General features: G+C 40.9%; 2 protein-coding genes and 1 long non-coding RNA gene across 12 annotated transcripts; 1 reads left to right on the forward strand and 2 right to left on the reverse strand.

Annotated features, from left to right (window-relative positions):
* Positions 1-985: 985 nt before the first annotated feature.
* Positions 986-107,755, forward strand: LOC101725249 (sodium/hydrogen exchanger 9B1). Of its 9 annotated transcripts, none has more exons than XM_087198732.1 (13): positions 986-1,252; positions 37,766-37,835; positions 39,260-39,386; positions 40,503-40,673; positions 41,409-41,551; positions 42,669-42,796; positions 58,034-58,209; positions 64,285-64,391; positions 74,477-74,585; positions 75,492-75,628; positions 79,357-79,638; positions 83,067-98,782; positions 99,503-107,755. In XM_087198732.1, exons 2-11 carry the CDS (start codon positions 37,767-37,769, stop codon positions 79,603-79,605), a joined length of 1,416 nt encoding a protein of 471 aa, XP_087054858.1. In that variant the 5' UTR covers positions 986-1,252; position 37,766; the 3' UTR covers positions 79,606-79,638; positions 83,067-98,782; positions 99,503-107,755. The 9 variants fall into 9 exon arrangements, with proteins under 9 accessions (XP_087054858.1, XP_087054857.1, XP_021101051.2 ...); XM_087198731.1 differs by having other exon boundaries at positions 98,639-98,782; XM_021245392.2 differs by lacking the exon at positions 83,067-98,782.
* Cisd2 (CDGSH iron sulfur domain 2) lies at positions 95,825-110,449 on the reverse strand. 2 transcript variants are annotated; one of them, XM_021245396.2, is made up of 4 exons: positions 110,288-110,446; positions 107,346-107,366; positions 97,201-97,415; positions 95,825-96,120 (listed from the first exon to the last, which is right to left on the reverse strand). In XM_021245396.2, exons 1-4 carry the CDS (start codon positions 110,388-110,390, stop codon positions 96,031-96,033), a joined length of 429 nt encoding a protein of 142 aa, XP_021101055.1. In that variant the 5' UTR covers positions 110,391-110,446; the 3' UTR covers positions 95,825-96,030. The 2 variants fall into 2 exon arrangements, with proteins under 2 accessions (XP_021101055.1, XP_004866318.1); XM_004866261.4 differs by lacking the exon at positions 107,346-107,366 and having other exon boundaries at positions 110,288-110,449.
* Positions 108,652-110,281, reverse strand: LOC147821906 (uncharacterized). The gene is made up of 2 exons (XR_015446391.1): positions 109,304-110,281; positions 108,652-108,768 (listed from the first exon to the last, which is right to left on the reverse strand). It is a non-coding gene; the product is annotated as an uncharacterized LOC147821906 (long non-coding RNA).
* Positions 110,450-133,722: the final 23,273 nt, after the last annotated feature.

A 133,722-nucleotide genomic window follows, 5' to 3' on the forward strand; every position in this document is an offset into this window, starting at 1 on the left:
CTGACTCCTCCCGAGAGATGTACCAGGCGCCTGGTGGGGATTACAGACTGTCTCACAGAACCAGTGCAAGAGCTCCTGCAGATTATTTTGACAAAAAATCAGTCCCAGACAATGCAAGAGAAGCAAAATCAGCAATAGAGCTTTAGAGAATGAAGAGGAACTGAGCTAAAGGAAGAGGAAAAATAGGAAGATTAGGAAAGAAGGCAGAGAAATGGTAATTAAATTTTGGGAAAGACATTAAAAATAGAAAATATTAAACAAGGGAAAAACAGGTTCAACAGAAATTATAAGTGTAGAGAAACACTAACTTTTGTGTATGGAAAAAGGCAGTTTTTAAGTAGAAGAGGATTGAAGGAGATCTGCTTTGACGCTCAGAAAGATCCTTCCAATTCTTTTGTAATAAAAAGAATAGGGGGCCGGGGATTTAGCGCAGTGGCACCGTGCCTGCCTCTCAAGCGCAAGGCCCTGAGTTCAATCCCCGCTACTGCAAAAATAAATAAATAAATAAATAAGTAAAAAAGAACAAGGGAAGCTTTTGTGCCTGAAAAGTTCATAAATGACAATTTTAGGACTTGGTTTTGAGTATTATTTTATAATCCGCCCCTTTATTATATAGATTTAGATATTCTGCCACTTAAGTCTTAGGGAACAAAACATACCAACCATAAACAGTAGAAGCTAGAATTACTTGGTCATAAATGAACTCTGTTGATGGTTTTTACTCTACCCCTCCAAACTGAGGGTTAGTCACTCAACCATGCTTAATCAATTAACACATGGCCGGGGACGGTGGCTTTTCAGAACTGAGTTACACCTGTTGAAATATGACTTTTGTCACTGGATTCTTGAAGGAGATTCAAGTGGTTGAATTGTATTGAATTGCATTGACTTGAAGGGATTCCAGTCCAGCTTTGAACTGAAGGAAGCGGCAGGTCCGCCCCTCTCCCATCATTGGCCTGCCCCGACGCCCCGCCCTCGGCCGCCATTGGTTCCGCCGTGACGCAGCCCCGCCCCCGACACCCTGGCGCGGCCTGGAGCGCTTGGCTCTCTGTCCGTTGCGGGCCGTGGCTAGGGCTGCTGAGGGAGTCGTGGGTGCTTCCGCTTTCCCTGGTTTCTAGGCCCGGCGCGTCCTCCCTGCAGCCAGGAGCCCGTCCTCCTCTCCTCCACGGCCTCCTCGCCGCCGTCGCGCAGCCCTTGTCCTCTGCCTGCTGCCTTCCTGCCAGGGTTCCCGCGCATCGTCAGGGACGTGCAGGTGAGGGGGCGGTTCGGGTTTTCGCTCCCTGGGCGCCGGCGGTTTACGCGTGGGGCCTGCGGGGCACACGAGGGTGTCGGCGCCTCACACCCACACGGGGGCGGCGGGCAGCAGGGGGCAGGCAGGGCCCTGGGAGGGTCGGAATTGCTGCTGGGGAGACGGACGTGGGAGAAGGGCTCCCAGGCTGTCGCCCAGGGAATTCCGAGCACTGGGCAGGGGAAAGGACGCTCCTGTTACCCTTTCTTCAGGAGCGGAATGTACACTGCTGCTTCTCCGTGCTCTGGTGAGCTCCTGCCCACCGCCTGACTGAGGCAGGTGCGGTGGGAAGAGCAAGTACTGTACCGTTTTATAGCGCCTCTCATTTTATTATTTTCATGCTTGTCTTATTGGCTGACACACTTCATGAGATGGTTAACAAAACCTCATTTTACTGGGAAGGAAACCGTCTTAGTCACTTTATTGTCACTGGGGCAAAATAGCCAGCACCCTCAGCTTATGGGAGGAGAGGGTTATTTTAGCTCACAGTTCCAGGAGTTTCAGTCCATGGTTGGCAGAGTCAAATGCAGAAACAGCGTTGGAGAAAGGGCCTGGACGGAGGACAGCTGCTAAGGTCAAGACAGTCAGGAAGCAGAGAGAGAAGGGAGGAGATAAACTGAGGTCGTTTCTCCAGCCTCTTCCAACCAGGCCTCACCTCCTAACAGCACATTTAGCTGTGGACTCATGGATTCATCAGTGGATTAATCTACCAATGGATATAACACCCCCACGATCCAATCACCTTCAAACACATAAGACCCTGGGGGCATACCCAGATCTAAACCACAACGGAAACTAAACACCACAGTTGAACTGTACCTGAGACGTAGTACAATATACACTGAGTAAATATGTATGAGTGGAATGAGTGCATGCAATTGTGAAGGAGTGGAGCCTATCCACCACTGCATCCCTGGACCAGAGCTAAGTCTGGGCAGTAGTAACTCTGCAGATGTTGGTCAGAGAGAGAAGTCGAGTGATGTGCTTCGGAACAGGCAATGATGGAAAATTTTTAGAGAATCTGCAACTTTTCCAGGTATTGTTTTAGGTATTGTGAATACAATGCCAAGAAAGACTAGCAAGATCTCTCTGCTCATGGAGCTTAAATTTTAGTTAGGGGAGATAGAAAATAAACTGATAAACAATATATGAACAAGCAGTTTTGCATAATGGTAAATGCACTGACTAAGTGGAAAATTGTTAACCGAGAGACTGGGGCAGGAGTTGCTTTAGATGGCTTCTTTAGGCAAGTCCTCTCTGAAGAGCTTTGCCTCTGTGCTGAAACTTTGAGGATGTAAAAGAAGCTAGTCATGGAAATACTTAGGCTCAGAGGACTATAAGGAAAAGCAAGTCTAATTGCAAAAGCCCTAACGTAGGGAAGAGCTTGGCTCTTTTGAAGAGCATCTTAAAAGCTGCCGTAGTTGAAACATAGAGAAAGTGGTACAAGATAACTTGGAGAGATAAGTAGAAGCCTAATCATGTAGGACTTTGATTAGGCTATGGAGATTTACTCTTGGAATAAGTTTGAGATTTTTTAAAGTGTGACGTGAAACCACTAGTGAACTTTGGGAAAGGAAGTGGTATTATTGCTTTAGCTTTTTAAAAATGTTGTTTTGCGGCAAATGGATCTTGGGCAGGGAGCAAGATTCATAGCAGGAGACAGTGGAGAAATTCAAGACGCCATGAAAGAAGTTTAACATAAAGTGGCCAAAGAGTAGATGTGCGTGAGGTACATTTTGCTGGCAGAGCTTACAGATTTTGTGGTATTTTTGAATATAGGGATGAAGAAACAGGAAAAGTCACTCCTAGCTTCTAGGTTTTTGCTTGAGTGTGAGTTGGTGGCTGAACCATTTGCCAAATGGAAAAGATTAGAGAAGGAAAAAAAGGGAGAAGTTTTATTTTGCTTACCTTAGTTTTTAAAGTTCTGAGTCTTGAGTGTTGTGCAAAGAAAGAGCAAAAGACAGGAGATTAAAAATTGGGAGTCATTAGTATGTAGGAAAAAACTACATAGAGTAAGTGTGCTCATGGAGAACATTCCAGTTATTAGAGGGGAAAAAAAGTAAACAAAGCAGAGGGAGAAATAGCCAGTGAAATAGGAATAAACTCCAAATAGGGTGGTGACATAAAAAGCAAGACAACAATGCATAGTCAGTGGTATTGAATGATACTGAGAGGTCAAGTAAAATAAAAAGAGATGGGCCGGGGATTTAGCTCAGTGGTTCCGCTGCCTGGTTCGCAAGAACAAAGACCTGAGTTTAATCCCCGGCACCAAAAAATAAAAAAATTAAAAATAAAAATAAAAAGAGATCAAGTAAAATAAAAAGAGAGCGGTATGTTGGATTTTGTCAACGCATAGCAGTTGTGTGGGTTTGACAAGTACAATAAAGAGGTGTGGTGAGAAGAAATGTGTATACCACTGCAGACATCTCAAGATATTTTACTATAGAAAGCTGATTATTGGAAGTAATAGAGAAATATGTGGGGTGAGAGAAGAGTTCTTAAAGACAAGGATACTAAGCATGTTTTAAAAACTAGTATGAATGATCCTAATATAGAGCACTTATGCAAAGTGAATTTGGTGTAAGAGAATGTGTCCATCAGATTTTTTTTTTTTGGTCTTATGACAAAATAAACAACTTAAAGAAGGAGGAAAGAGTTATTTTGGCTTATAGTTTCAGAAGTGAGCCAGAATAAATCTTTGGTTTATTTAGTAAGTGTCTTAGTCACTTTCCTCGTCACTGAGACAGAATACCAGATACCCACAACTTAAAGGAGGAAAGGTTTATATTGGCTCACTGTTTCAGTCCAGGGTCAGCTCCAGGGTAGAAATGGCATGGCAGATGAAACGCCTTTCATATCATGGTGTCCAGGAGAAAGAGAAAGGAAAGCCAGGAAGAGAGAGAAGCCTTTCCAGGTCATATCCCTCAGTGACCTACCACTTTGACAGTCTCAACCTACTAAGGCCATAGTCAGCTATAACCATCTGTGGATTAATCTAATGCCCCCATAATCCACCTTCCAAAAGCTCCAGCTCTGAATACATGAGCCTTTTGGGGAACGTTGTAAGTCTAAACCTTAACATTCTGCCTCTGGCCCCCAAAAGATCATGTCTGTTTCTCTATGCAAAATGAATTAATTCATCTCTAGGTGTTGCCAAAGTCTAAACAAGTCTATCATATTAAAAAGCCTGAGTCAAAAGTCTCCTCTGAGAATCAAGGCAAACTCTTAGCTGTGGGCCCCTGTAAAAATAAGAAACTTAAAATACTTGCTATATAAAATGACTTAGAGTAAACATTTCCATTCCAAATGAGAAAAGTAAAGGGATAGAAAGGAATGAGACCAAAACCCAGCAAGGCAAAGATTATGTCCTGCAGTTCCATGTCCAGCACCCAGTGCAGTTGTGACAAGATGTGGGCTCCAAAGGGCTTGGGTGGCTCTGCCCCATTGGCATTGACTGTTACCACTCCTATGGCCTGTTTTGTGGGGTGACACCACTCACTGTCCACAGCATTCCTTAGCACATGTTCCAGTAGCATCCCCAACTTCCTAGGGTCTCCACTGTGCTTTTGGCTTTACTCTCACAGGTTTATAGTTTGCCCCTTCAGGGTCACACTACCTGGCCTCTCAGGCCTTCTGAAATCTGGGTAACAGCCTCCATGATCCTATATCTCTTACATTCTGCCTGCCTGTAAAACCAGCACTGTGTGGATGAGGCCAAGTTCTGCTCCCCACTTGAGCAGTAGCCAGGCCCCCTTCAATCATTGCTGAAGAGACCTCTGAGTACCTGGATGGCTAATCACTGTGAAACATCCCAGTAAACGAATTCCCTAGGCAGTCCTTCTCAAACAGGGAGCTCAGGGGTTCCTTTCCCAGATGAAAGTTTTACAGTTTTACACCCTTTGTCCTAGGAAAGATGGGGTCTTGCTGATTTCTGAGATACCCTCTTTTCTATTTTCCTGATGCAAAGTACTTGTCTTCTTTTTAATGCTTATCTTTTCAGATCATAATCTTTTTGCTTCAACTTCACAGGCTTTTTCTTTCTGGTAAAAATAAACTTTTCAGATTTTTCAAATCATTTATTTTTGCCATTTGTTCCTGATTTTCAGTGTACATTTGACTAAAGACAGTCAGCAGTATCCATGCCACACCCTGAACATTGCACTACTTTGAAATTTTCTCTACCAAATTAATTACTCTGCTGCCCTTATCTGTCTCCCTTGAAGTCTCAGGATGTGAGCAAAATGTAGACAAATTTTTTGCCAGAGCATAACACACATGGCCTTCCGTCCAAATGCCAGTGGAATCTTTGTTCCCAACTGAAAATTCCTGAGCTTTGTCTTTACTGTCTGCATTTCCTAGCATTCTTATCTTCTGACCTTTGACCAGAATCTCCCATCAAGCTCAGGACTTCTCTAGCCAGCATCACCAAACCTTTCCTAAGTCCTCCCAGTAGCCAATTCCAAAGGCTTCTAAATGACATGGTCAGATGCAGTTACAACAACAACTCCATTTCTCTCGTACCACAATCTGTCTTAGTCACTTTCCTCATCACTGAGACACTATTCCCAACACCCACAACTTGAGGGTGGACAGGTTTATTTTGGCTCATAGTTTCAGTCTATGGTAGGCTGGCTCCAAGGCAGAAACGCCATGGCAGAGTGGTTCTTGTCAAAAGCTGCTCTTGTCATGGTGGTAAGGAAGCAAAGAAAGAGAAAAGGGGCCAAGGAGGGAGATAAACCCTTTCAGGTCACATCCCCAGTGACCTGCCTCTTCGAACCAGTCCCCATCTTCTGACAGTAAATTTAACTCTGAACTCATCGATGGAGTATAACACCTCTAGTAATCCACTCACCTTCCAAAAACCTAACCTCTCAACATATGAGACTTCTGGGGAACATTCTGGATCCAGACTTTAACAATAAGTCATTGTTAGCTGGTTCCATTGTTAGCTGGGCCTGTGGCAAAGCAGAACATCATGGCAGAAGGGCATGGTGGAGCACAGTTGCTCGAGGTTGCCATGAGCATGGGGCAGAAATATAGGGGGAAAGGGGATAGGAACAACATATACTCTTCAAAGCTACACCCCAGTGACCTGTCTCATCCGGCGAGGCTCTACCTCCCAGTAAGCCCACTGAGCCCTGAAGTCATGAATGCATTACTCCGTTGATAGATACAGCACCCTTGTGATCCAGTCACCTTCCAAAAGCCCTGCCTCTGAACACCTGAGACTTTTGGGGAACATTTTAGCTCTTATCCATAGCAGAGGGTACATATACTCTAGGAATGTGGTCTTTTTTTTTTTTTTTGTACTGGGGATCAAACTCAAGGAATGTGGTCTTTGACAACACAAAGGGAAATACAACAGCAGGAATACATACAAATGTGGGTTTGGGGTGGGAACATGAACAAGGGTGGGCTTTGGATGTGTGCGCTTTTGAGATGTGAGACATGGCAAATTTGAAGAACTGAAATTTAGTATGGCTAAAGTTTAGACTGTCAAATGAAAGAATGAGGAGACAAGTAAATACAAGGGCTGTATATAGTGATTAAAGGAGTTTGATGTTTTTCTTCCATGGGTAACTATTGAAAACTGTTAAGCAGAGAGTTGTCTTGATCATACATTTTAGGAAATTGTTCTACATTGTGGAAATAACATTAAGGAGGAACAGTACTATAGGTAGGGAAGACAGTTGGAAGGCCATTACAATATTTAAGAAAGATGCTTATGATCTAGCCTGGAGTAGTGGTAATTTATCTGGAGAGAAGTAGACAACATGACGATTTAGTAATTTGGTAAATATGAACAGGGAAAGAAGAGGGGAGAGAGTTTGTAATTTGAGCAACTAGGTAGATAGTGGTTTCTTTGTCTAAGCAGGCAGTTCTTTCAAGAAGGAATAGATTCGGTTGGAAAAGATGTTGACTTCAGTTGTATGTGTGTCCTTGGATTGTCTAAAATCCTCCCTCTCTAAACTGCATTATAGGTTTAGAATTGAGGTGCAAAGAGGTGAAATTTAAGATGCTTGTAAGACAAGTAGATATATCCAGTAAGTAGTTAGATATACTAGTTATAATCTCAAGAGAGTGTCTGTAGGCAAACTGGTCAGTATATTACTCATAGTCAAAACTATGGGAGTAGAATATTTTTCTAGGTATGTGTATAGAGTGGGAAGAGAAAGGGAAGAATTCTTAGGAACCCCAATATTTAAGAAATAGAGGGAAGAACCTAGTAAAAGATAGAAAAGATAGAAAAGGTAGAGAGGTAGAAAAAGGACAGAGCAAGTGACAAAATGAGGTGCAAGAATTAAAAAGTAAAAATGGCATCCCGTTTTGTGTTGTGGTGTACAGAAAGCTTTATTTGGAATAACTCTAAACCCATGGCCATGATTTACGAAGAGATTCGGTGAAGGTATTCCAACGAAATAGAAGAGAACAAATAAAAGGATGAGAAGTCTCACTTATAATTGATACTGCACTCTGTATGCACTATGACTATAGGGAAATTTCCATTCTTATGTATCTAATTAGTAATGCTACTATAAAGTTTAATTTGGTTTTCTTAAGTATATAGAGGGGAGAGATAAGGAACTATCTTAAAGTATTTAGCTAAACCACAAAATGAATCATCTATATTTAGAAAACCAAAGAAGATGGCGCCTGCCATGCAAGTTCAAGGTCCCGAGTTTGATCCCCGGTACCAAAAAAAAAAAAAAGAAAAAAGAAAACCAAAGAAGAGTTGGCCATAAACTTTGGCCAGATGATCTGTGGTTTGCTCACTAGATGTCACTGTTGTACGACATTGCTCAGAAAGAATAACTTCATAGTTTCACATATGAATACTCAGATAAATTAATGGTGTTGTATCTGAAGACCCAGGAAAATACTACATATGTGGTATTTATTTAAAAAGTGAAGTTCTCATGCAGCATGTATTGGTATTATGTCGCTCTGTTTCTCAGTTAATCCATCAGAGAATATAAGTCACAAACTTAAAGCTGATAAAGTCCTCGGTTTGTCTAAAATCCTCCCTCCGTAACCCATTTTATAGATTTGGAATTGAGGTGCAAAGAGGGGAAGTGACAAGAAATTTACTCCGTACTATGTAGAAAATTAAAAATGGAGAGTTTACGTTGTCCAGTTCTTTTTACAACACTACACAGTGTCTGTTGTATGTTTAATCAAACAGACCTTCTAATAAAACAAGGTGAAAACAGAACTTCTGAATCAGTCAGAATTTACCACTGCTTTAAAAGAAAAGCCCAGCAATCCAATGATGGCAGCACATACTTGTAAAAATTTGGCAAACCAAGGCTTTTGCTAGAACTTTCACCAACACTTCACTTTATCGCTATGTATATAGATGTGTGTGTATTCTGTACTGCCTCATCCCAAAAAGGATTTTGAGAAACTTACTGAAATAAAGATAGCAACATCTGCCACCTGCTTTGCAAGCACAAGGTCCTGAGTTCGATCCCTGGTACCAAAAAAAAAAAAAAGATAGCAACAAATAAAAATTGACATGGTCATAAATGTAAGGTCCTGGAAGATAAACCAATATGAAAACTTATTTTTGTGATATACAGAGAACATTCCATGGTTTCTAGTTAGCTTAACCAGTAAACTCACATTTAGATGTCTGTTTTTAAATTTGATTCTGCTTTCCCTAGGTGTCAGCATGAACTAACGAATGTAGACAGTACTATACCCATTAACAGATGATGAGAGATTGTAATTTACCCAAGATCGTACAACTGATTTCAGGGCTCTCATTCTCTCCTTTATACCGGTTAGCCACACATCTCATGGGAGGATTTAACAAGATGCAGTCTCTGTAACCATAGACAGGTTACCTGGATCGCCATGCATACTTCTAAAATGTACGGGTAGGCTTTTGTTTGCATCAAAGTTTTTATTTTTTTCATTTTTCTTAGGTTCCAGGGATCAATACATCAAAATTTTTAGACAGTTGCTTAGATATGTTGGCAAGATGTTCTTCTGTGAAGATATTGACTACTTAAAAAACAGTTATTAAAAGACAAAATTAATAAACTCTGTAGTTTATCTACATTTTAAATTATTTTTTTCTGTACCAAGGATCAAACTTAGGACCTTGTACTTGTGAGGCAGGCATGGTGGCACTGAGCTAAATCCCCAGCCCAAAGTACAATTTGTTTATGAGATGGGGTCTCGCCATGTAGTTCAGGCTGCCCTTGAACTCACTGGGTGGCCCAGGGTGGCCTCAAACTCACAGTGATTTCTCCTGCCTCAACTTTCCAAGTGCTAGGATTACAGGTATGCACCACCACACACAGCTAAATTATAAAATGTGTATCAAGGTAATATTAATTTTGAAAATTGGTCAAATAAATGAAAGAGATGTCCTGAGAAAAAAAGAATTCTAAGAAACCATAGAGATAAGGAGATATCTGAAACAAAGAAGAAAGGGGACAAGTACAGTATTTAAAAAGAAGGACCTGAGGGGCTGGGGATGTAGCTCAGTGGTCCTTCGCCTACCTGCCAAATGAAAGGTCCTGAGTTCGATTTCTAGCACCCCCCATAATATAAAATAAAATAAGATGAGATAAAATATAAACTACCTGGACAGTGGAAAGAGGCTAAGATCTGACATACTCTACCTACCCGCTTTTCATCCTTACCTCACTCCGATATTTGGTTTTTCCTTTTCAGCTCCTTCCATCTAAAATTATATTTAAAATATATTCCAGCCAGTGTACTAGTTCTTTAAACTTTCTATTCTTTAGGTTTTTCTTCTCTGTATATAGGCAAACCTTTATTTTTAAATTCCCCTATTGATTCCTTATCTGCTTTTGCAGCACAATGTTTAAGGATCTTACATTATAATTTGTTTCCTTTTTCTTAATTCGTTTGAAAAACCTGTTCTTGGTTTGGCTCACTCATTCCCTCCTTTCTCCCTATCTTTCCTTCCCTCCCTCCCTCTCTCTCCTACCCTTCCTCTCTCCTTCCCTCTCTTTCTCCCCCACTCTATCTCCCCCAAAAGACTAAAGCAAGACCAAAACCAGCAGGACAAACATGAAATTTAGTCTTCTTGTCCACTTCCAGGTTCATTCATGACCACTCTTCTGGGCTTGCTCTGCTCCCTTCCTGAGCTTCCCTCAGCAGGGGTCCCTTGGTCTGGGTGTCTCCGCTGCACCTTCAGCTTCACCCTTACAACTTCACTATGTATACTCTGCTGAAGACTGTTTACAAGGACTCCAACCCTGTCACACAATGCCTGACCTCCCAGCCCATCCTTTGAAATCTTGGTAAGGCCTCCGTGACTGAGTCTCACATGCTCCATGACTGCTATACCAACATCATGTGGATGACACTAAGGTCTGCTGCTGGCATGAACTGTACCTTGGCCCACTTGAACCAATGGTGCACAAGCCTCTTGAGTGCCTTGTCAGCCAAGCATGGGGAAATGAATCCATTTGAGGATGGCTTACACTGGCTTTCTTGTTAATTATTTGCAAATTACTTTTTGTTTTGTGTGTCTGACATTTTAAACTCCATTCAGTGTTTACTCCACAAATATTTAGAGTGCCACTGTGTACCAGGCGGCATGTCAATCAGGAGTAAAGCTGGGTATGGTCCCTCCTTCCATGAAGCCCAAAGGCTCCCAGGTCCAACTGAGATGGAATAGGCCCACCACAGCCTAATTTTTCTGCTGCTTACAACCAAAAACTGAATAAAATACCAAAAACCAAGTACCCAAGGACTCTAAAAAATAAGTAAATCAGGCAGATTGTCAAAGACAAACTACAGGGCCGGGGATTTAGCTCAGTGGTTCTGCCGCCTGCTGTGCAGGCAAAAGGACCCGAGTTCGATCCCCGGTACCAAAAAAAAAAAAGACAAACTACAGATGTAAATTTTGTTGCTCTTTCAGTTTTTGACCTAAGATAGGCCCCAAATATGTCAGTGTGTGAGAGTAGTACAGGAAAATGAAACTACAACACAAAACCTACTTGTGTGGCCTGAAGATGTGGAAAATAGGCCAAAGAGAATGTGAAGAAGCCTTGTTAGTAGGGAGTTTTGTTGTTTGTTTTTTAACTCTTATGGATTTTCCTCAAGAGCAGGCCCTGTTTGTACATTAGAAGTGCTAAAACTCGGGGGAGAAGCCTCATCTTTTTTTTTTTTCCCCATTAAGTTTATTGCTACATTTTAGGTATAAAATACAGTTACATGCATCATTGGGATCTTGTACCTTTACATGACATATCTTGGTTCTTATTTTTCTCCCCATTGCCCTGCTCTCCGTTCACCCCCTCCACCCTTCCCTATTTACAAAAACTTTGTTTCCATTTTTTTCCTTTTCTCATATTTTTTCTTTTTCCCTTTTTTCCCTTCCCCTACCCCTCCCAATTCCCCTGCTCTTTTAGACCTTTTCTTCCTGTTACACAATATCAGTTAGACATTTTTTAAATTACAATATTAAGATCTAGGAGACATTACCACAGATTTTACAGAATTTAAAAGGATATAGGAAGCATATTACAAAAATCTTTTTTGAAATAAATTTGACAACTTCTGTGAAGTACCTTGGAAGACAAATTAGTGAAACTGACTCTGGAAGAAATATAAAATTTGAAAAGCACCTATTAAAGAAAGTATATTCCTAGCTTGAAAACCTACCTATATGACGACAGCAGGCTCATATACATTTTAACTGATAAATTATATCAAACATTTAAAGCAGAAAAAAGAAGGAAGACTTCTCCCCTCATTTTAGGAAATCAACATTGTGCTAATCCTAAAACTGGATAAAGATAATAGAAGAAAAAAGTATGAACATAGATAAAAATTTGTTAAATAAAACACTCTTAGAAGTCAGATCTGGCAGGATGTAGAAAGTGGCTTTATTATAGGGATGGCAGTGTTGGTTCAGCATTGGAAGATCCACCCCCTAAGTCATTTTGGCAGAGGAAAGGAGAAAGCCATATGATCCTGTCACTAGTTGCAGAAAGAGTATTGGCCTAAATTCTACAGCTGTTCATGGTAAAAGCTATCAGGAGGGCTGGGGATTTAGCTCAGTGGTTTTGCCACCTGCTGCACAAGCACAAGGACCAGAGTTCGATCCCCAGTACTAAAAAAAAAAAAAAAAAAAAAAGATATCAGGAAACTAGAAGTAGAACAGAACCTTCTCAACAGATAAAAGACATGTACTGCATACTTCCAGCAAAAACGCCTTATATGAATGGAAAAGATACAATGCTTTCTCCCTAAGGTGAGGAACAAGGGCAGGTATGCCTACTCTTCATCTGTCTATTAAACTTTGAAAAATATGCCCAAACCAAAATAGTCTGGCAATAAAAAGAAATAGCATAGGATTGGCAAAGTAGAAGTAAAATCTTTATATGTAGATGAAATGATCATCTACAGAGAAAATACTAAGAAATCTCTAGGAGCCCCTAGAACTTGTATTTGAATTCAGCAGGATTAGAAAACAAGGTATATATAAAAATTCAGGTCTATAAATGAAGAACTGGATATTGAAATTTAAAAGTTATGTAGGAGTACAAAGGACCTAGAAAAGTAAAAAGAGAAAAAAAAATAACACTGTTGGAAGACATATATTACCTAGTTTTTTTTTGTTTTTTTTTTCTTTTGTTTTTTTTGGTACCAGGGATTGAACTCGGGTCCTTGCACTTGCAAGACAGGCGGCAGAACCACTGAACTAAATCCCCAGCCTGGTATTACCTAATTTTAAGATTTCCTCTAAAGCTACAGTAATCAAGGCAATGTTGGTGTAAGGAAAGACGTACAGATCAATGGAATAAAACAGAATCTAGAAATAGAACCACACATATGTGGTCCATTGATTTTTGAAAGATTATTTAACATTAACATTTTAGGGACATAAACTCAACTAAGGAGCAGAGGAAAAGACAGTGTTTTCAACAGATGGTACTAGAACACCTGGCATCCGTATGTAAAAAGTTAACCTCAACCCTTTATTTCCATACATAAAAATAACTTGAAAGGATCTATGAACCTAAATATGAAAGACTTAAACTATAAAACTTTAAGAAGAAATTATAAGGGAAAAGGTTCATGAATTTAGGGTAGGCGAGAATTTCCTAGGATACAAAAAACATGATGTATAAAGGAAAAAAATTGATAAATGAGATGCCATCAAAATTTAGAACTTTAAAAGACATCTTTAAGAAAATGAAAAATAGTCCTTAAGCAGAACATATTTATAATACATATAACCTATGACCAGAATATATAAAGAACTCTTACAGCACAATAATAGACAACCCAGATAAAAAGTAGACACAAGAAGATGATAAATAGCCAATTCAGCACAAGGAAAGGTGTGCAATACTAGAATCAGAAAAACAGTAATCAGTACAATAACAAGATTGTACTATACACTCATTAGGGAGATTAAAAGTTTTAAAAGAATAAATGTCATTTATAGCTAAATGGATGCACATTGAAGCGATACTCTTAAGTGAAATAAATAGGACACGTGTAAATACCGAATAGTTTCTCTAGTGTGAGAAACTGAAAGTGTAAATAAGGACCAAAAGGTATAATAGATAATGTGAAATAGGAAGAAAAGGGGCAAAGGGGAAGGGGAAGTGGGAGGAGTAGGGGAAAGGAAAGAAGGGAATGGAATTAACATGAGAAAATGGAAAAATGGAAACAAAGTCTTTGTAAATAGGGATGGAGGGGTTGAAGGGAGGGCAAGGGAAGGGGGGCGGGAAATAAAAGGGCCCAGGCCTTCCCAGAAGTCAAAAAAAAGAACAATGTCGGCTTAGGTGTGAAGCAGTTAGAACTTTCTAATACTGCTAATGTAAATGTAAAATGATAAAACCATTTTGGAAAACAATATAGAAATTTCTTGTATTACTGTTAAGAACCAACAGTTCTGTTCTTAAGTTTTTACTTAAGAGAAATTAAACACATGTTCACAATAAATTTGTACATACAGATTGACTAACCCTTATCTAGAATTCTTGGGACTAGAAATGTTTCAGATTTTGGTTTGAAATCCACTTGATCTGCAAAGAGGATAGCTACTCCTGCTTTTTTTCAGATTCCTGTCGCAAGGAATATTGTTTTCTATCCTTTAACTTTCAGTCTATGAGTTTCTTTTTGAATTAAGTGTGTTTCTTGTATGCAGCATATTGTTGGATCTTGCTTCTTGACCCATTCTGCCAGTCTATTTCTTTTGATTGGTGAATTAGGACCATTAACATTGACAGTTATAACTGATACATATTGACTTATCATTGTCATGACTTTTTCTATTTGTTGGATTCTCCCCCTTTGTGTTTAATTTCTTGTCATGCCCATTGGATTCATTCTGCTGGGTTCTAAGGTGCTCTTTGTCATGAAAGTATCTTATTTCTCCATCAGTTTTGAAAGATAGTTTTGCAGGGTACATCAGTCTGGGTTGGAGGCTGTTTTCCTTTAGTGCTTGAAATACATCACTCTAAAGCTCTTCTTGCCTTGAGGGTTTGTGTTGAGAAGTCTGCTGTGATTCTGATGGGCTTTCCTTTGTATGTGATTTGTTTCTTTTCTCTAACTGCTTGTAGAATTTTGTTCTTCTGTGGTGTTTTTGGAATCTTAACTATTATATGCCTATGTGTAGATTTTTTTTGGTTAAGGCTAGTAGGAGTCCTATATGCCTCCCTTATCTGTATGTCAAGTTCTTTTCCCCTGCTTGGGAAGTTTTCTGCCATCACTTCTGTGAACAATTTATGTCATCTCCACTCTCTCCTGTTTCTTCATTGACTCCAATCAGTCTTATGTTATTCTTCTTTGCATCATCTAGCAGCTGCTGAATTGATGTCTCGTGGTCCCGTACTATTTTAAAGCAGTTTTTCTTTTCCTGGACACTAATTGCAATCTTATCTGCTATATCTGAAATTCTGTCCTCACATTGGCTCATTCTGCTGTGTAAACTTTCGATGGAGTTTTTAATGTCCTGGAAATCTATTTGCGTCTGTTTTATGGATTCCATTTGTTTCCTATGTTGGGATTCCATCATGTTCCTCAGCTCCTCTGTTTTTTTTATCTGTGTCCTCTCTAGATTTATTAATCATGTCTTGCACTATGGGCACAATCTTTGCTGTTTTCTGAGAAATTATTTCTGATTTCATTTTTTTCCATATCCTCTTCTGTTGCCAGTTCAGGGAGTCCAGGTGGTTGAGTATCAGATTGTTCCATCTCATTTCCCTTTGGGGCTGCCTTAGGTGATCTGGAAGTCTGGTTTTGAGACTTGGTTATGTGTCTTCTCCTTTCAACAGATGCAGCCTGCTGTGCCTTTGTTGAAGCAACTTTTTGCTCACCCAGTGGTCTTCAATTCTCAGCAAGCCACAGAGCTGCCTTTTCTCTGCTGCTCACCAGTACACCAATTCCTGGGTTCAGAAAGGTGGCCTTCTGGATCCCTGAGCTGACCTGTTGTCTGGGTGGGCTTCTGGCTGGGGCCTGTGCACACTTGGGGTGGTATCTAGGTGTGCCTCTGGCTAGGGCCCCTATGTAGCTGTTGCTGGGAGGGCCTTTGGCTGGGGGCTGTGCACCCCAGTTCCTGTTGTATGAGCAAGCTTCTAGTTAGTGTCTCATGCACTTACTGATGGTATTGGGGCAAACCTCTGGCTGTGGCTTGTGTGCCTGTGCAGCTCTTTTCCAGGTGGACGTGCCCTTGGCTTAGGCCGGTGTGCCTGAGCCTCTGGGATTGGGGTGGAGCCCTGGCTGGGATCTGCTTGCAACCATGCAACTCTGGTCCACATCGCTGCTACCCCAACTAAGGTGGTCTGGTGTGCCTTTATTGCAGAGATTTTCTTCACTTTTCCAGTGGGCTTTAATTTTCATCAAGGAGCCTCAGAGAGGCCCTCTTTCAGTTGTTCACCTCTGCCCTATCTTCTCAAGCTCAGAACAATGTCCTTTATGACTCCTGCAACTCTATGGTATGGATCCAGGTAATGGGTCAGGACAGCCATGGAAGGAAGGGGTGCTGGCGCCCTCATGGCTCACCTCCTTGGTGCTGGGGGTGGGGGGGGCTCTGCTCCTTGGTGCTCTGGGGCAGTGGTATGGCAACCTGAGAAGCTCACCTCCTCGACACTAAGGAAAAAACCCTCATCTTATGGCCAGAGGAATCAGGAAAGGAGGCCCTGAGAGCTAGTGATGTGAGAGAGGTGCCATTAAGACAGAAGGCAGAAGAGGGGTTCCTCTATTCTGTGTGCAATCCCAGCCCAGGGTCTTGGGCACCTCGAGTGTTGCACACATAAGATAAGCCTAGAGCAGCAGAGCAAAAGCTGAGAGAACAACTGAGATGGAGCCAATGCCAGAAGATAAGCGAGCTTATGATCAGCACCTAACCAACTTGACTGCTGAAACAAAAAATTAATATTCCTCAGAGAATTTTCAAAGAACCTTAGAGTCTAGCTGACAGATGCCTGTATTATATTCTAAAGCTGCTAGACATATAAAGAACCAGAGAAGGATTGTCTTGGGGCAAAGAAAATCAGCAAATGAGAACTCTGGGTGATATGCATGATGGAATTATCAAAGACTTAAAGTAGCCCTTAAAATTATGTTCCATATGGTAAAGATAAATACAGTGGTAATGAAAGGGAAGATACTCTTGACAGCAGGAAAATAGAAACTGTAGAAAAAGAACAAGTACTGAGAGTAAAGCTGCTGAGAAGTGGAGACCGACCAGCACTATACAGCAGTGCTAGCCACTAAGGACTAGACGCACCTCCCTGCTCTGCCTCAGGGGCGCAGGAGGGGCAAGCACTTTGGCCAACACTCCCTACCCACCTTGACAAGGCGGCAGGCAAGCAACCTTAGCATGCCGGAACAGGGCACACGCTCACCCCCCTCCCCCCACACCGGCATTACAACCGCAGAACTAGAACTGTCAGTGGAGTGGGACTGAGGAAGCAGCAGGGTCTGGAAGGGACACACAGTACACCGACCTGGAAGCAGCCTCAGGTTGCTCCACTGGAGGGCGCCAAAACAGCTAAGAGAGCGGCATGGAAACAGCCTCAGTGGGGAAACTTGTGGGAGCTGACTGTGAAATTTTATTATTTTTCTTTTTCTTTGACTGCTGAGTTTGGTTTCCATTATCTGTCTGGTTTTGGTTTTTGTTGTTCTTTGTTTTTTGGTTTTTTGTTTGTTTGTTTTGCTTGTGTGTGAATGTGTGGTTGTTTAGGTTTTTACCTTAATTTTTGATCTGTTCTATCCCCCCCATTATCTCTCTTGATTTCCATTTTCATGTGAGTGAACAGTGTCTCCTGTCTTTCGGGTTTGCCTCAGTATTCTGCTTTCTCCTCCACTCTTCTGCTCCTGCTCCTTTCTCCAGTCTCCCAAAGCCTACATGTTCATCTTGTGCCCTCCAGTCTTGCTGCTACTATACTTCTTTTCACTTATCTCTCTGTATTGTCCCCTGTCCTTCTTAAAGTCCCCTACTATGGGGTATAATCACTCTACTAAGACGAAACTCACTGCATACAAGGGCCTGGTTTATGTTGGATGTTGTTATAAAAAGGTAGAGCTTGCTTGTATGGTTAAAGGTACCAAACTAATGGATACCACAGTTTGTCACTTGTTGCTAGGCTGTGCTGGACATTATTTTTAATGCTAACTGTATTACTTTAGCCAGGATGTCATACCTGTTGTAACTATAGTTCTTCCCTTATATGACAACACTGTGATTATCTGGAGTCACAACCATCACCATAGTCCAGTACCAAAGGAATAAGTGCTGAGTTAAATAGATAGCAAACTCACATCCTTAACAAATTGGGAAGGTACAGTCTTGGGATAGACACAAAAACCAAGAACCACCTATACAGAGAAGACATCTCTGAATAGACACTTCCTAGAGAAACCCTGATATAAGTGATAAAGCTATGTACCGTAAGAAATCTACAAGCAACAACTCAGAAAACAAAATAAAACAAAAAAATTAGAAAATGACAAAACTCAGAAGCAAAATGCAACCCCAGACAGCCAGGTCACCAAGGATAAGTCCAGGGGACAATGAGATAGAGGAAAATGAAAGCCACTCACTGGATCTTTCTGAATTGATAATTGCAGAGGCAAAAAACAAATAGATGAGGCGATAGAGAAAATAATCTTCCAGGTAGAAAAAAGAAATGACAATTAAAATAAAGGACATGCTCAATGAAGCTAGAGTAGGCACACATAAAAAAAAATAGAAGAGCTTAGGAAAATGATGGAAACCATGAATGTCCAACATAGCAAAGAAATGTAATCCATAAAACAGATTCAAACATAACCAGGAGATCAGAAACTCCATAGAAAGTATTCATAATCATTTGAACCAAAATGAGGATAGAATTTCAGATATAGAAGACAAGACTGTGGTTACTGACCATGAAAAGAAAGATTTCTTAAAAATAGCAAGAGATTGTGAAAAATCAATCCAACAATTGCAAGATGATGCAAAGAAAAATAATACATGATTGTTTGGAGTCAATTAGAATGCCAGCAGTTGCACATATGCTATGCAAAAGCTGTTCCAAGAAGTAGTGGCAGAAAACTTCCCAAACTTAAAAAAACAATTTGAGTTGGGCTGAGGATTTAGCTCAGTGGTTTCGCCACTTGCTGCGCAAGCGCAAGGGCCCGAGTTTGATCCCCAGTAACAAAAAAAATTTTTACTGGGCCCAGGATTTAGCTCAGTGCTTCCACCACCTGCCTCCCAAATACAAGGTTTCAAGTTTGATCCCCAATACCAAAAAAAAAAAAACACCATAATTTGACATATAAATAAGTGAGGCATGTAGAACTCCAAATAGCCATGACCAAAATAAATCCACACCAAGGCACATAACAATCAAGATTCCAGAAATTCAGCACAAAAAGAGTATTAAGAGCTGAGTATTAGAGAAAAGAAACAAATCACATATAAAGGAAAGCCCATCAGAATCACACCAGACTTCTCAACACAAAGCCTTAAGTCAAGGACAGCCTGGAGTGAAGTATTTCAAGCCCTAAAACTAAACAGCCTCCAACCTAGATTGAAGTACCCCACAAAACTCTTTCAATATCAACAGAGAAATAAAATACTTCCATGACAAAGAACAAATGAAGAAATTCACAACCAACAAACCAGCTCTACAAAGTTTTCTGAAGGGCATTTTAGGCAGAGATAATGAAAATCACAACTCCAAAAACACCAATAGAAGGAAGCCACCCAGCAGGGCAAGCAATTTAACAGGAAAACAGTATAACAAGGATAACCCAATACACATCAGCTATAACCATCAATGTATGGGCCAGGGATTTAGCTCAGTGGTACCATTACCTGCCTCACAAGCGCAAGGTCCTGAGTTTGATCACCAGTACAAAAAAAAAAAATTGTACATAACGATCAATGTAAATGGTCTCAATTCACCAATCCAGACTGGCAGAATGGATTAAGAAATAATATCCAACATAGGCTGCATAAAAGAAACACACTTAACTAAAAAATAAATTCATAGACTGAAAGTCAAAGGATGGAAAACAGTGTTCCATGTGACAGGAACCCAGAAAAAAGCAGGGGTAGCTATGCTATTTGCAGACAATGTGAACAAGCCAAGATGGATCAAGAGACAAAGAAGATCACTACATACTCATTAAAGGAATACTTCAAGAAAAGGAGGGCCCGGGATTTAGCTCAGTGGTTTCGCCGCCTGCTGCACAAGCGCAAGAACCCGAGTTCAATCCCTGGTACCAAAAAACAAAAAACTGCTTAAGAAAAGGAGATAACAGTTATAAATATATGTGCCCCAAGTATAGGTGCACCTAGTTATATAAAACATATTAATGAACATGAAAAATCTAACACTAACACAGTTGTAATGGTGGACCTTAATACCCCACTGTCACAAATAGATCAACTAGACAAAAAATCAACAAAGAAATACCAGAATTAAATCAAACCTGTGAACAAATAGACTAAGTAGATGTCTACAGAGTGTTCCACCCCAATACTTCAGAATACACATCTTTCTCAGCTGCACCATGGGACATTCTGCAGACCATATACTAGCCCATAGAACATGCTTAGGTTAATGCAAATGACTTGAAATCATCCTGTGCATATTATCTGACTACAGTGCAATGAAACTGGAGATCAGTGGGGCAAAAGAAACCACAAAAAACCCATAAACATGTGGAAATTAAATAACACCCTCTTTAGTAACCAGTGGGTCACAGATGAAATTAAAGGAGAAATTAAACAGTATCTACAATTAAATGATAATACCAATACAACATACTTCAACTTATGGGATGCAATGAAAGCAGTTCTAATAGGAAAATTTATAGCAATGAATTCTCACATCAGGAAAACAGAATGAGATCAAATAAATAACCTAATGTTGAACTTCAGGCTTCTAGAAAAAGAACAAGTCAAGCCTAAAGGTTGTACAAGGGAGAAAATTATAAGGATCAGAAGAGAAATTAGTGCAATTGAGACTAAAAAGAATACAAAGAATCAATGAATCCAAGAGTTGGTTCTTTGAAAGATTAAATAAAATTGATAGAGTCACACGGAACACACGCCGAATCAGCCCGCTGCAGACAGGCAGGCCTGTGCATGCCCTACCAAGGTCCTGAGTTGCACAGAAGACGCCTAATCACCCCGCTGCAGACAGGCAGGTCTGCCCATGCCCTACCGAGGTCCTGAGTCGCACAGAACACACCGAATCAGCCCGCTGCAGACAGGCAGGTCTGTGCACACCCTACCGAGGTCCTGAGTCGCGCAGAAGACAACAAATCACCCCACTGCAGACAGGCAGCCACCTGATTCCACAATACAAAGACGCAGAGGACACCAGACCACCAGACCAAGGTACTGAGTCCCACTATTCCCGGCCCAGAGGTAGGGGCTTCTGAGCCGTTGTCCCACTGCTCCTGGTCCAGAGGAAGGGGCTTCCCGGTCACCATCCCTCCTGCTGCTCCCAGCCCAGAGGAAAGGGCTTTTGGGCCACCTTCTGTCCCGCTGCTCCTGGCCCAGAGGAAGGGGCTTCTGAGCCACCATCCCACTGCTCCTGGTCCAGAGGAAGGGGTTTCCTGGCCACCATCCCTCCGGCTGCTCCCAGCCCACAGGAAAGGGCTTTTGGGTCACCATCCCTACCGCTGCTCGCGGCCCCTGTCCCACCTCACCCAGCTCAGAGGAGGTAATCCATGCAGGCACTAACAGCCCCTCGCCCCAGTCGAAATGAGAAAACACGTAAATAAGTCTCAAAACCAGACTTCCAGATCACCTACAGCAACCCCAAAGGGAAATGAGATGGAACACTCTGATACTCAACCACCTCGACCCACTGAACTGGCAACAAAAGGGGATCTGGAAAAAATGAAATCAGAAATAATTTCTCAGATAACAGGAGAAATTGTGCCCCTAGTGCAAGACATGATTAATAAATCTAGAGAGGAGCTGAGGAACATGATGGAATCCCAACATAAGAAACAAATGGAATCCATAAAACAGATGCAAATAGATGTCCAGGACATGAAAAACTCCATTGAAAGTCTACACAGCAGAATGAGCCAATGTGAGGACAGAATTTCAGATATAGAAGATAAGATTGCAATTAGTGACCAGGAAAAGAAAAATTGCTTCAAAATTCTAAGGGAACATGAGAAGTCAATCCAGCAGCTGCTAGGTGATGCAAAAAAGAATAACATAAGACTGATTGGGCTCAATGAAGAAACAGGAGAGAGTGGAGATGACATAAAAAACCTCTTCACAGAAATAATGGCAGAAAACTTCCCAAGCAGGGGAAAAGAGCTTGACATACAGATAAGTGAGGCATATAGGACTCCAACTAGCCTTGATCAAAAAAAATCTACACATAGGCATATAATTGTTAAGATTCCAGAAACTCAACAGAAGAACAAAGTTCTCCAAGCAGTCAGAGAAAAGAAACAAATCACATACAAAGGAAAGCCCATCAGAATCACAGCAGACTTCTCAACACAAACCATCAAGGCAAGAAGAGCTTGGAGTGACATATTCCAAGCCCTAAAAGAAAACAGTCTCCAACCCAGATTGATGTACCCTGCAAAACTATCTTTCAAAATGGATGGAGAAATAATATACTTTCGTGACAAAGAGCACCTTAGGAACTTCGTGACTACCAAACCAGCACTCCAAAGAATTTTAGACAATATCCTAGGAACAGACATTGAGGATCACAACCCCAGGAAGCAAAGCAGAATGAACCCACCTGGCATGACAAGAAATTAAATGTAAAGGGGGAGAACCCAACAAAAAGAAAAAGTCATGGCAATGACAAGTCAATACGTTTCAGTTATAACCATCAACGTTAATGGTCTCAATTCACCAATCAAAAGAAATAGACTGGCAGAATGGGTCAAGAAGCAAAATCCAACAATATGCTGCATACAAGAAACACACTTAATTCAAAAGGAAACTCATAGACTGAAAGTTAAAGGGTGGAAAACAATACTCCATGTGACAGGAACCCAAAAAAAAGCAGAAGTAGCTATCCTCTTGGCAAATCAAGTAGATTTCAAACCAACACTGATTAAGAGAGACGAAGAAGGACATTACATCCTTGTAAAGGGAAGAATCTAAGAGGAAGAGATGACAATCATAAATATCTATGCACCAAACACTAGTGCGCCCAACTATATAAAACAAATACTAATGGACATGAAAAGTCATATATGCACTAATACAATTGTAGTGGGGGACCTCAGCACCCCACTGTCACAAATAGATAGATCAACTAAACTAAAAATAAGTAATGAAATACTAGAACTCAATCAAACTCTTGAACAAATGAACTTAACAGATGTTTACAGAGTCTTCCACCCCACAAAATCAGAATACACATTCTTCTCAGCTGCACATGGGTCATTCTCAAAAATAGACCACATACTCACACATAGAACATGTTTAAGTAAGTGCAAAGGAATTGAACTTATCTTCTGTACATTATCAGACCATAGTGAGATGAAATTGGAGATCCATAGCAAAAGAAACTCAAAAAATTTCATAAACGTGGAAATTGAACAACACACTTCTGAATAACCAATGGGTCACAGAGGAAATTAAAGAAGAAATCAGACAGTTCCTTCAATTAAATGACAATACAACATATTGGAATCTATGGGACACAAAGCTGTCTTACGAGGGAAATTTATAGCAGTGAATACACATATTAGGAAAACAGAATGATCCCAATTAAACAACCTGATGCTGAACCTCAAGCTTCTAGAAAAAGAAGAGCAGGACAACCCCAAAGCTCATACAAGGGACGAAATTATAAAGATCAGAGGAGAAATCAATGCAATGGAGACTAAGAGAATGATACAATAAATCAATGAAGCCAAGAGTTGGTTCTTCGAAAGAATCAACAAAATTGACAAACCCTTAACCAACCTTGTCAGAAAAAGGAAAGAAAAGGCCCAAATCCATGCAATTAGGAATGAAAAGGGTGAAATTACAGCAGACCCAGCAGAAATCCAGAGGATCATCAATCCTACTTCCAGAACCTATACGCCAATAAGATGGACAACACAGAAAAAATGGACAGATTCCTAGATACGTATGAATTACCAAAGTTGAATGAAGAAGACCTAAAAATTCTCAACAACCCAATATCAACCAATGAAATTGAAAATGTAATTAAAAACTTATCAACTAAGAAAAGCCCAGGCCCTGATGGCTTCACTGCTGAACTCTACAAGACATTTAGAGAGGAACAGCTGCCGCTACTGTTTAAACTCTTCAGTGAAATTGAAAGGGAAGCAATACTCCCAAATTCATTCCTGGAAGCAAGCATCACCTTGATCCCCAAAGCAGAGAAAGACCCAACTGAAAAAGAGAACTATAGGCCAATCTCACTAATGAACATAGATGCAAAAATCCTTAATAAGATACTGGCAAACAGAATGCAGAAGATCATCAAGAAGATCATACACTCTGATCAAGTGGGATTCATCCCAAGGATGCAGGGATGGTTCAATATACCCAAATCAATCAATGTAATACACTATATCAATAGAGCCAAGGACAAAAACCATATGATTATCTCCATAGATGCAGAAAAAGCATTTGACAAAATCCAACATGCATTTATGATAAAAACCCTACAAAAAATTGGAATAGATGGTCTCTCCCTCAAACTGATAGAAGCCATCTATGAAAAACCAACAGTCAATATCATACTAAATGGTCAAAAACTGAAATCCTTCACACTAAAATCAGGAACAAGACAAGGATGTCCACTATCACCACTCTTGTTCAATATAGTTCTGGAAACATTAGCCATAGCAATTAGACAAGAGAAAGAAATAAAAGGAATAAAGATAGGAAATGAAGAAGTCAAATTGTCATTATTTGCAGATGACATGATACTCTATATAGAAGACCCCAAGAACTCCACCAAAAGTCTTCTAGACTTAATAACCAAATTCAGTCAAGTAGCTGGTTACAAGGTAACACACAAAAATCAATAGCATTCCTCTACACCAATGACAGACTCACTGAGAGAGAAATAGGGCAAATAATTCCTTTCACAATAGCATCCAAAAAACTGAAATACCTAAGAATCATCCTAATGAAAGAAATCAAAGACCTCTTCTCTGAAAACTGTGGCATTCTGAAAAGAGAGATTGAAGATGATATCAAAAAATGGACAGACATCCCCTGCTCCTGGGTAGGAAGGATTAATATTGTGAAAATGGCCATACTTCCAAAACTGCTATATAGATTTAATGCAATTCCAATTGAGATCCCAGCAGCATACTTCATAGACCTTGAGAAAACAATCCAAAAATTCATTTGGAGCAAGAAGAGACCCAGAATAGCAAAAGCAATTCTAGGTAACAGAGACATGGCAGAGGGTATCACAATCCCCAACCTGCAACTATACTACAAAGCTACTGTGATAAAAACAGCCTGGTACTGGCAAAGAAACAGATTTGAGGACCAGTGGAACAGATTAGAAGATGCAGAAACAATGCCAGACACACTCAGCCATCTCATCTTCGACAAAGGAGCCAAACACCCTCACTGGAGGAAAGATAGCCTGTTTAATAAATGGTGCTGGAAAAATTGGGCTTCAACTTGCCAAAGATTAAAACTAGACCTGTATCTCTCACCATGCACTAAACTAAAATCAAAATGGATTAAAGATCTAAATATTAAAATAGAAACTCTGAACCAGTTGGAACAGAGGTTAAGTAGAACCCTTGAAGACATCGGTGTAGGAAAAGATTTTATGAACAAAACCTCAGTTGCCTGTGAACTAGCACAAACAATCAACAAATGGGATCTCTTCTTATTAAAAAGCTTCTGCACAGCAAGAGAAACCACCAGCAGTGTGAAGAGACAACACACAATGTGGGAAAAAATCTTCACCTGCTCTTCCTCAGACAAAGGTCTACTATCTCGAATCTATAAAGAACTTAAAAAGATCAGACCTCCCAAATTTAAAGACCCAATCCAAAAATGGGCATCTGAAATGAACAGACATTTCTCACACAAAGAAGTAGAAATAGCAAATAAATACATGAAAAAATGTTCAACATCACTGGTCATTTGAGAGATGCAAATGAAAACAATGCTGAGATTCCACTTCACTCCAGAAAGAATGGCTGCTATCATGAAATCAACCAATAACAAATGCTGGCAGGGCTGTGGGGAAAGAGGAACCCTGCTCCACTGCTGGTGGGAGTGTAGACTGGTGCAAGCACTGTGGAAATCAGTATGGAGATACCTCAAAGAACTAGGACTGGAAGTCCCATTTGACCCTGCTATTCCACTGCTGGGGATCTTCCCCAAAGAATTAAAAGAATCATACCACAGTGATATATGTGCACCCATGTTCATAGCTGCGCAGTTTGTAATAGCTAAAACTTGGAAACAGCCCAAATGCCCATCAACTGGAGACTGGATAAAGAAAATGTGGTTTTTTTATAAAATGGAGTACTACTCAGTCATAAAAAATGAGAAATTAGACACATTTATAGCTAAGTGGATGCACATTGAGGTGATACTCTTAAGTGAAATAAATAGGACACACATATGTAAATACTGAATAGTTTCCCTGGTGTGAGAAACTGAAAGTGTAAATAAGGACTAAATGTATAATAGGTAATGTGAAATAGGAAGAAAAGGGGCAAAGGGGAAGGAAGTGGGAGGGCTAGGGGAAAGGAGAGAAGGGAATGGGATTAATACGAGAAAATGGAAAAATAGGGACAAAATCTTTGTAAATAGGACTGGAGGGGTTGAAGGGAGGGCTGGGCAAGAGTGAAAAAATAAGAACCAAGAGAGAATATGTAAAGGTGCAAATTTCCAATGATGAATGTCATTATATTGTATACCTAAAATGTACCAATGATTAGAATGAATAATCAATAATGTAAAATAGGAAGAAAAGGTCCAAAGGGGTAGGGGTAGTGGGAGGGGCAGGGGAAAGGAAAAATGATGAGAAATGGAAAAAATGGAAATAAAGTCTTTGTAAATAGGGAAGGGTAGAGGGCGTGAAGGGAGGGCTAGGAATGGGGAAGAAATAAGAACCAAGATGCATTATGTAAAGGTACAATTCCCAATGAGAAATGTAATTGTGTTGTATACCTACAATGTACCAATAAAAGAATTTAATACAAAAATAAATAAATAAATAAAATTGATAAACGCATAGCCAACCTTAGCAAAAAAAGGAAAGAGAAGACCCAAATTCATGCAATAAGTAATAAAAAGGGTAAAATCACAACAGGTGCTATGGAAATCCAGAAGATCATTAATAGCAATTATGAAAACTTATACTCTAATAAGATTAAAAAATAGAAATGGAGAGATTTTTAGATGCATATGAATTACCAAAGCTGAAACAAGATATTAAAATTCTAAATAACCCAATATAAGCCATTGAAAATGTAATTAAAAACTTACCAACAAAGAAAAGTCCAGGTCTTATTTCACTGCTGAATTCTATAAAAAATTTACAGAAGATCTACTGCCAGTTCTCCTCAAACTCTTTACTTCCTGGAAGCAAACATTACTCTGATACCAAAACCAGAGAAGGACCCAACCAAAAGAGAGAACTACAGGCCAATCTCCCTAATGAACATAGATGCAAAAATCCACAATAAGATACTGGCAAACAGAATGCAGCAAATCCTCAAGAAGATTATACACCATGATCAAGTAGGATTCATCCCAGAGATGCAGGGATGGTTCAACTTACATGAATCGACAAATGTAATATACCTTATCAACAGAGCAAAAGACAAAAATCACACGATCATCTCATTTGATGCAGAGAAAGCATTTGACAAAATCCAACACCCATTCATGATAAAAAAAATCCATAGAATATTGGAATAGATAGATGGTCCTTATCTCAATCTGATAAAAGCCATCAATGACAAACCAATAGCCAACATCATACTAAATAGGAAAAAAATGAAAGCTTTCACTGTAAAATCAGGAACAAGAGAAGGATTCCACTGTGACCGCTCTTATTAAACTTTGTTCTGGAAACATTAACCAGAGCAATTAGACAAGAGAAAGAAATGGAATAAGAACAGGAAAGGAAGAAGTTAAACTATCAGTATTTGCAGATGACATGATACTCTACATAGAAGACCCCAAAAACTCCACCAAAAGACTTGTACGTTTAATAACCAAATTCAGTAGCATAGCTGAGTATAAAGTCAACACTCAAAAATCAGTAGCCTTCCTCTACACAAACAACGTACACTGAGAAAGAAATTAGGGAAACAACACCTTTCACAATAACGTCGAAAAAAAATGAAATATCTAGGCATCACTCTAATGAAGGAAGCAAAAGACCTCTACATTGAAAAACTGCAGTACTCTGGAAATGGAGATCGAAGAGCATATTAGAAAGTGGAAAGATATCCCTTGCTCTTGGGTAGGAAGAACCAATATAGTGAAAATGGCCATACTCTCAAAATTATACAGATTTAATGCAATCCCGATCAAAATCCCAGCCCCATATCTTACAGAATTAGAGAAAACAATTCTAAAATTCATTTGGAACCAGAAGAGACCTACAATAGCAAAGGCAATTCTGGGCAACAAAGGCAAGGCAAGACAAGGGGCATCACAATCCCTGAATTAATATTATACTACAGAGCTACCATGATGGAAAAAAAAAACCAGCAAGATACTGGCAAAACAAGACAAAACAAAATAAAAACAGACCTGAAGATCAGTGGAACAGACGAGAAGACACAGAACCAACCCCAAACACACTCCGCCACCTTATCATTGACAAAGGGGCCAAACACATCCATTTCAAGAATAACCTCTTTAATAAGTGGTGCTGGAAAACTTGGCTTTCTACATGCCAAAGACTAAAACTAAACCCATATCTCTCACCATGCACGAAACTAAAATAAAAATGGATCAAAGACGACCTAAATATTAAAACAGAAACACTAAATCTGCTGGAAGAGAGACTGGGGAGAACTCTTGAGGACATAGGGGTAGGCAAAGACTTCATGAACAAAACTCAGACTGCATGGGCAGTACTACAAAGAATAAACAACTGGGATCTCACCCTATTAAAAAGCTTTTGCACTGCAAAAAAAATCAACCCACAGAGTAGGAATAAATTCTAGCCAGTAGTCCCTCAGACAAAGAACTAATATCTAGAACATACAAAGAATTGAAAAAAATCAGACCCCTCAAATTTAAAGACCCAACTGGATCGGTGGTGCATGCCTGTAATCCCAGCAATCAGGAGGCTGAGACAGGAAGATCATCATGAGTTCAAGGCCAGCCTGGGCTACACAGTGAACTAAGGCCAGCTGAACTACCAAAGCGAGACCCTGTCTCAAAAAAAAATTTTTTTTAAAGACCCAATCCAAAAGTGAGCATCTGAAGTGAGTAAGACACTTCTCAGATGAAGAAGTACAAATGACAAATAAACATATAAAAAGTGTTCAACATCACTGGTCGTTTGAGAGATGCAAATTAAAACAATGTTGAGATACAATCTCATTCCAGAAAGAATGGCTGCTATCAAGAAATCAACCGACAACAAATGCTGGGTGTGAGGAAAAAGGATCCCTTCTCCACTGTGGGTAGGAGTGCAGACTGGTGCAACCACTGTGGAAATCAGTGTGGAGATTCCTTAAAAAACTAGAATTAGGGGTCCCATTTGACTCAGCTATTCCTCTCCTGGGTATCTTCCCAAAAGAATTAAAAGCTTCATATCACAGCAATATATGTATACCCATGTTTATAGCAACACAGTTTGTAATAGCTAAATCTTGGAAATAATCCAAATGCCCATCAACCGATGAATGGATAAAGAAGGTGTGGTTTTTCTTTTTTTTCTTTTTCTTTTTCTTTTTTTTTGGTACTGGGGATCGAACTCGGGTTCTTACACTTGCACAGCAGGAAGCAAAACCACTGAGCTAAATGCCCGGCCCAAGATGTGGTTTTTCTATACAATAGAATATTACTCAGCCATAAAGAAGAATCAGCTAGAGACATTTATAGCTAAATGGATGCACCTCGAAGTTATATTCTTAAGTGAAATAAATCAGACACACATGTAAATATCACATTGTCTCTCTGGTATAAGTAACTAAAAAAATGTAAATCGGGACCAAAATGTATAATAGACAATGTGAAATAAAAAAAAAATCATTCAATGGGAAGGAGGAGCTAGAGAGGGAGGAGAGGAAAAGGAAAAAAGGAAACAAAAAATGAGTAAGCATGGAAAAGTGGAAATGCGGCTTTTGTAAATAAGGAAAGGGAAGAGGGATTGAAGAGAGGGGAAGGGAATGGGGCAAAAGGGAATCGAGATACATCATGTAAAGGTACAAATTCCCTATGATGAATGTGATCATTATATAAATTTAAATTGTACCAATAAAATGAAAAAAAGAACAAGTAAGCCAGGCAGAGTGGCATATGCCAGTAATCCAAGCACTTTGCAAAACTAGTGGAGGAGGATGGCAAGCTGAAACCCAGCCTGGGCAATTTAGCAACTTACCAAGACCTTGTCTCCAAAAGGGGTTGGGAATGTTGTGGTGTAGCTCAATGCAAAGGCCATAGGTTCAACCCCCAGCATAGAGACAGTAAAAGAAAAGCAAGTAAGATTTTTCTAACTAAAAACATAATATCTGCAATAACAATTTCCCTGGATAGGCTCAGTGGCAGAATGGAAAGAAACAAGAGTGAGCCAGGAATTTGGCTCAGTGGTTCTACCACCTGCCTCACAAGTGCAAGGTCCTGAGTTTGATCCCCGGTACCAAAAAAAAAAAAAAAGAAAAAGAAAGAAACTAGGACAGAATCCATGGACTTGATGACTGATAAATAGAAGTTGTTCACTCTAAAAAAGAAAAACAGTTTGGAAAAATAATGTGAACAGAGGCTTAAGGTAGCCTAGAGTCTACAGCCTAATGAGGCAGATGCGCTGAACAGTAACCCCCAAAAATATGAAATTTCAAGTTGAGATAAGCATTTTGAAGGAAATGAGCAAGGTCCTAGAAGTACAAGTAACAAATGGTCCTGATTTAGCCTAGAAAGATTTCTATGAACACGTGGTCTTTGATTTATAGAATAAAAAGAGAACCAATCAAGGAAGATGGCAGGTAAGAGTATTTCAATTAAAGGGCAAAGCAAATTTAACGGTTCTGCAGGTAGAACCTGGAAATTTTGAGAAAATGAACATGAAAGTGGCTCATAATTAAAAACAAACAAATGGGAAGCGTGTTATGAAATTAAGGTGAAGAGGGATCCAGGAACCACATTGTGCAGAATCCTGTAGAGATACTAAATATTTTTGTTATTATCCTAAATCTAGTGGCAAGTAGTGGAAAACCCAACTCATGAATGCATGGAAGATGGAAGGACTTGAGGACCCTCAGCTTTTAGTAGTTGGCTAGAGAAGGATGAGCCTACAAAAGTAACAGGAAAAGAACAAGAAAAACGGGAAATGACAGCATGGTTTAGCAAGAGCCTAAAAAAGAATGTTGTGTTTTCTCATACTTCATGTGGAAGTTATTTTTTGACCTTACCTAGAATTATTTTGTGGAGTGAGAGTAAAACCTCAATCAGAAAACATTGAGAATGAGTGGCTGGCAGGGAAAAGGAGACTGTGAGAGCTGGCCACTCTCCAAAAGTGTGCTGGTGAAAAGAAGCTACAGATGGGACAATAACTGAATGGGGTGTGGGTTGCTGGGAAACAAAATGAGTTCATTGTTGTAAATCACTGGGTAGAGGCCAGGTGCAGTGAGCCCACTAATAATTGCAGCTATGCAAGAGGCTGAAGCAGGGGAATTGCAAGTTCAAGGTCACTCTGGGCAACTTAGCAAGACTGTCTCAAAATTTACAAAAGGCTGGGGATATCGCCCAGTGCAAGGTTCTGGGTTCAACACTCAGTACCACCAAAAAAAAAAACCTTAGGAAGGATGTAGTTGAAAGGAGGTGGAGAGCAATGATAGTTAATGAGAAGGGATGTGGCCCAGAACACAAGTGCTCTGACTGTGTTAAGAAGGACAGTACCTTTCTTTCATAAGAGAAGAGAAAGGAAAGTGAGGAAAACAGTTTGCTGGTGGAGATTGGAGCTGAGTTTGTCTACTGAGAATGAAGGAGATTGGAGGGTCAGTGGTTTGGAAATATTCACTAGGGAGAGCAAGTTGACAGTATGCATGTATTAGGACCAGGACATCATCACGAAGGCCCCTGGAGGCTGTTGGACATTTATAGTGATCTAGATTGCTTTAGTGTAGCTTTCTACAGCAGCGTTCAGTTCTCAGTCAAGTGAATGGAGAAATAATAGGTTGGTACAGGATTGAGGCTTTTATAAAAAGATGTAAAACATGTTTCCTGAGAGTTTAGAATATTGATAACAGTACTTGGAGGTGATGAGTCATAAGTATTGAATAGAAAAAGAAGTGAAGAAGGAAAAGGGGAGGGCTAAAGGATCAAGCTAAAGGAGGCATTGCATTGCATGTCCCAATGACACTGAGGGGAAATTGGAGGAGGTGAGGTGATTGTAATCGATAAGAAAATGGAAAGAAGATGAGGTAGAGTTCAGAGAGGTAGATGCTTGAGCCAGGGATTTAGAGCATTTCAGATGATGTGGGTGTCCAGCATGGCCTCTCCTGTAATGAAAAGGAAGTAAAGAACTAAGGAGCCGAGATAGTAAATGAATTTTCCAATTGTATGCTTAAGACATTCACAAAGATTACAGATTTTGGGGTCAGAGGCTGATGCCTTTGGTGAATAATGGAAGGGGGCCAAAATGAGGTCAGCAAATGACTGACTAGAAGAGGGAGAAGATGATGTTTTCGAATTACAAGCTTCAAAGGACCAAGGGTTTTCTTTTGTCCTATAAGAGTGTTTTGAAATAGCACAGTATCAGAAGCAATGTTAGTAAGTAACTGTTACATAAGAGGACTTTTGGGAAAGCAGTGTCCTTAAAGGAAGGACTTGGAAGGGCCGAGGATTTAGCAAGCGCAAGGTCCTGAGTTTGATCCCCAGTACCAAAAAAAAAAGGAAAGACTTGGTTTTAGATAGGACACAGATTTAGAGGGGGCTTTGAAAAAGGTTGAAAATATAAGAAAGCGGGATAATCACCTAATAAAAATTCCAAGTGCTTAGTGAAAGCACTTGCGAGGTGAGGCACCTGTAGGGCTAGTCAGAGGCACCGGAACAGCACGGTGGAGCTCTTACTTGGCACCTTCGTACTTGATTTCCAGTGAGCTCTTCCTAAATGAGTTTAACCTTCTATGACATACTTGGAGTTTTTGGTATTCTGTTCTCAAGTTCATCTTAAGGCTCTTTATTTCCTAAGGATATTGTTTTAATAGTTCCTTTTCTGAAATAAGGCCAAAAAAAGTACATGGCTATTTGATAGATTTTTCTTTTTTATATATGTTTGATATATAATATTAACATTCATTTTTGAGAATTTGTATATTTTTTCTTGATTACTTCTATTTCCCTCCCCCTCAGAATTTTCCCTCTCTGATTCTCTTGCTCATTATTAGTTTGCCTCCATGTTTCCTACCATCTCTCCTTTATTTTACTCTTTATTTTGCTCAATATTATGGGCTCAAGATCCATCCATTTTCCAGCAAATAATATAAATCCATTTTTTATGGCTGAATAAAATTCCATTATGCACATATACCACATTTTCTTCATGCATTTGTCTGTTTATGGACATACAGGCTGTTTCCAGGGCTTAACTGTCATGAATTGTGTTACTGTACATATGACTGTGTGTCTCATTATAGTATGATTAATTTAACTCTCCAGAATCTACCCCAGAAAGGTAGACCTGGGTCCAATAAGATTTCTATTTTGTTTTTTGGGATCTCTGTCCTAATTCTCATAGTGATTTTACCAGCTTACATTTCTAACAACAGTGTAGAAGGATTCCTTTTCCCTCACATCCTGGCCAGCATTTGTTGATTTTTGAGTTCTTGGTGGTAGCCATTCTTTCTGGAACAAGGAATCTTAGAGTTGTTTTGATTTGCATTTCCCTAATGGCTAAAGATGATGATGAACATTTCTATGTCCCTGTTGGCCACTTGTACTTCTTTTGAGAAATGTCTATTTCGTCCATTTGCCCGTTTTTCTGATTGGTTCATTTGTTTCAGGGTGGTTAATTTTTTTTTTTTTAGTTCTTTGTGTATTCTAGACATTAGTTATCTATCAGAAGAAAAGCTGGAAAAAATTTTTTCCCATTCTGTTGGCTCTCTTAACTCTGATTGTTTCCTTTATTGTGCTGCAAAGTGGCTGCAAGTGTTTTCGCTATGTTATCTTCTAGTAGTTTCAAATTTTCTATTTTTATACTAAGTCTTTTATCTACTTTTATTTGGTTTTAATACAAGGTAAGATATATAGGTCTAGTTTTATTCTTGTGCATGTTGATAACCAGTTTTCCCCACGCCATTTATTAAAGAGACTCAGGATTACTCTGGCTATTTGGAACTCTTCTGGTACAATATAAATTTCAGGATTTTTTTTCTAGTTTTGTGAAGAATATTAATGGTATTGTAATAGAAATCACATTAAATCTATTTATCAGTTTTTATAATATAACCATCTTAATGATATTGATTCTGCTTGTCCAGGGACAGGGAATGTGATAGACCTTGGTATTATCCACATGGTGTTGGTTTTACAGACATGCAAAATGCAATCAAAAGGAAGGCCAGGCAGTGTGTCCCTGGTGGGACAGTAGGCTAAGCTATAAGGGTGAAGCCAAAAGTGCAGTGGAGGGTCGGGGATTTAGCTCAGTGGTTCCACCACCAGCCTCATAAGCACAAGCTCCTGAGTTCGATCCCTGGTACCAGAAAAAAAAAGTGCAGTGGAGACCCCAGGAAGTTGGAGATGCCAGGAACAGGGAATGTCTGGCCGAGGAAAGCCACAGGCAATGAGCAGAGCCACCACAAGAAGGAGGCCATATGGGCTGTAACCAGCAAGGCTATTGAGGTGACATTTCTCATCAGCCCGTCCAGGCTACTGGATATGGAACTACAGGTTTTAATGTTGATCCTGCTAGATTTTGGTCTTACTTTTGTTCCATTCTTTCTGTCCCCCTATTTTTCCCTTTTGGAATGGGAATATGCCATTATATGTTGGCAATGTTAAGCTTTCTTACTTATTTTTACAGACTCACAGCTAAGAGTTTGCCTTGAGTTTTAGAGGAGGCTTTGAACTTGGACCTTTTAGCAATTCTAAATACTAAACCTTAACAATTCTTAGAGATGGATTAAATGAACATGAATCTTTTGAGGGGCAGATGTGGATTGCTATAGATTAGACTAGAATGTCCCCCGATAGGCTCACATGTTCAGAGTTTGGGCTTTTGGAAGGTGATTGTATTATGGGGGTGCTACACTCATCGGGGGTTTTATCCAGTGATGAATTTAGAGCTGAATATGCTCTTAGGAGGTGGGGCCTGGTTGGAAGACGCAGGCCCCCTAGAGGTGTGACCTGGAAAGTTATATCTCCCTTCCTGGCTCCTCTCTTCTCTTCCTGGCCACCATAAGTTGAGTACCTTTTCCTCTTCTGTCTTGCTTCTGCCTTGGAGCCAGCTGACCATGGATTAAAACTGTGAGCCAAAATAAACCCTTTCTTTTTAAGTTGTGGGTTTCTGGTATTTTGTCCCAACAACAGGACAGCAACTAAGACAGTACTTTTGTGTGTTTGTTTTCATAGTTGTAGGCATTACCCTTTCATTTCTATTTCTAGAACTACCTGACACCTTTTTATGTAAGATCAGTCTAGGGATGATGAATTTCCCCAGTTTTTGCTTGTCTTGGAAAAATGTTATTTTTTGAAAGATAGTTTCACTTGGTATAATATTTTACTTTGCAACTTTTTTTTCAAGGATTTGAATATGTTGTGTCATTCTCTATTGGCCTGTAAGCTTTCTACTGAAAAATCTGCAGTTCATGTAATAGTAAGAGGGGGCTTGCTTAAATATGACTGCTGCTTCTCTCTTGCTGTTTTTAGAATTGTTTCTTTTCTTTGACTTTTGACAGTTTGACTGTAATATGCCTTGGAGAAGCCTCCTTTCCCACCTTCTTAGGCAAATTGACTTGAACCTCCTGATCTGGATGTCCATGGCTTCCTCAAGATTTGTTTCAGCTATTATTTCATTGAATTGTTTTTCTACATCTTTCTCTTTTCTTGTGTTCTCAAACACACATAATGTGAATTATTTGTGTTTAGTGGTTTAGATTTTTTATTTTTATTTTGGTGTTTTTGTTTTGATGGTTGGCTGGTTGGTTGGTTGGTTGGTTGGTTTTGTTGTGTTTTGGTCTATCTGGGTTATTTCAAAAACCTTGTCAAAGTCAGAAATTCTCTTTGACCTAGTCTATTATTGAGGCTCTCAGCTCTATTTTCATTTAACTTTTTGAGTTCTTTACTTTTACTAATTCTATTTGGTTCTTTTTAATTCTCTTTCTTTGCTGAATTTATCATTCATATTATGAATTATTTTCCTAATTTCTGTTGAGTTGTCAATCTGTTTTATCTTATACCTGACTGAGTTTCCTTAGGATCATTATTTTGAATTGCTTTTTAGGCATCTCATCAATTTTCCTTTCTTTGGTCCTGTTACTAGAGAATTATGATGTGCTCCTATGAAGACATAATGTTACCTTGCTTTTTCATACTCCTTGTGTCCTTCTGTTGCTGTGTACACATTTGATGAACCTATTGTCTAGCAATTTTATAGAATGGCTTCATCACAAAAGACTTTGAACATAAGGTATTGGTTGGCAAAGCTGTATTGGCTTTGGCTCTAGATGAGCACAGTAGTACCCTTTCTATAGCTTCTTGAGCTATCATCAACATGGCATTGCCTATAGTGGCAAGTTTGCTGATGGCCCTGGGTGTGGCTCACACATGTGTGAGTGTGGGGTGCCCACCACTTTCCAGGCACATAAGACATGATTGGTACAAGAGTGAAGGCACAGAGCCCCCATCAGATTTAGTGGGGTGCTCCACTCTATCAGGCACTGCACAGGAATGGGTCCTCTTAAGTTTCACTGTGCCACAGGAGCTGCTCCAGGAGATCTGAGCTAGTAGCAGCTAGGTTTGGTGCCAAAACACTAGTGTTCAGTGCAGGCTAGGTGGGGGAAGTACAACATGAATTGAACTCCCTTTCCAGAGGAGTGCAATGGGGCATATTCTCCAGCGACTTCACAGGCCTGATTCAGGGTCCCTGAGGACTGCATGGCTCCCACAAATAAAATCTGCAGGCGTTTGCACCAAGCAGGTGGCCAGGCCCTCCCATTTGCCTTTTTCTTGTCATGGAAGACTGTCCCATTTCAAGCTGATCCAGACTGGGGTGACAGGGTGGTTGACATACAGTCCCTTGTTCCTTTGGAAGGTTGTCCTGACTCCGTCCCTAGCTGTCCTGCTTCATTCACACTACACTCCAGCAGTCTCCCCCAAGTATTCTTTTTTTTGGGGGGGGTACCGGGGATCAAACTCGGGCCCTTGCGCTGTCAAGGCAGCCGGCGGAACCACTGAGCTAAATCCCCGGCCCTTCCCCCAAGTATTCTAGATAGCAGCTAATGTTCTTTCATTTGCACTGGGGGCTTCATTGAGGAAGGCAAGCATGTCCAGCACCTCTAGCTAGCCATCTTGCATATTTCATTCTTGGACTCTCACATAGGATTATGACTGAAGATGGCTTAAATCAGTGCAGATTATTTCAGACATACTACCTCAGTGCATAAAAAAAGAATAATTTTCTCATATGTGCTTTTAAGATATGGGTCATTATGAATTAGTGAAAAGTATTAAATTTCTACATAATTTTTTAAAGCAGATTTAAATGAATAATTAGGTTTTTTTAACTATAAAGATATCTCACTTGATTCTGATATAAATTGATGATTAAAAAGTCATCTTAATGTCACTTAACCATATTTTTCTCATATTTGATTTATAGTCCTGGTTTTCTTTCAAGTTATTTTTCTTTTAAATCTTAGCATGCATACCACAAAATCAGAAAGTAAAGATGAGGAGGATATAAATTTCCAACCAACTACATCTAGTCAGGTAAAAAATTAAAACTATGTTGTAGTATATGACATAAAAATCTCATCTTAAATCTTCTAAAATTTACTATTAGTTTGATTTCTTCCATATATCTGGTTAAAATAAAAAAGTATTAATGTTGAAATAGCTACTTAATGGGACCTAGAAAATGAGCAGAAAGAAGAAACAGATAGAAAGTGACTACTATAGAGTATTTTGGAAATAAATACGGTCGATTTTAGGAATAAGAAAAATATGGCTTATTGCTTCTTGTCATATTCAGGGAAATTCAGTAATTTAAAAGAACTAAACGTAAGTCTTTGCAATTATTTTAAACACTCACCTTTGCTTCTTATTACTTTATCTGAGAAGAGTTCTCCCCAGTCTGTGTCCATTTTTTAAAATTTTTTAAATTATAAACCTTAAAATAATAGGATGTTATTCTATATGACTTGTTGTAGCCCTAATAAAAATTCACCATTATGTTTTTAGTTCCTCCCTACAGTGGTAGAAACTGCAGAAAGTGTCTTAATGCCAAAAATCAAACAGACTAATCATCAGGTTTGAGAACTTTGATCTTAAAGAGCCACGTAATTCTTTTTTTACCCTCAGGTGTTGAAATGCCTTTGACTCTGCTGTCATTAATGCTAACCATCCCTTTCCTCAATCTGTCAATCACTCCAGGCTTTGTTACATTTCCTGTTCTCTTTTCTACTCTTCTCAAAATATTAGCAATCCACCTCACCCATTGGTGTGCGTGTTTATGCATCCCCCCATCATGGCAACCACATGGCAGACTTGCAGATGTCTACTCCAGCATGATCAGAGCTTGGGGCTTATTGTTATTGTTTTTGTTGTAATTGTTTATTTTTCTGCTTTTACATTGGGAGAGGCTTCTCAATATTATCACAAACCAAAGATTTATTTTTCTAAATCTGTGATTTCATTGTTAGAGTTCCATTTAAAGCATTGGAAGATTAAAGTATACACATATGCTATTTAAATATATTATCTATAAATACTAGTGGAACCATGCTTGAATTTCTGAAGACTTGACCTATACTTTTCTCATTTATCTTGCAGTTGCATAATTTATCAAATGAATCCAAAAACTATAAAATTGTATTTCGCTTATTTCCCAATTTAGTTGTACTTTTCATTTCAGAAGAGTTTTGGTGATCAATTTGAGGTAGACAGAAGATAAAACAGTTTAATTATTATGACCACATTATAGGCTCACTTATTCAGTATACATAAATGTTAAATGAAAATTTTGGTTACTCAAGTGTTTTAAAGTCTACATTAGAGTGCCTTGTAAAATACACTGCCATGACACTCCACATACCTATGTGTATTCCCCATGTTGACAAGATGCGGTGGCTTAGTACGTTTATAAAAATGTATGAGAAGGATAGTTCTTAAAATATTTCATTGTTTTACTTCAGGTCTATGGTGCATATAAAGGAACTAAAGAAACAGTCCTGTACACAGAGGAAACAATACCACAGAGGAAAAAGAGGACATGTTTTTCTTGTCCTCCACAAGGAATAGTCAATAATATAATGACAAGTGGTATGTGAAACAGAAATGTAAATGGAGAAAATATAGGAGGTGAAAAAAAAAACATAAGGCAACAAAGCTACTGCTTAATCTATATAATTTGGATTATTAGCTTTGTTACAAGCAATAATTAGGTAAAGAGAAAATATTTCCTTGAATATTTCAAAACCAAAGCCAAAATATTGCTTAATATATTTAATCTTTTCTGTGAATTTTGTGTTCAGTTTTTGGGATTGGAAGCAGCACTTGTTGAAGATTTTTATTTAAACCCACCTAATCCCCTTTGTTGTATCTATGAACTTTGGCTCATGAGGTATTACTTGTTATTTTAAGTTCACATTCAATGGGGCTTTGCTTTTAAGACTTTATGCAGTCCCAAATTAGGAATGTCCGTTGAGATTTTTTTAATTGTATGAAGCAATAAAACAAAATTTCATAATCAAGTAATGAGAACAACAATAGTTATTATACTGTATATCATTTTCTTCAAACTAGTTACTCAGAGTACAAGTAAACCCAAAAGATTCTCCCAAAACAGAAACAGATAACGCAAAACTTTTTTTCAATGAACTAAGATAAATTAGTAGTATAAACAAAACCAATTAGCATATATATTGAAGTATTTTTAAAACAATAGAATTTGTATTTGGGGGAAGTATTTGAACTTTGAGATGTTTTAAGTTAGTATCAACTAAGTGCCGTATGAATAGTTCCGTGAGAGGATACTTTTTAGCTAGATTTAGGACATTGGGTATTCCCAACCCATGAAAATTGTGTAAATCTGAGTCCCAAATATAATTAGATGAGCTTATTTCATATATAAATTTTCAAAGGGCCTGGGATGTAGCTTATCAATAAGAGTGCTTGCCTAGTATACATGAGGCCCTGGGTTCAATCCCTAATACTGAAGACAAAAAATACTTTAAAACTTGTCACATAAAGTGACAGATTGGAATACATCATAAGCAAGTTTCTCTTCAGCTATATTAGTTAACAATATTAATATTAGCCTATACTATGTATAATTATATAGGTCTGGCTTTTGATCTACTTAGTAAAATAGAATTCATCTTGTGGTGGGATATACATGTCTGTGTGGATATATAGATGTATTTTTTTATATTTCAGGAGTTATATACTTTATGATTTTGTGTATACTCTGGCTACTCTCAGGCCCTGAAGTTCTCCCTGGTGGAAATTTATTTAGACTAGTAATTATTTTCTATAGTGCCCGTCTTGGAGGGACACTTTTGAAACTCATTAGAATACCTACAGTGCCCCCACTTCCACCTCTTCTTGGTAAGTATAAAATAAACTCTTTTCCTTGTTGTTGACTATTTGTATACTTTGTACATTTACTAGTTGGAATAGATATAATTCAAAAATATTTCAATTTAATATTATCTATGTAGTTTCTTTGAATATGCATTACTGCATATGCTTGTATTTGTAGCTCTTTTGTAGCTGTGTTTATTCTTTGTATATATAGATTTTTTAACCTATTTTTAAAATAACTTGAATATACTCAATACATGATTCTTATTGCTTTATCATTGAATAAGACATTTTTACTTAATTTAAAATTTATTGCTAAAAAGAAAAATTTAAGAAAGACTGTTTTGTGTAGGTCACATAACTGGAATACAATTACAAGATTCATGTTATAGGGATTAGTATACCCAACGGTGCTGTGATTGTCATGTACACCATTTATGCCTCTTCACTGTGTGCACTCACTGTGTTTTGGCTCACCTGCTTGACATGCTGTTCCTTATCACCATTATTTTATAACTCCCCAGCTGCACAGAGGAAAATCAGTGGAGGAATTTCTATCTGGGGCGTCCCTTGTCTTTTAATTAACAACTGAGTTACATACTGCACCACATTTGGATATGTTGTCTGTTCTTTTCGTCCTTCATTCATTCTGTTTCCTCTGCTCTGTATTCCTATGTACACTGCCCTTGTTTTTCTTCTCTCTCAGAAAAATGAACTAAACCAAACATGCTTTATTTTCTGTATTTTTATTTTTTTAAGGGGTGTTACTGGCTGGTTTTATCATCAGGAATATTCCATCCATCAGTAAACATGTCAGAGTCCCTAGCAAGTGGTCTTCAACTCTAAGAAGCTCTGCCCTTACTATCATCCTAATACGAGCAGGGCTCGGACTCGATCCACAGGTAGACTGCCACTTATATCTTGAGTTCTTTCCAACAGCAGAGGCTGGTGGGAAAGAAAAAAGGCAGAATTTTTGTTCTAGCTGTTATAAATGGAGTCTGTAAGCAGAACTAACAACAAGGACTGCAGAAATATTGGCACCTTACTTTGTGTGTCTAGCTGTAATTGTTACTTGGATATGAGGAGACCTGGCTGTGATGTATTGTGTCTGTTTGTGGTCATCTTTCATCTTTTGCATGGCAATCAGTGTCCCTCATGTACCTGGATTGTTTGGGAGGCTCTTCTATGGAGACTATTTCCTTTTCAATTAACAAGGTATAAGGTCACCCAGAAAAAGATCTCTCTTTCTCTCCCTCTTCTCCTCCTCCTCCTCCTTTCTCCTCCTTCTCTTCTTCCCCTCCTCCCTTTCTTCCTCTTCTTCCTTCTCTTCCTTCCCCTTCTCTTCCTTTTCCTTTTCCTTCTCCTCCTCCTTCTCCTTCTTCTTTTTCTCTTCTATTTTCTTTTCTTTTTTTTTTTTTTGCAGTGCTGGGGATCGAACTCAGGACCTTATGGGTGCGAGGCGGGCAGCAGCACTACTGAGCTAAATCCCTGGCCCCTCTTTTCTTTTTTCTCTTTTCTTTTTCTTTCTTTCTTTCTTTCTTTCTTTCTCTCTTTCTTTCTCTCTTTCTCTCTTTCTCTCTTTTTCAGTACTGGGGGTCAAAACCAGGGGTGCTATACTACAGAGCTACATCCTTTCCTTTATTCTTAAATTTTGAGACAGGGTCTTACTAAGTTGCCCAGGCAGGACTTGAACTTATGATCTTCTCGCCTTAGCCTCCCTAAATGCTGGGATTATAGTTGTGTGCTACTGCACCTGGCTAAAAGGCAATTTTTCCTTCATTTTTGTTTTTAATTTTTAAGAGAGATTGAAAAGTTTCATAACTTTTTCTCCATGGAATTATGTCCATGCTGCTTATATCTTGAGTTCTTTCAAAGAGCAGAGGCTGGTGGAAAAGAAAAAAGGCAGAATTTCTGTTCTAGCTGTTCTAAATGAAAAACCTGATTGCTCATGAGCCGTTATTTCAGTATGTGGTTTTCCTGCCGCTTCTGTAAGTTTCTGTGTGTGACCTTTGTCCTCAGGCTCTGCGGCAGATGAAGACCGGCTGCTTCCGGCTGTCCTTTGGTCCGTGCATCGTAGAGGCGTGCACCGCTGCTGTTGTTTCCCACTTCGTCATGGATTTCCCTTGGCAGTGGGGGTTTCTATTAGGGTAATTGTTTTTGCTTTTTTTCACTAGAAAAATATACAGTTAATGAAGAAATTGCTCTTCACTGACGTTCTTTTCACAGTGGTGGAAAACCTTGGAAATCAGTTGATCAAAAGCAGAGCCATGTCTCAAAACTACCATATCTTTGACAAGCATTCATAGTTGCTAAGTGTGTGCTGCCAAGACAGTCCGCCTGCTCAGCTTATCTCTTCTCTGCTGTTTTGTAATGTCTGTGTATATTTTATCCTATCAAATGGTACCTTCTTTGGTCACTGTATGTATGTATGAAGGTATAGAAGAAATTTTTAATATAGCAATATATAAATAAAAACTCTCCCATTTTTAAAAAACATGCAAAGAGAAAATTATTTCCCTATATTCAAAGCCCCAACTATGTTTCCCACCGTTTCCCTTATGTCCAAATTCTTCAAAATAAGTCTGCAGTCACTGTCTCTAAACGTGAAGTCCTTTTCATTTTCAGTTAACTTTTGCCTCCACTTGTCCATTCCTGTAAAGTTTGTAGCAAGTGCAACCATTGCATATGTACTGCTGTAGTCAATGGATTTTAAATTAACTTTTCTTGTAAAATACTCAAATGTGTTATTACCATTTTATGTTTTTCACTTTTACGCTTCTGGAATTTGAACCCAGAGCTGCACCCACAGCACCTTCAGCCCTGCATTCACCTTGTAAAATATCAGAACTTTACAGATAAAGGTGACGTTCCCTTTATCACACCTCCAGTGGATGGAACTCCAGGGCATCCACAGCCTCTTCAACACGGGAACAGATTTCAGTGTAGCTCTTTCCGAGAACGTAGAATGGTATCCTGTCATGGATTTGATTTACATTTCCCTGATAACCACGGACACTGAGCACTTTTTCCTGTGCTGGAACTATCTGTAGATCTTCTTTGAATCTTCTACCAGTTTTTTAAATTGAGTTCTTATGAGTTTTAAATTATTTTTATATTCTAGACCCAAGGCTTTTGTCCAATATGTACTATGATTTTTTTCTTTAAGTGTGTCACTTGGCTTATTTATTCCCTTGTTTAATTGCATATCTGTTCATTTACTTTGTGACTAAAGCAGCTGAAATTATTTCTCACAGCTCTTGAGGCTGAAGGGCCAAGATCAAGACATTGGCAGCTTTGGTTTCTCCTAAGGTCTCTGCTTGGCCTGCAGGTGGCCACCTTGTTGCTCTGTCCTCTGTGGCCTGTTCTCTCACAGGCATTCTCGGTGTCTCTTTCAGTCCTCTTAGGGAGTCATCCTTTTCAATTAGGGCCCCAGTCTTATGACCTGATTTTTAATTGGTTTTAACCTAGGGCCTCACACATGCTAGGCAAGTGCTCTACCACTGAGCTATATCCTCAGCCCTTTTTATGTTGAAAGATGGTCTTACTAAGTCACCTGGGTTGGCCAAATTTACCATTCTACTGCCCCAGACTTCTCGGTAGCAAGGATTACAGGCTTGGGCCACCAAGCCTAGCCTACAATCAGTTCTTTTAAGCTGTCATCAAATACAATCCCATTGGTGGTGAGTTTCCACACAGGACTTGGGGAGGAGGGGACACAGTTCAGTTAATGACAGTTTCTAGCCTAGGGAACTTCTCTTCCTGTCTTTTCACATTTCTCCTTTTTTTCTGTCTCTTAAATAGAGGAATAATTTAGGGCCTGGTATCAGGCTCCGTTTGTTTGTTTGTTTGTTTGTTTTCCCTCATTCTGGCTCTAGCTTTCTTCTTACATTCTAATGTTTTCCAGTTCTGTCTACAAGCCAGATATATACAATTCAAGTCTACTGTATTCTGTTAACATAGGAAACATATGACAAGTTCTCCAAGTAGTAACATCCCACTGAAGCAGATAGCCATGTTCCATGAAGGAAGAGTGGACGTCCATCCTCAACATCCAAAAATGCTCATCTAAGATTTTGTGTTTCATTTTACATCTCATTATACAACAGTCGTGCACATTTTTGAGGATTTCCTATGTGCCAACCACTCTTCTGTGGGCTTTATACGTATTGATTCATCTTTATAATCTTCATGACAACTTTATTCTCACATTTCAGTTGTACAGATTAGAAAATATAGTCATAGAGTGGTTAAAGAAATTGCTTAAAGTAACACAGGTTAGAGGTGACTGGAATGACCTTGTAGCCTGACTCCAGGGCTCACATTCCCAGCCATGCACTGTGCTAACCATGTGAGTGTGTAGATGATACTTACATAAACATAGCACTTCTAGTCAGGGTATGGAAGTTTTGGTCAAAAGGTATATCATGATAATTTTTTTTTCCCCATTAACTTTATTGGTACATTTTAGGTATAAAATACAGTTACATTCATCATTGGGATCTTGTACCATTACATGAGTCTCTTGGTTCTTATTTTTTTTCCCCTTCCCTTGCCCTCCCTTCACCCCCTCCACCCTTCCCTATTTGCAAAGACCTTGTTTCCATTTTTTTCCTCTTCTCATATTTTTTCCTTTCCCTTTTTTCCCTTCCTCTACCCCTCCCAATTCCCCTGCTCTTTTAGACCTTTTCTTCCTGTTACACAATATCAGTTAGACATTTTTTAAATTACAATATTAAGATCTAGGAGACATTACCACAGATTTTACAGAATTTAAAAGGATATAGAAAGCATATTACAAAAATCTTTTTTGAAATAAATTTGACAACTTCTAAGAAGTAACAAATTAATGAAACTAACTCTGGAGGAAATATAAAATTTGAATAGCACCTATTAAAGAAAGTATATTCCCAGCTTGAAAACCTACCTATATGACAACAGCAGGCTCATAAACATTTTAACTGATAAATTATATCAAACATTTAAAGCAGAAAAAAGAAGGAAGACTTCTCCCCTCATTTTAGGAAATCAACATTGTGCTAATCCTAAAACTGGATAAAGATAATAGAAGAAAAAAGTATGAACATAGAAATTTGTTTAACAAAACAAACTCTTAGAAGTCAGATCTGGCAGTATGTAGAAAGTGGTTTTGTTATAGGGATGGCAGTGTTGGTTCAGCATTGGAAGATCCACCCCCGAAAGTAATCATTTTAACAGAGGAAAGGAGAAAGCCATATGATCCTGTCACTAGTTGGAGAAAGAGTATTGGACTAAATTCTACAGCTGTTCATGGTAAAAGCTATCAGGAGACTAGAAGTAGAACAGAACCTTCTCAACAGATCAAAGACATGTACTCCATACTTCCAACAAAAACTCCTTCTATGAATGGAGACGATACAATGCTTTCTCCCTAAAGTGGGGAACAAGAGCATACATCCCTACTCTTCATCTGTCCATTAGACTTTGAAACATAGGTCTAAACCAAAATAGTCTGGCAATAAAATGACACAACTAGGATAGGATTGGCACGGCAGAAGCAAAATCTTTATATGTAGATGAAATGATCATCTACAGAGAAAATACTAAGAAATCTCTAGGAGCCCCTAGAACTTGTACTTGAATTTAGCAGGATTAGAAAACACAAGGTATATATAAAAATTCAGGTCTGTGTATACTTGCTATAAATGAAGAACTGGATATTGAAATTGAAAAGTTATGTAGGAGTACAAAGGACCCAGAAAAGCCAAAAACAAAAACAAAAACAGTGTTGGAAGACGTTTAGCACCCAATTTTAAGACTTCTTCTAAAGCTACAGTAATCAAGGCAGTGTTGCTATAAGGAAAGTCATATAGATCATTTGAATAAAACAGAGAATCAAGAAATAGAACCACACATATATGGTCCACTGAGTTTTGAAAGATTATTTAACATTAGCATTTTATAGAATATAAACTCGATTCAAGAGGCGAGAAAGAGATAGTGTTTTCAGCAAACGGCACTAGAACACCTGGTATCCGTATATAAAAAATTAACCTCAACCCTTTTTTTCCATACATGAAAATAACTTGAAGGGATCTATGAATCTAAATAAGAAAGCCTTAAAAGTATAAAACTTTAAGAAGAAATTATAAGGGAAAATATTTATGAATTCAAGGTAGGCAAGAACTACTTAGGATACAAAAAACATGATTATAAAAGAAAAAAATTGATAAATGAGATTCCATCAAAATTTAGAACTTTAAATGACATTAAAATGAAAAGTCCTTAAACAGACCATATTTACAATGCATATAACCTATGAGCAGAATATATAAAGAATTCTTAGAGCTCATTAATAGACAACCCAATTAAAATGTAGACATAAGAAGATGATAAATAGCCAGTATAGCACAAGGAATGGTGTGCAATTCTGGAATCAGAAAAATACTAATCAGTACAATAATAAGATTGAATTATACACTCATTAGGGAGATGAAGTCAAAAGTTTTAAAAGCCTTGTCATGACTTTTTCTTTTTGTTGGATTCTCTCCCTTTCCGTTTAATTTGTCATGCCCAGTGGATTCATTCTGCTGGGTTTCCTGGGTTTGTGATCCTCATTGTCTTTTCCTAGGGTATTGTCTAAAATTTTTTGGAGTGCTGGTTTGGTATTCATGAAGTTCCTGAGGTGCTCTTTATCATGAAAGTATCTTACTTCTCCATCAATTTTGAAAGATAGTTTTGCAGGGTACATCAATCTGGGTTGGAGGCTGTTTTCCTTTAGGGCTTGAAATACATCCCTCCAAGCTCTTCTTGCCTTGAGGGTTTGCATTGAGAAGTCTGCTGTGATTCTGATGGGCTTTCCTTTGTAGGTGATTTGTTTCTTTTCTCTCACTGCTTGTAGAATTTTATTCTTCTGTTGGATTTCTGGAATCCTAACTATTATATGCCTATGTATAGATTTTTTTTGATTAAGGCTAGCTGGAGTCCTGTATGCCTCACTTATCAGTATGTCAAGTTCTTTCCCCCTCCTTGGGAAGTTTTCTGCCATCACTTCTGTGAAGAGTTTTTTTATGTCATCTGCACTCTCTCCTCTTTCTTCATTGACTCTAATCAGTCTTATGTTATTCTTCTTTGCATCGTCTAGCAGCTGCTGGATTGATTTCTCATGCTCCCTTACAATTTTAAAGCAATTTTTCTTTTCCTGGTCACCAATTGCAATCTTATCTTCTATATGTGAAATTCTATCCTCACATTGGTTCATTCTGCTGCACAGACTTTTGTTGGAGTTTTTAATCTCTTGGAAATCTGTTTGTATCTGTTTTATGGATTCCATTTGTTTCCTGTGTTGGGATTCCATCATGTTCCTCAGATCCTCTATTTTTTTATCTGTATCTTCTCTAGATTTATTAATCATGTCTTGCACCATGAGCAAAATCTTTGCTGTTATCTGAGTAATTATTTCTGATTTCATTTTTCCCAGATCCTCTTTTGCTGCCAGTTCAGAGAGTCCAGGTGACTGAGTATCAGTGTTCCATCTCGTCACCTGATCTGGAAGTCTGTTTTTGAGGCTTGTTTATGTGTCTTCTCATTTCCATGGAGGGGGGCTGCTTCTGCCGCCCACGCGGCTCACCTTCTCTGCCCTAGGAGCTTGGGATGGCAGCGGGGGAGCTTCCTTCCAGGTGCTGGGACCGGCTGAGTTTCACTGCCCTAGGAGCCTGGGATGGAGGCGCGGGAGCTTCCTTCCGGGTGCTGGGACTGGCTGAGCTTCTCTGCCCTAGGATGGAGGCAGGGAGCTTCCTCATGATAATTGAAATTTTGTTGGACAGAAAGTAAGATGTTAGGATTTTTCTTCATAGTACATGTCACATGAACCAAAGACTTGGATATAAAATGCATTCTCATGTAGAAAACATGAGTTCCTTTTTAAAATAAGTTCATTGACAAAAAAAGGCATTTAATTTTTTCCTAAATATATTATTTTAAATTGACAGATAAATTTATATTTATCATGTACCACATGTTTTAAAGTTTACACATACTGTGGAATGGTTAAATATAACTAGTTAAAATATGCATACCTCATAAAATTGTCATTTTTGCAGGGAGAAGATGAAACCTCAACTCTCTTAGGATTACTTGAGAATACAATGCATAATCATCATTGTCACTATGTTGGACAGTAGATCTCTTTTATTTCTCCTATCTAACAATAACTTTGAATCCTATGACCAGTATCTCCCTAAGCCCCTCATTTATTTTTTAATGGTGTCTCAAAATATTTATTTTTATCGATTGTTTTCTTTTATGGTTTGCGCTATTTAGTATCACGTTGTTGCCAACCTCAACAAAAGTCAGTTCTTTTTTTTTTGGTACTAGGGATCGAACTCAGGTCCATGTGCTTGCGCAGCAGGCGGCAAAACCACTAAGCTAAATCCCCGGCCCTCAGTTCATTTTTTTGTATGGCTGTTTGACCTGTTTTCAGTCAGTTTTTTTTTTTTTGATGAGGGTTGGGAATTTCGCTTAGCAGTGCTATGCCTGCCTGCCAAGCGCAAGGTCCTGAGTTTGATCCCCAGTATCGGGGGAGAAAAAAAAGAAATGCAAGTTTTTGTTGGATGCCATCAGTTAAGAGCCAACGTTGCCTTTGTCTCCACAACTCTGTCCTAGAACCTCTGGTGGAAATGAAGGGACCATGTGTGGGTTCATTTCTGGACAGGTTACTACTCCACTCATGCAGGTGTCTGTACTCAAGTTGTCCAAATGAGTTATTTTTCAAGGTTAGACTGTTTATTCTAAAGTCTTTGCATTTCTATATACATTGTGGATAAGCTTGCCAATTTTTACAAACAGAAAAGGTTGGTTGGATATTTTTTTTTTTTGGGTACCAGGGATCAAACTCAGGACTGTGCACTTGCCAGGCAGGCGCGGTGCCACTGGGCTAAATCCCCAGCCTTGGTTGCTTGGATTTTTATTTTGATTGGGTTGGATCTAGAAGTCAGCTTGGAAATAGTTGACTTACAGAATATTGAGTTTTAGGGCCGGGGATTTAGCTCAGTGGTTTCTCTGCCTGCTGTGCAAGCACAAGGACCCGAGTTCGATCCCCAGTACCAAAAAAAAAAAAAAAAAGAATATTGAGTTTTACCCCTATGGATATGGTGTGATCTATCAATTTATTTGAATATTTAATTTCTCTCAATGTTTTATAGTCTTCATATTTCATTGTAGAGGACGTGTGTGTGTATGTGTGTATGTGTGTATGTGTGTGTGTGTGTGTGTGTGTGTGTGGTGTTTTTTGTTTGTTTGTTTTGGTGTTTTGTTGAGACAGGGTCTCACTATGTAGTTCAGATTGCCCTTGAACTCACTATATAGCCCAGGCTGGCTTTGAACTCACAGCAATCCTCCTGCCTCGGCCTCCTGAATCTTGGACTACAGGCACGTGCCATCACACCCAGCTAGAACTTATATTTTAAATTTATCCTTACGTATTTTATATTTCTTGATAACTCTTGTAAGTTGAATTTTTATTTTAATTTCCAATTCATTCATTTCTGTTCCATGGAACTGAAATTTATATTTGTGTATTTAAAGTAGGATTCATATAGCCATATGGGTTTTCTTATTAAGTCTGACAGGCTCTGTGTTTTAACTGTAATATTTAAACCACTTATATTTAAATGTTTTTAAAATGGAGTATTTAAACTATTTATATTTATATTTAAATCATGTGATTATCAACATCATTTGATTTAGATCTACCATTGTATTATTTGTGTTCTATTTGTCCCAACTTTGCTTTGTTCCTTTTTTCTCTTTTTCCACAATCTTTTTAATTACCTGATTGTGTTTCATGATTCATTTTTGATTGATGGGTTTTTAGCTATATCTTTTGGATTTGAAGTTTGTGTCATGTGTCGTTTGTTGTTTAGGTGCTATTTTTATCTGAGGTTTTAAAAGACATGGATCCTGCTTTGTTTTAGAAGATACATTTTATGTGCTAACTCATGGGGAAAAGACACTTTATATAAAAAATTTAAACCATAAATTGCAAAGGAAGAGAACTGCTTTGAAAAGACAAATAAGGAAATCATACAGGATGTTAGAATTTGCTGCTATAAAAAGGGCCTACCAGATAACTGAAGTCAAACAAGAGAGGAAACCAATAGATTCTATTAAGTTTCTATTTTATTTTTCAGTCATTGTTCTACAGTCTGTAATATGCATCTTTGATTTCTTCTGGTCCATCTTCAAATAATGTTGTACTGTTTGGTGTAAAGTGCTACAAAAATGCTTCTATTTCCTGCCCATCTTTTGTCTTACTGTTGATTCGTGGCTGAGTTGTTCCATGCTCCTTGGTGGGTTCCAACCTTCACAGCCATCATCCCATTTTATTCTGTTTTTCTCATATATTTTACTTCTGTGTGTGGGATGTGTGCTATAGTTTATTATTGTTATCATTATTATTGCATTAACAATTATCTTTCAGAGATATTTAAAACAAGAAAAATTTTCATCTAATGACCATTTAGATTCATGCAGGATTAATGACCTGCACTAAGAGGGTCTCTCAATTTTTATTTGTATGAAAAATAAAATCAAGCTTTTATTTTTCTTTTGGTCAAAATATACTTCTGTTGAATTTAAAAGTCTAGCTACATGGAAATTTTTTCTTTTAGTGTTTTCAGAATGTTTTCCATTATCTTCTGGTTTGCATAGTTTCTGCTGAGAGAACTGTGGATATTGTCTTTGTTCCGCTAATGTTTTTTCTTTTGTGGAACCTCTGAATATGACCGCTTTACAATACTTTGATAATTATGTGCCACATTGTGGTTGCCATGTGCTTAGGCTGCTGTAGCATTTATTAAACTTCTTGCATCAGTGGTTTTATTGTTTTTCACCAAGTTTGGAAATTTTTCAGCAATTATTTCTTAAGTTATTTGCTCCCCTTCTGTTTCTTACTTTGAAATTACAATTACATGTGGTGGATTGGTGATATTATTCCAGTGCTCTCTGATACTCTTGATTTTGGGGGTATATTCTGTTGGAGTATACTTCCTTTGGGGTATATTATGTTGCTTGGTCTTCAAGTTCATTAATCATTTCTTCTACAGTGTTCAATTTTCTGTTCATCCTATCCAGTAAAAATTTCAATTTAGATATATCATTTTTTATTTCTATTTGTTTCTTTATTATTTTCCATTTTTTCCTCACTATGTTCATGTTTTCATTTAAATCCCTAAATATATGAAGCAAATTTATAAAAACTTTTAATATATTAATCTTCCATTTCCATTTTAGATTATTTGGATTTACATCATTGAATGCTGAATTTTGTTTTCCTTTATAATGTTAGGCTTTGTCCTACAAGGCAGGTTTAATATATGAATGAATGAATGAATGAATTGATCCTTTCAAGGTTTGTTCTTAAGACTTTCTAGAGATCTTTTATCTATATGCAGGAAGTCTTATTAGAGGTCTGATGTAGCTACCTCCTAAGGCTCTACCCAATGCCTCATGGGTTTGATGAGCTCTCTCCACTCTGCCTGGTAGGAAGCTAAGATGTCTGTAATCCTAGCATTTGGAAAGCTGAAGCAGGAGGATTAAAAGTTCAAGGCCAGCTTGGGCTACATAGGGAGTTCCAGGCCAACCTGGACTACATAGCAAGATCCTGATGAGAACGAGACAACCTACAATATGGGAAAAAATTTTTAGCAGCTGTACCTCAGACAAAGGACTACTATCTAGAATATATAAAGAAATGAAAAAAATCAGACCCCCCTCAAATTCAAAGACCCAGTTCAAAAATGGGCATCTAAATGAACAGACATTTCTAAGACAAAGAAGTAAAAGCAGCAAATAAACATACGAAAAAATGTTCAACATCACTGGTCATTCGAGAGATGCAGATGAAAACAACACTGAGATTCCACCTCACTCCAGAAAGAACGGTTGCTATCAAGAAATCAATCAATAACAAATGCTGATGGGGCTGTGTGGAAAAAGGAACCCTTCTCCATTGTTGGTGGGAGTACAGACTGGTGCAACCACTGTACAAATCGGTATGGAGATACCTCAAAGAACTAGGACTAGAGGTCCCATTTGACCCAGCTATTCCCCTGCTGGGGATCTTCCCAAAAGAATTTTAAATATCATACCGCAGCGATATATGTGCACCTGTGTTTATAGTGGCACAGTTTGTAATAGCTAAAGCTTGGAAACAGCCCAAGTGCCCATCGACTGGAAATTGGATAAAGAAGATGTGTTTTTTTTATAAAATGGAGTATTACTCAGCCATAAAGAACAAGAAACTAGAGACATTTATAGCTACATGGATGCATATTGAGGCCATGCTCTTAAGTGAAATAAATAGGACACACATGTGTAAATACTGAATAGTTTCTCTTGTGTGAGAAACTGAAAGTGTAAATAAGGATTAAAATGATTAAAATGAATAATTGATAATTTGAAATAGCAAGAAAAGATCAAAGGGGTAGGGGAAGTGGGAGGAGAAGGGGAAAGGGAAGAATGGAACGGAAAAATTATAAGAAAAAAAAAATGGAAACGAAGTCTGTGTAAATAGGGAAGGATGGAGGGGTGAAGGGCGCACAGGGAATGGGAAAAAAATAAGAACCAAGATACATCATGTACAGGTACAAACACCCAATGATAAATGTAAGTGTATTGTATACCTACAATGTACCAATAAAAGAATTTAAGCAAAAAAGAAAAAGATCCTGATGAGAGCACAGAGAGAAAGAAAGAGGGAGGTGTGATAGCAGGCACCTTTGATGGCAGTCTTGGTGATAGCAATCTTTGGTGATTGTCTTAATCTTATGTTTTTCCTAAGTTTTTTGTAGCTGCCTTTTATTAGATTAAGGAAGCTCCCTCTCTAAATTTTCTAAAAGTTTTCTTTATCATGAATGAGTGTAAAATTTCATCAATTTTTGCTTCTATTATGATACAAATTTTCTGCTTTATTTTACTACAGTGAGTGGCATTGATTGATTTTTCCAATGTAAACTGAACTTTCATTCATGGAATAAACTAAATTTAGTGATCATTTACATTTTCAACTACCCTGTACTATTTTGTATTATATATATGTGCAGAAACTTCAGAGCTGAAGAAACAATAGTTGAATTGAAAAATTTACTAGAGGGAATCCACACAGACTGAACCAAGCAAAAGGATCAGTGAACTTGAACACAGATCATTTGAAATAACCAAGTCAGAGGAGCAAAAAAGAAAAATGAAGCAAAATGAAGAATTCCTCAAGGATTTATACAATGCCATAAAGCATTAGAAAGATGCAATGATCAAAACAGTGTGGTAATGGCATAAAGACAGACACTGGGATCAATGGAACAAAATTCAGAGCCAGAAATAAACCCTCACGTGTACAGTGAGATGATCTTTGACAAGGGCCAGTATCACACAGTTGAGGAAGGACGTTTCTCCTACAAGCACTGGAGGTCAAATTGGATACCCACATGGAAAAGAATGAAGTCAGGGGAAAAAGCTTTGTGGATTGAATTTGGTAATGATATCTTGGATATGACAGCAAAGCCACAAGCAACAAAAGCCAACAAACAAGACTACAACAAACTTTACAACTTTCACACAGCAAAGGAAACAATAAAAAGGCAGTCTTTGAGGGCCAGGTATTTACCTCAGTGGTTCCACTGCCTGCCTTGCAAGCACAAGGACCGGAGTTCGATCCCTGGTACCAAAACAAAACAAAAACAAACAAACAAAGGCAGTCTTTGTAATGGGAAAAAAAATTATAAGCTCAGGATTATTGCCTATAATATATGAAGAATTCCTGCAACTCAATAATATCAAAAACTTCCCCAGGTAAAACTGGACAAGTAACTTGAATAGACGTTTCTCCAAAGAAAATAGACAAATAGCCAATGAGTATATGAAAAATGTAAAATGTAAATCAAAAATATCACCACAAACAATATATACAGCATAACAAGTGTTGTCAATAATGTGGAGAAATTGGAGCCTTGTGCATTGCTAGTGGGACGTGAATATGCCAAGCCATTATGTTAAACAGTTTAGAGGTTCCTCCATAACAAAAGTAGAATTACCATATGATGCAGCAATCCTACTTCTGGATAGACACCCAAAAGAATTGAGATAAACATCTTGAAGAGATATTTGCAGATATTTGAAGAGATTTGTGTTCATTGCAGAACCAAGGGTGGAACAGCCCAAATGTTCATTAAAAGATGAATGGATAAAGAAAATGAGATGTAGACATGCAGTGGACTATCACTCAGCCATAAGAAATCCTGACAAGTAGGTACTACAGCATGGATGGATCTTAGGACATTATGCCAGTTGAAATAAGCTAGTCAGCAGTTATGAAATGTTAAATACTGATTTTACTTATATAAGCTATCAAGTGTAGTCAGGAGCACGGAAACAGAAAGAAATTGTAGTTTCCAAGCAAGAAAGAGGGGAAAAGGGGTTGTTTAATGGATACAGTTTCAGTTTTGCACAATGAATAATTTAGATATCTTTTATATAACAATGAGAATACAGTTAACCCCACTGCCTTGTGTGCCTAAAAGTTGTTCAAAGAGTGAATATTTTATATTTTCTACCATAAGTTTTAAAAATACCATAGCCTCCAGGTCACACTTTGTAGTAATAAGGTCAGTGTCTCAGAGTGGGAGCCAGGCACCCTCATTCTTCAGCACTTCCTCAGGCCTGGTGCTCTGCCTCTAAGATCGCATCCTGTGTGGTCTGCTTCCCATGTCTACACCTTGCCGCAAGGCTTATTCTCCGATGTGGAGTGGACTTACTAACTTGCTGCTAATGCAGAGGATGCAGAAGGGATGGGGTGTCCCTTCCGAACTCAGAAGACTGTGCTTCCTGTCTTGCCTTCTCTTTGGTGCTTGGTCCCAGGGTGCCCACTGCCCTGTCCTGGGGTAGCTTTGTGGAGAAGAGACCAAAGCCCACCGATGAGCATGTGAGTAAACGTGGAAGGTGATCTGCTCCTACCCATCTCATGCGAGGTCTTGAGATTCCTGGCCCAGAGAAAAAGTGAGGTAGTGTTTGATGATTTGTTAAGCAAAAAGAAATAAATAATGTAATAGGTGATTCCACTGTGCTGCAGCAAAGCACACCAAACTTGGCAAATCCATGGTTTCTGCAAGTCTTTTTTCTGAGGCCTCAGGGAAGCCTGGAGCATGAACTGCACTGGAGCAGCAAGGGGCCTGTCCCTGTAGACCCGCACAGAGGTGTGAGCTCTTGTGCTGGGTAGGGTGGTGGGAAAACCTAGCATCCCCAGGATAGTCTCATCAGCCCTCAGGAACCTACACATGCTGGTGGTAGTGCTGGCCTGGCAGGGCAAAAGGGGCATCTCTGTAAGAAGCCATACAAAGGGCAAGTGGCGCAGACCCGAGATGCAGACAGGTGCACGGCGCTCTCCAGCTCGCTCAGTGTGCACTTGGGGGCTGAGGTGGCGCCACGGGAGAGCATGGAGCTCAGCCGCGGGGTACATAGAGCGGGTGGGGCCTATAGCCAGGGCACCAGAACAGTAAGAGCGACAGACTGTTTCAGCCCTGACACATGGTGGCCCAGCGGTACAGTGTGGGCGGGAACACCCCATCAGCAGGGGTGTGGGTGGGAGAGTGACCCAGACAGCCTCACTGGCTGGGAACAGGAGCGCCCAGGGTCTACACAGCCAGCCGAGCCGGGCGGGAGAAGTTCCTGCGCATTCTCCTGGGTGGTCACAACCATCCCGAGAGAGGCGTCTTGCATCTGAGCGTCAGTTCCAGGGGTCACAAGCGCTTCCCTCGACACCACCCTGGTGCTCTGTGTGCTGCGCCTTGGGGACATACAGCCCCCCAGGCTGCGGCAGGCCCCGCAGCCCTGCTCCAGCACCGGGTCTGTGAGGCCCTGGCCTCTCCCTGCCTGCACTGGTGCTCAGCAGCGGCCCCATGGTGCCGGCTTCTGGCGTGCTCATGGAGTGCGTCGCTGGGAAAGCCCCAGAGGGGATCTGCTGAGCACCGCATCCCAGACAGCCTCAGGTCGGAGCTGCTGAGAGGTCCCGCAGCCTTCGGCCTCCGCAGCTCCTGCCAGGCACCTGGCGACCGCACAGCAGAAGCAACTGAGCATGAGTGACCCTTTGCCTCGGCTCTGTCCACACGGCCTAGAAGGACCCGGAGAGACGCTCACCAGCGCAGGTTGCTCAAGCACCTCAGCATTGAGGGAGAACATTGTAATTTTTTTCTATGTATTTATTCTCTTTTCACCTTTTGAAATTGTTTCTCTTTCCCCTTCTTTTACATTTCTCCTGCTTTCTTTTTTACCCTTTTATTTCATTCTGTATCCCTTTCTTTTCTGTTGTTGTTTTTAGACAGATGTTATGAAAGTAGGCATTTCCACATTTACTAATGCTTTAATTATCTGCAGTGTTTGAAATTCAGTTTTCTGTATTATTGAAGCATTAAAATATCTTTTAGGTTGAAAAATAGTATATGAGGGCCAGCTCAGTGGTGTGGCCTGTAGTCCCAGCTATCTGGGAAGCTGAGGCGGAAGGATTTTTTGTTTGTGTTTTATCTTTACTTGTTTATTGTTTTGTGGTGTAGAAATTGGACCTGGGGCTTTGTACACGTTGGGTGGGTGCTGTGCCACTAAGCAACACTCCCAGCCCAGCCAAAGGAAACGCACGGAGCTCCAGACATGCTGTAGTTCCACTCTAATCTCGGCTGATGTCTCAACCTGACGGGGGTGGGGACCCAGTGACCCTTCCCCACATATGCGCTCCTTGGTGAGTTTCTCAAGGGTTGGGAGTGCTGTGGAAGGGGCCGTTTTAACAGTGGTACTGGGAGTGACCGCCCCCTCGGTTTCCTGGGAGATCTCTCTTCCTCCACCAGCTGCCCTTTCTGGGCCTGGAGCACCTGCCATACCTTTTTTTTTTTTTTTTTTTTCCGGTACTGGGGATTGAACTCAGGACCTTGCGCTTGCAAGGCAGGCGCAGCACCACTGAACTAAATCCCCAACTACCTGCCGTAGCTTTTATAGCGATCTTTCTTTTAGTTCGTGGTTTCCTTTAAAACAAATTCTAAACTGCCTATATTTCATCTTGGAAAACACACTTCAGTTTTTGTCTAGCATTTTCCTTTTCTAGTCAAGTTGTAGAATTTCCTATTCTTTCTGTCTTTATTTCGAAGGATTTAGAGAAAGGGATAGGAGGAAGCGTGTGCTCAGTCCCGCATCTTGACCCACAAGTCTGTAAATTGTAGCCGGCACTAAAGAATGCGTGGAAAGCTATGTGGACTGCTGACTGCTTTCACTCAAAAGCAGGACTTCTACATATGGAATTGTTAAAACCCTAAGAACATGGGTAGTAAAGTGCGCGGTGTGGCTCTGGTGACGAAAGTGTCTTTCTTCAGTTTTGTGCTAGGTGCCGTCTCTCCTGCGGTCGTGGTCCCATCCATGCTGCACTTGCAGGAGGCAGGGTATGGCATAGAGAAGGGCATCCCCACCCTCCTGATCGCTGCCAGCAGTATGGACGACGTCGTGGCTATCACGGGGTTCAACACAGTCTTGAACCTCATCTTCTCCAAAGGTGAGCAAGAAATTGCAAACTACCCTATCATTCATGACCTTTGTAGCTCTTTAAGCAAGGTTTCAGGCATTACATCTTCACTTAGGAACCAAGACTTTTTCTTTTCACATCTTTTTATTCTTCGTACAAAGCCCATCCCAGGCCAGGGAAGAAACTTCAATGGGTTTAAAAAAAACAAACACTTAACAAAGCAGTTTTATTTAAATAGCAAACATTTTGGCTGGGGATTTGGCTCAGAGGTTCCACCGCCTGCCTCACAAGTACGAAGTCCTGAGTTCGATCCCCGGTACCAAAAAAAATAAATAGGAAACATTTTGATTAATTTGATAATCCACATCATTTAGGGTTTATCTGCTCTGGTGCTTTGGAACTTTATCAGTTTTCACTAAGCAAATTTTGAGCATCAGTATTATTAGTACTACTAATATTTAATAGGTATTTTTGGAATGTTCCTTTTTGGCCATCCTAACAAATAATTGGTTGCTCTACATTAAGACAATGTAAACACACAAAGCAGGGACAACAGTGCACCTCTTTGTGTAGTGGTAGGACAAAATTCTAGCACACCAGTCTGATTCTTAGGTGCGACTTTGTCTTAAAGACATTGTGAAAATAGACATTTGCATATTTACTAATGCTTTAATTATCTGCAGTGTTGAAATTCAGTCTTCTGTATTTTTTTTTTTTTTTTTGTACCGGGAATCAAACTCGGGTCCTTGCACTTGCGCAGCAGGCAACGAAACCACTGAGCTAAATCCCCGGCCAGTCTTCTGTATTATTGAAGCATTAAAATATATTTTAGGTTGAAAAATAATATATAAGGGCTGGACTCAGTGATGTGGTCTATATCTGGGACGCTAAGGCAAAAGGATTGCTGGGTTCCAGGAGCTCAAGGCCAGCCTGGGCAACATAATGAGACTCTGCCTTTAAATACATGAAGATAGATTCAATGGGTGGGTCAATGGGTGGATAGATAGATAGAGTAAAAATAAAATCCTCAGTAGTCACATTCAGTAAGAATTTTTTCCTTCCAAGCCTTTGGATGTAAGTCCACCCAGATTCTCTTTTCCTCTTTTCACTGTTCTGTTCTGTTCTAGTCTTTTCTCTCTTCCTTCCCAATATTCATATAAAGACAACTGAACATTGAATGTGCTTTTTTGGAACCTGAGTCGTTTTGCACTTAACTATATTATCACAAACGTATTTCTCCTCATAAAGAAAATATATTTCTATATATTTTTTCTGGAGACAGGATTTCACTGTGTTGTCAAGGCAAACCTCAGAGTCACAACTCTTCTGCCTCAGCCTCCTGAGTAGCTGGGCCTACATCACCTCCCACTGTGCCTGGCATTTCTGTCATTTGCAATGGCTGTGTAGGATTCAGTAGTCTACATAAGAATTATTTATCTTGTTCATAATTGAAGTTGACTGCAGTATTTACTATTAAAATAGTGCTTAGTTGAACATCTTACAGAGATATGTTTGTACCTAATCTTTTTTTTCCATTAAGTTTATTGGTACATTTTAGATATACAGTACAGTTACATTCATCATTGGGATCTTGTACCTTTACATGATGGATCTTGGTTCTTATTTTTTCCCCATTCCCCTGCCCTCCCTTCAATCCCTCCACCCCTTCTATTCATAAAAACTTTGTTTCCTTTTTCCCTTTTCTCATATTTTTTCCTTTCCCTTCTTTCCTTTCCCCTACCCCTCCACTTTCCCTACTCCTTTAGATCTTTTCTTCCTATTTTGCATTATCAATTATACATTTTGATCCTTATTCACACTTTTAGTTTTTCTGTACCTAATCTTAATGCTTTCTTAATGTTAAAAGTGGAATTGTTGATCTCCAAAATACATCCAGTTATAAACTGTTTGAAACACGTTGCCAAATGTGTCTCACCAGGGTACATAAGCTTTCTACACCCTCTTCAAATGTAGGTATCACAGCTATGCATGGTGGATGCACCTGTAGCATGCATGAGTGGGGAGTCCTGGCAGTGTTAAACAGCTCCTCAGATGTGTTGGCCGTTGGCATTTTGGAATGTTTGGTGTATTGCTTCTCTTCAGAGCCTTTTTCCTATTTCTTATAAATATATTTATCTTTTGTTCAATTTCAAACATGAGGAATAATCTATATCAGAGGGTGACATCAAACCTAATTTGTGGCAAACCAGAGAAAGTGAAAAACCAAGCAAGACTGCATCTTAAAATTCCTTTCCTACCTCCTGACTCTATAAACTGCCATGTAAAATTTTAAGGATTTTTAATCTTTTATGTTGTACAGTATATCTTCCATATATCTGTATTTTTGAACATGGCCTATTTTGAGCTCTAACTTCACTTTTAGCTAACTAATAGTAGTTTAGCTTTGTTGTTGGATATTACATCTCTGTCAAGTCACTTTTGCTATACTGAAATTTCTAAATACAGAATCTGCCAAAAAACGTATACACACTTCACGAAAAGAAAAATAATAAATGTCTGGAAGCTAATGGCCACCCATTTTGAGTACCTCTTGTAATTGCACAGGCCAAAGGTAACTTGTATTAATCTCGTGATATCTCAATAAATTTAGTATTAAAGTATTTATACAAGTTTTTATTTTCCTGAAGTGTGTGTACATTTTTTGGCGGACTTTGTACACTAAGTTGATTTGTTTCTACTTTCCACTGTTCTGCTTTTACCTGTGGTAAAGTCACGTGTGTGGGTGATCTGCTGCTGAGTGTCTATGGTCAGTTCGCCTTCCGTCATTATCTCATGTCCTTGTGTCTTGTGACAACATGTGACTTCAGGTCTATTTTGTCTAAGTGGACTTTTGGTGACCATTTATGTGGATACCTTTTTCTATCCTTTCACTTTCAGTCTCTGTGTGTCCTTCAGTGGAAAGTGAGTTTCTCATAGAGAACATATACTGTAGTTTGAATCTTGTTTTTTAATCCATTCAGCCAATCTATGTCATTTGGCTAGGGAACTCATCTGTGGAACATCTACAGTAATTACTGACAAAGAAAGGCTTACTCTTGCCATTCTGCTTATGTCTAATTGCTTGTTTGTCCCTCTTTTCCTCTACTACTGCTTCCCTCTGGTGTTTTTCAACTTTTTATAAACACATGCATTGATTCTTTTGTCATTTTCATTTCTGTATCTTCCATAGGTCTTTTATTTGTGGTTTCCACAGAATTACATAGAATATCTTATGGTTACAACAGTCTGTTTTAAACCAATAACACTTAACTTCAATCTCTACCCCTTTAATTTCCTTCTCTGCACTTTGCTTGAATGTCACAAATTACATGTTTTTTACATTGTATGTATATTCACCTGGTTAATTTATTTTTATTTTATCTTTTAAATTCCACACCTGCATTAAAAGTTCTTCACTTACCACCCTAACAGTATTGCAAGATTCTGTAATTGTCTAGATGTTCACCTTTATTTATTTATTTACTTACTTTGGTACTGGGGATCGAACTCAGGTCCTTGCACTTTTGAGGCAGGCAGCGGAACCACTGAGCTAAATCCCCGGCCCTATGTGTTCACCTTTAACATAAGAGCTTGTGTTTTGCACACCTGTTCATCTTGTCCCATAAGTACTACCTCACACCTCCTGTAAGGCTGGTCCAGGGCTGATGAACTCACTCAGCCTTCATGTATCTCTGGAAGACTCTTTTTTCCTTTTCATTTCTGGAAGATGGACTGGATTTGCTGAGTGTCGTGCTTTTTTTTTTTTTTTTTTCTGATACCGGGGATCGAACTCGGGTTCTTGCTCTTGCACAGCAGGCGGCGAAACCACTGAGCTAAATCCCCGGCCCATGCGTGTCGTGGTCTTGGTTGGCAGGGTTGTCTTTCTCCAGCACTCCAGGTGCTTTACCCACCCCGTGGAGCCTATAGGGCATCGTCTACTGACTCAGTGGACTCCGCGTGGAAGCTCCTGTCTGAGGCAAGGTGCTTTGTGCTTCAAGCACCGTTTTCTTGAAGGTGCCTTCAAGACCCCTGTTTGCCTTTGGCGTTGACAGTTTGGTGCCAGTGTCTCCTTTTTAGGTCTCTTGGTTTACTCTAGTTGGTTTCTTTGAGCTTTTTCCTAAGTCTCTTTCTTGCTCCCATTTGGGAAGCCTGGGGCCGTTCCTCATCAGTCTTCCCCTGTGACACACTGGTCTGCCGGGTGGCAGCCTGTACGACCCTGAGAGTCCCCACAATAAACTGTCTTCCGTTTCACTGACTCCCTCTTACGCTTGATGCAGCCTACTGTCAACCCCCTCTGGTGAAGTTTTCAACCTCGACATTGTATTTGTCAGTTTTAGAGTTTCTGTATTTTTTATACATAGTTTCTCTTTGCTGATAATCTCATTTTTGTGTATGCATCATTCCCTGATTTTATTTAGTTGGCCTTCTTGTTTTTATGAGACTTACAGTGTATTTATTTGTTTTACTGTTTGTTTGTTTGTTTGTTTTTACAGTGCTAGGGCTTGAAGGCAGGGCATGAGGAATGTTAGGCAACTGCTCTACCACTGAGCTACCTCCCTTAGCCTTATTTTGAATTCTTTATCAATTAGTTCACAGCTGTCCGTTTGCTTAGGGTCGGTGTCTGGAGATGGAGTCTGCTCCTCTGAGTTGGCCATGTGTCCTGTTTCTGTGTGTGTGCTGTGACTCTTTATTCTGGGACTTGGTGTTTGAGGAGGACTTTTCTGGCCGTGCCGATGACCAACCACGCGGCCGGCCCCTGGGTACTACTGTCCCGCCCCCTCCAGGCTTGTACAAGGAATACTCCACTCAGACAGGTCTCTTAGTGCCTTTCTCTGGAGCTTTTGCTCCCTGTTGTCTGTGCACTGCAGGTTCCCCAATTTTGGAGCTGTCTCTGACCTCTTCTTTGTTCTCAGCCGTTCTCGGTTATCCACAGTGCACAGGTTTTGAGGTGGAATGGGGAGGCCAGTGCCTTGGACAACCCCCAAAAGCTGCTCTTTTCTCCTCATCTCCTCCCGATGGAGCAGTGGTGGGTCTGGGGCTTTCCCCCAGTTGTGCCAACCTGGGCCAGCTTGGGGAAGGACTCTGACGGGCATCATGAGCAGCTGTTCGCGCCGTCCATGCCACTCTTCCTGTTCTGCACATGCCAGGGTGTTGCACTTCTTCACCACCATGGTGTTGCATTGAGGCTTCTGGACCACACGCTGATGCTTGCCCCAGTCTGGGTGTGGTCAGGGTTCGGGCTTCTCATTCCAGCACCTTGCTGACACCACTCTGTTTCTATTATTTTTAATGAAAAAAAATCCTAAAATAGACATTTGAACCTTTTAGAGAATGAGTGTCCAAATTGCAACCCCAAACCCACTTATTTATTCCAAAGTGCCAACGTTGCAATTAAGCCTGAATGCCCAGCTGCTGGGGCGATGCTGGGGTGACTCGGGGAATGTGCCCATAGGGCTCTGTGTGCCCACTGCACCACGAGAGTCATAGATTCACCACTGCTTTAGCAAGTCGAATACCCAGAGAAGAACTGAACTTTTTTTGTAACTGAGGACCAGAGTTGTTTTGTTTATCATTTGTTGCTTATTACTATGAACTACAAATGTGATACATAATATCTATGGATAAAATATGTATTGAGCACTCATTTGCCCCTTGACTATTTCTAGGCTTGACCCTGGAATAAAATTATTTTACTCTGTTGTTATTGTTAAGTTGTTGTTTATTTTGCACAATATCACATCTGGGAAGGATTGTTAATAGAATCCCGCTGGCCACATGCCAAGAGCCACCAGTCTTCCCTGTCACTTTCTCTCCACTCTTGCACCTCACCTGGTCTCATAGGTGAGTGTGTGATTATACACTGTGGCTTATCACTTATTTTCTGGCCCATTCAATGGGAATTTCTGAGTTGTGTGTATATTTTAAATTATTTGAGAGTAGGCATTTAATTTCAGTTAGATCCAAACATGTTTTCACATGTCTCACTATTAAAGGTCCAGTTTATTTGTTCTACAAAATGTTACTTTTCATAAACTAAATAGATTTGATTTTCTGATGTGAAAATATTTCTCTGTGAAAAGTATCTTTCATTGTGTGCCCTTACAGGTAGCATACTTAATAATGTCCTATCAACTTTATGGGATGTATTTGTTGGTGTGCTGGTAGGAACTGTTTTCGGACTTTTTGTTCAATATTTTCCAAGTGAAGATCAGGTAAATTTAAAAATTCATGTATTCTATAGAACTGCAGTATGTTAGTTTTCCATCACCACAGTGAACCACCTGAGACAGTTAACTTATAAGCGTGAAGGTTTGCACGGGCTCACAGTTTGAAGGTTCTATCCATGATCAACTGGCCCATCACTGTGGGCCTATGTCATGGCAGGAGTACACAGCAGAAAAAATCCATTAACATTAGGAGCCAGGCAGCAAAAGAAAGAGAAGGAACATGTGCCCGAGGACCTCCCCCAGGGTTTCCCCAGGGGCTCGACCTGGGAACCACGCCTCCAACAACATACAGACCACAGCTTGTCATATTAGACATTTCTTCCCAAGAGCTGAACTTTGGAAAAGTCTGTGAAATATTAAATTCCATACTTACCCTCTCCCCCAAGGAGCCCTCCACGCCTACTGTCTGCTTAAAACTGAGCACAGTCATAATTGGTGCAAGTTGACAATGGCCTTGACTAATGTCTCTGCTTCCTAATTTGTCAAATAAGGAATATCAGAAAAATGTACTTAAATCTGAGTTTCTCCTCTTCTCCACTAGATTGCCTATTAAGTTTGACAATTTTTCCTCGAGCTTTCCCTTAAACGTTTTTGGGAAAAGATAGCTTCCCATTTATCTCTGCATATTTTCTGACATAAATTTGTTCCTGCTCTTCTTTTCAGAGTCCACCTTATTAAACTTAACACTTTCCTGCTGTAAAGGATATACCATTACTCTTGTATTTTGATAACTTCCACCTTAACTTACCTGTAATAATTATTTTGACAAAAAAGATACTAAAAATTTATTTTTAAATTTTTGGTGGATAGCTTATATAAAACTAAAGATTATATGGATCTCTCCTTCGCTTTCAGTTAAAATATTATAGCCATATTATTGATACCAGTATTGGATATATATCAGAAAATGAAAGTTTAATATTTATAAATTTTATTACTAGAGATCAAGTTTGCTGAAATACTTAGGAAGAAAATCAACATTTTAGACACTAACATATTGAGGGACATGGCAGCAAAAGGTCAAAAATAAATTATAGATGATCCTAAATCTTATGTATTTAATGTAAACCAATTTCTAAATATCTGTTTCTAGGAAAAGGTTCCAATGAAGAGAGCATTCCTTATTTTGAGTAGGTCTGTTTCTGCTGTATTAGGCAGCCAGCATATTGGTTTACACGGAGCTGGAGGATTATTCACGCTAGTGTTATCTTTCACAGCAGGGTTAAAATGGGCCAAAGAGAAGGTGAATATTTTTTTTTAAATAAAATAACTTAGTTTGTGTATATATATATATATATATATATATACACACACACACACACACATGTATGTGTGTATGTGTCACAGTGAGGGAAGTGTATGAATCAGTCAAGGAACTAAAATATTTAGGAAAGTACCTTGAAATGTACCAAAATGCATTCAGAAGTAGAGTCATTATATCAAGCTTCTCTTTTTTCACAAGTTTTATGTAATATGATTATATAACTTGGTAATGTAATTACTTCACTCATTAAAATTTTAGTTATACATAGGGCCGGGGATTTAGCTCAGTGGTTCTGGCACCTGCCTCCCAAGCACAAGGTCCCGAGTTCGATCCCTGGTACCAAAAAAAAAAAAAAAAAATTTAGTTATACAGTTCATCTATGGAAACATTTTCATAAGATATTAAAACTTACTGAATAAAATACAGATTCCTTCATCCTCCACATTCCTAAATATCTAATTCCCTCCCAAAATTATTTCTTCTAACCAACTCTCTGTGACATTTAGATTTTTTCCATTTCTAACAAAAAAGGTGCTGCTATGAATAATCCTATTCATGTGTCTCTATACACATACTTCTTAAAAATGGGTGCCTAGAGTAGAACTTCTGAGTTAAGAAATAGTCTGTTTTTATTTTGATGAGTACTGCCAAATTATCACCTCAAAAGATTTTCATTATTCCCCAGTACCAAAAAAAAAAAAAGATTTTCATTATTTACTTCTGCCAAGAGTATAGGAGAATGTCTAATATCTCAAGTAGTTCTATTTTTTTTTTCCAGTCAGCTGGGTAAGACACTCTATGACACTGTTTTTCTTTTTTATATTTTTCTGATTAGTAGTGGACCAAGCTTCTCCTCACATATTCTTTTTAAATTGATATTCTTTGTCCGTTCCTGTTGGTGTATATGCCTTTTTGTTTCTAATTTATAGTTTCTTTTTATGTTAGGGCTACTGATATACATATACATGTATGTGTGTATTATATATATCTATATATGTGTATATTATAACATGTATATTGCAAATAATTTTTGCTTATTTTCAACTTTGTGTATGAGGTTACTTGTATGAAGTTTTGTACGAAGTAAAATTTTCTACAGCCAAACCTATCAGATTTTCCTTTTTGATTCTGGACTCTGCATCTTTTTTTTTTTTCTTTGGTACTGGTGATCAAACTCAGGACCTTGAGCCCACATGGCAGGCACAGTGCCACTGAGCTAAATTCCTGGCCCACTCTGCATCTTTTTTTTTTGGTACCGGGAATCGAACTCGGGTCCTTGGGCTTGCACAGCAGGCGGTGAAACCACTAAGCTAAATCCCCGGCCCTCTGCATCTTTTTTGAGGAAGTCTTCCTCATCCAAGATTTTAACATTATGAACATTATGAAGACACCATCTAAAACGTTAATAGTTTTTTATTAGTATATGTTTGTGATATAGAAAAATAACATTTATTGTGGGGAATATATACATGACTATAGATGATCGATTGATAGATAAATATTTGTTGTGTCTTAAACATTTCTGATCCTCTATCCCAGTGGTGGCAAACTTTCAGAGCATTCGATGGTACAAATAGCTTGCTGCGGCACACAGACCACAGGTTTGCCACCACTGCCCTACTCTGCTTTCCCCTTCCCCAGATCCCTTTACCCATTTTCAAAAAAAAAAACTACTTCTCTGTTTCCTACCACCTCTCTTTTATTTTGCTCTTTAAATTATTTATATTTTGGGTTTCTCATAGGAGATAAATCATGTGATATTTAAACTCCTGTGTCTGATTAATTTCACTTAATATTATGGGGTCAAGATCCATCCATTTTCCTACAAATTATTCAGATTTATCTTTATGGCTGAGTAATACTTCATTGTGCATTTATACCACATTTTCTCTTATCCATTAATCTGTTGATAATATATAGGCTGTTTCCAAAATTTAGCTATTGTGAGTAATGCTGTTATAAACTTGGATATGCACATATCACTGAAATATATGTCTTTAACTCTTTCAGGAAGATACCCAGGAGAGATATAGCTGGGTCAAATGGAATTTCTAATTTTAGTTTTTTGAGGAATCCCCACACTGATTTCCATAGTGGTTGTACTAATTTACTTTCTCACGAACAATATAGAAGGGTTTCTTTCCCCCCATATCCTCACTAGCATTTATTGCATTTGAATCCTTAATGATAGACATTCTAACAGGAGTAAGACAGAATCCAGTGTTGTTTTGATTTGCATTTCCTTAATAGCCATAGATGATGAACATTTTTTAATGTACCTACTGGCCATTTGTAATTCTTCTTTTGAGAAGTGTCTATTCATTTCAGTTCCTCATTTTTTAATTTCAGGGATTGATTTTTTTGTTGTTCTCTATATATCTAGATACTAGTTCTCTATCAGAGGAGTAGCTGGCAAAAAATTTTTCCCACTCTGAAGGTTGTCTCTATGTTGATTGTTCCCTTTGCTGTGCTGGTCTTTAATTTAATATGATTCCATATGTTGATCCATGCTATTATTTCTTGAACAATTGGAGTTCTGTTCAGGAAATCCTTGCCTATGGCTGTTTCTTCAAGTGGTTTGTGGGGTTTTTTGGCGGTATTTACACGTTTGATTTATTTCACCTGAGTATGGCTTCAATATGCATCCATTTACCTGTGTCTCTAGTTTATCTTTATGGCTGAGTAGTACGCTATTTATTAAAAAAAAAGCACGTCTTTTTTAACCATTCGTCACTTGAGGGGCATTTGGGTTGTTTCCAAGCTTTAGCTATTACAAACTGTGCCCCTATAAACATGGGTGCACATATATCACTGTGATGTATGATGCTTTTAATTCTTTCAGGAAGATATCCAGCAGGGGAATAGCTGGGTCAAATGGGACCTCTAATTCTAGTTTTTTGTTTTTTTGTTTTTGGGGGTTTTTTTGGTACCGGGGACCAAACTTGGGACCTTGTACTTGCAAGGCAAGCGCTGGAACCACTGAGCTAAATCCCCGGCTAATTCTAGTTTTGTTTTGTTTTGGGGGGGAGGGGGTACCGGGGATCGACTCGGGTCCTTGCGCTTGCGCAGCAGGCGGCGAAACCACTGAGCTAAATCCCCGGCCCCTAATTCTAGTTTTTTGAGGAATCTCCACACTGATTTACACAGTGGTTGCACCAGTCTGCACTCCCACCAGCAGTGAAGAAGGGTTTCCTTTTCCTCACAGCGCACCAGCATTTGTTGTTGATTTCTTGATAGCAGCTGTTCTTTCTGGAGTGAAATGGAATATCAGTGTTGTTTTCATTTGCATCTCTCGAATGATCAGTGATGTTGAACATTTTTCAAATGTTTATTTGCTATTTCTACTTTGAGAAATGTCTGTTCATTTCAGATGTCCATTTTTGGATTGAGTCTTTAAATTTGGGAGGTCTGATTTTTTTTCCGTTCTTTATAGATTCTAGATAGTAGACCTTTGTCTGAGGAACCACTGGCTAAAATTTTTTCCCACGTTGTGGCTCATCTCTTCACCCTGTTGGTGATTTCTTTTTAATAAGATGCGGTCCCAGTTGTTGATTCTTTCTCTCTGGTGTGAGAAACATCCCTCCGCTTGATCTCCACGTAAATCCCAACCTGGATCTTGCCGAAGTTGGCTGCTGCCATCACCTCATCTGGCAGCCCAGCCGAGGGAGAGGGACAGGAGGGCGGAAAAGGCGGGAAGGGGGCGGGGTAGTTACGGGAGGCGGTGTGAACGTGAACACAAGCGAGGCGCAGGGGCAGCGGCCTGTTTTTCTTATTTTTATCTTTCAGGAAATTAAGTGTTTCTGCTTTTATGTCTAGGTCCTTGTTCCATTTTCATCTTATTTTAGTACAGAGTGACAGAGATCTCTCTAGTTTCATTCTTCTGCATGTGGATAACCTGTTTTTCAGCAGAATTTGTTGGAAAGGCTGTTTTTCAGCCGTTTTAACTAGATGGTTAGAGATGTATAAGGCTGTTTCTGTGTCTTCTATTCCATTCCATTGGTCAACATGTCTATTTTCATGTCAGTATCATGCTGTTTCTATTACTGTAGCTGTATAGTATAACTTGAACTCTAGAACTATAATGCCTCCTGCTTTGCTCTTTTTGCTAAGAATTGCTTTGATGTTCTTGGTGTCTCCTGGTTCCATGTAAATTTTAAGATTTTTCTAGTTCTCTGAGGAATGCTGTTGGTATTTTGATTGGCTTGTGTTAAATCTATGTGTCATTCTTTGTAGTATGGCCATTTTGGCAAAACTGATTCTGCCTACCCAGGAGCAGGACAATGCCTGCATTTCTAATGCCTTCTTCAGTCTCTTTGTTCAGAGTACAATAGTTTTCATTATAGAGGTCTTTTACCTCTCGCTTAAGTTGATTCCTGGGTATTTAATTTTTCAATCTACCATGAATGAGATTGCTTTCCTGTCTTTTTTCTTGGTAGGTTTATTACTGGTGTAAAGGAATGCTCTTCATTTTCATGTGTTGATTTTGTATCCTGCTGCTTTGCTGAATTAGTTTATTAGCTCTAAGATTCTTCAGGTGGAGTTTTGGTGTCCTCTGCGTAAAGGTTCGTATCATCTGCAAATAAAGACAGTTTAACTTCTTCCTTTTCTAGTCATGTCCCTTTTCTTTCTCTTGCCTGATTGTTCTGGTTAAAATTTCAAGTACAACTGAACAGAAGTGAGATTGTACGCCCTCGTCTGGTTCCTCATTTTCGAGGGAATGTTTTCAGTTTTTCCTCATTTAGTGTGATGATGGCTATGGATTTGTCATAAATGGCTTTTATCAGTTAGCCTTAAGGTTGTTTTTACCTACTTTTATCAGTGTTTTTATCCTGAATGGATGTTGGTTTTGTCAAAGGGTCTTTCGGCATCTATTGAGACTACATCATTTTATCCTTACTTCTATTTATGTGCCACATTACATTTATTAATTTACATATGTTGTACCATCCTTGCAGCCCTAGGATAAAGCTAACCTTGGTCATGATATATGATCTTTTTAATGATTTGTTGAATTCTCTTTGTAAGTATCTTGTTGAAAAGCTTTCCATCTATCTATGGTCATCAAGGATATTGGCCTGTAGTAGTGCTGTTGTTGTTGTTGTTGAGTCCTTGACTGGTTTTGGCATCAGGATAATGCTGGCTTCGTAGAATAAGTGTGGCAGTGTTTGGCTCTTCCAATTTCATTAAGAGTTTAAGGAATATTGGCTTTAATTCTGTGCTGTAATTCTGGTAAAATTCGGCAGTGAATCCATTGGGTGCTGGGCTTTTCTTAGTTGATAGGTTTTTTAATTACTGCCTCAGCACCATGGCCTGTTATTATTTTATTCAGGATTTTTATATCTTCTAGGTTAAAATTTGGTAAAAAATCTTACGTGTCCAGGAATTTCTCCATTTCTTCTAGATTCTCCAGTTTGTTGGAATAACAGTTTTCAAAATAGTTTCTCTGGATTTCAGTGGTGTCTGCTGATTTCACCTTTTTCATCTCCAATTGTGTTGATATGTGTCTTTTGTTTCCTTCTTTTGGTAAGGCTGGCTAAAGGTATATTGCTCTCATTTACCCTTTCAAAGAATCAACTTAAAAAAACAAAACAAAATCAAAAACAAAGAACTAACTCTTCGATCCATTGATCCTGTGTGGTAGTGGTTGATGTTGTCTCAGTTTCATTGATTTCAGCTCTAATCTTTTTTTTTTTTTTTTTGGTACCGCTAATTGAACTTGGGTCCTTGCGCTTGCGCAGCAGGTGGTGAAAATACTGAGCTAAATCCCTGGCCCTCAGCTCTAATCTTTATGATTTCTTTCCTTCTACAAATTTTGGGTTTGAATTGCCCTTGGTTTTCTAGGACCTTGAGATGTATCATTCGGTTCTTTACTTGGCAATCACTCTTTGTTTTCTAATGTAGGCATCCATGGCCATTCCTGGCTTTAGAACGGCTTTCATTGTGTCCCACAGGTTTTGGTATGTTGTATTGCCATTGCCATTTGATACTAAGAATGTTTTAATTTCTTGCCTGATTTCTTCTTTGATCATTGATTTATCCAGTGTATATAATTTATCCTCCATGTCTTTCCACAGATTCTGTGGATTCTTTTGCTGTTGATTTCTAGTTTGCTTCCCTGGTGAGCTGACAGAATGCAAGAGATTATTTCAAATCATTTTTGTTTTTATTCAAATGTGCTTTATGGCATAAGGTATAGTGTATTATGGAGACAGTTCCATAACTTCTATCAAGAACGTGTATTCTGAGGTTGTTGGATGAAACAGTGTAGATAATTCCCATTTGTTCAGTCCTATGGTTCTACTCTGATATTTCTTTGTTGAATTTTTGTTTGGCTGACCTATTTGTGAGAGTGGGGTATTAAAGTCTCCCCATATGACTGTATTGGTGTCTAGCTTTAATTTTATGTCAAGTGATTTTTGTGTTTTATGAAATCTGGTGCACTGATATTCAGTGCATATTTTTTTTTCCAGGACCTTGTGCTTGCCAGGCAGCCACAGTGCCCCTGAGCTACATCCCCAGCTCACAGTGCATATATATTTATAATTGTCATCACTTCCTGTTGAATTGTTCCCTTTACCATTATGTAGTAACTTTGTTTCTTCTGATCAATTGTGGCATGAAGTTCACTTTGAATTAAGATAGCTACTCCTGCTTGCTTCTGGGCTAGTTGCCTGGGGTACTGTTTTCCATCCTTTCACTTTTGCTGCATGTGTTTCTTTGTGGATGAGGCGGCATCTCTTGTAGGTGCCGTGTACTGTAGTTGGGTTTGGGTTTTTGACCTAATCTGCTCATCTGTGTCTTTTGATTGGGAAGTTGTGTCCATGTATTTGAATACTATTATCGCAAGGTATTTGCTGGTTCCTATCATATTATTTTTCCAGTGTTGATTGCTTTCTAATTTACTTTCATTTGCCCTGCAGTTAGATATATCCTTTCCTTAGGGCTTTTTGTTGCTGTTAGCCTCACTCTCTCTGTTTAGAATTCCCTCAAGTATTTTCTCCAATGTTGGCTTAGTCATGAGTTTCTTTAGATTCTTTTTGTCATGGAATGTTTTTATTTCTCTGTCAGTTTTGAAGGGTAATTCCAGGATATAGTAATTTTAGTATTTTTTGTTTATATTGTTTTGGGATTTAATTCTAAAAAACTAAATTCATTTGGAATTTCTCTCTATGAATGTTGTGAAGTAAGGATATATGCACACGTGTATGTGTATTCATACACATGTACATACTTATAATAATGTACATTCATATATATGTCCATATAAATTGAATAATTTTCAGTAGATTATTATATAATTATGTATTTATTATATATTATAGTTATTTTGGATACTCCTTTTAACATAAGCTAAATTCTTACACATAGATTCCTATATATCCCACTTATCCTATTAATTTTACTTATCTATTCCATTTCTGTGCCAATACTACTCTGCTTTAAATCAGTGCAGTTTTGTATCTCAAAATCCAATAGAAGCTGCCCCCTCATTTTACTTCTTGATCCATATTCTTTCTTAGATTAATTTTATAATCTGCTTGAGAAATTCCCTTCCCAAATTCCCTACCCATTTTGTTTAGTATTCCAGTATAATCATGATTATGAAACGAATTGAATGGTTAATAAGTCACTAAATTCAATTAAAAATAAAATAAAAACTAGTATAAGAGAAATAAAAATAAATGAATTTTAAAGATTCAAACTAACAAATAGGACAATATGCTATAAAGAAGCAATAATATTGTTTTCCTTTTTTGCCCCTTTTAAAACTTTTCAAAATGGCTATCAGTAAATCCAGTCATAAAGGGAATAATTATGAAAGCAGTTTATGCCCCAAGCAATGGACATGAAAGTTTTTAATGTATGTACAATGAATGACAAGCCCAGACGGAGACTAAAAGCTCTTCGTGCAAATTCCTGGAGAAAAGCCAGAGTACTGTTAGGCCATAGGGGTTTTCCTGTCATTTCCCTTTGAACTGTGAAGTGACACTCAGGGAGACGCATTCCCAGGAAGGGGAGCTAGGCGGGCAACCACAGAAGAATCTAATATACAGTTTTTAGTTCAGAGTCAAGGAAAAATAATTTAAAGTAATCAACATGAGTCCTTTGGAAGCAGGCCCAACAGACCACCAGAATGTTGTTGTCGTTCTCATAGTAACCTATGACATTTCAGAGTTCACTTTCCTGGCACTGGGTTCCCGGATAATTTAGTGTGGAGTTCTTCCCAGCTGCCTTCAGGAGCCAGTGTGTCTCTGACCTGGTGTGTTCTCAGCAGGCAGGACGTGATTCTGTCTCTGTTCAGTTACCTCACAAACACAGCTGGAACTCTTTCTGGACACTGCTTGAACGCCAAAGACCTCTGGATTCTGTGACATAATGACATAATACTAGTAATTGTTTAATAGCTTTGTGAGTTTCTTTTAATGAAATTCTACATAAATGTTTGAATAAAAGGTTAACCTCAATTTTTATTAACTAGGTTTATTAATTATTAATTTTTCTCATGGAAATAAATCTTTTTTTTTTTGGTATCGGGGATCGAACTTGGGTCCTTGCGCTTGCGCAGCAGGCGGCAAAACTGCTGAGCTAAATCCCCAGCCCCACAAGGAAATAAATCTTAAATCTATAAAATGTTAAACACACCGGTGATTTAGCTCAGTGGTTCTGCCGCCTGCCTTGCAAGCGCAAGGACCCAAGTTCGATCCCCGGTACCAAAAAAAAAATGTTAAACGTGACTTTAAATTTTTGAAATGCACCTCTCTTTGTATAGCCACAATAACTATTAATATGTTTCTCTTTTCCGCAGACTAGAGTCCAAAAACTTATTTTAAATGCATGGAATATTTTTGAACCTCTTCTTTTTGGCTTAGTTGGATCAGAAATATCTATTTCATCTCTTGAAAGAAATTCTATTGGTAAGAATAATTAGGGCACAGAAGGTATAAGATTCAAAAATACTTAGGAAAACTATGAATACCTATTATTTTTATTTATAGTATTTAAGTATCTGTAAGAATCTTCAAAAATCCCATGTTAAGGGGCTGGGGATTTAGTTCAGTGCTTCTGTTGCCTGCCTCAAAAGCAGAAGGTCCCGAGTTTGATCTCCAGTATAAAAAAAGAAACACTCTGCTCTTCCTGTGTTTGTTTACTTGTTTGTTTGACCAGAGATAGCCCTGAATATCTTCCCTGAGTGATCTGAGGAAAGAGATTAAGATTCTTTTCTGAGGGGAAATACCAGACAGGGTCAGATGCTATCACTTTCCTTTAAGTGTTTCTCCAAAAGTCTCTTAGTTCAGAATTGAGTAAATTCAATTCCGAAGTCATCAGTTCAGAACTGTGCGTCTGTCATCTGTCATTCTTCACAGCCGTCCCACCGAGTCATCTTCGGCACCTCATGTGCCAGCCTTAGTCATATTTGTATTCTTTATCATTGTTGTTTACTTTAAAAACACAGAGGTGGCGGGGGATTTAGCTCAGTGGTTTTGCTGCCTGCTTCGCAAGCGCAAGGATCCAAGTTCGATCCCGGTACCAAAAAAAAATAAAAATAAAAACACAGAGGCAACAGCTTTTAAATGCTTTTGCATGTTTTAAAAATCATATCTCTAGCTGGGGATTTAGCTCAGTGGTTTTGCCACCTGCTGCACAAGCGCAAGGACCCGAGTTCGATCCCCCGTTTCCTGGCCCCCCCCCAAAAAAAATCATCTCTCTTAAGGACCCGAGTTCGATCCCCAGTACCAAAAAAAAAAAAATCATATCTCTAAGCATAAAGAACTACTTCTTCCTAAATATTTGTTGCTTATATTTATTTTAATCTGTTGTAGGCACTTGTGTCATTACCCTGTGTTTGGCAGTATTTGTCCGAATTTTAAGCACATTTGTACTGATGTGTTTTGCTGGTTTTAATTTTAAGGAGAAAATATTTATTGCTTTATCATGGATGCCCAAAGCTACAGTTCAGGTAAGAATACATTAAATCACTGTAATAATTTCAGTTTTGGCATTTTTTAAAATTCTTAGTGAAAAATATTACTCCAGTCACAAAATGTTTGTTTAATTAACCTTACATTTAAAATCTTGGATTGATTGTAACTATTTATTGAAAGTATTATAATTTTTAAGAATCTCAACTTTAAAAGTAATTATTCTAAAAATCAAAACTGTACTTCTTTAGTGCAAATAGTGTCTATTTTCCTAAAATATAAAATGATAATGTATCTGGAAAATGGAATTTTTTATTTTGGTAAACATTACAGAGCTAGATGTTAGGATTTTAAAGTAAAGACACTTTTTTTTTTGGTACTGGGGATCAAACTCAGGAACTTGTGCTTTCGAGGCAGGTGCTGTGCAGTACCACTGAGCTAAATCCCTGGCCCGACAAGTTTATTTATTTTTATTTTTTTATTTTTTTTGGTACCAGGGATCCAACTCAGGACCTCACACTTGCACAGCAGGTGCCAGAACCACTGAGCTAAATCCCCAGCCCCCGACACGTTTATTTTTAAGCTATACATTTCCTAACTCTGCCACTCACTTCACCACATGAATATGTAAATGTCTTTAATTATACTTTTTTTTTTTTTTGAGCCACAGTCTCAGTATGCAGTTCAGGCTGCCCTCAAGCTCACTGTGTAGCCCAGGCTGGCCTCAAACTCACAGTGATCTCCTACCTCAGCTTCCTGAGTGCTGGGATTACAGGTGTGCGCCACCATACCTGGCTCTATACATTTATTTTTATGACTGTTTGATTAGTGACTACATCCCCCAAGATACTACATAGGAAAAAAGGGACACAGTGTTTTTTGTTATTTTGTTTTTGTTTCATTACTTTTCCCTAGCATTTAACACAATGCCTGGCAGGCAGGAGGTAAATATGCATTGAAAGCCTACAAAAGTTGATGGATGGGTGGATGAATTGGGTGGATGGATGGGTGGGTGGATGGATGGATGAAAAGGGAGATGTAGTTTTTTCCTCCTTCTCAGTGAGACTTCTCCCACTGAAAGATATTGCTACTGACTGTTAAACTAACCCCTGGCAGCATCACAACTTCATTTCCTGGAATTCCTACTTCATCACATTGCAAAACAGAAGCTTCTAAGTTCCTGTGCAACCAAATTCTCCATTATCAGGTTAAGAAAGCAAACTGATGGGGGCTCACTGTTTTGAGAACCATGTCACTTGCCTCCCACCTTAGGCAAATTACTTCTTCATCTCTTAGAGCCTCGTTTTTCTCATTTTACAGCGAGATCTGTAACTGTATCTACTGCAGCACAGTGTGGTGGGGATTAAATGAAATAATCTATGTGAAGAGCTTAGAAGAACCGCTGCCTCGTGGGGGAGCTCAGTTCACAGGGTTGTTATTTCATCTTACCTTTGAGAGGATATAAATCATGACTTTGTTTTTAACCTCTGCTGCAGGGAATAATAAATCTACAAAGGGAATACCTGCTATTCTCCCTCCTTCCAACATACACTTGCAGTTTTATTATTCAGATCTCCTTAAGCAGGAAAAAAGAAACAACAGGAAAGAGACCACATACTCACGAGTCCTGCAGTATTATCCCCTTCTGCCTGCTTCTTTCTGCTGGGTCCAGGCTCTGCTGCTGTCAGCGAAAAGAATACCAAGCTGGTTCTGGGGACTGGCAAAGGCTTTCTTTTTTTTTTCCTTTCCTTTCAATGCTGGGGAGTGAAGTCAGGGCCCTGTGTATGCTAGGTAAACTACCACTGAGCTGTAACTACAGCCCCGAATTAATTATTTATATGGTAAAGTCAAACAACACAAGAGATAATGATAGTATCCCACCTATGAATTGAATCAACAAATATTTTAAATTCAAAATTTACAGTTTTTCTCATCTTTATCCTCTTCCTCCATTTTCTGCTCCTGAAATAGAATGGGCCAGACTCCTCTCCTTTCTCTTAAGTCCTCCATTTAGAAATACCAATGAAAATTAGAGTAGACAAATGGAAGATAGCAAGAGGGTAAAGAATTCAGCTCATAAATGTTAAGATGAGTTTTCTGGTTGCATCCTGCTAAAGAAATAACACTAAATCTCAGCCATTACATGGGGCTCTGATCGTAGTTCCCAGAGTGGGTTACGAATGTAAAGCTTGGAGAACGGTACCTGCCGGTGACAAGTGTCATGTATTTGCTTAAATATTATTAGTGTCACTGTTATCACCATTGTCACCCTGAAGAGCAGTTTTTGCCACTTTCATGTTTAAAACCTTTTCTAAATGGTTAGATTCTTCAGAGTTTGTGTTCTGTTTGGTTTATCTTTTTCCCTAGCATCCAGGACTCTGGCTGGCTGCCGTGTCTGCAGTCACTGATTTGGGATGTGGAAGTGGTCCTAACAGGAAGGGCTCTCTTGCCTTAGTGTCCCATATCAAAGGTGATATTTCTATCACCAGGCTGTTACCTCCGGATCTGAAAGGTCCCTCAAAGGCTCATGAAAGGCTCAAAAGCGAGGCTCCTGGGAGGTAACCGGGTTGTGGGGCCGAACCCCATCAATGTATTAACCCACTGTGGGATTGATGACACGATGGCATCACTGGGAAATAGTGGACCCGTAGGAGGTGAGGCCTGACTGGAGGAGTGGGTGACAAGGCTGTGGCTTGGGGACTGTATCTTGTCCCCAGCCCCTTCCCCTCCAGGTCTCTCATTCATGTTATTTCTCAGGTATTTTGTCACATGTTGCTGCTGCTGTAGTTTGCAACTCTAATTTGTATTTAATCCCTAAAAATTTTAAGGCAATTTTTTGCCTACATTAGTTAATATGTGTGTGTTTTTGTGGGGTTTTTTGTACTGGGGATCAAACTCGGGACCTTGTGCTTGCGAGGCAGGCGACAGAACCACTGAGCTAAATCCCCGGCCCTAGATTGGTTAATATGAAGAAATAGAATTAGCAAGAAATTTGTTTTGTGTCATTAAAAATAAATATAATAGAAGATACCTTAGGAATAAATGTGACAACTGAGGGTGGTCACTCTAAAACAAAGAATTCAAGGGCATTCGTCCTTCGGCAGGGGGTGAGGAATGAGTGAGGAGAAAGAGAAACACAAACCTCTCTGAATACCTACTGTGTGCCAGGTATCCTTTGCATGCTCACATTTAATCCTCACACAGAGCCGCTGAGGTAACTATCACGTTGGTTCCACAGTAATTAGGTTAGAGAGTGCCAGTCACCTTGAAGAGCTCATTCACCCGGCTGTGGCAGAAACAGAATTCAAACTCAGCCCTCTGGCTTCCGATCCTCTTGTGCTTGGTGCTGTATCACACACACACACACACACACACACACACACACACACACACCCAAGAACAGTGAGCTGAGCAACAAAGCCTCATGTCCCCAAGAACCCGAGGGCTGTGCAGGGCCTTGGGCAGCGGCCTGTGGTGTCCCGCAGAGCAGCCGGGCACTGCCTGTTCACCTCCAGCTCAGAGGCCAGAGTACCGTGTACAAACCAGCCCTGGTCCCGCGCCGTTGTGCCATGACCAGTCCCCTCCTCAGGTCTGTCTTCCGAGAAGAAACGGAATTGATGAGCAATCTGCACAAACTGCTCAGCACCTTTCGTTTCTGTCTGACAGTTTAGTCCTAGACTCTGTTTCTAGTAACAGGAGTGTTTACTTTGATTACACCTTACCTCTAATTAGCATTTCCCTTTGCTTCCTTTCCCCCTAAACACAGGCTGTCCTGGGTCCCCTGGCTCTGGAGACAGCACGGCTCACGGCACCCCACTTGGAGCCGGACTCGAAGGACGTGATGACTGTGGCGTTTTTAGCCATCCTGATCACAGCCCCAAACGGGGCACTGCTCATCAGCATCCTGGGGCCCAGGATGCTCTCGCGCCGCTCAAACCCGAGCGCAGTGAGACTGCACCTGCCAGGACTCCGGGCCACTAATGTCATCGCTGCCTCGCAACTGATGTCTCAGTGAATTCGCTCGGCGCAGGACATGGTTAAAGTACAGGTAGGTGCAGCTTGTACACAGGACCCAGAGTCCACTGCATACCTGACCTCTCTGCAGGGCTTCCTCAGATTTATTGCTTCCAACTACACTTGATAATACAGCGTTACATGGAATGCTCAGTGTCTGTATTTCAAGGCCAAAGCTGATCTGTAAATACACTAGGAAACTTGGCCCAGTAAGGCTGAACTGGATGTCATAATACAAACCAAGCAGAATAAAAATCAAATGAGCCGAAATACACAGACGCACCTGCATGTTGAACCTGGGGAGAAGCCTGCGTTTCCAGACAGGAGGAGGAGGACTCTCATCCCGTTAGTTCACTTCAAAACTGATCCGGAAAAGAGAAACAGTGACAGGAATAAAACACATCAGCTTTAAGTGGGTCGGCTAAGTAGAATTTTAATTCTGGTTTTAGCGACTACCTGATTAAATGATGTTAAGGAAAAGAACCAACGTTATCCTTACACTATTAAATGTGGTACACTTAAAAGGAAATCTGGTTGAACAGTTTTTAGATGAAAAATTATCTGTAGTTTTTATTTACAGAAATAAAGTCACAAATGGAAAATACTGTATATTTTTTATTGGTATTTTTTAAATGTAGGCATTAAAGGCAGCCTGCAGACGTGAAAGATTAATAGATGACTATGAGAGTTTCTTTTTCTTGGCAATACAGGATTTTTCCTCAATTCTGGCCAAGGAAATCTGCGTGCCAGCATAAAGCTATCAAGTGTGTCTTTACCCTTTTTTCACTACTTAAGGAATTTTTATTAAAGCAAAAATATTATAGTCTGTAATCCCAGCACTTGGGAGGCTGAGGCAGGCGGGTCGCTGCGGGTTTGAAGCCAATGTGGGCTACATAGTTCAAGGCCAGTCTGGGCTACACAGCAAGACCTTGTCTCAAAAAAAATTATAATCTAAATTATACTTTCTTTTTTATTAGTATATGTTTATGGTGCATAATAGTTGCATTCATCTTGGGGACTAACTTACACCTCTTGCTCAGTGATTCCTTCTAGACATTGTTATAGCACTCTAAAGTGCTACAGTCAAGTTTCAAGAATGCTGTACGTTTTTGTATTCTGCTGAAAATTCTTTCTCCCAGAATCTATAAAACATTGGTGTATTTTTATATTTTGCTACTCGGGTAGATTCTTTGTTTTTAAATAAATAAATAACCCGGAAACATTCTATTTGCTAGATGACATTTGCTTAATACATAAAGTTCAACATTTCCTTTCTATTTTAAAGTTTATTTTACACTTGACAGAGTTCCCCGTACTGTTTAGGTATTTGGTTCCTTCCCACTTTGAACAGCCACTCGCGGCACCGCTCACTGACGGCCGGCGCGGGGCTCCTAGGTCTGGAGCTGGCGTCCGGGTGGCGGGAGCAGCGCCGCCGCGGCTGAGGTCGGGCGCCCAGGCAGCCGGGCAGGCTCGGGGTGAGCCCGCCGCCTGGCGGGAGGACGCTGGGTCCCCCGCCCCTCCCGGGCCCTGGGCGCGCACGTCCCGCCCCGGCGGCGGGCGGTCGGGGGCCGGAGCCTTTCCCGAAGCGGGCGGGCCCGGCCCGGCTCTGGCGCACGCTCGCTCTGCAGTCAGACGCCCCGCTTCAGTGGCGGGATCTGCCATCTGCTCGGAGACAGGACAGAGCCTCGCCAGCCAGGGCTGCTGCACGGCTGCTTCGGTGAGGCCCAGGGTTCGGGGTGCACGACCCGGACCTGTGCCCGCTGCAGATGCCCGGCCCCTGGGGCGGCCCGGCCGGGTCCCAGGTCCTCCGGGAGGTCCGCCCGGCGGGCCTGTCTCTGCCTTCTTTCCTCTCGCCCTCCTTCTCCTCTCTCCTCCTCTCTCCTCCGCCTTCTTTCTCTTCCCTCCCTTTCCCCTCCTCCTCTCCCGCGCCCCAACCGGAGCTCCGGTCTCCATCCACGTTCGTGATGGGGCCGATCCTGAGCTGCACAACCCTCTCCCCTCGTAAGTCAGTTGCCGCGGATGTGTTGTTACAGTGCACGAGGTGTCTGTCTGTCCACATCCTTTGTCTCTTATTTGCCTGTTCATTTTCTTGTTTAGATTTGTGACTGCTCTGTACATGTTTTGGACACCAGGCTTCTCCGGTGTGTGCTTCGCAGGGTCCTTCCAGCCGCACTGTCTTTTCTCTGACAGCTTCACAGAACAGAAGGGTTCCTACCCCCAGGGGCCTCGCCTGTTGCGGGGTATCTGAAAGGCCACCACCAAACCTAAAGTCGCCCAGATTTTCTTTGCTGAGCGTTGTAGCTTTGCATTGTACATTTACGTCTACGACTGCCACTGCTCTTTGGTCAAAACTCCGTTTAATGCATTTGTGTCACTATTTCTGGGCTTTCTATTCTGTTCAATTAATTGATTTTTCTTTTTGTTTGTTTGTTTTGTTTTTGAGGCAGGGTCTCACTATGTAGTTCAGGCCAGTTTTAATGTATAGGCCAGTCACTATGTACCCCAGGCTGGCCTCAAACTTGCAGTCACCCTCCTGCCTCAGCCTCCCAGGTGCTGGGACTACAGGCATGCCCCACCACGCCCAGCTCTATATAATTTTTTAAGGTTCAAAGAGCTCAAAAAAGTAATTATGAAATTAAAAACAAGATTTCAATATACTCTAAAATGCAGAAATTACAAAGGCTTTTGACTACAACGTCATGAAATAAATTAGTCACATATAACACTATTTACAATATTACTGGGTCAAAGAAAATGAAATTGGAAACACCGATTTAGAAAAGTGTGACAATAAAATTGCCTATTTCAGACATAAGGCACGCGGCCAAAGCTGTGCTCGCAGAAATACTGACAGCCTTAGCGCTTTTACTAATAAACTGAAAAGGACAGTGCTGTCACGAACTTCACAGCTTCCTGATGACTGTGGCTTCTTAGTCAGTCTGGGAGCTGGGTGGGGTCAGTCCTTCAACTCTGCCCTTTTTCTCCGTGAATTTGTTGGCTCTTCTGGATCTTTTACCTTTCCATAGAAACTTTAGAATTAGTTCGTCTATATTAACCAAATAACTTGCAGGGATTCCAGTTATGACTTCAGTAAATCTACAGATCAAGTTGGAAAGAAATTATATTTTAATGCTTAGTCTTCCAGTTCATGAACATATAGTATCTTTTTTATTTAGATATTATCTGGCTTTTTGATTCATTTACAGTTTTTTTAATATAGATCATGTACATATTCTAGGAGTTATACCAGTGCTAATATAGTGTTTTTATTGTATATAGACAATTGACTTATACATTAATTTCATATCGTACAGCCTGCAATAATCACTTATGCATTCTATTATTCTTTGCTGATAATTTGAGATTTTGTACATAGAAATGTATGTCTTTTGCAAACAGTTTTATTTCTTCCTTCCCGGATCTGTGTATCTCTTCATTTCTGTTTCCTTTTGTGTTCCCTAGGACTTCCAATTGTGTTCAACATACCAAGTTTCACCATAAAAATTTCACTTCAAATCAGTTATTTCATTAAGAGTTGAAGAACAGGCCCGAGGATTTAGCTCAGTGTTTCCACTGCCTGCCTCACAAGCACTAGGTCAAGGGTTCGATCCCCTGTACCAAATAAATAAATAAATAAAATAAGTGGCCCCAAGAGTTGAAGAATGAGAATTCTTTTGTTCTTTCAACAGTTATTACCTATCAGTCTTCTGTCAAGAATAGCTTTCCTTGGGGCCTGGGATTTAGCTCAGTGGTTTCGCCACCTGCTGCGTAAGCGCAAGGACCCGAGTGCGATCCCAGGTACCAAAAAGAAAAAAAAAAAACAGAATAGCTTTCCTTTGGTTTTTACAAACTACATTTCCTATATAAGACAGGATTTTTTTTTTGGTACCGGGGATTAAACTCGGGACCTTGTACTTGCAACGCAGTCCCTGGAACCACTGAGCCAAATCCCCACCCCTAAGACAGGATATTTTTAAAAAGACAGGAGAAATGCAAAGTTCTTTCTCTTTTTTTTTTTTTTTTTTTTTTTGGAGGCAGGGTCTCTCTTTGTAGTTCAGGCTGGCCCTGAATGAACTATGTGCCCAGGCTGGCCTCAAACTCAAAGCAATCCTCCTGTCTCAGCCTCCCAAGTGCTGGGATTACAGGTGTGCGCCACCATGCCCAGCGGATATTCTTGCTCTTTAAAAACCAGTTTTCAGGGCTGATGCGCTAGAGCTACCTCGGTGCCCAAAGAGATTTTTTTTCTTGTTTATACAAATAAATATTTTCTTGGACTGCTTTTCAGAATATAAATATAGACTTCAATCATTTAAAAATATTTGTTTTCCAACAGAGAGTAGTAAATTGGGGGGCCATATTCAGGCAGGCCACTGTGTTTTTAGTTTTACTGAGATATGTATGTTCCATGGTATACAATTTGCCCACTTAAAGCATACAATTAAGTGATACTTCTGTATTTACTGTTACGGTTTGAGGAGGAAGCATCCCCCAAAGACTCGTCTATTGAAGGCTTGATGCCAAATGCAGCCATGTTTAGAAGCAGGGCCTAGAGAAGTGAGAGGATCATGACGGTGCTAATGAAAAAAATCAAGTAATAGCTAAATAAATATATCTCGTATTCCTGGACCGGAAGCCTATTAGCTGAGTGGGCAGTTAGGAGGCAGGGCCTAGCTGCAGGAAGTCAGTCCCTGGGAAGAGGCCTTTGTAGGGTGTATCCTGTCCTCACCTCCGACTTTCCCTTTCTCCCAGCCATGGGGTGAACAGCTTTCCTCTGCCCCTTAGATGCTTCAATCTCATCAGAGGCCTAGAGCAATGGTGCTAGCCAACCATGGACTGAACCCTCTGAAAACATGAGCCTAAACCTTTCCTCCCTTGACCTGTTCTTGTCAGGTATTTGGTCACAGTGATGCAAAGCTGACTGACACTTTTACAGGGTTAACAACCATCACCAATAAAATTTTCATCACCCCACAAAGAATCCTAAATTTACTAGGAGTAACTCACCACTTCCAGCCAAGCCCCTCAACTCCTAGCACCCACTAATCTTTTTGTCTCTGTAGCTTTGCCTTTCTGGACATTTGGTATGAATGGAACCATATGTGATTTTTTTGTGATGGATGTTTTTCACTTAATGTTCTGTTTTTGAGACCCACCCATGTTCCACTGCATGTGTCAGGCCAGCATTTCATTTTGTGTGTCTTCTAATATTCCAAATTGGACACTGAAGGCCTTTTTTTTTTTTTTTTTTTTTTTTCTGCAGTACCAGGGATCAAACTCAGGACCTCAGGTGCCACTGAGGTAAATCCCTGGCCCTTTTCTTGTTTTTTTCAGTACTGGGAATTGAACTCAGGACTAGCACTTGCCAGCCACTGAGCCACATCCCCGGCCCACTGAAGGCCTCTTTATGCTGGCTTCTGTACCTTTTGGACATGATTTCATTAATCTTTAAATACTTCTTTGCTTTCTGACACTCAGATGTCTCAAACTCACTTCTCTTTACCACACCTACAATCAGTCACATTCAAAGATGCCAGGATCCTTTCAGTGAGGAAGAATATTTAGGAACAATTATTTTAGTGCCAGACATGTTCCTTGCCACTGCTTCTCTTACTTCTAGGCCCCTTCATTACATATTGCTAAGAAATGTTTGAAGAATCATGAATTTAGACTTACAAATGCCAGGCAGTGTGGAATAAAAACAGAGCCACTTCAATATCAGCAAATAGCTGGGGATTTAGCTCAGTGGTTTTGCCGCCTGCTGCGCAAGCACAAGGACCCAAGTTCAATCCCCAGTACCAAAAAAATATATATATATCACCAAACGGTTGAATATACTTCCCAGTACTCTCCGTTTACAGACATTCCCTGTTTAACAACGGGGTTCCGGTCCTGCTAACAGGTCACTAAATGAATTGGTCGCTAAATGAGTAGTAGTATTTAGTATGCACATTCCAATGTTCAGAACAAAGAAATAGTCAAAGAAAACTCCAGTGTGATGACTTTGCTTTTATCTGCATAACTCTTATATGCAGTAATTTATAACATAAAACTACAGTACTGTACAATACAATCAGCAAATATTACAGTACTATATATACAAGGTGTTCTGTACAAAACAAGAAATTGAAGCTCTATAAACAAAATGTACAGAACTATACAAAAAACCCAAAATGACGGGTCATAAGTCCGAGTGGTGGGCTGTAAGCCCGAACAGTCATTAAGCAGGTAGGTCATTAAATGAGGAGCATCTGTATACGATTGCATCATCTGCAAACAGATACAACATCACTCCTTCCTTCCTGATTCGGACGCCTTCCATTTCTTTCTTTTGCCTAACTGCTCTGCTAGAACATTCAGTACCCTGCTGAATGAATGGTGAGAGTGGGCATCCTTGTTTTGTTCCTGAGAAGAAACTTTCGGCTTCTCCCCATGGAGTCTTGGTGTTGCCTATGGCTTTACTGTATAAGGCATGCTCCTTTCCAACTTTACCATGAAAGGATACTGACTTTGGTCAGATATTTTTATACATGTATGGAAATGTTTACATAATTTCTGTCCTTCATTCTGTTAATGGATTAGGTCACACTGATTGACTGAACATGCTGAACCATCCCTGGGGGGATTTGATCTATTGCTATCCTTCCAGAGCTGAAGTAGGCAGCTGCCTTTTTAGTTTGTGTCCTCATCCTGAGCAGGCCTTCCGATGACCCTAGTTTAGCATTGATGGGAGCTTAGCATTGGTGGGAACTTCCACATGATTGCAAGCTGAGGGAGAGACTCTAGTGCCACCATTCTTGCTGGCATGGGGACTTGGGCCACCTGCCCAAACTACTTGCTTTTGCCCTCTAGCCCCATTCATGCCTTCCACGTGCTCCTTCCCTTTCATTATGGACTGCTGCTGGGCCGTCATAGCTCTAACAAAATCAAGCCCATGAGGGACCGTCTAGCCACATGGTCACTGAATGCCCCATGTAGGTAGGTACTCCTTCTCCACTTGAGTCCAGTAGTATGCCAGGAGCTATTAAGGTGCACAGGGGTGCCATAGAAGTATAAGGTGTAGACTTAGCTGTGGAGAACTCCACAGAACTCTCATGATTCTCCTGCTGTGTTTGCCACATCTCCCCACGGTGTCATTCCCACTGCATGCAACTCTTAATACCGCAGAGTTTACTAGGTCATATGGCCCAAATGTTAGGCCTGGTTCCACTCTAGCCTGGACCTGCTGCAGAGCCCTTTCCTATCAAAGCTGGCAGCTTTCTGTGTCACTCAGCACATGTGTCAGAGCAGTGTTCCTAAGTATGCCGTATTATGCTGCTTCCAAAAATTCAAAGAGGCCTATAAAGATCCTCCCATGGTGGTGAGAATGTGGACTGCAATAATAATTTGTCCTCCAATTTAGACACACCCAGGCCAGTGGACTTGCTAAAATCACTGTGGATGTGGAAGGCCCCTTCATCTACAGGGTTTTCTCCCACTCTCAGGGATGCACGTGTCTCACTGGGATACCCAACATGCTTGCCACTTCCTATTTTAATTGATATAGTGAACAAATATGGTTTTCTTTTTTTTTTTTTTTTTTTGGTACTGGGGATCGAACTCAGGTCCTTGCACTTGCGCAGCAGGCAGTGAAACCCAAATATGGTTTTCTTTAGAGTATCTAGATAGTCCCCAGTCTCTGGATATACTGTGACAAAGGGTAAAATAAACGCAGATCTCTAAACATATGCTGTTGACCTTCCTGTGAATGTAAACCGCTTCTGGTAAATTTCCCCAAGTCCTGCTTTAGCTGTTTTACACATCTGTCTGTAATCTTTTTATTTTCATTCAATTTTAAATGTGTTCTCATCCTTATTATAATTTCTTCGTGGTTCCACAGATTATTTGGAAAGATACTTTTAATTTCTAAAATTTGTAGATTTATTTTGGATAACTTTGTTATTAATTTTTAGTAATAGTGTCTATATTTTGCAACCAAGTCAAAAATCTGACATTTATGTTTAGGCCTAATGTCTCATAAACTTTTATAAGTATATCAAGTGTTCCTGGAAAGAATATGAACTCTTTAATCAGGGTTCTGTGTCATCTAGAGAAACTTACTAGTTTTATCTAGTTGGTTTCTGTGCTAAGAATGATGTGCTAAAAAATCTCTTGCTGTATTTGTAGATTTGTTAATTGCTCTTTGCAATTCTGTTAACTCTGGGTTTGAGGATATATTAGTAGGTACTTACAATTTTAGGACTGGTATCTTCTTGGTGAAATTTTACTAGAGGAAATTATGTGCCAGTGTGCGGGGGTGAGTTTGAGGATTTCAGCTCTGATCAAGGAAAGATATGACCAGGAGGGGGCAGTAGATCACCCATGCAAGCTTTATTTGGGGATCTTCTGACCTGTCTGCTTTGAGGATAAGGCCCGAACAGCGAGGTCGGAATTTCTGGAGCTGAGACGGGGAAAGGGGATGAGAAATGGTCAAATGGGCTGGGGATTTAGCTCAGTGGTTCCAGCACCTGCCTCACAATTGCAAGGTCCCAAGTTCAATCCCCGGTACCAAAAAAAAACCCCAGAAATGGTCAAGTTACAATGTATGTACTCATTCCCCAAAATGAATGTAATTATTATGTGTCACAAACATATACTAATAATAAAGTAAAAGAGGCCCGAGGCCTGGGAGCCAGCACCCGCAGGGAGGAGGCTCAGTGATGGAGGTCTCCGCGGAGGTCACTCAGCAGCATGGTCTGGGGTCTCCAGGTCACGGAACTCCAAGGGCAGCAGCAGCTCAGGGTTTACAGCCCAGGGCTCATTTTACCTGTGCCAAGCAGATTTTGGACAGTCACACAGCCTATGTGAAGCAAGCAAGCTCTAAATGACTAATAACCTGCTTGCTGGAGATATTTAAAGCAACTGCGTATGTAAAATTTTTAATTTAGTCTTGTCGGATGTCTTACTCTGTCAGTGCCGACACACAATTCCCAACACCTGCGACTTAAAGAGCGGAGATTTACTGGGGCTCGCATTTCAGTAGTCTCACTCTGCATGGCAGAGGGGCCTGACAGACCCGAAGCAGAGACAGGAAAGCCAAGGAAGAAGATAAACCGTTCCAGGCCACGCCCCACCTCCTAAGAGCAAGTCAGCTAGGAGCCCCCATAATCTGATCGCCTTAGGAAAGCTTCCCCACGAGCACGAGCACGGAAGACTCCTGAGGGACATCTACCCGTAACACCCCCTGGACCCCAAAAGATTCACATGCAGCTCTTTGTGCAAAATGCATTTAGTCCATCCCTGAATTGCCGAAGTTCAGCACTGCTGAACAGTCCCAAGTCCTAAGTCTCCTCTGAGACTCACGGCAAACTCTCAGCAGTGAGCCCCTGTAAATATCAAAAAGTCCAACACTGCCAACATATAAGGGCACAGGGTAAACACTCCCAATCCAAAAGGAAGAAACAGGAAGTCAGAAACCAATGGGACTACACCAGGACTGGAACCCAGCAGGGTAAATGTTAAGCCTGTGGCTCCATGTCCAGCACATAGGGCAAGCTGTGGCAGGATGTGAATTCCACGGGGCTGATGTGGCCCCGTCCTCACAGCACTGCCGGTGGTTATAGTCCTCATGGGTTTCTCTCTTGTACCAGCTCTGCTCACTCCTTGTGGCTTTTCCAACTCTCTGGGGTCTCCACTGCACTTTTCACTGTATTCTCACAGCTTCACACACTACCTTCTCAGGGGCACACTGCAGGGCCTCCTAGGCCTTCTTCTAAAATCTGGGTGGAAGCCTTCCTGACGCCACAACTCTTCTATTTTGTATGGCAGTAAAGCCAGCACTATGTAGATAACACCAAGGTCTGCCACCATCTTGGCAGTAGCCAGGCCCCTTGGAACCAGCTAGAGAGGCCTCTCAGTGCCTAGCTGGCTCAGCACTGTGAGCAGAGTCCCAGAGAACAAATTTGCTAGGTGGCCCATTCTGGAGAACACTGCCCAGGGGCTCTCTTCTCAAAGCAGTGTCTTTCATCCTTGCAATTTTAACCCTTCCAAAAGGTAGGGCCGTGCAGACTTCTGACATGCCCTCCAGTCATTCTTCCTATTGTTCTACTCCAAAGTACTTAGCTTCTCTTTCATCCTTTCAGCAAACAAGCTCTCCTCTGTTCCAACTTTACAAGCCTCAATTTCATAGGAGCTTCCTTTCTGTTGAAACTCAAACTTTAAATCATTCAGCTGTGCCATTTGCTCTTGATTCTCAACACAGATCTGAATAAAAGCCTCCAACAATATCCATGCTACAGCCTCAACATTAGGCTGTCTTGAAATTTCCTCCACCAGATTCATTAGTCTACTGCCCTTAATCTCAGCTTCCCCCCGAGTCTCAGGACATAAGCAAAATGTAGACAAATTTTCTGCCAAACCATAACATACCTAGCCTGAAGTACAACTGCCAGTTGAGTCCTATTTCTCAACTGAAATCTCTTGAGCTTGTTCTTTACTGGATGCATTACTGTCAGCATTCTGGTTTTCTAAGCTCTGTCCAGACTCCCCCATCAAGTTTGGGTTACAGAATTCTAGAGCTTCTCTAGCCTGCATCTACAAACCTTTCCAAACTCCTCCCTCTCATGAATCAGTTCCAAAGGCTTCTGAACCAAATGGCTGGTCAGGTAGCATCACAGCAATGAATTTCACAGCTACAGAAGTCCAGAATCCACTTGTTCCATACAACTGTGTTCTGGAGCCTGTTATCCAACCTCATTTCTACTCCTCTCCCTTCCCAGCCTGTAGCAAGTCAAAACCACAATGAGATGTCATCTCACCCCAGTCAGGACGGCTGTTATCAAGAAGACAAAACAGAAATGCTGGCGGGGATGTAGAGTGGGAGGACTCTTACACATTGTTGGTGAGAATGTAAATTGTTCAGTCATGATAAAGAAAAGTGTGAGGTTCCTGAAAACCTAAAACCAGATCTACCATAGGATCTGGCTCTCCCTATTCTGGCATCCAAAGGAAATGAAAGCAGCATATCAAAGAGTCCTTGCAACCTACAGTTACTGTAGCACTATTCATAATAGCTATGAAATCAACCTGGCTGCCCATCCATGGATGATTAAAGACAATGTGCTATGTATGCACAATGTTATACTATTAATCCATTCAATAAAGAATGAAATCCTGTTGTTTGCAGAACAATGAATGAAACTGGAGAACAGTAGGTAAAATAAGAAAAACAAATACTGCATGTTCCTTCTTCCACGTGGAAGCTAAAAATGCCCATCTGAAAGTAGAAAAATGGCTGTTGGCGGGCTTCTGAGCTATAGGGTCTCAGCCTGCTGTGAAGGAAGAAGCAGAGGAGGGCCAATGAATGAAGGTATCCTTGCCTCCCTATGGAACACTCAGTGATTCTCTTTACCTTTGGCCATACCATCATTTATTATATTTTACTCATTTTTATGGTTTATTTGCTGATATTACTTGGTGGTCAAGATTTCAGTTTACTAGAGTCTACTATTTTATAACACTATTCAAGCCACTTCCACACAACTTATGGTGATGTATGCCTACAATCCCACCATTCTGGGAGGGTGAGACAGGAGGAACCTGTCTCAAATAAAAAAATACTTAAAAGGCCTGGGGATGTAGCTCAGTGTGAAGGTCCTGTGTTTCATCCCCAATAGCAATAAATAATCTATATGCATCAAATACTGTATTTAAGTTTCTATTGTATTTATACTTTCTTTTTGAGGCAAGATCTTGCTATATAGTTCAGGCTGGCCTTGAACTCATGGCAATCCTCCTCCCTCAGTCTCCTGAGTTGTGGGATTACAGGCGTGCACCACCATGCCCGGCTTACACATTTAATTTTGATAATTTCAAAAGGGGATGTCATCCATAGAATTTAGTATTTTTTATACTCATAACAGAGTTATAAATTTGTTAGCATTGTGGCTGATCTACTTGGCCACAGCGTTCTAAGAAAAGTCACAAATATACTTGCTCACCAGAACTGCTGAAAACAGATTTTTAACTGAGCAATGAATCACTTACACCACAGCCAAGTTAGAGCGGTGTCATCTCTAGCTAAAAGATACAGTTCTATCTTTCTGAACAGATTTTCACTGTTTTTCAAGCCCAAATTAATAGGAAATTGCCTGAGGGTCTAGTTTGTACTCTGTCTTAAAGTGATGTTTGCTACAGGACTTTTCTAAATGGATTTCAGCAAAAGATAAAATTAGTTGATTTGCTAAGCCGGACATGGTGGTGCATGTCTGTAATCACAGAATCTGGAGGCTGAGGCAGAAGAATCTTGAGTTTGAAGCCATCCTGGACTATGTAGTGAGTTCAAGGCCAGCCTAAACCATGTAGCAAGACCCAGTCTCAAAAAACAAAACCAAACCAAAAAAACTAGTTCATCTGCTCAACATGGTAAAGTGAGCCCCAAGTCAACCAGCTACAGGTCTCCTTATTCCAACCTGGTGGGACAACGGCGGTGAGGTCATCACATGGATTTTAAACATGACTTTCAATCCTCCCTTAAGTGGAGGAGGTCATTTGGCATGATTTATGTGGCTTAAACTGCTGTTGCTTAGTTTTTCCTGTATTTTAACAATTAAATTATGTAGTAAATTACAGTCATCAGCTTGAAAAATGTTTTGACTGAACACGGAAAAACTTCCTGTGATTAAAGCCTCCACATAGCAAGGAGTAAGTCAAGATTAGTCAAGGAATGTTGGCAAAGCGCTGACCTTTTAACTGTTTAAAGTGGAGATGGTGTCACTGGGTGCAACATGCCCTGCCTTAACTACTGCACACACCACACCCCATGGGAGGAGTTCACAGTGACGTCCCTCAGGATCTTGCACCAGACTGTCTCAAGCTGCTACGTCTTTAGTGTTCACTTTGAATTTATTTTTAGTTGTCTTCCCTATGGCTGTCACATTTTATTATTTACCCATCTCTAGCCAAATCCTTTCCACACCTGTTGATTTGTTCAGGAGCAGAAATCAGATAACTGAACTTGTTAGAATTGGGTGTGAAGTAAAAATATGCAGACTGCCCAGCACTTGGGAAGCTGAGGCAGGACAATTGCCACAAATCGCAGGCTTGGGCTATATAGTGAGTTCAAGGCCAGCCTGAACTACATAGCGAGACTGTGTCTCAAAAAAAAACCAAAAAAAAAAAAAAACAAATAAAAAGCAGGCTCTGAAGATGGGGAGCTGAGGCACTGGCTTTCAAAAGTAGGAACATTAGGAATTGGGGTTTCTAGAGTGTGGTGCTGCTCCAAATGCACTGGAAAAGAATGCAGTGCAGTCACTCGTGTGTCTACTACTACGATCAAACAACATACCCAGCTGGGTGTTGTCACTCATACCTGTAACATCAGATACCTGGAAGGCTGAGGCAGGAGGATCCCAAGTCCAAGGCCAGCCTGGACAACTTAGTGAGACCCTGTCTCAAATCGTTTTAAAAATCCTGGGGCTACAGATGAGTGTAGAGCGCTCGCTTACCTGGCAGGCTTAAGTCCCTGGGTTTGGTCCCCAGTACCACAAAATAAAATTTCTACCATGATCTCTTAAGAACCTTGTTAAGCTCATGGGCGACTGCAGGATCGCATGGGGAAGGGAAGGGCCACAGAGCACCAGCTGTCTTAACTGGCTTCCCATAAACTTACTAACAAATTAGGCTACAAAATACAAAAGCCCTACCTTGACTCACAGGAGGCGCTGAACCCAGAGCTGAATCACAAGTGCTCAGCACATGCACCGCACATCACTTCATGGTGCACGCGGAGGCTCCCGGCACCTCAAGCCCACGCACACCGGGAGGCTGACCCCCGGGAGCAGAAGAGGCAGCCCCAGGACCGCGTTCCCGTGGGGCCTGGGGGAGCTGCGCCCTTCGTGTCCGCCGGCGCTCTGGGCTGCCTCGTCTTCTCTCTGCGGTCTGAGTGACAGAATCCCAGGCGGCACAGGTCCCAGGCTTATTAAAGCCGCTGAGGGAGGGCAGCTTCTGGTGGCCCCAGGCTCCGGGAGAATCTGCACATGAAGGAAACTATGCGCCACAGCTTTTCTGTACTTTAGCAATAGAAATGTGAGGCAGAAACCTCTTGCCTTCGGTCAGGTCATTTTGCTTTTGAGAGATCTTGCTAAATCGCTAAGTTGCCCAAACTAGGCTCAAACTTGCTATCTGCCTGCCTCAGCCTCCAAGGGCTGGGATTACAGGCAGGCACTACCAGGCCTCCTTTGGTTTGTTGCATGACTGGAGACTGAAGCCAGGCCCTTCACACAGAGCCACATCCTCACACCTCTGTTTACTTTTTATTTCTGACACGGTCTCACTAAATCACTAGAGTGCCCAGGCTGGACTTGAACTTGGAGTCCTCCAGCCTCCGTCTCCCAAAGTGCTGGGATTACAGGTGGGTGTCACCACCCCAGCTCCATTTTCTTTTCTGTATATTAAAATTAACCTTTTATGAGGAATTCATTTTCAATTTCTAAGTATTCTTATTTGACAAAATTAAAAGGTGACTGTTTCACTTTAGAGTACACATTTTTAGTAAGTTTACCTCCTGTGAAATCTAATTATGGAACATGTTTTGGTTTTGATTTTTTTTTAAAGACAGGGCCTCACTATGCAGCCCAGGGTGGCTTCAAACTTGTGATCCTCCTGCCTCTGCCTCCTGAGCACTGGGATTATAGGCCTGCACCACCACACACTGCTAGAATGTTTAAAAATATACTGCTGTGAGTTGTGAATGATTTTACAAAACAGAAAAGCTTTATAACCACAGACAAGCATATCCCAACTTGTGGTGAGGACTTTCCTCAGAGTCCGGCAACCACCTGTGGAAAAATAACCCATTACTCCAATACTCGAGCCTTAAAGATGTTGAATAAAAGGTCTCTGAAAAAATACTCAGAGCCAAAGACGTGACAGCAATGTTATGTCACTTCTCCCACTGACGGGTGGGAGAAGAAAGAGCAACAACTCGACAAAAATCCTTGTAAACCTCAAAAACCACAGACTGCATTTGTAACTCGAAAATCCTTGCTGTTGGTCACAAGAAAGGTAAGGTCAACAGCAGAGCCCGCTGCCATGACACGGATTAAGTTCCAAGTTTTAGCACCGAGTGTAGTCTCACACATGGCTACCATCACTTCTTACTGGGTGAAGGATTAAATGCCCAAAGGGAACAGATTTACCTTTAATAGACTTAAGGGGAGCTAGTAATATGAGAATCGCAACTTAAAGTCTCTTAATTGTGGGCTAAAATTACAAACATTTTTTTTTTGGTACCAGGGATCAAAACTCAGGACCTTGCGCTTGCGAGGCAGGTGGCAGAACCACTGAGCTAAATCCCAGGCCCTAAAATTACAAACATTTTTAACTCTCCAGTAAATTTATTTTGAAAACTTTTTTGTACTTAAACTACTAAAGTGTTTATATAAACACAATTTGGTTTTAATAAGAACTCAGGTGTGTTTTATTTTTAATTCCATTTCAAACTACAGAAGCCCATGACTTTAGCTACAAGTGTTCCTGCCACCCCACCCCAGTGTCAAGAGTCACACACATGCACACCTTTTGTAAGCAGACCTTTTATAATTTTAAATAACTATTCCTCATTAGAACTTATGTCCAGTTTACTTCTGAAAGTGTGGTATTCATATTCATGAGGAAAAATCTCTATAAACCAAAATTGCTATCTGTGACCTCAAGTAATTCTTGATGTCAACATTTTTCTTAGTTCCCCTAAAAAGAGGACTGGAGATGGAGTTCACTGGTAGATCACTTGCCTAGTACTTGGTAGGCCCTGAGTCTGAGCTCCAGTACCATTCCTCCCCCCAAAAAAGGCACATGGAAGGTCAAAGGGAGCAAGCCACACAAGTGATCAAACAAGAGCTGTACAAAAAACAGCAATGTAGGGGACATTTTTAAAGTACAGATTCTGCTGAAATACTAATATCCAAACAGTTCTGGATCCATTGCCAAAATTCAGGTTTCTCAGTCAGTTAAAATGAGAGAGGCCCAGGGATGTAGCTCAGCAGCATAGCACCTGCCTGGTCTCGAGGTCTTGAGTTCAATCCCCAGTATCAAAAAAAAAAAAAAGGGCCAGGGATTTAGCTCAGTGGTTTTGCCGCCTGCTGCGCAAATGCAAGGACCCGAGTTCGATCCCCAGTACCAAAAAAAAAAAAGAGAGAGGAACTGATTTTATTGCTGGAAGATACATTAATTCTCTGAAGACAGACTGAGGCTTGACAATTTAATTTCTACACAAATGTTTGAATATACAAAATATCAAATATAAACAGTAGTGTAGCAAGAAAATAAACTGGCAGAAATAATTATTCACCTGATAATAATTAAGACCACCATTTCAAAGATTTTCTATACACAATGAGAAAATACTGAAAGATTTTACAACACACACTGAATCGATCCTACGTCATTACTGTTATACTTCTTTCTTCTTCAGGATGAGTGGACCCACATTATCTCCGGTCAGCTCATTATGTTTATTATGAGAGCCATCACAGGCCGGAAACTAAAAAGAAAAAAAGAATTACAAACCTTATTTTGAAAAATATGATTAAGTAGAAATACTTCTTAAATGTTGTCACAAAGCACATTACTTGGTTAAAAAGATTAAGTAATAGATTTATTTTATATCTAAACTGACCACATCCTGATACCAGAGCAAATTTAACAATGTAAACTGTTAATTCACTATCAGGAGTAGATTTTAAATAAAAACCTTGGGCTGACTCCATGAGTAACTACATACTTTTAAAAAGTGGCACTGTGCCTGCCAGGCACATGCAAGGTCCTGAGTTCAATTCCCAATACCGAAATAAATAAATAAATAAGAATCAAAATAAGCTCTTGGTCTCTATGGAGCTCTAAATTTGAAGGTACCTCTTAATTCATTTTAAAAGAGTAGAATATAAATTCAAAATCAATTATAATGTTTTCTTACTGTAAAACTCATAGTTTTTTGAAAAATTTTAAAAGATGAATTCTGACAACTTTACTCATAACCCATCCAGATATAGGTGTAAATGACATCTGACATACGTCTGGCTCTGCATCTGCTGTCTGCTCTCTTGGAGGGGGGATGCAGTCAGCTGGGCTGGCCCTCAGCTAACTCACTGTGGGCCTCAGCCTCCAAGTGCTGTGACCTCAGGCCTACACCACCACACCCAGCTGCACTCACTTTTTTGTTGTTGTTGTTCCAGGGATTGAACTCGGGTCCTTGCGCTTGTGCAGCAGGCAGCGGAACCACTGAGCTAAATCCCTGGCCCTCCCCCACTCACTTTTACTTTTTCAAATAAACTTTGCCACTGTTAACAATAAAATAAAATAAAATCATCCGTATGAGAGCCACTAGTCACAAGCTCATACTGTGTAAAGCATTTTTCATGTCATTTCACCAAGTCCTCAAAAATATCTGCAATACTGACATGTGGCAGCAATCACAGAAAGCAAAGTGAGCTCAGGAATATGAACTCCTGGTACTGAACACTGTGGAAAACTATCTCAGAAAACCCCAAACCTGGGGATCTGAGAAGCAAAACTGCTCTCACGCCACCTGACTGTGTGCACCAGGAATGACACCTTCTCTTACCGTCTTTGAGCGCCAACACCGACAGTAGGCGGCTTTGGTAAGACACAAGTCTTCGATGTTGATTTCATTCACCACCTTGGGGTTTTCCTTCTGGATCTTAAGGTTTATCAAGCTGTCCTTCTGTTGTTTCTTCTTTGGGAAGAACGGGCGGACCGCGAGGTAGCCGAGAAGAGCGAGCACACCCAGGAAAGGCAGCAGCCGGAGCCATTCTGCAACTGAACGTGCACAGTCAGAGCTGCAGTCAGAGCTGCTTCCCAGGCTGGGCCGCACCCAGCTGCTCCAGATCCAATCTGGTACTTCTCAGGTCTGGTTCTGACTTACCTGTGAAACTGTGACTGAACTTCACAACAGACCCTGCTCTACCTAGGGCCACCTTATTTACCAGCCAACTTTCAGAAAGAAATCCCATTTCAAATACTGTATCTCACTGAGCCCGTAAGTCCATCTGTATATGAAGGCTGCATCTAGGTGTCCCCCACAGCCTCATGCGGATCATGGGTGGGGCTGGATCTAGGGCATGTGACCCTAGGACTAAGGGTACTGATTTCTAAACTAGTCCCTGACTGGCCTGGCATAGTTCTGGGTGTGGATAATGGGAAGGCCCACCTGGATGTGGGTGGCCTGGAAGGGATAAGAGAGAGAGACAGGCGGCAGCTGCTGCTGCTCGGCCACATCTCTGCTTTGCTGTCTTCTGCCTGCTCTGGACTGTTTCTTCTGCCACCTTGCCTTGGAGCAGCCAACTATGCACTGAAACCTGTACAAACTGTGAGCCAAAATAAACCTGTCCTCCTTTACCTTGTGGGAGTTGGGTATTTTATCTCAGCAACAAGTAAGACACTGTGTATCTCTACTTTTATCAGCAATTGCAGCCACCACAAACAATTCAATTGTGATACATTTTATATGTTTAGACATTTTCACTTTTTTTTCTTTGGGCCATACTGGAGATTAAACCAGGGCCTTCACATTGAGCTACATCCATAGCCTTGGTTTTTTGTTGTTGTTGTTGTTTTCTTTTTTTCTCATTTGAGACAGGGTCTCAATAAGCTGCCCTGGCTGGGCTTGAACTTGTGACCCTTCTGCCTCAGCTTCCAGAGTAGTAAGAGTATAGGTATGTGCCATCATCCTGGCCAGCTGCAACTTTTCTCCTTAATAACACATCTAAAATCATACCGAAGAATATCCATGACATTTTTTACAACTGATTTAGAATTTCTTTTGGGGGAAGCAGGGGTTGAGACAGGATCTCACTATGTAGCCCAGGCTGGCCTCAAACTCATAGCAATCCTCCTGCCTCAGCTTCAGTTTACTTTTTAGTAAATGTTCCTAAATAACAAAATGTATTAAAGCTATTTTAATGAACTGAAACTTTTATATACTGAAGATGTTCTCTTTGTAGAATAAACCTCGTTCCATAAACATTCATTAATGCCTTTAGGAGTCCCCAGCCTGTCCCATGAAGACGGCACATAAATGGTTTGTGGAACGATGCACTCTGCCTGTGGACACAGTGGTGGCGAACCCATGGCACCTGTGCCACAGCGGTCACACAGAGCCCTCTCCGCCATGATGTCACAGTTGTGTGAGTTGTTTTTTCTGAGCTAAAACCTCAGTAATCAGGTTTAATTGCAGTGCGTAATTATTTACTTTGTGGTAAATAAGTAGGTTTGGGGTTGCAGTTTAGGCACCTGGTCTCTAAAAGGTTCGCCATCACTGCTTAAGAAAAACACATCCCCACATGCGTATCAAGTCTCTGTGAGGATCCTTTGTTTAAAATCAAAAGTACTAGCACATATTAATTGTACAAAAGTCCTGTTGACCTTTCTTCACTGAGTGCCCATCAGCACCTTGCTAGGTGCTATGCAGAAATAGCCAAGGTAAGAAAAAACAGGAAATTATGCACCAAGGTGTGGCTAATAAATATGGCTGAGGATGTGGGTCAGCAGTACAGCGTTTGTCTAGGCTTCAATTCCAGCACAAAAACAAAACCAAACAAAAATAAACCCACAAAGTAGAGAAGTATCATATAAGAAAAAAAATGTTAATGTTAACAATAAATGAACAGCCGGGCATGGTGGCACATGCCTGTAATCCCAGCACTTGGGAGGCTGAGGCAGGAGGATCACTGAGAGCTACATAGTGAGTTCAGGGCCACCCTGAACTACAGAGGGAGACCCTGCCTCAAAAAAGCCGAAAAACCAATAAATGAACAGACTATGCTATGAGAACAACTCTGTTAAGTCTTTTAATACTCTATTAGGTTAAACTGTTCTACTGTAACATTATTGTTTTCATTTTACAGGTGGATAAACTGCAGCTGAAGCATAATGTAAATAACCATGAACCAGTGTGGTGGCACATACTTGTAATCCCAGCACCTGGAAGGCTGATGCAGGAGAATTTTGAGTTCCAGGCCAGCCTGGACCATGTATTGAGTCCCTGTCTAAAAAAAATTTTTTTTTAATCCAACAGATCTAAAATTAAACCTGTTCCTCTCTCGGTAAAACCCTCAAAACATAATGATTCTTCTACTTAACTACTCAAAGAAACACTGGCTTAAGTCTGACTCTTCCAAAATAGATGATTTCTGACACCACCAATGCCAAACAGACCTACGTATACACATGGCCGTCAGAATGCCCAGCACATGGTGGCATGGGCTGAGGTGATGGAGCTGGAGGAAGCACGACCAGTCCTCTGCAAGGGTATTTTCCAGACCAACCTGACACTGCTGCATGATAGAAATCTTTGGAGATGTAAGCCTTTAGTCAGTGGAATGAAGCTCTGTAGGGGACAGGACTTTGCCCTCTGCATCCGTTACGTCCTTATAAATAAGTGGAGTCTCCAGAAAGATTCTCTGAATGAACTGACACGTTTCCACAGGCTTACTTACACCCGCTGTGGTACATTCATGGCTATCCCATCCGGCGGCCTGTACCACTCAGCAGGACATACAAATGCCCCATGATGGACAGTCATGCATGTCAGTGAGACAAATTCTGGCCCTGCCGTGATGTGTTAAAAAAGTTCCTAGCCGGGGATTTAAGCTCAGTGGTTCCAGCGCCTGCCTCACAAGTGCAAGGTCCTGAGTTCGATACCCGGTACCAAAAAAAAAAACAATTCCTTACAGGAAACGAGCTGCTGTCAACATGACCAAGCCGCTAGCCACTGCCTGGATATGTCCCTAGGACTTTCTTTTCATCACACACAGCAGGACAAAAGCCTGAAAAACACTGCCTGGGAAGAAGAACGTATTGCTTGGTGGAGGCAGCGGCGACATGGGGAAGCACCAGGATTGGCCAAGATAAAGGCGAGACCACAGGCACACAGCCTTTCCATGGCTTCTGTGGAAAAGCGAGGCAGGGTGGGTGGCTGTCTCCAGCGGCCAAGGGAATCATCTGAAAGCGGGCAATGGGAGCCCAGGGCCCCACAGAATGGTACCTCTCTGACGAGAGTCCAGGGGACACTGGCCTGGTGTGGAGGAGTCCAAGGAGGAGGCTCTGCAGGCTCAGGCCTCGGCTCATCTGCAAACGAGAGGCAAGCTCCCGCCAGCTATTTCCTATCTCCAAGAATTAAATTAGCTTGTCCTGGGAGGAGCCGTCTCCTCAGTCAGCCCACATTGTCAAAGCATCACAGAATGCAGAAAATGAAATACATGATTACTATTCACCGGTAAAGTAAAACTCTGGCTCACGCTGGCCACCTTTCCCAGGCTCAGCAGCCACCTGCAGTCAATGGCAACGCATCCAACAGCACAGAGGACATTCCCACGGCCACAAACTGAGGACAGCACAGCGCAGAGTGTGGGTTCCTGGAGGCTTCCTTCCCAGGCTCTGTCACCACATCTCTCCCCTCGGTCCCTGCGCCCGGCCACAGTCGCCGCCCACCAGCAGCCTCCCTCGGCTCCCTGCACACGGCGTCCCCCTCCACCTATGGGGCTTTCCCGCCTCTGGTTTGCCGCGTGTGTAAGCTCACAGCACAGGACTGGTGCCCCTGCAGTGCCGCCACCCGGCCCGCCTCTCTGCAGCCACACAGGACATGGCCACCTGTCCCGTCCCTCCCTTCTGTTCACACCACCTTCTAGATCAGGCAACCAAGGCACATATGCTGAAGCAGGGTCCTGGAATAACATTCAGTTAGGCCAGGGGAGGGAGGAGAGGGCAGGGGAGTAAAAAGAATTAAGATGTGTTAGGTATGCATTAATACTCCTCACGACCAATGTAATCGCCCTGTACTGCAAGCATATACTAATACAAGAATTTCAAAGGATTTAATATAAAATTATTCTATTTATTGCAATAATTAAAAACCCACAGGAGGGTAAATTGCCAAAAAGCATATGAGTAAGAACATAAGGGTGAAGACCTTAACTTTCAACTCTTCACAGAGTCTGCCTATCTTAATTTACTAAACTCAGGAAACAAATGGTATTAACAGAGTTTTTAAATCTACTTCAGAAAATGTTCTTTTAAACACTTGATTCCTTGGTAAAACACTGCTCTAAAACAATGTGAAAATGAGAGGTACTGTTACCACCTGCAACAAGGTAAGACTGCAGCCTATTTCCTGATGTGGTTTAAACCCACGGCTCCATAAAATGGAATTGGGCCCTAAAAAGGTCAATTCAAGTCATTTTAGGTGTATTTATGATGATTTTTAGTGAAAACTGTCAAATACAGAAGAATTAAATAAGAATTTTAAAACTTTTATTTGATGAATATTGGGCCATTAGCTACTTTGGAGGGAAAAATATTACCTACTAACTGTAAACAGTGTATAAAATAATGTAAAACAACATATATTTTATTCGGCATATGTTTATTTTTAATTATTTAAAAATGTAAATAAAATTTGAAAAACTTAGAAAAGTAAACCACAATCCTACTCGCAAGAATTGGTAACAATTTTGTACATTTCTAGTTTGTCTTTTTGGGGGAGTGTAAACATATATATTATAAATGCTTTTTAAAACTGAAACCAGGCCGGGGATTAGCTCAGAGGTTCCGCCTCCTGCCTTGCAAGTGCAAGGTCCAGAGTTCGATCCCTGGTACCAAAAAAAACACCAAACCTGAAACCACACTGTAAACAGTCTCCATCCCACTTTTTACATAATATACATCAGACTATCCTGTCATTCCCGATCCCATTAGTGACATCTGAAAACACCAGCTGCAGTGGCTGCCTCCTCGCCCGGGTCAAGGCACAGGCCCCGAAGGGCCAAGAGCAGGACCTCAGGCCGGTCTCCACTGTGCCTGCTCATGGTGCCCAGCCCCTCTCATTTGCCGCTTACTGAGGCACGCGTTATTCACGGTTCATCTGCTATGTGTTAAGTGTTCAGTTTGATGAGTTTTGAAATGACCTGTAAACACCACCTAAAACAAAACACAAGGCTTTGTTTGTTTTGGCAGAAGTGTGGATTGAACCCAAGACCTTTGCACTGAGCTACATACATCCCTGTTTTAATTATTTTGTTGTTGTTGTTGTTGTTTTGGTATGGGGATCAAACTCAGGACCTTTCACCTGCCAGGCAGGTGCGGTGCCACTGAGCTAAATCCCCAGCCTCCTGTTTTATTTTATTTTTTTGGTACCTGGGATTGAACTCAGGACCTTGCACTTTCGAGGCAGGTGGCAGAACCACTGAGCTAAATCCCCGGCCTCTGATTTATTTTTTAAGACAAGGTCTCTCTAGATCCCTAAGTCGCCTGGGCTGTGCTCCCCCACACATGGGAGGTCTCCTGCCTCAGCCTCCCAGAGTGCAGGGATTATGAGCATGCACTACTATAAACTCAGCAAAATGTAAGTTATTTTAAAAATAACTATCCATATATCTACATGAGTATGTCATTTCCGTCACCCCAGAAAGTGTTCTGATACAATTCTAGTCAAACCGCCATTGTGATTTTTATCACCAATCCCATTCCTACTATCAGAGGATGTCTCTCCGTCCTTCTACGTAACCTAGTGCTCGCCATCTGATACCCTGTGCAGTGTGGTGCAGCTGGGGCCTGGCTGTCTCTGTGCCTGGGGCTCAGCACAGGGTCTGTCCTGAGCAGGCCACCAGTAAACACCTAAGCTCCAGACTGGTATGAGGCCAAATTTTCATATGCCTGCATGGGGTCCAATTCCCCACTGCTTTGTCCAACAGTATCTACATTCCAGTGACACAGGCCAGCAGAGATAAGGTCCCTGCCCTAAAGGAAGAGGGGACAGACAATAAACAAGCAAACCAATAAACGAGGTCACCACAGGCTGTACTAAGAGCTGGAAAGAAAATAAATAGGATGATAGAAAAGAAGAAAAGACCAGCTGGGCTGGTGGCACTGCCTGTAATCCCAGCCCTGGGGAAGCTGAGGCAGGAGGACCGAGAATAAGGAGCCAACCTGAGCTATATAGCAAGACCCTGTCTCAAAAAATCAAAACACTGGGCCGGGGATTTAGCTCAGTGGTTCCGCCACCTGCCTCACAACCACAAGGTCCCAAGTTCGATCCCCGGTACAAAAAAATATATATATATCAAAACATAAACCAACTCAGGGGCAGGGCAGCCAAGCTGACAGCAACTTCAGGTAAGGGGCTGCCGGGAAAAGTTTCCTATAAAAAGGACCTTTAAGTCTAAACATGAGGAAAAGTCAAGGACTCAAAGCCAAAAGAACTTTGAAGACACAGAGAAGTGTGGAAAACAGCCAACTTCCTAGAAAGTGTGAGGAATAAATGAAATGGGACAGCACTCAGTGAAAACTACACCCTATTTTCCAGAGAGCCAGCACTCATTCCACCCTGACTACAGCTCTGTAAATGCCTACTCTCCCACCAAACAGAAGCTCCTGCTTCCAACAGACCTTCTCAAAACAAGATGGCCATGAATCTACTGGAATTGAGTTTGTGGCCATTAAGCTGAGATAATTCAGTAAGGTCTGAGCCTGTTTACCTTCAGCGCTTCTGACTGTCAATTAAAATCCAGGAAGACTGTTTAAAAATCTTTAATAGAAGAACTTTCAGTACCCTCTAAAACTATCAAACCTCAAACACGTCAGGTGATATAACACAGGACACCACAACTGCAAGACGCTGTCCCTACCCCAAGGACCCCTCCAGACGTACAGACACAGCCTGTAAGGAAGGCCTATGGGACTTCGGAACATGCAATCCACAGCGCAAGGCAGAGGAGAAGCAGCTTCACCTCTGACCCGAGAGGCTCCTCCAGGGTGAGTCAGCCACAGGGAAGGCGGGGCCACATCCCACACAGAGATGACCACCATGAAAGGCTTAGCAAACTAAGTGCCAGGGCATTGCTGGAATGTAATAGGAAATGCAAGGGGACTTCGTAAGCAAGCAGGTGCCCCATGATGAAAAGCTCCAATATGCAACAGGTAGGAAGGAATCCACCCTGCATATCACAGCAAACCACTGAAAGAGCTGAACACTGATCTCTCTAGAAAACTACTCTCTCACTAAAGCAAACTGGTATCTGATGGAAGACAGATCAGAAGGTCACACAGAGGAGCAGAGAGATGGTGAGGGGAGAAGAGTGGAACAGCCTAGTGGAAATTCAGCTCAACACACCAGAAGAAAATAATTCCCGCTGAAACTAAAGCAGCAGCCACTAAGTCAGAGGAAAGGGCAAATGTGAGACAACTGTCTCTGTTGAGCTTCCCTAAAAGTGCATGTTCCGAGAAAAGTCAAGATCTTTCAGCAAGATCTCAGAGGTCTTCTACCAACTCCCTTCCCTCCATAGCTAAGAACCACCAACCCAACCCGAGCAGTAAAACCTATAGACTTTGGTGGCTGATTAATTAATTATAGGACATGATATAAATGAAGCACGGTTCTTTCATAATTCCTAGTTTCTAACTTCATTTTATGAATGGAAGGAATCTCTAATAAAAACAAAACGATCCCCCCCGAAGCATAGAGAAAAGAGGGAGAAGAAAGCAGTGCTGACATTCTTAAGGGATGCAGGGGTGACACTGCAGCTCCACAGATAACGCAAAGGGAAGGGTGGGAAATACTGTCCTGAGGGACGGCAGAGGCTGCACAGGAGACAAGAGCCTTCCTTGGAAGGGTGCAACAAATTCTGCAAAGGAGTGAGCAGACCAGAAGGGTACCAACTCCCTGCTCCTTCCATCCGAGAAAGGCAGGAGGAACAAAAAAGACACACACAGAGTATTGCAGGGGAAGTGGCTCCCTCGGGCGAGCACTATTCCTGGTAAGAAGGTCCCACTACAAGAAGCACCAAGGCTTTGTGGAACCCAAGCCAGTATTAGGCGGTGAACACTGGAGAGAAGAAGGAGATTAGAGGTTGGACAGAGCCGCACTTCTGACCATAATTAAGTCAGACAGGCGAACTGGCTGATCTCATCATTCAGTCCATCTACAAAGTACCCAATGAGGCGGCATTCTGTTTACTCCCTAGAATGTAAAAGGGTTGAATTTCCTTAAATCATTCCCCTTAATTAAAATCTTTCACTTCTTATACACTTTCTTCCTCTGTGATGACTTCCTGTTTTAATTTTAAGGGAAAAATATCACCCGATTCTAATTAAAAAATCAGACCACATTCATATTAATAAATCTAAGAACGGTCTTAATATTTATACTGATGTCATATCCCACTATTAAGATAAGCAACTATGAATGGAAAGGGAAAGAACCGGTACCATGACAGAAATAAAATCAAGACAAAAAAAAGAACATTTCAAAGCAACTTAGAGTATGAGTCAACAAATTTCCTGAAAGTTTAAACACTGAAAAGAAAATATATAGTTGTCAGATTTGGTGGTGCAGACCTGTAATCTCAGAACTCCAGAGGCTGAGACAGGAGGATCGATGAGAGTTGAGAGAAGATTTAAGAGGGTGGACACAGCCTAGGCTATGTAGTGAGTTTAAGGTCAGCCTGAAATACAAAACAAGACCCTTTCTCAAAACACCAAAAAAGTTTTAAAAAATAAAAAGAAAGGATCCTCTTAAGGAAACAGAATTAAATTTAAGAGGGGATAGATTTGATGTCTCATACAGTGACACAGGCTATGACATCCATTCCTGATCCGGTATATAAACAAACAATGGGGGTGGAGCTGAGGATTGAGCCCAGGGCCTCACACATGCTAAACACAGACTCTGCCACTGTGCTACACCCCAGGGGAGGGGGCACTTTGTTTTTATAATAGGAATATTTGGGCCTCAGGAGTAGAGCACTTGTCTAGCATACATCAAAGTCCTGGGGTTCAGGCCCAGAACTGCCAAAAAACGTTTAAGTACACAGACACATTGTATCTCGCTTTTTTTTTTTTGGTATCGGGGATTGAACTCTGGACCTTGCGCTTGCGCAGCAGGCACCAGAACCACTGAGCTAAATCCCTGACCAGACACATTGCATCTCAATGAGAAATTCTAAGAAACTACAACAGTTTATTTTTGTTTACAAATTTGCAAAAAGTTACATATAACAAAACCATAAAAATAGTATGGACAACTTGGTTGCCATTAACTTTGAATCTTTTATGTATTATTTACAGCCAAGACAAACATGATTTTTATTTCTCAACTGTAGGAAAGATAGAAATAAAGCATCACTGAATGGCTTTACTACTTAAAATATAAATTGTGTCAAGATTAAAGGGCCAATAAAATAAAATTAATGACCAATTCAAAAGTCTTTTTCGATTCCATCATGAATAAAGAAAGCAGTGTCCTAGTGTGCAGAACACTGCCTAGCCTACAGACAGCAGGTGCTCAATAAATACTTGGCAACTTGAGGAGCTTTAAATTGCTGAAGATCTATGTGGAGGAAAATGTTTTAGAGACCTACAAAATGGTTAAATGAGAGCCACAAATGTCAAATGATCCTCAATTACACTTTTAAATGTGGGTGGACTACCTAGGAAGAAACAAAACTTTTTTAATTTAACAGTAATAAAATTTTCCCAAATTAAACGATTTCTAAAATAAAATTCTTATGGGCTGGGGATTTAGCTCAGTGGTTTCACCGCCTGCTGCACAAACGCAAGGACCCGAGTTCGATCCCCAGTACCAAAAAAAAAAAAAATTATTTCAGAAATAATCTTTATTATTTACATGTTAATAAATGCATCTTTCTTTGGTTTGAATTTTAATGATTTCTATGCTATCTTATTGAGAAAACTTACCTTTTGTTCCATTTTTTTCTCCTAAAAAATCTTGAGTTGAGCCAGGTATTTAGCCTGCCTTCCAAGCGCAAGGTCCCGAGTTCAATCCCCGGTACCAAAAAAAAAAAAAAAATCTTGAGTTATAATATATAGTAAAACTAATAGATCTTAAATGATAGCCTTTGTGTTGTCACAAGTAAATATACCCCTGTAGCTTCCAATATGTAAATACTTCCATTACCCCAGAAAGTAGCCCCGCCTGGGCAATTTAGTGAGACCGTGTCTCAAACTAAAATTTCTTTTTTTTTTTTTGCAAGACAGGCAGCAGAACCACTGAGCTAAATCCCTGGCCCTCAAACTAAAATTTAAAAAGGGTGGGTGAGGGCCAGGCCCTGTACCCAAAAAAAAAAAAAAAAAAAAAAACGGGTGGGGGATATAGCGCAATCCACAGACCCTGGTTCAATCCCTGGTGCCATTAAAAAAAAGAGAGAAAAAAAAAAGAAAATAAAGTTTATACTAGATTTTTAAGTCAAAGTATTAGAAGGCACTATATTTCTGATACAGAATTACACTAACTTATCTTAAAGGCCTTCCTCTACATTTAAGAAATAAAAAATAGGCTGTTTCTGATAGATAAGAACTGTATTTAGGGCCAGGGGGTTTAGCTCAGTGGTTCCGGCACCTGCCTCACAAGCACAAGGTCCTGAGTTCAATCCCCGGTACCAAAAACAAACAAACAAACAAACAAAAAGAACTGTATTTAAATCGTGTATGGTTAAGGCAATTAAGGCTCTCCATGTGTTTTCTAAGAAAGTGGAGTCATGAAAGAGCGAGTTGCTTTGAAAAACTGCCAGACCTAAATAGGGAAGGAAATATAGGCAATAATAATGGAAGCTGAAACTTTTTTCATTTTTATTAATGTCTACAGTAAATAACGATTACATTTATTGTGGGGAATGAACTGTAAATTCTTTGGATCTAGTTTTCATAAAAGAAATGGAGAATATTTTTTTGCTCTCCTAGACACTTAAATGGTGAAAAGTAGTTTCCCTGGGTTTTACTTCAACAAAAGTCTACAATAAATTCCACAAGTAGCTCATTCAAGAAAGCCAAATGTCATGAGCTATGACAATCTACTTTGAAGGGGAGATTCAGAGTAGAAATGGCCACTGAAGTTTTCATCTATATTACTTCAAAACAGACCCTGCAACTGTTACTAATTCAGAACAGACTACCTCATTTTTCCATAAAGCAGTTATTACAACTACAAGTTTCTGGAATAAGCAATGAGGACTAAATTGTGGGCACTGTAATGGAACTGAACTTACTGATTTAAGAGGGTTTTGAGATAAGGACTCTCTATGCAGTTCAGGCTGGTCTTGAACTATGTAGCCCAAGCTGGCCTCCAATTCACTGTGCTCCTCCAGCTTCAGCCTCCTGAATGCTGGGATTAAAGGGATGTGCCACCGTACCCAGCTATTAATGCCTTTGATAGAAATTTTGTATTTGTTGACAGTAGAGATCTTTAAGAAAACATGCTTCCTAGCCTCTAAAGCTAGCATCACACTTTCTAACCTGTTTCAATTTCACTCCATTTATAGAAAACTGAAACTGCTATAAATGCAGCCTTATTAACACATGCAGGGCCACGGATTTAGCGCAGTGATTCTGAGGGAAGTTCCTGAGTTCAACCCCGTTACCAGAAAAAAAAAGAAGAATTAACAAATGCAACTGAGGTTGCACTGGACTGCTAATCTGTTCAGATTATTAAAGTAAATTACAAAGGGCAATAAATGTCACCAAATAATAAGACCCTTTTATCTTGGTGTTACCAATGTAGTGAATACTGGACATACATGAGTATAATTCAAATGGAGGAAACATATGTGGCTATTTACCACCGAACTACTACTATCCAATAAATTCCTGACTAGGAACCTCTGAGTTGCTAACTTTTCACAGGCTGGTCTTGAACTCACCCAGTAGCCCATTACAACGGATCTCCCACTGCAAACACTCACAGATGCAAACAAGGCACAGAAGTAGCTCACGTGTGTGCCGAACGTTGTCAGATGTGCTGCTGTACAGCGCGAGTGGGCACTCCCACGGTCCAATCGGGGACTTACTGTATTTGTGTGTGCGCGTTTGGCTTTTTTCTGATTTACACAGTGTATCTGTGTCCAAGGTGTAGAAGACTTTGTCGGACTTAACGAACAAGTCTGACTTATGAACGTTTTCCCAGAACTGAATTTGTTCCTAAGTCGGGCACTTCCTGTATGACGAATTTCCAGTAATAAAAAAGCAGAAACCTTCGCTCACTAGTTCGGCACGAACCGTTTCTAGTCTAGGCAAGACGGGTCTCGCGCTCCTCCCTCGGTCGGCGGCTGCGGGTCCGTTGGAAGCAGCGGCCAGCGCGGGCCACTTCCTCCCCACCCCGCCAAGGACGCACCGCCTCTGGAGCGTCACCGCTCGGCCCGTGGGTAAGGAGGGAGCTCAACTTAAGCACGCGTCACAGCTACTCGTTAATGCCCCTGGCCAAGACGCGACCCGCTTTCCGGGTCCGGCCTCTCTCCCGGTGATGGCAGTGTCGGGGGGACCGCGCTTGTCCCCCGGGGTGGGGCCGTCTTCTAACTCCGTCACGGTCCTGCGCGTCCGCACCTCCTGCCCACGCCCTATCCCTTGCCACCCCACGCGCGGGGGCCGAGCCGGCTGGAACCGGCTCTAAAACACGCCAGCCGCGCAGACAGAACAAAGGACTGGCCCACTCCTCAGGCGGTCCCGGGGGAATCAAATCCCGGCGTCCTTGCGTAGCAAGCAGACGGCCACGGGGACGCCTCCGGAGCCTCTGCGCAGGCGCACGCAGGGTCACGGAGGGTCACGGGGCGGCACGCCTGGCCGCGCCCCAGCCCTCGCCCAGGGATCTTCGCCCCTCCCCCAGGGCGCGCCAGGAAGGCGAGCACTACCTGTGAGGTGCGCGAAGCCGGTGATGCTTTCCGGGACCGGGAGCTGCTTCAAATAGGCAGGGAGTTGCACTTTCACGATGCGGGCCACGCTCTCCAGAACCATGGCGGATGGTAGCGTCCGCGCCTGGGCGACCCCACCACCCTCGGCCCGCTGCCGCGCCTGCGCCGAAAGCAGAAGTGGGGTGCGGGGGAGACGCCGGCGCCGATTGGCCACGTCGCGTGACGTGCGCGCGCTGGGCTGCGGACGCGAGGCCGGCGGGAACCTTGGCCCGGGAGCTGCGGACCCGGGGTGCTGCGTCCCCAGCGTTTCCCGGGTCCTCCGCACACCCCGGAGAAGAGTGAAGGACGGAAGCGTCCACTTTCGAGTCGGACGCTTCGGCCAGATCTACAGTGCTCTGCGAGTTCGAGCCCAGGCTGGGCGACCAGAAGACCGGACTCAAAAATATTTATAAAGGCTGAGGGGTGTAGCTCAGTAGGAAGGGCCTGCGTCCAATACATAGTACCGGAAAGATAAAAAAGTAAGAGTTACTGAATATTGCGATAAACCGCTTTACCATCATTGTCACGGTAAAATTACGCTGCAAATACCACCGAGTCCAGATTCGTCCATGAGCTGAGGCAAGATAGGAGATAATAAATGGACCACTGAAAAGGTAGAGTTTGCATAGGGCTCCTTGCCATTTCCTTTTGAGAGCTTGCCCTGGCTTGTGGGAGGCAGGGACTTGAAGCTGTTGTGTCCTGACCCCTCACCCCTCACTGTTGAACTGGCTGTAAGCTAGATGTAAGGGCGACCTTGGGGAGGTGGGAAGTGGGATGCACTTCGGGAAGAAAGGTTTGGAAAACGCCATTAAATATTCCTTTCTTTTTGGTGTTTTGTTTGTTTTTTTTTTTTTGGTTCCGGGGATCGAACTCTGATCCTTGCACTTGTGCAGCAGGCAGCGAAACCACTGAGCTAAATCCCCAGCCCAAATATTCCTTTCTCTTTTTTTTTTTGGCACCGGGGATTGAACTCGGGTCCTTGTGCTTTCGAGACAAGCATCAGAACCACTGAGCTAAATCCCTAGCCCAAAAATTCCTTTCTTAATGAGCGGCTTTGTCATCTTGACCAGGGCAAAACATGCTGCCTGTGTTCAGTAATGTGAGGGCCACTAAGCAGTTTTTCTCTAAGAAATTTAAAAATGGATCCCTCAGTTTGTATAACAATGTAAAATGCTTCAGTTCAACCTCTCCACCACCTGTACCAACACATAGAATACTTGTGCACATCAGAGGGCTTCCTTGTGCCCCTGAGCCCTGCTCTCCAGCACCACCTCTACAATTCTGTTTGTGCATGTTTTCAAATTTCATATAAAAGGAATTATATAGGATAGATGTTTTCTGTGTGTGACCAACTTCCCCTTAGCAGTATGTGTGGATAGTTTGACATTTTCAATTAGAAGAAATAGAAGTGAACATCTATATGGAGAAAACTTTTTTGCCTTAAATTTTAAAAAATAAATGGAGGGGAGTCTGGGGATTTAGCTCATTGGCACTGCGCCTGCCTCACAACCACAAAGTCCTGAGTTCGATCCCCCGTACCAAGAAAAAAAATGTGGGTTATACATGAGCTATTTCTGTTGCATGACATGAGCTATGCCAAAAAGAGATAGTTCCTAACCCCGCTAACAAAAAAACTCATTGTACATTTGAAGGTGATCTATTCTTAGATTTCCTTTATTTTAAATTTAAATCCTGTCCCAGGCGTATATTTAAATTTGTTTTCCATTTCCACAACCCTGCCTTCTTGGCAGTACATGAAACTAGAGCTTGAAAATAATGGTGTTCTAAAAAGAAGTGACATGTTACATGACTACCTTATGACTGTGTTCAACAACTTCTGGTTTTATGAGTGTTTACTTGTATTTAAACTCCCATCTTTGAAAGACATGAAGAAGCTGGTTTTGTCACCACAGCGGTCCACCTGGGGCTGCATGGCCCATGGGATGGCATGGTGCAGGGGACTGCAATATTGATTATGCCAAAAGCAGGCTGTAAAGAGTTAAACCCCTCAAACTGGCTCATTTTAAGAAGCGAGTCTGTGAAGCTTACGTAACTTACGGAAGCACCATGGTGCACAGACACTAACATGACCTTCCTGCTAAGTGCCACAGCAGAGACCAGAGAAATGGCCCGTGAAGCTGTGGAGCTTAAAGAAGATAACGTAGCAGCTGAAGTCAGAATAGCTCACACCCAAATTCCATTCCCAGGACTAAAACCTTACCTAGAACGACAAGGTTCTAATTACAACCCTGTATTTTGTCTATTCTGTTCCTAATTTGAGAATGTTTTGTCTTTTCCCTTTACAGTTCTTGCCTGTGTAGTATCCATAGCAACTGCATGACTGCATATCCTCATGCATAGTTCCCCTTTAGCACGCAGTTCCCCTTTAACCCAATTTGATTACCAATAAAATTCAATGGCTTGGACTGACCAGGGGCTTTGCTGGATGCTAAGCACTGGCCATCCTGGTTCCTTATTTCTGTTTCTGTCTTCGAGTTTTCTTTAACCCTGCGTTGTATACTGGGCAGGAGACTGGAACCTACTGCAGAGGTCTCCAGTAGCAGGGTATGTCAATACTGATCATGTGTGGTTATTGAGTACCTGATTGAGATCGTGAGAATCATAAAATGCTTAATGGAACACACACAGATTTTAGGAGCTCTTTGTGTATCATCTTCTGTTTTACTCAACCCTACAAATAATAAGTCATACGAGTTTAGAGAGAGAAGGTTTCATATGCATACAAAGATGAATGGACTGGACTTCTCAAGAGGAGCTCGAAATTACAGGATGATGAAGCAGTACTTCAAACTTGTGACATAGCAACCAATTATAAAACTAACAGTAATTTTCAACCCCAAAATGTCTCAACAAATACACATTCCATGCATTTTTTTTCTCCAGAAGTTAATGGAGGATGTGTTCTTCCTAAGTGAGAAATAAACCAAGAAAAGCAGGACGCGATCAAGGAACCCACAATAAGAGAGGTGAACAGAATCACAGATTGATGGATTGGAACAGTAAGTGAAATTAATGGGCATCTAATGCATTTGCACAAACTTAGAGGAGACCCACCCTAGACTAAATTAATGATTGGGAGTCAATGATCATGAAATGAGAAACTAAGCAAATGAAAAAAATGTATTTATTCAAACATTTTTAAGGGATAAACCTATTAAAAAGAATAATCTGCTAAAAAAAATTCTGATTTTGGTGTGTGATGGTCTCACATTAGACTTCCCCTTTATCAGGAACTACATTTGAACTGCTTTGCTTTACCTACAGCTTTCAGAGGAAGCATAGCCAGCTAAAAATAAAAACTAAATTAGAGAAACAGAAGGCATCAATTACGTGGTAAAACCATTTTAGAATAATTTTCCATAACACTGTGTGGTACTAACAACAAGCAGTATACAGAATTACCTATATAAAATTCTTAGAGACACATGATACTGTAGCCTGAGCTTTGAAAAACCTTTCTATCCTATGATTCTGTGTATGTGTGTACTGACACAACACTTCTGCAGTCATTGACTAGAAAAAAGGTTGTAGTATAAAAGCACACACATATATACACACACACTTTTTTTTGTTGTTACTGGGGATCGAACTTGGCACCTTGTGCTTGCGAGGCAGTCGGCAACACCACTGAGCTAAATCCCTGGCCCTTATACACACACATTTAAAAGTTTAATTCTATAGATCTTTGAAGTTTGTTTTTTGGAATTTTTTCTGCCTTAAAAATTCCATGCTTACTGTAATCTGCATATGTAATCATAACTTAATAAAGTAATTGTTTAAATAATAGGCCAGATTTTTATTTACTTCAGAAGTTTATGGAACTAGCTTAGTCCAAGTGCTAATGAACTAAATATCAAAGAAAACAGGAGGGCCGGGGATTTAGCTCAGTGGTTCCGCCGCCTGCCTCCCAAGCGCAAGGACCCAAGTTTGATCCCCAATACCAAAAAGCAAACAAACAAAGAAAACGGGAATCTGACTAACACTGTGATGTGCATAAGTATTAACATAAGGATGGTGCCTTATTTAACCTTGTTTATTTGTTTATTTTTTGGGTACCGGGATCAAACTCAGGTCCTTGCGCCTCCACAGCAGGCAGCAAAACCACTGGGCTAAATCCCTAGTCCTAACCCCCTTGTTTATATTTTGCCTTTGAGAAGTAATCACCTTGAGCTGCATCTTTTGTGGCATCCCGCTGTTCAGATGACAGGCACCTCACTGACACTGGCGGGAGGTGCGACAGAGCACGGCCTTTGCAGGGCCACAGACTCCGCCTCCCAACCACCCACAGACAAGAAGACCTTTGTCAAGCCCAGAAGACCAGCTGAGCTAAGAGTTTCCAGCAGCCTGGCAGAACAAGAGTTTCAGTTCACATCACCTCCCACAGGCAGCCCCGCTGGGGCAAGGAGAGGCCCTGGCGCAAGAGTACCAGCCTCGGAAGATGCTGGCCAAGGACACATCCTACCCTGCAGACACTGAGGGCATCTTCAGGGTGGCTGGTCTGGGGGAGCAGGGGCTGAGGCTGGCCACAAACTGCTCACCGTGGGCCACAGGGCTTGCCAGGCTTCAGACTCCACCAGGAGGCCCCAGGCCATTTCTCCCCAGGTGGCCTGTACAGGCCCTAAAGGCAGCATGAAGGTGTCACCAGCTAGCCTACTGCCAGTTTGGACAAGGGCCCATGACCTTGAACGCTGAGGGCCCCTGGCCTAGGAAAAGTAGTCTGGGCCCTTAGCATCTGGCCAAGCTCTGTGGGAGTGGGAGGAGGTGCCCTGTCCCACAGTGTCCCACCCGGAAGGGACGGAGTCGAGCAGGCACACCCATGAAAGGTCCGAGAGACCCTGACCTCTGACCAGAGACAGGCCAACCAGTGCCAGAAGCCTCTCCTCTCCTGCAGCCAGGCTCCAAGTCAGGGACAGGGAGGGGCCAGCCTTGATCTTTCCTAACGTTGGGAACCGACCAGACTACCTCAGGAGCCACAGCAATCCCTTCCGAGGGCAACGCTGCCCACCAGGTCCACCACCTCTGAACGTGGCCACACTGCAGGCCCTTGGGGGCACACACCTCCAAGCACAGCACCAGCCGGAGCAAGGGGTGGAGGGAAGCAGATTATCTCCAGGTGACCATGGTATGTGAGGGTTGGGGAGCCACCTGGCTGCCCCTGTGGTCATAGACACAGACAGACAGGTATTTTCCCCAGTTCAAAGCCAGCTTGGGCAGTTTAGGGAGACCTTGTAGCAAAATAAAAAGGACCAGGGTTGCAGCTCAGTGATAGAGCATGCGCCTAACAGGTGCAAGGCTCTGGGTTCAGTCTCCAGCACTGCAAAAGGAAGGAAGAAAGGAAGGAGGAGAGGAGAGGAGAGAACTCAGAATTCCTCCTTGCAGCTTCAAAGGAGCCTCATCTTACGTAATCACTGGACAGACATGGTAGTTTCGTAGCTCCAATTAAAAACTCACATGGTCTAGTTTCATACAGTAAGGTTGAACACTGCTGCGAAGGAGTGGATCCTAAGACAAGACAGGGCGTTATGGTCTTAGGAGGCGTTAGTGAGTCCTAAGACAAGACAGGGCGTTACGATCCCCTCGAGAGTTCCGAAGCTGGCGCAGTAACCACAGAACGAAGCAGGTGCTTGGTGCATCTCGTCCAGAAGGCGAGCAAAGTCTTATGCTCCAGGGGAAATTCCAGCACACACCTCTCAGGGCTTTGAAGTAAGGCTGTGTTTTCCTCAGCTAACATTTCGTTAGATTTTTTTCGGTGCAACAGCTTCTCATTTCCTCCGGGTACCTGGAAGCGATGGCACACCTGGCCGTGGGCCCTGTCGTGGCCCGTTAGGACCCAGTGCTGTGTGGTCAGCCAGAGCGCACCTGGCTGGGTGCCGCAGCAGCCACTGTGTGGACTGGGACAAGGACCGCAGCCACTGAGCAGGAGCGGGGCTCCTCCCATCCCGCCTCACCCCTTCAGCACTTCCCCTGAGCCCGTACAAATTGACCTCCCCGGAGCTCCCGCCTCAGCTTGGGGAAGAGAAAATCTAGGTCAGCTGACAGTGGCTGGAAGGAGGTGAGTAGGCGCTGCCCCACCACTACCACCCATGGCCCTTCCGCTGAGGCCCAAGGACTCATGGCCCAGGCTTACTCTACACTGATTCATGGCTAGGGCCTGAGAGAATAAATTAGAAAACCACTTATGGGACCAGCTGGGAGACAGCAACTGCAAATTCGGGGTGCTGATAGAATGCGGTACGAGGGGCGATCAAAGTGTTTAAATTTAAAAATGAGCCAGGTAGCATGGCACACACTTGTAATCCCAGCACTCAGGAGGCTGAGGCAGGAGGATTCCTGAGAGTTTGAGGCCAACCTGGGCTACATAATGAGTTCAAGTTCAGCCTGAACTACATAGTGAGACCCTACCTCAAAAAAAAATTTTTTTTTAATGTATTACACTAAAAGACACATTGGCATTAATTCCCCTCATTATCCTCCCCTTTGCTTCAAACACACTCATCGATTATTCTTGGCAATGTGTATTTTACTGTAATAAGTTTTTAAAAATATAAACATTTACTGTATTCTTTGATCACTCCTTGTATGGTGTATGGTGCCTCTTCCCCTGAAGGTATGAAAAGAGTAGAGATGAGAATAGTCCCCTTTTTTTTTTTTTTTTTTGGCAGGGTCTCACTATGTAGTTCAGGCTGGCCTTGTACTCACTATGTAGCCCACGCTGGCACTGAAATCATGGCAATCCTCCTGCCTCAGCCTCCTAAGTGCTGGGATGACAGGCATGCTCCACCACACCTGGCAGTCCTCTCTTTGTTATACGTCTATATTTAATTTTCTCAGAAAATGCTAGCCAAATATTTTCCAAATTTGATGAAAAGCATAAAATTACACATCCACAAAGCTAAGCAAGCTACAAGGAGGAAAACTACAAAGGAAATCACATCTATGCACATTACAGTCAATTTGATAAAATGAAGATAAACATCTTAAAACCAGCCAGAGAAATTGTATCTCATACACCAGAGGCAATTATATGATTTTTCTGTGTGTGTGATACTAGTATTGAACCTATGGTCTCACACATGCTAGGCAAATATTCTACTGCAGAGCTACATCCCTGTCCTTTTTATCTTATTTTGAGATAGCATCTTGCTAAGTTTCCCAGGCTGACTTTGAATTTGCAATCCTCCTGCCTCAGACTCTCAAGCAGCTAGGAGTACAGGTGTGTGACACCATGCCTGCTTGTAGCAGCTGTACATTAGTTTTTCACTGCTATATAGTATTCTTTTTTTTTGGTACCGGGGATCGAACTTGGGTCCTTGCACTTGCGCAGGAGGCAATGAAACCACTGAGCTAAATCCCTGGCCCAATAGTATTCTGCTTTACAAATATACCACAATTTGTCCATTTTACTGTTAATGGATGTTGGAGGTGTTTGCATTTTTTGGCTGTTAAGCAGCATGCTGCTATGAACATCCCTGCATACATATTTTGGTGTACTTTTTTATGCATTTGTGTTGGCTATTCTTTTATACCCAACAACCTGCTTGAAGAAATTTTTGGTCCCGGAAACTAGTGGTTTTGCAGGTGCAAGTGTACAAGAGAAGAATGCTTAACGGGAAACATGAGCTTCAATGAATCAGGCATAAACACTGCTCACTAGCAAGTGTGGGCTTCTTTTTGTATGCCTATGTGTTTGAGACAGGGTCTCGCTATGCAGTTCAGGCTGGCCTTGAACTCACCGTGTAGCCCCAGCTGACCTCGAACTCACAGTGATTCTCCTGCCTCTGCCTCCCAAGTGCTGGGCTTGCAGGTGTGCACCACCACAGTGGGCTCAAGTATGGACTTCTTATGACACTAAACCAAAAATAGATCACTATCCCTGTAGGGTGAGGGTTCCCATTTAACAGGGGAAATTGTATTGCTGCTACACCATGGCATCAGAGGAACTACATGTGGAATGTGGGATGGCACCAGTCAGATGCCCCCCTGTACTCACTTTGCCCATGGTCCAGTGAAAAGGTGGAGTGACCTGCAAGGGCCTCTACATATTTCCCTTTTACCAGAAATCTTTTTTATCTTCCCAATGGCTTCTTTATTCTAGGACAGGTATGCTAGTGATGAATTCTTTTTTGTTTGGTTTGGGTTTTTTGTTGTTGTTGTTGTTTTGGTACCAGGAATCGAACTCAGGACCTTGTGTTTGTAAGGCAGGCGCAGTGCCACTGAGCTAAATCCCCAGCCTCTTGGTTTGGTTTTTTTTGAGGCAAGGTCTCCCTTTGTAGTTCAGGCTGGCCCTGAACTCACTATGTAGCCCAGGCTGGCCTCGAACTAGCAGCGATCCTCCTGCCTCAGCCTCCCAAGTGCTCGGATTAATTTGTTTGTTTTTTTGGGACTGGGTTTCACTATGTAATTCAGGCTAGCTTTAGACTCACTATGTAGCCCCGGCTGGCCTCTAACTTGTGGCAGTGATCCTGCCTCAGCCTCCTGAGGGCTGGGATTACAGGTGTGCACCACCATGTCCCGATATTGATGTATTCTTAAGGTCTGTTTGCTTGAAAATATCTTTGACTTAAATTTTAAGTTATAGAGCCAGGGGATTTAGCTCAGTGGTGCCACTACCTACCTCGAAAGCACAAAGTCCCAAGTTTGATCCCTGGTACCCTCCCAAAAAAATTTAAGTTATATAGTTTTAATAAAGAATTCTAGATTGGCAATATTTTCTTTCCACACCTTGAAGATAGTGTCATTTGAATTGCAAAGCAGCTGGTGTTTTAGTCGTTTGATAATTTTTTTCTTCTCTGTATGCCTCAATTTTTTTCAGTTTTACTATGATGTGACTGGGCGTGGTTCTTTGCCTTTTTCTTCCTTAAGGTTTAAGGCCTGGTCTTATACCTTTTGTTTATTTTAGACATCTCTTCCAATATCACTTTGTTCCATTCTGTCACTCCTGTCCCGGTTTTCAACTATACCTGTATTTTACCTCTTTTAGCTCACACCTTCTCTGCCACCACCCCAATTTCCTACCCCTTTGTCTCTCTATAAATCTGTGTATCTTCTGAACTTTCTTCCAATCCCCTCATCTTGTCCTCAGCTCTGTATGTTTTTCTCTTTGTTTTTTTTTTTTGGTACCGGGGATCGAACTCAGACCTTGTGCTTGAGAGGCAGGCACCGGAACCACTGAGCTAAATCTCAGGCCCTCAGCTCTGCATAATGGGCTGTTAAATGTACCCATTAGGTTTCTGTTGCATCTTCCAGTAGAATTGTTTGGTTCTGTATCTGGTCTCTGAAAACATTCCTACTCTTTTTTTTTTTTTTTTTTCCTGTACCAGGGATCAAACTCAGGCCCTCACGGTTATGGGGCAGGCACAGGGTCACTGAGCTGAATCCCCAGCTCAGCATTCCTACTCTTAGATTCTGTAAGTTCATAATCACACAAAGTGACTGTCTCAGAGTCCCCGTGGGCCTGTGTCTGTGGTCTTTTTGGCTGGAGTCGTCCCATGCAGCTGGACATTGCTCTGAGCGAGACGTTGTGCATAGAGCACTGCAGAGCAGTCTGAGGCTCTGGACGACACTGCTTTCTTCTGTGAAGACTTGATTCTGTTAGGCAGCAGACTAAGGCCGAGAGCAGACTCCCCATCTCCCAGTCAGGGCTAACGTGATTCACTCCACGCAAGTCCTGATCTGTTTCAGCTCACTGATTTGCAGGGAACAGCCCTTCAGGATGGCAACAGAAAAAGCCTGACAGGTTTCTCTCTCCCTCACTGAATGCTAAACTTAGTTTGTTTGCCTTCCGACTCCCACATAGTGCTGCGAACTTACAAAAAGCTCTATTCTCAGTCTCATTTGCTTTTGGAAGAGCCAGATGTCTCCAAGGGAAAGGAGGGCCACATGCTATGGGCATCTCTCCCATGCCTTTTCCTTTCTTAGGTGTTGGCCCTGAGATACTGATTCAGTAGCTTTTCAATGCCTTCGAGCAGGGGTAATTTGTTTTGTTTTGGTCCAGTGGTTCACAGCAGAAGCAAACTTAGTTCTTTATTACCGGAAGTAAAAGTCTAGAGTATTTTTGGTTTTGTTTTTAGACAGTATCGTGCCTGCAGCCCAGGCTGGCCTCAAACTCGAAGTCCTCCTGTCTCAGCTTCCGGAGGGTTGGGATTGTTGGTGTGCACCACCATGTCCAGCATAGAGGAGTTTTTCTGTTGTCATTGTTGTTTTTGGTACTGGGGATCGAAAGGAAGGCCTCCCACTAAGCTATCACCCCAGCCTGATGACTTTTAATGTCAGAAATTGTACTAGAAGCTCCCTGCCCACCTCTGACTCAAAGCACATGAGGCAGTTGTTATGTACAGACTTAGTCTATAGATTAGGCCAAGGACATGGATGTCCAGGTCCACCGTAATAACTATTCCTCAAGAGTCAATAGCTCAAGGGAAACATGGGTAAAAGCATAGTCTCACAAAGTCAAGTGGTGTGTTTGCCTGATTTAAGGAAAGAAGAGATTTCATGTCTAGAAGCAGAGATAAAGTTCTGATTTTGATCTTCTGTATGATGGGAAACCATTTAGACCTCACTGTACTGCATTACTGTGTTTTATCTGATGTGATATACAAGATAGATATGAAAAGGAAGGATAGAAGCAGAGGCCTGTACAGTAAAAAACCAACTGTGAGCTGAGAGCCATGAGAGCACAATGAAAAGAATGTGGACATGAGGATCACGGGTCGGTGACATGACTCATCCTGTCACTGAGGGCAGTCAGTTCACCTGATGCTGGTTCCGTGTTTATCTACTAATCACCTTGCAGGCTGGTGATGAATGTTTGGATGAAATGTTAGTAACTTCTGCTTAACTCACACAGTGGTTACATAAATAGAATGAAAACATTTTAAATATGCGTTTTTGTTTTTTTGGTACTGGGGATCCAACTCGGGACCTTGCGCTTTTGAGGTAGGCGCTGGAAACACTGAGCTAAATCCCCAGCCCTTAAATATGTGATAAAATTTAACATGTATGCCAGGTGTGGTGGCACACACCTGTAATCCCAGCACTCAGGAGGCTGAGCCAGCAGGATCGCTGCAAGTTCGAGGCCAGTGTACTTCAGGTCACCCTGAAGTACATAGCAAGACCTTGTCTCAAAAAAAAAAAAAAAAAAAGTATATGCATTGAAGACTGTCTTAGTTACTTTTCTCATGCTGAGACAAAATATCTGACACCCAAAGTTAAATGGGGAAAGGTTTATTAGGTCATAGTTTGTGGAGGTTTCAGTCCATAATCAGCTGGCTCCAAGGCAGGGTGGCAGGGCAGAGGAGAAACAGTTCATGGTGGGCAGAAGGTAACAAAGCAAGCAAGAGAGAAGAGCAGCCTCTTTCTGCCCCTTATATTGTATCTAGGGTATTGAGATTACTGCAGTGCCAAACCAATCTGTGGGCTGATTTAGTAATCACACACCCTTAATCCTAGCACTGCACCATGAATCAGTCACACACTCTAGATCCAGCCACCTCTGCAGAAGCCCCACCTAAGACTGCTTGAGGCTTTGGGGGGACATCTAGACACAGCCATAACAAAGATCTAAAAAAGTAGAAATGGAGACTGATAGGAAAAAAAAAGGAAGAAACAAAGATCAATCTACTGACTCTTAGTAACTGGAAAAATGTACTCACCTACATAGGTCAGTCCCGAGAAGAACTGATGTTTGTATCCAAGACAAGGGTTAACAAAGAAAGAGCAATTTACTTAACTTCTACTGTGGAAACTGTTAGGCAGTTCTCTATTACAAACATTAGTTTCATATATTCTTGGGCATTCTTCTAGTTATTCAGCCTTCTTCATAAGATTTTTAAATTCCTAAAGAGAGGAAAAGTCTCTCCTGAGGAATCTGCATTCCCTCCTCATTTAAAACAAAAACCACAAAAAGCCGGGCGGGCGAGGTGGCACATGCCTGTAATTCCAGCACTCGGGAGGCTGAGGCAGGAGGATTGCCTGGAGTTCGAGGCCAGCCTGGGTTACATAATGAGCTCAAGGGCCGGGGATTTAGCTCAGTGGTTCCGCAGCCTACCTTGCAAGCACAAGGACCGGAGTTTGATCCCTGGTACCAAAAAAAAAAAAAAAGTCATCTACGTAATGAGCTCAAGAATGGCCTGAACTACAGAGCAAGACCATGTTTCCAATAAATGAATAAGTAACCACAAAAAGCCACTGTTCTTGGTAAAGTTCCATCAATTTTGTGAAATTTATTCATCATTTCATAGGGCAATGATTAAAGATGAAATGTTAGGTTCCTCCAGTTTTATACTGAACTATTATTCTTTATGTGTATCAGTTTTTAGTATTTATTGAGTCTTGCCTACTAGATTTTAAATAACTGTCTGCTTATATAATTAATTTTAATAATGGCTGTTTAACAATCAGCCTGCATTTCTAAAAATCTTAAAATTGATTCTTGCGAGGCAGCTGTAGAAAACAACAGCCTATACTCTGAGTTTAAGGTTAGTAAACGTCAGTTGAGAAGATTCTGCTAGCTAATAACAATAAAAGAGAGAGATTAAGCACTAAGATTCACACAGTCGACCCTTAAATTATGCTGTCAAAATGTCATCTTTATGTGTTTTTCATATTCCTCCATTTGTACATCACTTCATTATGACTCCACTTTTTAAAATCTTTTAAGGCTGCTCAAAATGTTTAATCTGGGGCCAGGGATTTAGCTCAGTGGTTCCACCACCTGCCTCACAAGTGCAAGGTCTGGAGTTTGATCCCTGGTACCAAAAGAAAAAACTGTTTAGTCTGTATCACCTTAAATAAATAAAAGAAATCCAATAAGCAGTGGACAAAAATAGGAAGACCAATATGAATGTATCAAACATACATGGCCCACAAAGATGCACACAAAAATGTCCTCAGTATCTTTCATCACTAAGGAAATACAAAGAGGATGGCAATGGGATGCCACACACACTGATTTGAGTGGCTTAAACTGCAGAGATGAACCCTAACAGGTCAGGAAGAGTTAGGTCTCTCATATACAACCGGTGGGAATGGACATGGTATGCCACTGGGATTACAGCTTGGCACTTGCTTAAAAAGCCCCTTCCCCATCAAAAATTACATGACATTTATCTTTTTACTTTTAATCTTTGTTAGCACACGTTTGCAGTGCATAGTGATTACATCCATCATGGGGAGCTGGTACATGGGCATACACATCTTCATTCTTTTTACTTTCCTCCCTTTCCCCTTCTTCCTCTCTCTATCTCTGATCCTCTTCAGTTTCTTAGAAAGTTAAATACAAATCTACCATATGATCCATCCATTCCACTGCCAGGCATTTACCCCTCAAAAATGAAAGCATATTTTATATAAACACTTGCACAAAAATATTCAAAATAGCTGTTTGCAATAGGACAAAGAAATGAAACAATCCAAATGTCCACTGATAGGTGAACAAAGATGGGTTTATTCATATAATAGAATACTATCCAGCAATAAAAATAAAAAATTATTGAGTGACACAGCAAAGCAGGTAAATCTCAAAATAATTACGCTAAGTGAAAAAAGCCAGACAAGGAAAGAGGACATACTGTATAATTCTGCTTAAATAAAATTCTAGAAAATGCAAATTTAATTTACAATGACAACAGATTAGTGGTTTCCTGTGGAAAAAGGAGAAAGAGAGAGAGACAGGTGGGAAGGAACAAGAGAAAGGATGTAGAAAAAAACACAAGGAACCTTGCGGTGAAGTTCATTATCTTGATTTTGGTGATAGTTTCATGGGGATATGGGTTCTTTGGGCAGCTATAAATAGCAGCAGCTGACATTCTCGTGGCTTTTTCACATGTCTGCTTAGGCCGATGCTCTTCATCTGAGTGCCCATCCTTACAATTACCCCAATATATTTCATATTACTTGTTGTACACATGACCATTACTCCTGTAATGAGGCCTCTTCATCATAATTTAAACTTACATTAATATCCAGTAGACTGTTGGTTTTTCAGACATGCCGAGTGAATACCACAGATACCCACTGAGCTATCTGGCTACCTTGAGTCACAGTGGGGACTGGAGATGGAAGGAAGGAGGAAAAGAAGCTGAGTGGGCAAGAATTCGGCTCCAACCCAGAGAGCTTCTTAATTTTATTACATGAATAAGGGCAGGGTGGGGGATGACAAAGCATGAAAATTATCTACACTTGATCTTAGCCAAAAGGCCGAGAAGCGACAAGCATGAAAATTACCTAAGTTTTATCCACAATGAAAAACTCAGAGCTGATACACAGTGCTCAATGAACATCTGAGGATGAAATCTTGATTAAATGTATTTATTTTTGGTACCGGGGATCGAACTCAGGTCCTTGCACTTGTGAGACAGGCGGTGGAACCACTGAGCTAAATCCTCAGCCCTCTTGATTAAATTTTAAATGCCTCTCTCATCCCCTCATTTCTTTCTTCACTCCATCTCTCTTAATTGGCATATAAATGTTTTCTCATTTTCTTGCCCCTGAGTTTCCTGAAATGGGAACATAAATTTTTCAGAAGAGCTGTCAATTTTACACTAATGAAAGAACCACCATACTAAGTATACCATTTTTAAGGGACTGTTTACATGCATATTTATCTGCTGCTAACCAGACAAGTATCTTAATACTCATGTGGGTATGAATCATGTGCCCACACACCTAAGGCCTCTCATGCTTAGAGGGGAAAAAAATCATGAAACCACAAGGAAATCACACTACAAATTCATGATCTCCTACCTTAGGCCCCTAACAGGACCTGTCTTTCTTCTCTTTGGTTAGTTCATTTCACCTCTGCAGCAATCTCAAACTATCTCTCTTAAACCTGACTCAGTATCACCACACAGCCCTCCTTCCTATTATACTAAGAACATCAACTTTCTGCCTTCCTCCACCTAAACTTTATCTCCATTTTCCATCTCATCTTTGCCTCTAGTCTCTGATGGGCTTCCCTTCCCTCTTGTTGAAAACCAAGTAATCTACTTGTATTTTTTATCTAGAGCCTACATCGCCTGAAAAATCGGGTCCATCTGTTGGTCTCTCTGTCCCGTATCTCTTCTCATGTTACTGGATTATAAACGTATTCAAATCTGTTCCATGCTTAAAGAAACTGTCCTTCTTTACCCTATATTCCATGAAGCTAATACTCTTAAGATTCTAGGTTCTCATCATGGCCAAGCTCCCTGATTTCCATCTTTCATGTACACCCAACCCCTCTCCAACTTAGCATATGGCAGCACAGGCTGAGTGTGCCTATGGGGACAAGCTGAAGCACCGAATACTCAATACTTGGTCACTAGCACGATGCCACAAGTGGACTCTCAACTTCATGTGACAGATCATAGTCACAGCACAAGACACAGCTGGGCGTGGTTGTGCATGCCTGTAATACCAGCTACTTTGGAGGCTGAGGCAGGAGGATCATGATCTCAAAGCCATTAGGGCCATTAGGGAGACTCTATCAAAATGGTAAAGGGTTGGTATGTAGCTTAGTGGTAGAGTGCTTGCCTATCATGGATGAGGGAGGCCCTGGGTTCAAGCTCCTGTATCAAAAGGGTAGGGGGAGGAAGGGCCACAGGCATACTAATAAATGTACGAAATCACTGACAAGTTCTGTGTGTAAGATATATACGAAACCTAAACAAATCCCATGTCTACACTGGGGTCCCATTCTCAAGGTCTTGCTATATATACATAAATATTTCAAAATCTAAAAATAAAAAATCTGAATGAAACTCTAAACATTTCTGGGTCCAAGCATTTTGAGTAAGAGATGCTGTACTACCTCACCAGGGTTCTTGAGTCATAAGCAACCAAATTGAGTTGAGAAAACCAAGATTTCTGTCTAACCCTCAGTACATTTGAATTTTCTTGCCATTTGACATTTGATAGTTTTGAGTAGTCAAATACTTTTTGGACAATAAAAAATGTGAAGTTAGGATGGAAGTCACTTAGACTCAAGAGAACACAATGAATTACAAACAGCTGTTCTAGCCAGAATGATGCCCAAGGTGTCTATCCACATCCCAGTCCCTGGAACCTATGAATATATGTAATCAGAAAAGAGGAAGGAAGGCTGCCAGCCATCTACCCTGGAGCTGGGGAGATTACTCCGGAGTATCTAGGTAGGCTGAAGGTGACAATGTGTCCGACAGTCCCTGACTGTCGAGGAGCACATCAGAATGCTAAAATGGGAGGAAGACTCAGCCAGCCATCGCTGGCTTTGAAGACAGAAAGGCTTCATGGGACAAGGAATGAAACAACCTCTAGAGGCGGGAAAGGGTAAGAAAACACATTTTGCCTTAAAGCATCTAGAAAGGAACGCAGCCCTGCTAACAACTTGATTTTATCCCAGAAACTCATTTCTGATGTATGGCCTCCAGGGTCTGATTTTGTCTTTAAAATGTACAGTCATTCATTGCTTAACAATGGGGATACATTCTGAGAAAGGCACTGTTAGGTAGTTTCCTCTTAGTGAACATCCTGAGTATCTACCATAAACATAAATGGTACAGGGCAGTCACTGTGTGGCTTCGCAATGCGTTTGAGATGCGTAAACCTGAGATGTATGAAGCTGCTGCTGGTGTAACATGGAATACCTTTATTTATTTTTATTTTTCTGGTACCAGGGATCAAACTGAGGACCTTGCGCTTGCCAGGCAGGCACAGTGCCGCTGAGCTAAATCCCCAGCCTGGAATACCATTTTTATAATACACTCAAACAGTAAAAGTACAGCGTTGTAAACATATAAACTAGTAAACAGTCATTTATTATCATCCTCAAGTTACTATGTACTGTGCGTAACTGAACATGCTGGATTTTTTTTTTTTTGGTACCGGAGATCGAACTCGGAACATTGCTCTTGCGAGGCAGGCTCTGGAACCACTGAGATAAATCCCCAGCCCATGCTGGATTGTTTTTCCTGTGCTGGGGATGGAGCCCAGAGCCTCGCACATGCAAGTGTTCTATCCCCAGCCCTGGGCTTTACTTCTACACCGCCGGCAGCAGAGTAATTTGCTCACACCAGCATGACCACAAACATGCAATATGGCGTGCTATGTTAGGGTGGCTGCCTCACCAGGCCTACTTCGATTTTCTAGGACAATCATCCTCCATGTGATCTGCTATTGATGGACATGTCTTATATGGCACATGGCTGTAGTTGAATCTTGCAACTTTTTCAATCAGGTCTTAGTTGGATGAGGGTCCTGGCTTGGTGGCAGTGATAGGAAGGAAACCAAGATTTAGTACATTTGCAGTACATGATTACACACATTGCAGGAAGTTGGTAGGAGTACATAACACCTCTTTATTCTTTGTTACTTCCTCTTGCCCTTCTCTCCCTTCCCCCCACATGAGTTTTTTAACCCTTTCCCTACTTTGTCACTGAACTTCACAATGCCAGCTGTTTGCTTACAATTATACATAAATGCTGAATTCCTAGTATCGTAAAAAAATACCCTATGAGAACCTGACAAAGTGCATATTGTACTTGTTTTAGGAACGGAGGTGTAAGGAAAATAATAATCCTGTGAAATTGTCCCTTTCTGTAGTTAGTAGGGTAAACAAAGAAAGCTCATTGGTTCCTGGTGATAATCAATTGATAATGACAGTGAACCCACCTCGGACTGAAAAACAAAAGGGAGCCCAGAGGAAACCCCAAACATACAGTAACACTGAAGATGAAATCTACAGAATTCCAGGGCGGAGGATTTAGCTCAGTGGCACCGCACCTTCCTCACAAGTACAAGGTCCTGAGTTTGAACCCCAGTACTCCAAAAAAAAAAAAAAAATCTACAGAATTCCTTGGCCAGCAATTTCCAGCTTCCTAAAGCTTTCACCCAATCATTCAACTGATTTTACCCTAGTCAGCTGTTCCCGATGTCCTTCAGTACTTACTACAAACCACAGGAAGTCACTCTGGTGGTCATTTTAAACTAGTATCTGCTAGATTAGAAAGGAAGGCCTCATTCTGCCTGGGAGCAGGGTTGATGCACCCTGCTAAGCCTGTGTGGAAACTATGGAGCATTTTCTCACGGGAAGGCAACACCCACAGGGAGGCTGGATTTAGAGACACTTTTTTGGGGGGGTACCAGGAATTGAACTCGGGTCCTTGCACTTTCACAGCAGGCAGCAAAACCACTGAGCTAAATCCCGGCCCTAGAGACACTTTTTGTGGGTTGACCTGCAGATACTAATTTTCCCTAAGAAATTATGTCCTGAGTTCAGAATAGGAGTCAACTTTAAAATGCATCTAAGCGTTCCTTTCTCCTTTGACTCTAGAATCACATTTATCTGTCCTACCCAAGTTACAGGGTCAAGCCTAATAAATTTATAACCTCTATTCACATCAGTGTTTCTCAAATTAGATTCTAATCCCCTCTCCCAAAGATGACAAAGTCCTTTATACTTCCTTATCTTCTGATGTAACTCTAACAGTATGATGTAAACAGTATGTAAATATTAATACAAAGTTAATACATCTTATGCTACATAATAAGGGAATGGGAAATCAAAAATATTTGCTTAATATACATTACACACACAAATGTATGAACAAAATAAGGAAAAAGAAAAAAGCTTTCCTCCTCAACTCAGCTCACAGGGCTCACCCCAAATACATGTTAAGTTTCTCTAACATTTCCCTTCCTGTTTTTTTGTGGTTTTCTTGTTTTTTGTACCAGGGATCGAACTCAGGGCCTTCCACTTGTGAGGCAGGCAGTGGAAACACTGAGCTAAATCCCTGGCCTTTTTTTTTTTTTTTTTGGTAGGATCTCGCTCCGTAGTTCAAGCTGGTCTTGAACTATGTAGTCTACCCTGGCTTGGAACTCATGGTGATCCTCCTGCCTCAGCCTCCTGAGTGCTGGGACAATAGGCATGCACCACCACACCTGGGTGCCCTTCCTGCTTCTTTCTGTGTATCTCTCCATCTAGCCTCCAGTGTCCCTACCTTGCCTGTTTTCCTTAATTATAACCGCATTCAAGCCAAGGGTAGGCATTGTGCCCTACCCCTAACATGCTCCAGAGTAATCTTCCCTCTTAGTGCACACAGAAAGGTGGAAAACAAGGAGAAGCTAGTCTCTCCATAACCTGTGTCTAAAACATTAAATTTCAAGCATTCTGAGGCTGAGTTTTCTTTTTTGGTACCAGGTATTGAACTCAGGGACTCCAGCTTGCCAGGCAGATGCTGCACCACTGAGCTAGCTATATTCCCAGCCGAGTTGTATTTTAATGGGTATTTGGATACATGGAAAATCTGTCATTCTACTATCTTACCAGGTATGTATGGAAAAGCCCAATTTCATTTCTACTTAATCATTGTTTGATACTTGAAATTTAATACTTTGATGATGGAGTATCTCTGAAATGGTCATACTTCTTTACCATCAAATGAGCCAAATCCTTGGAGTAAATAAACACTATTTTAGCTGTAGTGGAGGATTTCTCAAAGTTTCGTACATTCTTTTGGGCCATGTGCTTGTATGGAGTCAAAGAATCTTTAACAGGTGCCAGACAGTAGTCAACCTGCTGCATCTAGATTCAACCCACTCCAGATCAAAATAGTTTTTAAAACCTCTGATCTGTACTGAACATGTGAGACGCAATTTTGGGGGTTTTTTTGGTACCAGGGATTGAACTCAGGACCTTGTGCTTTCGAGGCAGGTGGTGGAACCACTGAGCCAAAGGTTTTTCTTGACAGTAATCTCTAAATACAGAACTGTCTGTAGCATCTAGGGTCTTAGGTATGATTTACAGGTGGACTAAATGCAAACCCTATATTTCATATGAGGGCCTTGAGCACTATGGTGTGTGGTACCCATTTGTACGGGTGTCCTGGAACTGTCCCCCTTAGGACAAGGGATGGCTCATTAGAACCCAAAAGGGATGGTGCATTAGAACCCAAAACATCACAATGGCTCCTGTATCACTCAGATCCCATGGCCCTCTGATCCTCAGGAACCAGTATGTACTGCATCATCACAATCACTCTGAAGGTGTTAAGAGAAGAAATTTTAAACTTATCATCACTTTTACTGAAGAATTCTTATATAGGCATCTAAATAATCAAACCCAATACTAGTAAAAGAGTTATCACTTCTGGTATAAATTGCCACCTATCTATCTTTACTTTGGGGTTTCTGTGTCATTATTAAACAAGATAGATCTTAATTGTGGTTTGGAAGTAATTTTAATTTGAATTGCTTATGTTTAAATATTTATTCCAAATTTTTGATGATTTTCTCAATTTTTAATCTAATTTCATTTAAAATTTTAAAGATTTTTTTCTTTATGTATGTAGAGCATACCAAAATCAATATGCTGCATTCCTGGCCATAACTATGAACAATTATATTCAATGAAATACAATACTGTTTGAAAGTTAATTTTGCCAGGGGGGTGTGGGTTAGTGGCAGGGCGCTTCCCAGCTTCTCTTGGATTTGCTCCCCAACACTGCCAAAAAGTTAACTAAGTCATTATGTTTTATTAAGCAAATAATACCGATAAATATACCTGCAAATTGAAGACCAACAGCCAGTGCTTAGTACATTAAAATCAAGTATAAATTACATTGTTTACACAGAAGGAAAAACCTGTTGATTTTTCACATTTTCAGTTACAAACATGTTGTATCTCATTTACCGTAAGTGACCTGAAAATGTCACAGCCTCCCAAAGAACCCTACCCTGGCCAGCACAGTCGTTCCTCCTACCCTGGCTCCTGGCGCTGAGACAGGCGCCTTCTACCCCATAGATTGGCTGCTGCTGACACCTGACAAGTGGAATCATGTAGCACGTATGGCCTGTGTGTCTGGCTTTTTTCACTTAGCAAAATGTTTTCAAGACACACGTAACACGGGTATTTCACTCCTTTTTACCAGAGCTATCCCATTCTATGGGCATGTCACCTTTTATCCACTCATCAGCTGATGCACATTTGGGTTCCTCTACTTTTTGGATATTACAACTGGTACCTACTCTGAACAACTGTGTATGTTTTTGTGTGGGAAAATGTGCTAATTTATTTTTATTGGGAATATTTTTCATGGTTCATTAACATGCCAAAAACCGTATTGACTTATGGTCAAAATGAAGTTCTTAACATGAAAGTAGTTTTCTTAAACTACATTAACAAAAATGAGATTCCAAACTGGGAAGTATAAAAATTCACTTGATTTTTATGCAAACAAATGCAGTAATACTTGGTTGTCTTGGGCACCATATTATCTATTCCAAGCAGAGTATGTAAAATGCACTCTGAATGTAAAATCTTGAACACAGCATTTACAATTTAATTAAACTAATAAGATAGTATACATTATATTAGACCTAATGGTCCAGGCAAGTTATAAAATTCTAATACAAATTTACAAAGAGACATGAAAATGTAGATACATTAACAATTAATAGATATATTAATAATTTGCACTTACAGTTCAAAATTATATTAATTCTATTTACTTGCAAATATACTTTAGTGAACCCCTAAATTCAAATTATTATAATATTAGGGCCCTGGGACACTTACTTTGTGGATTAGTTATTTGCCAATTTCATAGTAATTTTCATGATTTTTTTTTTCTTTCAGTATTGGGGATCGAACCTTGGAAGGGTGAGATACATACCCAGCCCTTTTTTAAAGACGGGGTCTCTAAATTGCCCCAGCTGGCCTTGAACTTGTGATTTTCCTGCCCTAGCCTCCAGAGTTGCTGGGATTACACGTGTGTGCATCACACCCAGCTTAGTCTTTTATCAGGCTTTACACACATTCATGCAAGAAAATACGATATATACATAGAGAGTGAATGCATGTGTTATTGGGTACTGAATTGAGGGAGTGCTGAGCTATATCCCCAGCTCCAGCTCTTCTATTTTTTAACAGGAATACCAAAGTGAGTCTTTAATAGGGGGTGTGCTGTATCACAGAAGGTCCCTACACAGGAGGGACCCCTCCCAGACTGGCCTCCATGATAAAAAAACATATCAAGGGGCCGGGGATTTAGCTCAGTGGTTTTGCCTCCTGCCTCATAAGCACAAGGATCCGAGTTGATCCCCAGTACCAAAAAACAAACAAACAAAAAAACATATCTACTTTCCTTTCTGTAGACAGACATTATCATTGTAAACCAAATTAAATCAAATAATGAAAATGAAAACTTTAACTGCAACTGTAAAGTGGGCTCACTCTAATGCAAATATGTAAAATGTTTAAAAATTTCAGCTAATCCTAGCCTGCTTTATCATAAGGCCTCAAAATGCTTATGGGCTATGTTCCTTTTGATTGTAACCTCAGCAAAATACGAGACGTTTAAGTCCACTGTCGCAAATACAACCAAGCAAATAAACAGAAAGTCTGCTTGAGCAATAAAATTCACTTCTAGAGTGCCAAACAAACCTGAATTTGGGATTACACCATTACTTGCCTCACTAAACATGGATAATCTAGAATTTCATATAGTAGGCTTTATTTTATAAATGAATTTTTTATGCTATCTTAATTTCAAGAGACCAAGTCTCAGTATGTTGCCCAGGCTGGCCTTGAACTCCTGGGCTCAAGAAATCTTCCATAGCCCCAGCCTCCCAAGAAGCTGGCAGTACAAGTACACAGCATCATGCCTGCTTTGTATATGATCTTGATAATGGTCAATATAAAAAATACAGTGACACTTACAAAACAAAAGCTCAGATTTCAAACGTGAAAGTATGTTTGCAGGGCTGGAGTAGACATGGGTGGATTTTATCTTTTCTGCAAACTCCATTACAACAAAAATTTCTGTAAAACAAAACTATTTTCCAGCCCCAACTAGTAGCCCATTTAAAGATAATACTGGATATAATTAGTATCACTGCAAGACTTTGGAAAATCCCTTTCAGTCACTGAGTACAGCTCTACACAGAATACATAAAATATTTTGATAGCAAATGTATATGTTACACTAGCAGGAAAATTAATATTGGCTAACAGTCAAAGGACTAAAAATAAACAGCTTAGTGGTTAGGAGTGCTGACCTTGAGGTCAGGCTTGGTGGCCCACACCTGTTATCCTAGGACTTAGGGAGGCTGAGTCAAGAGGACAAAAAGTTAAAGTCCCACCTAGGCAACTTAGCAAGAATCTCCTTTAAAAAAAAAAGTCTGTCTTTGAGGACTGTCTGCCTACTTCAAATCCTGGTTCTACAACTTACTACTTATATAACCTGAAGTTTTTCATCTGTATAATAGGGATTCAATGGGATAATGAGTTTAAAAGCCTTAGCACACAGTAAGTACTTGAGCTGTTATCAAAACCTATCTAAAAATTTAAATATTGCATATTTAAATTTCTTTCATCCTTGATTATTTTCATTTCTTAATTCTTCCACACATCTTATTTACAA

Source organism: Heterocephalus glaber, unplaced genomic scaffold (genome assembly GCF_053883595.1).
Source record: "Heterocephalus glaber isolate CG9 unplaced genomic scaffold, H.glaber_assembly_v1.0 deba00001688, whole genome shotgun sequence".
Taxonomy (NCBI): Eukaryota; Metazoa; Chordata; class Mammalia; order Rodentia; family Bathyergidae; genus Heterocephalus; species Heterocephalus glaber.

Bases quoted from the DNA above. Each gene is read 5' to 3' on its own strand.
- LOC101725249 (XM_087198732.1), top strand. From the start codon at position 37,767: ATGCATACCACAAAATCAGAAAGTAAAGATGAGGAGGATATAAATTTC. The intron at 39,387-40,502 runs GTATGTGAAACA...TTTATATTTCAG, and splicing joins CAATAATATAATGACAAGTG to GAGTTATATACTTTATGATT. The intron at 42,797-58,033 runs GTAATTGTTTTT...GTCTTTCTTCAG, and splicing joins CAGTGGGGGTTTCTATTAGG to TTTTGTGCTAGGTGCCGTCT.
- Cisd2 (XM_021245396.2), bottom strand. From the start codon at position 110,390: ATGGTTCTGGAGAGCGTGGCCCGCATCGTGAAAGTGCAACTCCCTGCC. The intron at 107,367-110,287 runs GTAGTGCTCGCC...AAGATTTTTTAG, and splicing joins CGGCTTCGCGCACCTCACAG to GAGAAAAAAATGGAACAAAA. The intron at 97,416-107,345 runs GTAAGTTTTCTC...GTGCACGTTCAG, and splicing joins AGAAAAAAATGGAACAAAAG to TTGCAGAATGGCTCCGGCTG.